A 144,179-nucleotide genomic window follows, 5' to 3' on the forward strand; every position below is an offset into this window, starting at 1 on the left:
CCCCACTCACATTTCCCTCAATTTCACCTCTTGCATCCTTTCCTCTGACCTCCTGTCTCTTTCTTTAATTACCTCTCCCACTCAATTGCCTTTTCCACTGCAAAAATCGACCACATGCCTCTCTCTTCTCTCTTCACAAATAATCTTACTTCTTCATCCCACCACTCACTACCCTTTCGAATCAACCCCCCTCCCACCTTCTCATCCACACAGCAATCTTTTGCGCAATCCATCACTGATTCCCTAAAAACATCCCAATCCTCCCCCCCACTCCCCTTACTTCTCATTGTTCTCACCTTTTCCCTTTCTGTATATCAGTCACTCCTGTACTTCCTCACACAGGTCTCCTTCCCAAGCTCACTTACTCTCACCAAACCCTCTTCACCCACAGATATATATATATATATATATATATATAATATATATATATATATATATATATATATAATATATATATATATATATATAAATGGAAATATTGTAAATAATGTGGAGTAACTAAAAATTGTCATTTAGCAAATAGTCTCAAGGTTCATTTCTTTCCTCACTATAACCTTCTTCCATCCACCCCTGGTGATAGAACTAATCCTGACATAGGCGTTCACTGTGAGTGATGTTTTGATGCATTCATTGTCTGCACACACGAGTAAAGAATATGGGTACAAACATATTGTTAAAACTCTCTCTCTGAAACACCCAAACATAAACATACAATACATCACCCTGGCCATTCAAGGTAGGTTTATATCCCTCTTTATCATTGTATGCTTTACTTTTAAAATTATTTCGTACACTAATATAGCTATATGTCATTACTGATAGTGCAAGTATGAGACTCACCTCCCCAGTGCTAATAACCCTTCCTTCCTCCTCCGCCAACTGTGAAGCACATCCAACCGGAGGTATTTATCAGGTTAGTCAATTCTTTATATGTATCCAGTACTATCAAGTGTATTTCTTTCATTCATAGTGGGAAACAAAACATTTGAAGATTTCTTTTTATCTATAATGAGAATTAAAAGGTATATGAAGTCATATTAGCATTTAAGAGGAGGGGATGAGACTATTTAAAATAAAATAATCACCCAAGTCACTGATTTAAATCAATCTATACAGAAAACCTTTTTCTTTTTACGCAAAACTTTCCACATAACAATGAAGGTAACAGAATTCTGTAATTCTATGCATTAACCACAAAGGTACAAATACAGTATAAGATAACCTTCCTCAATTCCTGTGGACATTTCACAAAACTGGAATCTGATAAAGTGATGATGGTAAAGGTCATAACATTCAATGCCAGTACCAACAAATATTTTTCCTCCTTTGATGCACAAGTGAATCATTATTTGGCTACCAAGAGGCAAAAAACAGCCAAATTAAAAAACAGCAAAGAGTGCACAAATAAAAAATTTGCATTAATAAAACCATTCCAGCTTTAGAAAGACTCATTATTTATTGACTGGCCAATCACTCTTATGAAACAAAAAATCTATTTATACAAGAACAAAAAAACTATCAAAGAATCTTTCTTTTCATGAATAAAATATCAAACATTCCTCCTGATTTATTATTGAGGATGATACAGACCGATCAAGGTAAGACATGTTGGTGCTACAACAGTTCTGGTCACCAATGAACAAGGCAAGTTTCAGCAAGGTGCATGAATGTCCATCATAATCATTAGTGGTTACTGCAACATTTAGTAGCCCCAGTGACACATAGCTTTTTGCATGCTATCAACGGCCTGCCAAGAAAGCCTAAGATGTGTTATATACATTCCACTTGTTGCATGGTATTAAGCTGTAAACGAAATCCAACACCCTGCTATAGTAAAAGTGGAATTGGATGTCCATAAATCATCGAAAGTGTTAATGATGAACATGAGTTATTACATAAGAATTACATGGAAATAGTCAAAAGACATTCTAGTATACCATAATTTCAGTTATATCATTCAATTTGGATCAACCTGATAATACTTTAAGTTAGCTGAGACAGCAACAGACAAGTGAGATCCAAATCCAGTAACAACTGGAAATATAACAATCAGCTTCCATAATTCATTCATGCCATTCAATTTGGTTCAAAGTTGATATTCTTTTTAAGTTTAGCCAATATGGCCAAACAACCGCGTCTGTAAAACAAAGCCATCTTAAAAACCAGGAACCCAAATGGAGATGAAAAGATGGAGAGAGAAGGAATTTGAATGACTGAGCCTGAACATGCCGTAGGGTGAAAGGCATGCATAAGCATGAATGGAATGAATGGTATAAACTGAAGTCAAAATACCCTATATAGACAGAACCAGGGCAAGTGGAACGCCACGGTCAACCATGGAAAGGTCCTCGTGGGGTCTGGACTGATGGATAGGGAGCATGTGTGGTGCACTTAACACATGACCGCTAACAAAAACATGAGTGGATATGGCCTTTCATCATCTTTTCTCCATGTTCTAACTTGCTGACATGGGGAAGTGATTGGTGTGTGGTTTGGAGATAAGAATGTATATGTTATCTCTTTCTTTACCCTCATGAGCCATTTGTCCTCGTTTTCTGTGGGGCAGAGTTCCATTGGAAAAGACAAAAAAAAAGGCCCCCGAAAAAAAAGGGGCAAGTATTAATAAGTATAACTAAATTCATGTATAGTATGCATATGTTATGTATAATAACATGTATACAAATATTCATGTACATATGCATTATTTCCCCCCATATCACATTTTATCATACTTAACCGCCGTTCCCGCGTCAGCAAGGTAGCGCAAGGAAACCGATGCACGAAATGGCACACAACCACCCACATACAACACGTAATATACATAATACGCCCACTACGCACACATATACATAACCTCTAAATTTCAACGTATACATCAATAACCATCCAAAGACATATACATATATACACAAGTAACATAATCATACTTGCTTCCTTCATCCATTCCCGTTGCCCACCCCACCACACAAGAATAGCATCCCCCCACGATGGTAGCACTAGGAAGACAAAAACGGGACAAATTCGTTCACACTCAGTCTCTTTCCACATCCAGGCCCTGCCCGCAACAAAACATTTCCATGGTTTACCCCAGATCTTCATATGCCCTGTTCAAATCATTGACAGCACGTCCACCCATAATACCACAACATCCCAATTCACTCTATTCCTTGCTATTTGCTGCTTTCACCCTCCTGTATATTTAGCCCCGAATTGCTCAAAATTTTTACATTTCCCACTTTCTACCGTCCAATTTGGTCTCCCACTTCTTGTTCCTCTACCTCTGACACATATATCTTCTTTGTCAATCTTTCCTCACTCATTTGCTGCATGAGACCAAACCCTTATCAATACACTTATCTTCGGCCTCTCATCAGCCACACTCTTTATTACACTTTCATTACTTAGTCGATCAAACCGACCTCACACCACATGTTGTCCGTCAACATTTCATTTCCAACACATCCCCCACCTACCCTCCTCCGCACACCCTATCTATTGGGAGCCCAAGAAAAAGAAACCTCTAAAAATCATATACCAGCAATTCATTTGCTCCATTTAAAATATGCCCCACCTGCCTGTCCATGCACCCTCCTAAAAAGGCATATATAACAACGTTCTAACACAACAAAAAAGTGCTAGTCTAACAACAAACACTTAACACTTTCACACTTAAAAACAAATCCCCCAATACCACTCCCATCTCCAACATGCTCAGGACTAATTCTATGCTAGAGCCCTAGAACCCATCCCATCTTAACAATCCTATAACAAAATTCCACACCCAAACAGAAATAAAATGCTTACACCTTGCCTCACACTTCAGTAACCTTGACTCAAAAAATCCCTCCCCCTTCCCTCCTCCAACAAACAGAACCCTGACAAAATCACAACACAAACATTCACATACCCTAGCAAGCAATAAAAACAACCCATCCTCACAACTCAGTCATAAGCTCCATAACTCCAAACATACACCCATCAAAAGCCACATTACCCCGACAAGCACAAGTTATTACTCTCTAACTTATGCTCTGGACATCAACTTATACCCCAAGACTCTTCATCAGCCCACACTTCAACTTCTACGACAACTAAAGGCACCAAACAACTTACTGAAAACAACCATGCACTACACAACACCAACAGCACTTTATGACCATGGTCCCATCTGTGTATGTGGCCAGTTCCTGAGTTGCTAAGGAGCCTCCATAGAGGAGACTCCTGGTTGCAAGAGGTAAGGTAAGGGGACAGTATTGTAACCAAATTTCTGTACTTTGAGATTTGTTTCTCGTATAATGGCAATGGAACCAATGAGACAGACACTTGTTGCTGATTTTTTTCTCTTTATTTGTGTATGGAAGTGAGTGGTGGGGCTGAGATGATCTTCACATGCTTAAGTATGACAGCTGCCCCAGTGAAGCCACATGAGCTTGCAGTAACATCACTGCAGCAAAGAAAAAGCAGGATAACTGCGCGTTTGCTTTGACAAAGATTCAGCAGCAGCCATCTACATGATGTTTTAAGTTGGGTGGTTAATCAATCTTACTGATCTGGCTTATTATCTGATCACTTTCTGACCACTAGCATGTTGACAAAAGCATGTATTCCAAAGCACACATCTGACAAATTTACAGAAACAAGCTTGAGGCATATGAAAGCAATAAATTGGAGAATGTAACCAGAATTCATCATATCAAATAAGAATCAAAGACTAGCATTGTAATGTAGCTATATAACAAAGCAATATAATGACTAACTGTCCTGTTAGACACACCTGATAATGACTGAATCTTTTGTAAGATAAAAGTGAATAAAATATCTTTTTTCTGCCTGCCTATCAGGTACTAGCAACAAAACTGTGGCAATATACGTAACGACTCCAAGTTGCTGCCTGATCTTGGTCACATAACCTGCACAAACATACAAGTCTGACCAGTACAAAGAATAAAACTTTTCTTTGAACTTGTGAGGGATACAATACTTGACTTTGTCGCTGTCTCCCGCGTTTGCGAGGTAGTGCAAGGAGACAGACGAAAGAAATGGCCCAACCCACCCCCATACACATGTATATACATACGTTCACACATGCAAATATACATACCTACACAGCTTTCCATGGTTTACCCCAGACGCTTCACATGCCCTGATTCAACCCACTGACAGCACGTCAACCCCGGTATACCACATCGATCCAATTCACTCTATTCCTTGCCCTCCTTTCACCCTCCTGCATGTTCAGGCCCCGATCACACAAAATCTTTTTCACTCCATCTTTCCACCTCCAATTTGGTCTCCCACTTCTCCTTGTTCCCTCCACCTCCGACACATATATCCTCTTGGTCAATCTTTCCTCACTCATTCTCTCCATGTGCCCAAACCATTTCAAAACACCCTCTTCTGCTCTCTCAACTACGCTCTTTTTATTTCCACACATCTCTCTTACCCTTACGTTACTTACTTGATCAAACCACCTCACACCACACATTGTCCTCAAACATCTCATTTCCAGCACATCCATCCTCCTGCACACAACTCTATCCATAGCCCACGCCTTGCAACCATACAACATTGTTGGAACCACTGTTCCTTCAAACATACCCATTTTTGCTTCCCAAGATAATGTTCTCGACTTCCACACATTCTTCAAGGCTCCCAGAATTTTCGCCCCCTCCCCCACCCTATGATCCACTTCCGCTTCCATGGTTCCATCCGCTGCCAGATCCACTCCCAGATATCTAAAACACTTTACTTCCTCCAGTTTTTCTCCTTTCAAACTTACCTCCCAATTGACTTGACCCTCAACCCTACTGTACCTAATAACCTTGCTCTTATTCACATTTACTCTTTAACTTTCTTCTTTCACACACTTTACCAAACTCAGTCATCAGCTTCTGCAGTTTCTCACACGAATCAGCCACCAGCGCTGTATCATCAGCGAACAACAACTGACTCACTTCCCAAGCTCTCTCATCCCCAACAGACTTCATACTTGCCCCTCTTTCCAAAACTCTTGCATTCACCTCCCTAACAACCCCATCCATAAACAAATTAAACAACCATGGAGACATCACACACCCCTGCCGCAAACCTACATTCACTGAGAACCAATCACTTTCCTCTCTTCCTACACGTACACATGCCTTACATCCTCGATAAAAACTTTTCACTGCTTCTAACAACATGCCTCCCACACCATATATTCTTAATACCTTCCACAGAGCATCTCTATCAACTCTATCATATGCCTTCTCCAGATCCATAAATGCTACATACAAATCCATTTGCTTTTCTAAGTATTTCTCACATACATTCTTCAAAGCAAACTCCTGATCCACACATCCTCTACCACCTCTGAAACCACACTGTTCTTCCCCAATCTGATGCTCTGTACATGTCTTCACCCTCTCAATCAATACCCTCCCATATAATTTACCAGGAATACTCAACAAACATATACCTCTGTAATTTGAGCACTCACTCCTATCCCCTTTGCCTTTGTACAGTGGCACTATGCACGCATTCCGCCAATCCTCAGGCACCTCACCATGAGTCATACATACATTAAATAACCTTACCAACCAGTCAATAATACAGTCACCTCCTTTTTTAATAAATTCCACTGCAATACCATCCAAACCTGCTGCCTTGCCGGCTTTCATCTTCCGCAAAGCTTTTACTACCTCTTCTCTGTTTACCAAATCATTTTCCCTAACCCTCTAACTTTGCACACCACCTCGACCAAAACACCCTATATCTGCCACTCTATCATCAAACACATTCAACAAACCTTCAAAATACTCACTCCATCTCCTTCTCACATCACCACTCTTTGTTATCACCTCCCCATTTGCGCATTTCACTGAAGTTCCCATTTGCTCCCTTGTCTTACGCACTTTATTTACCTCCTTCCAGAACATCTTTTTATTCTCCCTAAAATTTAATGATACTCTCTCACCCCAACTCACATTTGCCCTCTTTTTCACCTCTTGCACCTTTCTCTTGACCTCCTGTCTCTTTCTTTTATACATCTCCCACTCAATTGCACTTTTTCCCTGCAAAAATCGTCCAAATGCCTCTCTCTTCTCTTTCACTAATAATCTTACTTCTTCATCCCACCACTCACTACCCTTTCTAATCAACCCACCTCCCACTCTTCTCATGCCACAAGCATCTTTTGCGCAATCCATCACTGATTCCCTAAATACATCCCATTCCTCCCCCACTCCCCTTACTTCCATTGTTCTCACCTTTTTCCATTCTGTACTCAGTCTCTCCTGGTACTTCCTCACACAGGTCTCCTTCCCAAGCTCACTTACTCTCACCACCCTCTTCACCTCAACATATATATATATATATATATATATATATATATATATATATATATATATATATATATATATATATATATATATATGTATGTAAATGTAAATATTGTAAATATGTGTGGAGTAACTATAAATTGTCATTTAGCAAATGAGTCTCAAGGTTCATTTCCTCACTATACCTTCTTCCTCCACCCCTGGTGATAGAACTATTCCTGACATAGGCTTCACTGTGAGTGAGTGTTTGAGCATTCATACACACGAGTAAAGATATGGTACATACATATTGTAAAACTCTCTCTCTGTAACACACAAACAGTAACATACAATAATCACCATGGCCATTCAAGGTAGGTTATATCCCTCTTTTCCATGTATGCTTTACTTTTAAATGTATTTCGTACAATAATATAGCTATATGTCATTACTGATAGTGCATTATGAGAATCACTCACCCAGTCTACCCTTCCTCCACCACCTGTGAAGCACATCCACCGGGGTATTTATGCATGTTAGCTCAATTCTTTATATGTATCCTTTACTTTCAAGTGTATTTCTTTCAATTCATAGTGGGAAACAAAACATTTGAAGATTTCTTTTTATCTATAATGTGAATTAAAAGTGTTTGAAGTCATTTAGCATTTAAGAGTGAAGGGGATGAGACGATTTAAATAAAATAATCCAAGTCACTGATTTAAATCAATCTATACAGAAAACCTTTTTCTTTTTCGCAAACTTTCCACATAACAATGAAGGTAACAGAATTCTGTAATTCTATGCATTACCTACAAAGGTACAAATACAGTATAAGATAACCTTCCTCTTTTCCTGTGACATTTCACCAAAACTGGAATATGATAAGTGATAATGGTAAAGGTCATAAATTCTATGCCATTACAACAAATATTTTTCCTACTTTGATGCACAAGTGATCTTTTGGCTACCAAGAGTGCAAAAAACAGCAAAATAACAGCAAAAGGTGCACAAATAAAAATTTGCATTAATAAAACCATTCCTAGCTTTAGAAAGACTCATTATTTATTGGACTGGACAATCACTCTTATGAAAAAAAATCTATTTATACTAGAACAAAAAAACTATCAAATCTTTCTTTTCATGAATAAAATATCATACATTCCTGATTTATTTATTGGATGATACTGACCGATCTAAGGTAAGACAGTGGTGCTACAGACAGTTCTGGTCACCATGAACAAGGCAAGTTTCTAGAAAGGTGCATGAATGTCCATCATAATCATTAGTGGGTTACTGAAACATTTAGGTAGCCCCAGTGACTCATCAGCTGTTTGGCTTGCTATCTACGGCCAGCCAAGAAAGCCTATGATGTGTTTATAATTCAACTTGTTGCATGGTATTAAGCTGTAAACTGAAATCCAGAGCACCCTGCTATGTAAAAGTGGAATTGATGTCCATATCATCGAAAGGGTTAATATGTACAGTGAGTTATTACATATGAATTACTGGAAATAGTACAGACATTCAGTATCCATAATTCAGTTATATCATTCAATTTGGATCAACCTGATATTCTTTTATGTTAGCTGAGAAAGCACAGACAAGTGAGATCCAAATCAAGTACAGACTGGAAATAGTAGACAATCAGCTTCCATAATTCATTCATGCCATTCAATTTGGTTCAAGTTGATATTCTTTTTAGTTAGCCAATATGGCATAGGCAACCGAGTCCGTAATCAAAGCCATCTTAATAACCAGGATACCAAATTGGAGATGAAAAGATGGAGTGAGAAGGATTTTGAATGACTGGAGCCTGAACATGCAGTATGGTGAAAGGCATGCATGAAGCAGTGAATTGGAATGAAGTGGTATACTGAAGTCGAAATACCATCATTAGACTGAACCAGGGCAAGTGGAACGTCCACGGTAAACCATGGAAAGGTCTGTGGGGTCTGGATGTGGATAGGGAGCTTTGGTGTTGGTGCATTACACATGACAGCTAGAAAATAAGCATGAGTGGATATGGCCTTTCTTCATCTTTTTCCTTGTGCTACCTTGCTGACATGGGGAAGTGATTGGGTGTGTGGTTGGAGATAAGAATGTATATGTTATCTCTTTCTTTACCCTCATGCATTTGTCCTGTTTCCTGTGGGGCAGAGTTGCATTGGGAATAGACAAAGGCGAGCAAGTATTAATATGTATATCTAAATTCATGTATATGTATGCATATGTATGTATAATAAATGTATACAAATATTCATGTACATATGCATGTATTTCATTCACATTTTATCATACTTAATCGCCGTCTCCCGCGTCAGCAAGGTAGCGCAAGGAAACAGATGAACGAATGGCACAACCCACCCACATACACACGTATATACATAAACGCCCACACGCACACATATACATACCTATAAATTTCAACGTATACATACATATACATACAAAGACATATACATATATACACAAGTACATATTCATACTTGCTGCCTTCATCCATTCCCGTTGCCACCCCACCACACATGAAATAGCATCCCCCCCGGACGATGTAGCACTAGGAAGACAAAAAAGGTCAAATTCGTTCACACTCAGTCTCTTTCCACATCCAGGCCCCACAAAACTTTCCATGGTTTACCCCAGATGCTTCATATGCCCTGGTTCAATCCATTGACAGCACGTCCACCCCAGTATACCACATCATTCCAATTCACTCTATTCCTTGCATGCCTTTCACCCTCCTGTATATTTAGCCCCGAATTGCTCAAAATTTTTCATTCCATCTTTCTACCTCCAATTTGGTCTCCCACTTCTTGTTCCCTCTACCTCTGACACATATATCTTCTTTGTCAATCTTTCCTCACTCATTTGCTGCATGAGACCAAACCATTTCAATACACTTTCTTCTGCTCTCTCAGCCACACTCTTTTTATTACTCTTTCATTACTTATTCGATCAAACCACCTCACACCACATGTTGTCGTCAAACATTTCATTTCCAACACATCCACCCTCCTCCGCACAACCCTATCTATTGAGCAAGAAAAAGAACCTCTTAAAATCATATACAAGCAATTCATTTGCTCCATTTAAATTATGCCCCACCTGCCTGGTCCTGCACCCTCTAAAAGGCATATATAACAAAGTTGCTAACCACACAAAATAGTGCCTAGCAACAACAAACACTTAACACTTTCACACTTAAAAACAAATCCCCCCAATACAATCCCATCTCAACATGCTCAGGACTCAATTCTATGCTAGAGCCCTAGACCCATCCCATCTTAACAATCCTATAACAAAATTCCACACCCAAACAGAAATAAAATGCTTACCCTTGCCTCACACTTCAGTAACCTTGACTCAAAAAATCCCCCTTCCCCTCCTCCAACAAACTGAACACTGACAAAACACACAAACATTCACATACCCTAGCAAGCAATAAACAACCATCCTCCCACCTCAGTCTTAAGCTCCATAACTCCAAACATACACCCATCAAAAGCCACATTACCCAGACAAGCACAAGTTATACTCTCTTGCTTATGCTCTGGACATCACTTATACCCCAAGACTCTTCATGCCCACACTTCAACTTCTACTGACACTAAAGGCACCAAACACTTACTGAAAACAAACATGCACACAACACCACAGCACTTTATGACCTGTGGTCCCATCTGGTGGATGTGGCCAGTTTCCTGAGTGCTGAAGGAGCCTCATAGAGGAGACTCCTGGTGCAAGAGGGTAAGGTAAGGGTACAGTATTGTAACCATTTTTGTACTTTGGAGATTTGTTTCTGTATAATGGCAAATGGAAGCCAAGGAGACAGACAATTGTTGCTGATTTTTTTTCTTTTTGGGTAGTGGAGTGTGGTGGGGATGAGATGATCTTTCACATGCTAAGTATGACAGCTGCCCAGTGAAGCAACATGAGCTTGCTGTAACATCACTGCTGCAAAGAAAAGCAGGATAACTGCTTGTTTGCTTTGACAAAGTTCAGCAGCAGCCAGCTACTTGATGTTTTAAGTTGGGTGGTTAATCAATCTTACTGATCTGGCTTTATCTGATCAGCTTTCTGTCCATCTTAGCATGTTGACAAAAGCATGTATCCATAGCTCACATCTGTCAAATTACAGAAACAAGCTTGATGCATATGAAAGCAATAAATTGATAATGTAACCAGAATTCATCATATCAAATAAGAATCACTAGCATTGTAATGTAGCTATATAACAAAGCTATATAATGACTTAACTGTCTGTTAGACACACTGTTATGACTGAATCTTGTAAGATAAAAGTGAATAAAATATCTTTTTTCTCCTGCCTATCAGGTACTGCAACAAAACTGTGGCAATTCGTATCTGACTCCAAGTTGCTGCCTGAGTCTTGGTCAACATACCTGCACAAACATACAACTCTGAACAGTACAAAGAATAAAACTTTCTTTGGAACTGTGAGGGATACAAGAAATGAAGCAGATGCATGGCGTAAAGAGATCAACAACAAAACACTGGTAAAAATCGAACACCACTGTGAGGATATCATTAAAATATTGCACTATACCAAGTTTGGTACTCTAAAGAATGCACTAAATTTTTCTATCCCTCTTATCAAATAGATTTTCCTGTTAATTTTCTCTTCAGAAAAGTTAAATTTTTTGTAAAAATCTCTCTATGACAAAATATATATCTAAAGTAAGCACAATCTTTTTCTCCTTAGTCTAGCTCTCCCTTCAGTTATGGCATTTCTTTAAGATGCTAATAAACAAGAGATGATTCGGAACCCAACATTTTCCACACCAGGCTCTGCTTGACAGACATCTGTCAGCACAAAGCCAATGAACCTATCTATTATATTATTATTATTATACTTTGTCGCTGTCTCCCGCGTTTGCGAGGTAGCGCAAGGAAACAGACGAAAGAAATGGCCCAACCCCCCCCCATACACATGTATATACATACGTCCACACACGCAAATATACATACCTACACAGCTTTCCATGGTTTACCCCAGACGCTTCACATGCCCTGATTCAATCCACTGACAGCTCGTCAACCCCGGTATACCACATTGCTCCAATTCACTCTATTCCTTGCCCTCCTTTCACCCTCCTGCATGTTCAGGCCCCGATCACACAAAATCTTTTTCACTCCATCTTTCCACCTCCAATTTGGTCTCCCTCTTCTCCTCGTTCCCTCCACCTCCGACACATATATCCTCTTGGTCAATCTTTCCTCACTCATTCTCTCCATGTGCCCAAACCACTTCAAAACACCCTCTTCTGCTCTCTCAACCACGCTCTTTTTATTTCCACACATCTCTCTTACCCTTACGTTACTCACTCGATCAAACCACCTCACACCACACATTGTCCTCAAACATCTCATTTCCAGCACATCCATCCTCCTGCGTACAACTCTATCCATAGCCCACGCCTCGCAACCATACAACATTGTTGGAACCACTATTCCTTCAAACATACCCATTTTTGCTTTCCGAGATAATGTTCTCGACTTCCACACATTCTTCAAGGCTCCCAGAATTTTCGCCCCCTCCCCCACCCTATGCTCCACTTCCGCTTCCATGGTTCCATCCGCTGCCAGATCCACTCCCAGATATCTAAAACACTTCACTTCCTCCAGTTTTTCTCCATTCAAACTCACCTCCCAATTGACTTGACCCTCAACCCTACTGTACCGAATAACCTTGCTCTTATTCACATTTACTCTTAACTTTCTTCTTCCACACACTTTACCAAACTCAGTCACCAGCTTCTGCAGTTTCTCACATGAATCAGCCACCAGCGCTGTATCATCAGCGAACAACAACTGACTCACTTCCCAAGCTCTCTCATCCCCAACAGACTTCATACTTGCCCCTCTTTCCAAAACTCTTGCATTCACCTCCCTAACAACCCCATCCATAAACAAATTAAACAACCATGGAGACATCACACACCCCTGCCGCAAACCTACATTCACTGAGAACCAATCACTTTCCTCTCTTCCTACACGTACACATGCCTTACATCCTCGATAAAAACTTTTCACTGCTTCTAACAACTTTCCTCCCACACCATATATTCTTAATACCTTCCACAGAGCATCTCTATCAACTCTATCATATGCCTTCTCCAGATCCATAAATGCTACATACAAATCCATTTGCCTTTTCTAAGTATTTCTCACATACATTCTTCAAAGCAAACACCTGATCCACACATCCTCTACCACTTCTGAAACCACACTGCTCTTCCCCAATCTGATGCTCTGTACATGCCTTCACCCTCTCAATCAATACCCTCCCATATACTTTACCAGGAATACTCAACAAACTTATACCTCTGTAATTTGAGCACTCACTCTTATCCCCTTTGCCTTTGTACAATGGCACTATGCACGCATTCCGCCAATCCTCAGGCACCTCACCATGAGTCATACATACATTAAATAACCTTACCAACCAGTCAACAATACAGTCACCCCCTTTTTTAATAAATTCCACTGCAATACCATCCAAACCTGCTGCCTTGCCGGCTTTCATCTTCCGCAAAGCTTTCACTACCTCTTCTCTGTTTACCAAATCATTTTCCCTAACCCTCTCACTTTGCACACCACCTCGACCAAAACACCCTATATCTGCCACTCTATCATCAAACACATTCAACAAACCTTCAAAATACTCACTCCATCTCCTTCTCACATCACCACTACTAAGTAACCAAATACTACAATAACATCAGATTCCAATTCTATGTCATGTGATAGAAACTATGAGATGCAGCAATCAGGTATGTACCTCAGGTGTAAGCCTTGGTGGCAGATAGGAGAGAGCTGAAAATGGTCTAAGGATATACACTATGAACTACCAAAACTTACAAAGACTTTTGAGTCTTCCTCATGGTACAGAAAGTGCAAGAAATGGGGCCCCATGAATGAAAAACTCTCTCCACATCAAGTACAAACAGGTAACTACAGTGCATCACAACTGAGGACAAAAGAATACCTATAGAATGGGAAGGGAGCAGCAACATCATGGTGACAGAAAGGAATGGCTGAAAAGAGATGATGCCTGGAGAATCAGTAAGACAGAAGGCTTTTAATTCTACTCCCACTAATAGACATGTGAATTAAGGAAAACACAGATATGATTACAGTACTCTATACTATACTAGTACAAATAAAACTCGTGTATATGAAAGACCTACTCATAAGAAAAATAATAATAGCACTAATGAAACACTCCCAGCTTTTGGGAAACAGACTTTGTGATGCTGAATGTGGGAGACTTTGTGATGCTGAATGTGGGTTTTCCATGACAGAGTAGAGGATATGTGCATGCCTAAAATGTTACGTTATCACAAGACTGAACTGTGGTGTTTTGAAATTGAACACATGAAAACAATTGACAAAAAGAAAAGGAGATCTTTATTTCAGCATCCATTCCTCAACAGGATTAAAATGAGAGAATATATTTTCAGTATGAGAAAAGAAAGTATTAAACTGAGGAGGGGATGGAAAGTGAGTTGGGAGAGTGAAAAGTAGAATCATAACATGACAGTGACCTTGGTTAAAAGTTGAAAGAGAGATGACCATTCATAAAGACAACAGAAAGAGTAGGCAACAGAAGGAAATCCTGTGGGACACCATAATTTTACATGATGTAACACAAATACAAAAATTTTTGTGCAATACATTTTAAGCAATACCCTGGACATGTTAAAGTCCCAGTGCAGCTCTGCACAGAAGTTACTCAAAACTGTATGATACATATGCACACTGTACAATGCGGTCCCTGTGTGCTATTCACAAATGAAACTCAGTTTCAAGATACTTAATTTTTTTTTTTTTTTTGCTTTGTCGCTGTCTCCCGCGTTTGCGAGTTAGCGCAAGGAAACAGACGAAAGAAATGGCCCAACCCACCCCCATACACATGTATATACATACGTCCACACACGCAAATATACATACCTACACAGCTTTCCATGGTTTACCCCAGACGCTTCACATGCCTTGATTCAATCCACTGACAGCACGTCAACCCCGGTATACCACATCGCTCCAATTCACTCTATTCCTTGCCCTCCTTTCACCCTCCTGCATGTTCAGGCCCCGATCACACAAAATCTTTTTCACTCCATCTTTCCACCTCCAATTTGGTCTCCCTCTTCTCCTCGTTCCCTCCACCTCCGACACTTACTTAATGTGGCTACCATAACAACTAACAAGTATGATATGGGAGTAAAATTAACTAATTTTCTGAAATCACAATCCATAATTTCATAAAACAAAAAATACTCACAGTTGAAACTACATCATCAATTGTATAATCAAAGAATTTCAAATGAACAGTCTCATAAGCACATAAAGCTTGCACAACCAAACCAAATATATCAATGTAACAACATTAGCACAGGTTAAATTCTATACACTCATTTCTAACATCCCATTTCTTTGCCTTCCCTCAATTTTTTTTTTACAATTCTAGAATGAAATTATCTCCCAAAAATTTAATCAATCACCTGAAGTGAATTTCCTAAAGGAGCTAACATTTTACTATGTACAATGCAAAGAATTCTAATCTTTTCTCCATTTTCCTCTATTTCTTCCTTTTGCAACCATATTCACAGTAGCAGCTGACAGCTTCAATGGTATTTGACCATTCTCTTCAAAACTTATCCACAAATCTGTTAATTTCTAAACTGGATATCAATGCATCTTGACCAGCAAGGTAATTAAAAGAAAATCTACTTCCCATACTCCTGCATGGTCTTAATTTTTGTACAACTTTTTGTCTTCTGGGTGATTTTGACATCTTTTCTTAATGCTTTTGTAATGGCAAATTTCTAAAATGTCAGTTCCCAGAGATGGTAGCTTCTTAGCAATATTCAAAACACTAAAACCAATTAAACAAAGCTACTAACTTAAAGACAGCACCACACGATCTTGGCATACTACTAAGGACTACAAAATAATACAAAAATGCCATTTATTCCAAGTTTATACCCAATGACCCAAATGTGAGAGCCTCCTTCTAACTTAAGAGCTCCTAATATCTGGAGACTGTCTTCCTCTGACATTACATTCAAAATTGCTCTTCGTGGTTTCCTAGCTGGTGAAAGTTTGATAGGTGTTTTCATTACCTGATCCACACATAATCTTTGCTTACATGTGCATTAAAGAAGTGTCCTGTGTTGTAGGAGCACAAGATGTCTTTCCATGACAGTTATCTCTGGGTAGCTGAGCTTTCTTATCAATTCTGTAAGCTAGTTAGAGCTGAGGGTGATTTCTAGCACAAATACATGCCTCTAGTCCGTAAAGGAAGAATGGAAACCTTCCAATACTGGAGATAAAATCTGGCTTACAGCTGTTGCAAGGTTTGTCCATACTGGGTGTCTGCAACTATTTTGGGAAGGATCAGGCATTCTATAATGAATAAATTCTTGGTTTGACAAAGTACTTACTGTATTAAACTAAATTTCTTTTACCAAGTTTAAGCATTTTACAAACTTTCATTACTAATGCATAAAAAGTGAGCTACGTCGATATCCCTCAGTAGGTTATTGAACAAGGTACTTAAACTGTATTCATGGTGTTTTTTGGTCCTTTTACTGTGCTAAAAGGTCTTAATGGCCTTGTTTGTGTCAATGTTGGTCAACCTTATATCATGGAGATCCGTGACATAAGTTGTCTCTGTCAGTGACCCATTATGGGTTAGGCACTAAAGGCTAAGAAACGGCACTGGATTTCACTAGTTATGGAGACTCTATTGCCATGGCCACCCCTTTGTGGAAGTTCCAATTGGAACAGATACCAGTGATATAGATAGATAGACTGTGTAGCTTGCAGTCAATTAGTGCTTTTCTATTGACTTGCTAATCTGTAGTTATTTCAGGACACTGTTCTGACATTCCAGCCTCCAAACATAAAGATTTTGTTTATGTTCTGTTGATTACACTCTCTGACATTGTTTCAAGATTCTCTGAAACTCATGCACCCTCCTAAGCAAGCAGATTGTGGAAGGTATCTTACTAGCTGAGATTGCTAAGCTTTGTGTAGCATCATAATTACTGAATAGGATGTAATAATACTACCCAGAACAGAAAGCCGTCCTTGACGTCGGTGCTTTACACCAATCAAGCTTATCACCTCTTGACTGCTGCTTCCTTTGTCATGTTCCTACTTTAAGGGGGAAAGATATATGTGTTGTTGTGGCTGCTACAGTGCATAGGTAAGTAGTATGGAGGTCCAAACTTGTCACCATTTTATTCCCCTCTCTCATCCTAACATACTAAACCCAGAGGACAGGCTGATGCCAATGCATCTACAGCTGGCATGAATGTATTTCAGACATTTTGAAACAGCAGTATTACACAGCATCAGTCCCATAATAATACCACATAAATCCTTACGAAAAGCATTACAACAGTTATGTTAATGTTCAAAATATGTTTCTTTTCTATTGACTATTATCAAGTCATTATGCACGAAAATCAAAGCCGGATTTATCATCTCGACTGCTCCTTGGCCAATTTTTCAAAGGACCCCAACCCATTCACAAATTCTACTAAAAACTATACAGACTGAGTGTTGGGTTTCAATTCTGCAAATTTACCAGTTACATAACTGTGCATGACAAAGCACTGTAAAAATTTGCCACCCCAAACTGAATTGCCAACCTAAGTCATGGCCTAGATGACTTATTAAAAAATCTGGCTCTGCTTAAAATAAACACTGAAATTGAACATAATTTTCATGGTATTTCTGTATCTTCCTAACAAGGATACATCCACCCCATAAAATATCAGGATCAAATTGCAGCAAGTAATAACACATCACACACAATTTTCAATAGTAGCATCATTCTAGGGAAAGAAAATAAAATTGTTTTGCATTTTTATTACAACAAGTATTGCATTCACACAAATAAATATTAAATCTTATATATGGTTTATAAATCAACTCTGGTCCCTAACTTTTTAAGTGTAAATGTGATACTGTGCAGCCCTGTGGAAAAAAACTGGCAATTTGTAGTATACTTTTCATAAATGTGACCATATAAATAATGGATTACCAATATTATGTTTCTACTGCCAAACCTGGAACATTCCAAGAACTCACAGTATGGGAGAACATGCTATTAAGATAACATCAAGGACTATGACTTACATTAGGAACAATTCAGTTTACATGCAATGTCTCCATCCCCAATGACTTGCTCCTTTGTGAGAAAGTTTCCTTGTTCGAGCATTTCAGCATACTTGGCAGCAGCTGGGTCTTTCCCTAAGCTAGCAAGGGCTACCACACGGTCACCTTGGCAGTAATATGCTATGAAGGCCAAGCTTCTTAGGTCTCCTCCAATTACAACATCATCATACCTTCCATGACCTGAAAATTAATACAATAACAGTACATGAAACCCATTAAGAAAAACAGGACTTGTAATAATCATACCTGATATCTTTAGAGTATGCCTATTTACATTGGAAAGAAAAATACAATAAAAGTCATTTACAAGTGTATTAGAATCCAAACAACAGACCTCAAAACCTATCTTTCTCTGAGCTATGTACTTGCCTTCTACCTGCCAAAATATATGAGCACAAGAAAAATATTAGGTTTCCTCATCAACGATTAGGTCAACCAACAATGATCGGAGCCTGAACATACAGACGGGTGAAAGGCATGCAAGGAATAGATTGAATTGGATCTATTTGGTGTACCAGAGTCGACATGCTGTCAATGGATTAAACCAGGGCATGTGAAACATATGGGGTAAATCATGGAAAGGTCTGTGGGGCCTGGATGTGGATAGGTAGCTGTGGTTTTGGTGCATTACACATGACAGATAGAGACTGAGTGTGAACAAATGTGGTCTTTTTTGTGTTTTCTTGGTGCTACCTTGCTGAAGCAGAGGGAAGCCATGCTGTGTCCTGTGGGGTGGGGTAGTGCCAGGAATGGATGAAAGCATGCAAGCATGAGTATGTACATGTGTGTGTACACACAAAACTTTCCATGGTTTACCCCAGATGCTTCACATGCCCTGGTTCAATCCACTGACAGAACATCAACCCCAGTATACCACATCGTTCCAATTCACTCTATTCCTTGCAGGCCTTTCACCCTCCTGTATGTCAGTAAACAACACCGTTCCAATTCACTCTATTCCTTGCATGCCTTTCACCCTCCTGTATGTCAGGCCCCGATCGCTCAAAATCTTTTTCCCTCCATCCTTCTACCTCCAATTTGGTCTGCTTCTCCTTCTTCCCTCCACCTCTGACACATATATCCTCTTTGTCAATCTTTCCTCACTCATTCTCTCCATGTGTCCAGACCATTTCAACACACCCTCCTCTGCTCTCTCAGCCACACTCTTTTTACTACCACACAACTCTTACTCTTTCATTACTTACTTGATCAAACCACCTCACATCACATATTGTCCTCAAACACTTCATTTCCAACACTAATTCTCAAGATATAACAAAGTACTTATTTATGTCCTTTCACAGAAATAATATGAATAAATGACACCACAAACCACTATCAAGCAACAGTCATCAAGTCCACAGAACATCAAGAATGAAGTGTACATGCAAGGGGATGGTGGGCTGCTTAGTACTGCTGCACCTTTACACTTCGTGAATCCTTAAAACTGCACCTTATTTGGGGAATAAAACAAACCCAACCCTTGACCACGCAAGTGCTCCTTAAGATGCTAACAGGTCTCCATCTGCAGTCAAGAACAATTATCTACAAATCACATACAAGGCAAAGATGATAAGACTATGAGAGAAAATAAAGTCAGTAAAAGGGCAAAATGTCGGTATACAATAGGGTATAAAACAACAATGCACATGGATCTATGAAATGGGGTGGTATGGTTTAAGCCAAAGCGAGAGAGAAAAGAGCTTTTACAATGGATGAACAGCTAACAAGATCTGTTGTAACAAAAGTGGGGAATGAAGGCAGATCACCAGTAACTGATCCAAAAACACAGATATATGAAACCTGATAAAACATATCATATACAACTATTAAATACAAATATCATCCCTGATGATATGGGAGAAAGAATACTGCCAACGTATTCTCTGCATCAGGAGGCTGGAAATCCTACCCTCTAACCTTACTTTCCAAAAGAAGGAACAGAAAAAGGGGCCAAGTGAGGGGGTTTTTCCCTCCGAGGTATCGTCATATGTTCTTAATGCTAACTCACTAATGCAGGAAACAGCGAATATGTATGAAAAATGTATATAGATATGCAAAAAAATGCTCTCAAGTTGACTAAAGTGTAATCAGGACAGAAGGGAGTATGATAATCAACACTAAGTTAACATCATTACCTACATTAGGAACGATACAAGCTTACTTATAACTTTGTTGCCATGAATAAACCAATTCCAACATCAAGATTGAAATGTATATAGATCACACGACATACCTGTGTAACGAAGACTTTTGCCAAAAAGGACTGTCCAAAAGAATGGAACAGATGTTAGTGGAGCATTATGACCCAACATATTGAGTGCAGCTGTGCGTCCATGGCCCAGTGCTAACTGCCAGTGACCTATAGTCACACTTGCACCATCCTCCATTTGAAGCGGAAAAGAAGCAATATCCCCACCACAGAACACACCAGGGATATTACTCTCTAGAAACTGAAATAAAAAAAATTCCTTGAGTCAATAAAAGGCATACAAATATACAAACTATCTTTTCAAACTTCTGATTAACACTATCCCACTGATAACCATACTAGTATTCCCAAGGGACTGAACCAGGGCATGTGAAACATCTGAGGTAAACCATGGAAAGGTCAGTGAGGCCTGAATGTGGACAGGGAGCTGTGGTTTCCATGCATTACACATGACAGATAGAGACTGAGTGTGAATGAATGTGGGCTTTTTTGTCTGTTTTCCTGGCACTACCTCACTAAAGCAGAGAGTAGCGATGCTGTTTCGCGTGGGATGGGGTAGCAACAAGAACGGATGCAGGCAACCATGAATATGTACATGTGTGTATATGCATAGGTCTGTGTATGTATATGTATGTATGTGAAGCATCTGGGGTAAACCATGGAAAGTTTTGTGGGGCCTGGATGAGGAAAGGGAGCTGTGGTTTCGGTGCATTACACATGACAGCAAGAGACTGAGTATGAACGAATGTGGCCTTGGTTGTCTTTTCCTGGCACTACCTCGCGGGCACGAGCGGGAGGGCGGGTGTCATTTCATGTGTGGCAGGGTGGTGGCAGGAATGGATGAAGGCAGCATGTATGAATGTGTACATGTGCATGTATATGTACATACATGATGAAATGTAAAGGTAGGTATACATAGGCAGTATTCTTTCTCCCCTATCATCAGGGATGATATTTGTATTTAATAGTTGTGTGTATGTGGGTGGGTTGGGCCATTCTTTCATGTTTCCTTGCACTACTTCGCTAACACGGGAAACAGCATCAAAGGACAATAACAAATAATAAAAATAATGAGCGTGCTGATGTGTATATGTTATCATCATCACCATACTTAATTGCTGTTCCCGCGTCAGCATGGCAACGGAAGGCAATAGACAAAAAATGGCCCATCCACTCATATACACATATATATATATAAACGCCCACATACGCACATATAAATACATATATATACACATACACAGACATATACATACATACACATGTACATATTCATACATGTTTGCCCTCATCCCTTCCTGTCACAACCCGCCCCACAGGAAACAGCATCGCTATCCCATGCTTCAGCACGGTAGTGCCAGGAAAACAGACAAAAAAGGCTACATTTGTTCACACTCAGTCTCTAGCTGTCATGTGTAATGCATTGAAACCACAGCTCCCTATCCAAATCCAAGCGCCACAAAACCTTCCATGGTTTACCCCAGATACTTCACATGCCCTGGTTCAGTCCACTGACAGCATGTTGACCCCGGTAAACCACATCTTTCCAATTCACTCTATTCCTTACAAGCCTCTCACCCTCCTGCACTGTTCATATAACATCTTGCACATTTCCCTGGGGATATTTTCTTTAATATCTCTCACTTCAATATGTCCAATCGCTGATTTCTTGTTTTCTTGTTTTGTTCCTGTATGTGAAGTTACTCTCCATGTTTTGTATAACTCTCTTCACTGTATAAGTGAACAATACGGCAAAGGCAAAACATGTCCCAATCCAGGCCATCTCAGGTGGAAAAAAAAAAAAAAGGAAATTAATCAAGGTTCTACAGGTGTTTGTAGACCTGACTCTAGAGGAAGAAAGGTTATATGAAGAGGGAAAGACAAAAGAAGGAAGAGAATTCCACAGCTTTCCTATATGGGGGAAGGAGGCATCATGATAGCCAATCCTTGAGAGGCCAGACCACATTAAGGAACTGTGGATGCAGAAGCCAAACACATCTCATTGGTTCAAACCCTGGGAGTAGGGACACTTGCAATTAACATACGAGAACAATGGCCAAAATAATATCTATAGAATACAGACAGCAGTTACATTCCAGCATAAGGGAAGAAGTTAAAAGACATAGTGATGCCAGGAAAATTAATGATAGAAGGCTTTTGAATACTCTCTCAGGATGAGCCATCCCAGATGTGTAAACAGTATTCCACACTTGTGCAATTAAACCTTTATGGATATGAAATAAATGCTCAAAAGAAAAATAATTACAACACCTATACACATTCCCAGCTTTAAATAAGCATATTTCATAATCCTGATTACATGGGGTTTCCATAACAGGGTGGAGGATATGGTTATGCTCAGCAGGTTTATGTTACTACAAGGTTGATGTATGGTGTTTTTAAACTGATTACAAAGAGATGAAAGGAGAAATTGTGTTTCAGCACTTAAATTTTACAAAGTTATTACTTCACCACTCCGAACCCAATCTGAGAGAGGAAATGTGACCAGTACTAAAAGTACTAAAGGGAAGAAAGAAGGAAAACTTAGTTAAAGCATGTTACGAGGAATCATCAGGATAAGTAAAAAAGAGATGACCATTTACAAAGAGGAGAGAAGAGGCGGTACGACAGAACCCTGAGGAACCCCACTATTGACAGGATAAGAAGGGCAAAGTCACTCACTCAACAATCACTGCAATGGAATGGCCAAGGAAGAAACTATGCATTAGAGAACACAAGAGAAACTGAAACCATAGGAAGTTTAGAAAGCAAAGACTTGTCTCGTGGTCGGTATAGAACTCTTGTGGTCTTCGTGTGGCTGCAGAAGTCTCGTGGTCTCTGTCCCACCACACCCTGTCAAATGTTTTGGAAATGTCATGGGCAACAACAAAAGTTTCCCCAAAATTCTTGAGAGAGAAGGACCAAAGGTGAATCACACAGGACAGAAGCACACCAGTAGACCTACCTCTGCAAAATCCATTCTGGTCATCTGAAAGAAGGGAATGGGATTCTAAATGTTTGAGAGAGTAAGAGTTTAGAAGGGTTTTGGAGTATAAAAAAAAAGTGTGTGTGCTATGGACTAGTAGTTGGAGAGGTTAGAAAAGTCTTCTTTCTGAGGGATAGGCTGTACCCAAGTGCACACATGAGGGGGGAGGGTGTTGTTATTCCATGTGTGGCGGGATGGCGATGGGAATGAATAAAGGCAGACAGTATGAATTATGTACATGGGTATATATGTATATTTCTGTGTGGGTATATACATGTATACATTGAGATGTATAGGTATGTATATTTGCATGTGTGGACATGTATGTATATACATGTGTATGTGGGTGGGTTGGGCCATTCTTTCGTCTGTTTCCTTGCGCTACCTCGCTAAAGCAGGAGACAGCGACAAAGCAAAATAAAAAAAAAATAAAATAAATTTCAAGAAGCACGTTGTAGACATTTATGCTGACAGTAGTACCACCCATATTGTGGCAGAGCTGTCATTTGGTCTTCTTATCTCATGTTGATGTAGTAGATGGGCAAGTTTCATCAGTTTTTGATTAGTTAAAATGCATATTTGGAAACATTAGAAATATAAACCAAGTGATTGTCTTGCTCGCTGCATTACTGCCGCAGTCATTATGCTGGTCGTTGTATTGTTACCACATTGTTCCAATTCACTCTATTCCTTGCACGCCTTTCACCCTCCTGCATGTTCAGGCCCGATTGCTCAAAATCTTTTTCACTCCATCTTTCCACCTCCAATTTGGTCTCCCACTTCTCCTCGTTCCCCCCACCTCTGACACATACATCCTTTTGGTCAATCTTTCCTCACTCATTCTCTCCATGTGACCAAACCATTTCAAAACACCCTCTTCTGCTCTCTCAACCACACTCTTTTTATTACCACACATCTTCTTGAAATTTGGGGCCTATAATATGTTAACCGATGCACATATCATTCACATTTTTTCAGGTTTTTCAGATGGGTTAGTCCTCCTAACCCTTTTACCAAATACAGAAAGTAAGAGTACCAATTAATGATAATGGATGTCTATGTATCTACATATTTCAATTCTAAATATATCTTACTTAAGCTATACAAATAACAAAATTAATCCTCTTGTTTGTCACTGGAAATTCTGGACACTGTCACCAGAAGAGAGTCTCAAGACATTCACCTCATTAACAGGGATATAGCCCCTCTCATCACGAGTAATGCCTGATGTTTCTAGGAACTCTGTGTTTGGCATGACTCCTACACCCATCAAAACAACGTCTGCAGTAATTGTCTCTTCTGTGTCAAGCACCACCTGTAAAGATTAAAAAAACTCTGTAGCATTAAAATCGACATCAAGAATAGAAAAACAAAGGCTGTATTAAAAGTGTGTATTCTCCACTACAGTAAACCACCATTTTAAGAAACTTCAACATATCAGAATTTGACTTCCACAGACCTTTCAGACCCCTATTGGAAAATGCAGTCATGTAGTGATTGATTTTGATTTTATGGTCAGTGAGGATATAATAAGAAGATTAAAAGAGGAAAACAAACTCAGAGGAAATATATTTGTAGTAACCATAGAGCTAAACAAATTCAAAGGAAATATAAATTGGGAATATGAAATCCACAATCAAAATACATATTATGGAAAGTTCTGTGACATCTATATTGAGGAGGTTACTATATGGGAACCTTTAACAGATTATTATCACTGGTATATCTATCCATATCTTTAATGCCCATTCTCAACTAAAACTCCCTAAAGGGGGTGGCCACAGCAACTGACTCTCCATAACTTGTGATTATGTCATTTCTTAGCCTTTAGTGCCTCACCCTGAACAGGCCACAGGCAAAGTGCAACTCTGGTGCTGTGTTTACAGAGGCTCCTAACTAATGTTCCTACTGACTACTTCTACTGGTATATATGTTTGACTTTTTGCTAAAATATGTGTGTGCAGCAATGGGAATGGGAAGCCTGTCTACCTGCACTTGGTCTCTGTCCTCAGTTTGGCCCATCTAGCTCTGTTTCCTAACTTCCTTGTTCACTGCCTCAGAGAGGTGACCTCAAGCTACCCTACTCTGCTTTTTCCTTACCTACACCAGTTCCAACCTGTGCTAACTGACACGTCCTCCCAGGTTCCCTTTCTCTACTTGGGAAGTGATCTCAAGCTCCCATGCTTTGCCTTTTTCCCAATCTGCCTCATTCCCAAAATGTGCTGGCTGACACCTGACCTATTCCATCATGCATTTAGGTTGTTACCTTGAGATAATACCTTCCACCATATTCCTATTATCCTGATTCTTTTTGTCAACTTTCCTATTCATTGGGTTAAAGAAAAAATCATTCTACACTCTGCAATGGAAGGCTTTCCCAAATCCTATAAAACAGAAGCCATCCCTAGCACTGAGACTTCTCTTACAGCTCACGTGACCCCTCAAACTGACACTAAAAACATTTTTCTCCTCAATACAGAAGGCCTCAGCTTTACTGTTTATTCCCAGAATTTTAGAGGATGCACGAGTTTAGGTAATGAGAGGGCAGCACTTGCATTATGACAAAATGATATGGTTCAGAAGATTACCTGGTGGAGACAGCAATGAAGATTCGTAAGGGTCTTCAGTAAAGATGAAATGTAATGAGTGAGAAGAGGCTGGTGAAAGTAAGTTAACCTGGAAAAGAGATGTATGAAGAAATACCAAGAGAGATTGGGTGTACAATGGCCAAAGGTGAGAGTATATGAAGCCAGTGGAGTGGGTGAGGAATGGGAGATATTAGGCAAGCAGTGTTGTCATGTGCAAGAGAAGTCCGGCATGAGGAAGATGGGAGGAGGGCAGGTGAGAAAGGGTAGTGAGTGGTGGGATGATGAAGTAAAGTGCTAGTGAAAGAAAACAGAGGACCATGAGCAGTAATCACAGGGAAGGAGTGCAAATAACTGGAAGATGTATAAGAAAAAGAAGCAAGATGTCAAGAGACAGGTGAAGGGGTTGAGAAAAAAAAAAAAAAAAAAAAAAGAGGGCAAATGAGAGTTGGGATGAGCTATTATCAGTAAACTTCAGGGAGAATAAAATGTTTTTAAAATAGGTTAAAAGAGAAAAAAAATAAATGAGAAGACTGGTAAAAGGGGCAAATGGGAAAGTGGTAACAGGTTGTGATGAGGTTAGGAATAGAGAGAGTAAGCATTTTCAAGGACTATGGGCGATGATGGGTGGCAGATGGAGGGTGTTTGGTTTGGAGTGAATGGTAATGCAGATGAATTTGAGAAATGGGGTGACTGCGCTGTTGATTGTTAGTTACATTCTCAGTATAAGAACAGAGCATGGTGAGGTGTCTGAGGATTGACAGAGTGCAAGGAGGAAAAAGTTGATGCCCTACCTAGGAATGAAATATGACCAGTGGCTCAGACTGGGGTGTCTGAATGTGTGTGGATGTAACCAAGATGAGAAGAAAGGAGAGATAGATAGTATGTTTGAGGAAAGAAACCTGGATGTTCTGGCCCTGAGAGAAATGAAGCTCAAGGGTAAAGGGGAAGAACAGTTTGGAAATGTCTTGGAAATAAAGTCAGGGGGTTGGTGAGTTGATAAGAGCTAAGGAGGGAGTAGCACTACTCCTGAAGCAGGAGTTATGGGAGAATGTAAAAGTGTGTATGGAAGTAAATTCTAGATTAATGTCGGTAAAATGAAAGTGGACGGAGAGATATGGGTGATTATAGGCACTTCGTCTGTTTACTGGCACTACCTTGCTGATAGAGGAAACAGTGATGAAGTATAATAAATATAAATAATTATACATCCTAGGGAGTGGGGAGAAAGAATACTTCCCACATATTCCCTGCATGTCAAAGGAAAAGAGATGGGGACCAAGTAAAGAGTTTTCACTCTTAGGCTCCCCAAGATTAATTTGTTTATGGATGGGGTGGTTAGGGAGGTAAATGCAAGAGTTTTAGAGAAAGGGGCAAGTATGCAGTCTGTTGGGGGATGCGAGGGCTTGGGAAGCAAGTCAGTTGTTGTTTGCCAATGATACAGTACTAGTGGCCAATTCGAGTGAGAAACTTCAGAAGTTAGTGACTGAGTTTGGAAAGTGTGTGAAAGGGGAAAGTTGAAAGTTGAGAGTAAATGTGAATAAGAGCAAGCTTATTAGGTTCAGTAAGGATGAGGGAGAAGTTAGAAGGGATGTAAGTTTGAATGGAGGAAAAACTGGAGAAAGTGAAGTGTTTCAGATATCTGGTAGTGGCCTTAGCAGCGAATGGAACCACGGAGGCGGAAGTGAGTTGCAGGGTGGGAGAGGGGGGTTAAAGTTCTGGGAATGATGAAGAATGCGTGGAGAGAATATTATCTCGGAGAGCAAAAATGGGTATGTCTGAAGTAGTTCCAACATTATATGGTTGCATGGCATGGGATATAGATAGGGTTGTACAGAGGAGGTTGGATGTGTTGGAAATGAAATGTATGAGGACAATATATGGTGTGAGGTGGTTTGATCAAGTAAGTAATGAAAGGGAAGGATGTGTTGAAATAAAGACTGTGGATGAGTGAACAGAAGAGGGTGTGTTGAAATGGTCTGGACATATGGGGAGAATGAGTGAGGAAAGGTTGACAAAGAAGATATATGGTTAAAGGTGGAGGGAACAAAATGAAGTGGGAAACAAAATTGTACTCACCCCAGAGAGTTTATCATTCTCACTGGCGAATTCAGTCACCCCAGCACTATTGATAAACTTGACACCTTGCTCTTCAAACATTTCCTGAATGCGTTTCCCCACAGTAGGACCAAGACTACGCTCAAATGGAACTGATGTATTTCCAATTATTGTAACTGATGCTGCACGATTATTACTAGCCAAATATGCTGCTGCTTCCATTCCTAGAGTTAAAATATAGAGAAACAGAAAGATATGTCCTGTTATATTCATGCATAAAAAGCATAAAAAGGTATTAAGAATATATGGTGTGGGAGGCAAGTTGTTAGAAGCAGTGAAAAGTTTTTATCGAGGATGTAAGGCATGTGTACGTGGAGGAAGAGAGGAAAGTGATTGGTTCGCAGTGAATGTAGGTATGCGGCAGGGATGTGTGATGTCGCCATGGTTGTTTAATTTGTTTATGGATGGGGTTATTAGGGAGGTGAATGCAAGAGTTTTGGAAAGAGGGGCAAGTATGAAGTCTGTTGGGGATGAGAGAGCTTGGGAAGTGAGTCAGTTGTTGTTCGCTGATGATACAGCGCTGGTGGCTGATTCATGTGAGAAAATGCAGAAGCTGGTGACTGAGTTTGGTAAAGTGTGTGAAAGAAAAAAGTTAAGAGTAAATGTGAATAAGAGCAAGGTTATTAGGTACAGTAGGGTTGAGGGTCAAGTCAATTGGGAGGTAAGTTTGAATGGAGAAAAACTGGAGGAAGTAAAGTGTTTTAGATATCTGGGAGTGGATCTGGCAGCGGATGGAACCATGGAAGCAGAAGTGGATCATAGGGTGGGGGAGGGGGCGAAAAACCTGGGAGCCTTGAAAAGTGTGTGGAAGTCGAGAACATTATCTCGGAAAGCAAAAATGGGTATGTTTGAAGGAATAGTGGTTCCAACAATGTTGTATGGTTGCGAGGCGTGGGCTATGGATAGAGTTGTGCGCAGGAGGGTGGATGTGCTGGAAATGAGATGTTTGAGGACAATGTGTGGCGTGAGATGGTTTGATCAAGTAAGTAACGTAAGGGTAAGAGAGATGTGTGGAAATAAAAAGAGCATGGTTGAGAGAGCAGAAGAGGGTGTTTTGAAATGGTTTGGGCACATGGAGAGAATGAGTGAGGAAAGATTGACCAAGAGGATATATGTGTCAGAGGTGGAGGGAACGAGGAGAAGTGGGAGACCAAATTGGAGGTGGAAAGATGGAGTGAAAAAGATTTTGAGTGATCGGGGCCTGAACATGCAGGAGGGTGAAAGGAGGGCAAGGAATAGAGTGAATTGGATCGATGTGGTATACCGGGGTTGACGTGCTGTCAGTGGATTGAATCAGGGCATGTGAAGCGTCTGGGGTAAACCATGGAAAGCTGTGTAGGTATGTATATTTGTGTGTGTGGACGTGCATGTATATACATGTGTATGGGGGTGGGTTGGGCCATTTCTCTGTTTCCTTGCGCTACCTCGCAAACGCCGGAGACAGCGGGGAAAAAAAAAAAAGCATAATCTAGATATAGCAAAACAAAATATTTCTGAGAGCTACAAGAGATCCCTGTGGTTAGAATAAGTAAGCTGAGGAGTCTCTTGCTCCAGGGTCTTAATTGCTTTAGACTACACACTATATGGCTCCTAAAACACCACAAATAACCTACCGCTAATAGTTATATATTTACTCACTTTCCACAGATACATCTCCCATTGCAGGATAGCAGCACCTTACTTCAGTATTTACTTCCTAACAAACACTGGAAACCAAACTGACTTTAAGCTGAATCATATCATCATAAAGGAAGACAACTGTGCCTAACAGGATAGCCACAGTAGCCATATTTATGAGTCTCAACCATATTTCTGTTACAGTATAAATACGTAATTACGGGGGTGATACAATATCCTACACTCTCTCTGGGTAATGATATTCATTCTATCATACTTTGTTGCTGTCTCCCGCATTAGTGAGGTAGCACAAGGAAACAGACGAAAGAATGGCGCAACCCACCCACATACACATGTACATACATACATGTCCACAAACAACACATATACATACCTATACATCTCAACGTATACATATATATATACACAGACATGTCTGCCCTTATTCATTCCTGTCGCCACCCCTGCCACACATGAAATGACAAACCCCTCCACCCTCATGTGTGCGAGGTAGCACTAGGAAAAGATAACAAAGGCCACATTTGTTCACACTCAGTCTCTAGCTGTCATGTATAATGCACCGAAACCACAGCTCCCTTTCCACATCCAGGCCCCACAAAACTTTCCATGGTTTACCCCAGATGCTTCACATGCCTTGGTTCAATCCACTGACAGCACATCAACTCCGGTATATCACATCATTTCAATTCACTCTATTCCTTGCCCTCCTTTCACCCTCCTGCATGTTCAGGCAGGCCCTGATCACTCAAAAACTTTTTCACTCCATCTTTCCGCCTCCAATTTGGTCTCCCCCTTCTCCTCGTTCCCTCCACCTCTGACACATACATCTTCTTTGTCAATCTTCAATCTTTCCTCACTCATTCTCTCCATGTGACCAAACCATTTCAAAACACCCTCTTCTGCTCTCTCAACTGCACTCTTTTTATTACAACACATCTCTCTTACCCTTTCATTACTTACTCGATCAAACCACGTCACACCACATATTGTCCTCAAACATCTCATTTCCAGCACATTCACCCTCCTCCGCACAACTCTATCTATAGCCCACGCCTTGCAACCATATAACATTGTTGAAACCACTATTCCTTCAAACATACCCATTTTTGCTTTCTGAGATAATGTTCTCGACTTCCACACATTTTTCAATGCTCCCAGAACTTTCGCCCCCTCCCCCACTCTATGATTCACTTCTGCTTCCATGGTTCCATCCGCTGACAAATCCACTCCCAGATATCTAAAAAACTTCACTTCCTCCAGTTTTTCTCCATTCAAACTTACCTCCCAATTGACTTGTCCCTCAACCCTACTGTACCTAATAACCTTGCTCTTATTCACATTTACTCTTAACTTTCTTCTTTCACACACTTTACCAAACTCAGTCACCAGCTTCTGCAGTTTCTCACCTGAATCAGCCACCAGCCCTGTATCATCAGCAAACAACAATTGACTCACTTCCCAAGCTCTCTCATCCACAACAGACTGCATACTTGCCCCTCTTTCCAAAACTCTTGCATTCACCTCCCTAACAACCCCATCCATAAACATATTAAAACAACCATGGAGACATGATGCACCCCTGCTGCAAACCTACATTCACTGAGAACCGATCACTTTCCTCTCTCCCTACACGTACACATGCCCTACATCCTTGATAAAAACTTTTCACTGCTTCTAACAATGATATAAAAAAGTCCTGTCATTCTCATAAGATAGTTTTAGCCAGTGGTACGAAGGACAGCTACAGTTTCTGGGAAAAGATCAGTACAATTCTTCCCAATACAATGAACTGATTATTTATGAAACAACTGATATCAGCCAAGACCTACTAGGGAGGTTCATATCAACACCAAACACAGGCCACTTACATATAACTATGCAGCCACAAAAGCAGAGGGATCAATGGATACTGATAAGGTTTTACAAAGATCTTGATTTGTAGCCCATACATAATGAAGTAAAACACTAATCTATTCCCAGTATATTATATTCAATGTTCAGAAGTGCCAAGAAACTGCTGGCCCAGTGTAAACTACATGTTGTGGTTCAAATTTTCACACTTCAGCATATCCCTCAAGTGGTAACTGGATATAGCTGATCTTCACCTGGTTCACCTACATCAGGATAAATTAGCTGATCCTAGCTAAATGCTTCACTTGTCTGCATAGCCAATCCATGGGATGAAGATTACAAAAATTTAAATATAAATGAAGAACAAAGCCACAGGAAAAATCTATACATTCTTCTATAACCAAAATGACAAGGCACTTCTTTCAACTTATGAATTCTCAGAGGCCTGTATCATGTTCCAAATGAAGCAGCCATGTGTAAAAGCCATGATGCCATCATTTCTCAGTTAGAGAAACTTAACAAAATAAACTGTGGTTGCTGAACATGAGGAAGTTTCGTTTTGAGATGGAAAGGCAATCATTTCGTTGATTTCTGGGCTTTTACTTAGTCTGGGATATCAAGAACTCTGATACAATGAAACAATAGTAACTTGACTATTGCAAAAAAAAAAAAATCATATTCAAATCATGATGAAAAATCTTTTCAATTTAGTAATCCAAACAATTCTAAAGCTTTACAAGAATCTAGGAGTGATAAAGATGACAAACAAGGCATGCTGGTCATAACAAATATTACAAATCTGGGCTAAATGAAATTACAAATCTATCAAAAAAATGCACTGGTTATTTATCTAACCCATACTGACTGTCACTGTAGGTGCATATTTTCTCCTCTTAAATCAAATTCTAAATTGGATTCTTTCAGACTAATATGAAAACATTATAATGGTAGTTTTATATGTTGATGCCTTTAAGCTATATGTAACTATCAACCATTTAGCTTGTACTGTAATTCTATTGTTTTTTCAAACCTATCTCACATGGCTATTAATTGCTTTTTCTTTTATTATACATAATCACTGTTTCCTACATCAGCGAGGTAGCACCAGGAAACAGATGAAGAATAGCCCATCCACACACATATATATTTTTTTTTTTTTTTTTTTTTTTTTTATACTTTGTCGCTGTCTCCCGCGTTTGCGAGGTAGCGCAAGGAAACAGACGAAAGAAATGGCCCCCCCCCCCCATACACATGTACATACACACGTCCACACACGCAAATATACATACCTACACAGCTTTCCATGGTTTACCCCAGACGCTTCACATGCCTTGATTCAATCCACTGACAGCACGTCAACCCCTGTATACCACATGACTCCAATTCACTCTATTCCTTGCCCTCCTTTCACCCTCCTGCATGTTCAGGCCCCGATCACACAAAATCTTTTTCACTCCATCTTTCCACCTCCAATTTGGTCTCCCTCTTCTCCTCGTTCCCTCCACCTCCGACACATATATCCTCTTGGTCAATCTCTCCTCACTCATTCTCTCCATGTGCCCAAACCATTTCAAAACACCCTCTTCTGCTCTCTCAACCACGCTCTTTTTATTTCCACACATCTCTCTTACCCTTACGTTACTTACTCGATCAAACCACCTCACACCACACATTGTCCTCAAACATCTCATTTCCAGCACATCCATCCTCCTGCGCACATCTCTATCCATAGCCCACGCCTCGCAACCATACAACATTGTTGGAACCACTATTCCCTCAAACATACCCATTTTCGCTTTCCGAGATAATGTTCTCGACTTCCACACATTTTTCAAGGCTCCCAAAATTTTCGCCCCCTCCCCCACCCTATGATCCACTTCCGCTTCCATGGTTCCATCCGCTGACAGGTCCACTCCCAGATATCTAAAACACTTCACTTCCTCCAGTTTTTCTCCATTCAAACTCACCTCCCAATTGACTTGACCCTCACCCCTACTGTACCTAATAACCTTGCTCTTATTCACATTTACTCTCAACTTTCTTCTTCCACACACTTTACCAAACTCAGTCACCAGCTTCTGCAGTTTCTCACATGAATCAGCCACCAGCGCTGTATGATACAGCGCTGGTGACATATATATATATGCCCATATACGCTCATATACTTACATATACATATACAGGAGGTCAAGAGAAAGGTGCAAGAGGTGAAAAAAAGGGCAAATGAGAGTTGGGGTGAGAGACTATCAGTAAATTTTAGGGAGAATAAAAAGATGTTCTGGAAGGAGGTAAATAGGGTGCGTAAGACAAGGGAGCAAATGGGAACTTCAGTAAAGGGCGTAAATGGGGAGGTGATAACAAGTAGTGGTGATGTGAGAAGGAGATGGAATGAGTATTTTGAAGGTTTGTTGAATGTGTCTGATGACAGAGTGGCAGATATAGGGTGTTTGGGTCGAGGTGGTGTGCAAAGTGAGAGGGTTAGGGAAAATGATTTGGTAAACAGAGAAGAGGTAGTAAAAGCTTTGCGGAAGATGAAAGCCGGCAAGGCAGCAGGTTTGGATGGTATTGCAGTGGAATTTATTAAAAAAGGGGGTGACTGTATTGTTGACTGGTTGGTAAGGTTATTTAATGTATGTATGACTCATGGTGAGGTGCCTGAGGATTGGCGGAATGCTTGCATAGTGCCATTGTACAAAGGCAAAGGGGATAAGAGTGAGTGCTCAAATTACAGAGGTATAAGTTTGTTGAGTATTCCTGGTAAATTATATGGGAGGGTATTGATTGAGAGGGTGAAGGCATGTACAGAGTATCAGATTGGGGAAGAGCAGTGTGGTTTCAGAAGTGGTAGAGGATGTGTGGATCAGGTGTTTGCTTTGAAGAATGTATGTGAGAAATACTTAGAAAAGCAAATGGATTTGTATGTAGCATTTATGGATCTGGAGAAGGCATATGATAGAGTTGATAGAGATGCTCTGTGGAAGGTATTAAGAATATATGGTGTGGGAGGCAAGTTGTTAGAAGCAGTGAAAAGTTTTTATCGAGGATGTAAGGCATGTGTACGTGTAGGAAGAGAGGAAAGTGATTGGTTCTCAGTGAATGTAGGTTTGCGGCAGGGGTGTGTGATGTCTCCATGGTTGTTTAATTTGTTTATGGATGGGGTTGTTAGGGAGGTAAATGCAAGAGTTTTGGAAAGAGGGGCAAGTATGAAGTCTGTTGGGGATGAGAGAGCTTGGGAAGTGAGTCAGTTGTTGTTCGCTGATGATACAGCGCTGGTGGCGGATTCATGTGAGAAACTGCAGAAGCTGGTGACGGAGTTTGGTAAAGTGTGTGGAAGAAGAAAGTTAAGAGTAAATGTCAATAAGAGCAAGGTTATTAGGTACAGTAGGGTTGAGGGTCAAGTCAATTGGGAGGTGAGTTTGAATGGTGAGAGGCTGGAGGAAGTGAAGTGTTTTAGATATCTGGGAGTGGATCTGTCAGCGGATGGAACCATGGAAGCGGAAGTGGATCATAGGGTGGGGGAGGGGGCGAAAATTTTGGGAGCCTTGAAAAATGTGTGGAAGTCGAGAACATTATCCCGGAAAGCAAAAATGGGTATGTTTGAAGGAATAGTAGTTCCAACAATGTTGTATGGTTGCGAGGCGTGGGCTGTGGATAGAGTTGTGCGCAGGAGGATGGATGTGCTGGAAATGAGATGTTTGAGGACAATGTGTGGTGTGAGGTGGTTTGATCGAGTAAGTAACGTAAGGGTAAGAGAGATGTGTGGAAATAAAAAGAGCGTGGTTGAGAGAGCAGAAGAGGGTGTTTTGAAATGGTTTGGGCACATGGAGAGAATGAGTGAGGAAAGATTGACCAAGAGGATATATGTGTCGGAGGTGGAGGGAACGAGGAGAAGAGGGAGACCAAATTGGAGGTGGAAAGATGGAGTGAAAAGGATTTTGTGTGATCGGGGCCTGAACATGCAGGAGGGTGAAAGGAGGGCAAGGAATAGAGTGAATTGGAGCGATGTGGTATACAGGGGTTGACGTGCTGTCAGTGGATTGAATCAAGGCATGTGAAGCGTCTGGGGTAAACCATGGAAAGCTGTGTAGGTATGTATATTTGCGTGTGTGGACGTGTGTATGTACATGTGTATGGAGGGGGTTGGGCCATTTCTTTCGTCTGTTTCCTTGCGCTACCTCGCAAACGCGGGAGACAGCGACAAAGTATAAAAAAAAAAAAAAAAAAAAAAAAAAAACATATACACACACAGACGTATATACACATGAACATATTTATACTTGCTTGACTTCATCCATTCTGTTGCTACCCTGCCCCACAGGAAATACTACAATACTATTAATACTACAGTAAATACCTATAAAGGAAGTGCCAACAATAACAGCATGCTTGCCAATCGCTGCTGCAGCAACAGTATTTGCATCTTCTGGTGTACGCACAACATAAACGCCAGGGAGGTCATTTCCAGGGCAACCTAACCTTCGAGGTCTGGAAGTGTGGCAAATACAGGATTAGAATGCAAAATAACCAAGATAATGAAAAGTCTGTTAACAGAATCTTTTGTACAGCATGCTACAAACTTTAATCTATTCTCCCTGTGTAAGTTATTTCCATCCTCATTCATACTGTGTGACTACGTTTATCATAATCAAGCACCAGTGAATATATTCTTCATAAGTATTTGATAATTCCCGAGCAGCATCTCTCTACCTGCCATGTGCAATGCACCAAAACCAGAGCCCCTACAGACAAACCCTATAGACAATTCTATGGTTTTCCTTAACCACTTCCCCTATGCAAGTTCAGGCCCTAAGCACTCAAAGTATCTTTCACTCCATCCTTACATTTCTATTTCAGTCTCCTTCTTGTCTCCTCCACTTATGACACATATACCCTCTTAATCAGTTTCTCCTCACTCATCCTCTCTGTATGTCCGATCTATTTCAGCACACCCTCTTCAGATCTCTACCCCACACTCTTCTTATTACCACCCTTCTCTCTTATCCTATCATTTATTATTCAATCAATCCTCCTCTTCAAATAATTCTTTTTACAACACATCCATATTTTTCTACACTTTTGTATCTAAGGACCAATCCTTGCATCCATACAACACTGTTGGGACTATTATGCTGTACCACCAAATGTTAACATCACTGCCCTCACAGTGACATCTCTTTCTACCAACTCCTCAGTGCATCCAGGACCTCACTTACCCTATGGCTTACTTCAACTTCCACCGTTCCATATGCTACCAAGTCCATTCCCAGGTATCTAGACTCCCTCCACTGAAACACATTCCTACCCAACTGCCCCACTCTCTTAATAAACTTTCCAACTTAACTTTTATGTACAATAACTTTCAACTTTTTCCTTTCACACAATCTCCCTAACTCAACTTTTTCCTTTAACTCAATCTTCCTAACTCAGACATTAACTACAGCAGTTTCTCATATGAGTCTGCCATCACTGCAGTGTCGTCAGGAAACAAGTGACACCACACAGCCCCTCACTGCTCTTTTCAGGAAGTCACTTGGTACTTAAAAAATTCCAGAGGAATTTGAAAAAGGTGATAAGTCAATGCCCAGAAAATCAGCATCACATCTGTAGTTGGGAAATTTATGAAAACCATCACTCACAACAAAACTATAAAATATTCAGAGGCTCATGACTTAAATTATTCTCAGCATGGTTTTCAACAATCTCTCATGCCTGACAGGTTTGATTTCTTTTACAATATAATCAACACTGATAATGAAAGGGAAGCAGTTGCATCTCATCGTCTATTTTGATTTTCAAAAAGCATTTAATAAAATTCCACATAAAAAATTAATAGTAAGCATTATGTCACATGCTAGAGATTGGGACATCCTTCTGTAGTTAAGAAATTGGTTGATCTGCCATAAACAGAGTAGCGATTAAAGATCAAGCCTACGAATTGTTACATGTAAAAAGTGGGGTGCCACAGCTTTGAGTCTTGGAACTGGTTCTCTTTCTTACATACATCAGTGATAGATAATGGACTCCATTGTATGATGTCAAAATTTAAAGAGGAAATGAGGCAAAGAACTTTTTTCCCCACTAAGACTGTTAACATAAAATGATCTACCAGTTAGTGTGAGTGAAAGCAGTACTACAGATATGTTCAAGATTTGATTATACTCTCAATTCAACAACTTTATTCATGTCTCCTTAGTTACAATAAAAGTTTGCAGGTTTTTCTCTCTGAACATTTGTATGCCTTTCTACTCTTACCACACTAATTTCTGAGTTTCTACAACTGTCCACTATCACACAAAGCCTGGAAAGGACCCAGTGGTCTGTTACTGTTTAAATTCCTTTGCATTCCTTTACAATGTGTTGTTCTGCATCACTATTCATCTATGTCTGTCTCATCTATCCATCTATTACCATTATCTCACTACCAAATTTCAAAGGATGCATCAGATTTATAAAGCCTCTTACACTCATACACATCCTTAGCCCATATCCAATGTACTGAAGTGAAATAGGAATTGCCAAATTAACAGAAGCACAAGAGCTTCTTAGTTTTTTACTCTGCATCCTAAACTGACCTGCTGAGACTATAGTTAGAAAATGCTTCCCCTGGCACCTTCACCTGAAATATCTCTTGCTCATTAATACCAACATTTCATTTCATCCATAATTTCCATGGTGTGCACATGTATATAAATGTGTATGTGGGTGGGTTGGGCCATTCTTTCGTCTGTTTCCTTGGGCTACCTCGCTAACGCGGGAGACAGCGACAAAGTATAATAAGTAAAATAAAATACTTTTCCTCTTGTAACTTTAACAACATTATCATCTTTGTGGCTAGCTTATCAGCCTCCATACATTCTACATGACCATATCATTCTAAGAATCTAAAATGCATTCTTCGTAGGAATCACTGGTTTTCACACAAGATATGGTTTGATGATGATGGACATTTTCCTCTCACCAAAATTCAATAAAATTTTTATTGATTCTCTTTATCATACTTTTTGCTGTCCCCCGTGTTAGCAAGGTAGCGGAAGGAAACAGACGAAAGAATGGCCCAACCCACCCACACACATGCATATACATACAAGCCCACATATGCACATATACACACCTATACATTTCAACGTATATATATACAAATACATACACAGACATATACATACATATACACATGTACATATTCATATTTGCTGCCTTCATCCATTCCAGTAGCCACCCCGCCACACATAAAATGGCACCCCCCTCCCCCGTGCGCAAGGTAGCACTAGAAAAGGACAACAAAGGCCACATTCCAACTCACTTTCCTCCTGATCAGCTTCCATATATTCTACATAACTATCCTATTCTAAGAATTTACAATACATTCCTCATGGGAATCAATGATTATCACACAAGATAAGGTTTGATGATGATGATGCACATTTTCCTCTTACCAAAATTCAATAAACTTTTTTTTTTTTTTTTTTTTTGCTTTGTCGCTGTCTCCCTCATTTGCGAGGTAGCGCAAGGAAACAGACGAAAGAAATGGCCCAACCCACCCCCATACACATGTATATACATACGTCCACACACGCAAATATACATACCTACACAGCTTTCCATGGTTTACCCCAGATGCTTCACATGCCTTGATTCAATCCACTGACAGCACGGCAACCCCGGTATACCACATCGATCCAATTCACTCTATTCCTTGCCCTCCTTTCACCCTCCTGCATGTTCAGGCCCCGATCACACAAAATCTTTTCCACTCCATCTTTCCACCTCCAATTGGTCTCCCTCTTCTCTCGTTCCCTCCACCTCCGACACATATATCCTCTTGGTCAATCTTTCCTCACTCATTCTCTCCATGTGACCAAACCATTTCAAAACACCCTCTTCTGCTCTCTCAACCACGCTCTTTTTATTTCCACACATCTCTCTTACCCTTACGTTACTTACTCGATCAAACCACCTCACACCACACATTGTCCTCAAACATCTCATTTCCAGCACATCCATCCTCCTGCGCACAACTCTATCCATAGTCCACGCCTCGCAACCATACAACATTGTTGGAACCACTATTCCTTCAAACATACCCATTTTTGCTTTCCGAGATAATGTTCTCGACTTCCACACATTCTTCAAGGCTCCCAGAATTTTCGCCCCCTCCCCCACCCTATGATCCACTTCCGCTTCCATGTTTCCATCCGCTGCCAGATCCACTCCCAGATATCTAAAACACTTCACTTCCTCCAGTTTTTCTCCATTCAAACTCACCTCCCAATTGACTTGACCCTCAACCCTACTGTACCTAATAACCTTGCTCTTATTCACATTTACTCTTAACTTTCTTCTTTCACACACTTTACCAAACTCAGTCACCAGCTTCTGCAGTTTCTCACATGAATCAGCCACCAGCGCTGTATCATCAGCGAACAACAACTGACTCACTTCCCAAGCTCTCTCATCCCCAACAGACTTCATCCTTGCCCCTCTTTCCAAAACTCTAAAGATCTAAATTATATAAAAACACTATGACTCACTTTCCTCCAGTGGCAATGAAGAGTTTCTCATATGGCACCTTCTCCCCACTGCTAATACTGACCACTTTTTCCTCAGTGTTTACCCCCTCAGCTGATACTCCAAGTAGCACCTCAATATCACCACTCTGAAATTCAAGAAAGGAAATCTATGAGCTTAAAACTGTTCATCATCAAAATCACAAGAGAAAAAAGGAATCTCATCTGCAAGTGTTTACTGATCCATGATGAGTATTCTCAAGGTCTTTAAAAAAGTGAACAAAAAAGCTCAAACTAACATACAAGAATGGACATAGGGTTAGTTGAGTGTTCAGGAATGCCAATATTGATCAAATGCAGCACAGAAAATGACTAAGGTTATGACACTAGTTATTCTAGACAGTCTGTAAAAATAAATGTAATATTAAGTACAGACAGTACAATGTGAGTCGGACTCACACTGAAATCATACATATGTCTGTCTTATGATGGAGAGAGGAAAGCCGATGAATCTGATGGAATAAAGATGCAAGAAAGATGTTCCAAGACACCAATGGTAAAACATTAAAAATGCTTAAGTAAGGAGCAGAAAACAAAAGGATAACTTTTTTTGATAAATAAAAAGCGTTAAAAATTGAATATCTTTATAATCATTAGAGGATTTTTTTGGTTTTACAAACTACTATTCCAGGGGAAGCATGAGGCACCTATGGATAAGTGGCACTGGAGTTCTTTTACTTATGGAGACTCTATTGCCATGGTCATCAGAGACATAGATAGAACAGAAATAAACAGGTAAAGGCTATGATAAGCCATTTCGTATAAGATTTTTTTGACATGGAATAGAAGAATGAACGTGAGAGCAGTAATCACTGGGTAAGCATGAGATTATATGTATTTGATCAGTCTGACCAGCTTAAAAACAAGAGATGGGGTACAGATATGTAATACAGGATTTAAGAGCAGCAGAATAAATGCAATGGTCTACAGGCCATTACAAAACATGATAAAAAAAGAACAATAAAAAAATTCCGGTCGTGAGAGATACACTCAGAGTGAAACAGTGGAGATGTTACACAGCAGATGAATGGATATGCATAATAATCTTTAACTCCATGACGGAGAGGGATATGCAATACATGACTGATCAAAAGCAATGACAGCTAAGCAAATACAGGTAAAGGAAATAAGGATAAATGCATAAGATACACATCACAAAACCTTATTAGCAAACATTTCACCAGTTCCATTCATATCACTGAATACCCTATGTCCACTAACTATGCCCTCAACAGCCACATAACCAACTTTCAATCAAATCACTAATACCTTATCTTTCATATCAAAACTAATGACACACTCACCTTGCTTCCTCGACCTCTGCATTCCAGGTGCATAAGCACTAATAATTATCAACCTCTCACAATCCATTTTCATTTTTACCTAAAAAAGTCTTGGGCTTACTTTCTTACACTCAGTCACACATTGCCACAACTCCTTCAGCAGAAGTGGTACCCCTTCCTCAGTTCTTTCCCTCACACTAATCTCTGACTTTACCCTTATGACATTCCCAAGCCATTCTTCCCCTTACACTTGAGCTTTGTTTCACTTATAGCTAGAGCATCCAGGTTCCTTTACTCAAACATACAATATCTATCTATGATCAAACACATTCAGACACCCCTCCCTAGGCTTTTGAGGAAGATGAGTACTCCTTGCTGGGCAACTACCTCTGTTCCATCTTTCAGAATGACCACTGGGCAAGGCCACAAGTCACAAGGTACAATGAAGTTATGTTTGTGTCTATGTGAGGAAAGTACAGGGCAACCGAGCAGTAAGTGTAGTGTGTCTTCCTTGGTGGTAGTTGCATCATGGGCATGAAGGTTCCTAGGATGCACTCAATCAGTGTTTGTAATAATGCAGGGACAGGAAATGTCCAAAGATTATGCGGGAAAATGTGACGTGTTTTTCCAGGGGGTGTAGTTTCCAATGGATGCATGTCTGATGGGGTGGTGTTTAAGACTAAGGGGAGGTGGGTTATTGTTGTTGTTGATTAGTGTTTGTCACTTCAGCATATGTGCGCTTTGCCAGTGTTATGTTTGCTAGGGAATCTGTACATATCAGTTACTGGAGCACACAATGGGGGCAGGGATTTTAATTCCACTTAGGAGCTGGTGGATTGTTACGGAGTGGGTTTGGTGGAAGGGGTTTAGTGCTGTTGCACAAAACTAAGTACTGAACACGCTGAAGTGAGATTGAATTATGAGGATATTTATTTCACTCTCAGTGTTGAGTATCTGTGATAGCCAGACAACCAGTGACTGTTCAGAGCATTCTATTTTGTGTGGTTTGCTTCTGTTATACTTGCTTTTGTGAGAATGGAAGACCAGGCAAATGAGGTACAGTTTAAAAAGAAGCACATAATCTGTTTGTATTAGATGCTAAGGGACCTTTTATTGTTCAAATCTGGTGCCAGCTACTGTTCTGTGGGTATTCAGTTTGTACGCTGCTTTAGGGAGATGTTACTGGAGTGGTGGTGAGTGTCATATGCGATGCCTAGAATGGCTGGCGTCTTATTCAAAGGGAGTGATTGTCTATTCAAAGTGACTTGAGGATGTAAGCTGGATACAAGCATTAATTAATATCATACACATAAATTTTCTTTCTTTCAAACTATTCGCCATTTCCCGCATCAGCGAGGTAGCGTTAAGAACAGAGGACTGGGCCTTTTTTGGAATACCCTCACCTGGCCCCCTCTGTTCCTTCTTTTGGAAAATTAAAAAAAACGAGAGGGGAGGATTTCCAGCCCCCCGCTCCCTCCCCTTTTAGTCGCCTTCTACGACACGCAGGGAATACGTGGGAAGTATTCTTTCTCCCCTATCCCCAGGGAAAACTATACTTCACAAATATATTTTTCTATGTAATTTTACATGTTTTCATCACAAAACTTAATTTTACACAAAAAGATGAACAAATAGTATCACACTCAAATTCATACAAATAATCCTTTCACCACCAAAGTATGAGCAATTATACCAAAGAAACTGTTTATCTTAAAATTACACAAATTTTCAATGGCTGGTGTTTCACCTGGAAAAGAGGGTGGGAAATTGAGTAACATACACCATTTATTTGTGAGTGAGGCAAGTGATATTTTTTTTCCAGTCACGGCAAAAGATTGCTGGTGACATCCATGGATAAGTGATGGAATCAAACATGAACTATGACTTCAAATGGGAAAAGAAACCATAAATCATCAACTGACAATAACAGTGAACTGTCCTATCAACTGATAATTAAAGTAATCTAAGGACAGATACCAATGTATAATGAGAATTCTACATACCAACCCCTTGTCTTTGAAAGGGTTGAACTATTATGACTTACGTATAAACAAGAGGCACTTGCACTAATGCTCTTGGCTGTCAATGTAAAGGGAATGATCCAATTTTCGATAATATAAACAAAAGGCAATGTTGAAGGCAACTTATACACTGGTCTGATCAACGCCAACTAGATCAAAAACAACAATACTTAGGAGTACCTGGCTCTCTTATCTTCCGTGATCAGACAAATAATTTACTTTTCAAAGGAGTTTTAAATGCACAAAATGGTTCTGAAAGTTGATTATTTCAGGAAGAGGATTCATCTTGGGGTACTAACGTGTGCACCATAATGGATCTAACTGGGCCTCTTATGACTATGACTCCATCAAGAGGCACAAAATTACTGTTCAAAATGCATATCCTTTAAATAATGATTGGCCTCTGACATAATCACCAACAAAGGCAAGGCAAAACTTAACATCACTGGGACATGACGAGGTGTAAATGCAAATTTCCAACAAAAGTAAACTCATTCTCAGCATTAATATGAGACGGGATTTATAATAAAGCACTCTGCCAAGGAGAAACTTCCCACCTTATAATACTGATGTGATCGCAGTGTGATTCTGTCAGGTGTAAGGTCCATGGCCTTGGAAAGTTTGGGTCGATCATATGGGAGGTGGGGCTCTTGAGTGATCATGACCACACGGCCAGAGAAGCCCTCCTGTCTAAGTCTCTCAACACAAGAGGCACCTGCTGCTCCTAAAACATGAAATCATGACTTCAGATAAAGAAGCAGCAAAGGAAAATAGAATGATATGTTAATATACATGAAGAATATAGGAATGAAGAGCAATTTTTGAATCACTTTTAAAAAAAATTATAAGCTGATATCACTCTAATTTAATAGCTACCACATTTCTACTAAGCAAAACCCAGGAAAAAATGTTTTATTTTGCAAGTTAAGTTGACTGGTGACAAGCGACTAACTCTCAATTTATATCACCTTCACATATATGTCTAATCCAAAACACAAGATAAAATTTTTGTTCTGGCATACCAGTATGCAAAATCTCTAGACTTAACAAATTATCCTATATCATCTGTTCACCTCTCCTGCAGTCAACTTCTCCATGTACATTCAACCAAAATACCAGGCTTCACCTAGATTAATCCATCAACTGCTACTGTTAAAGTCAGTATTTCCTACTAATGATGATTATATGCAAAATTAATAAGGCACATCATATTATCAACTGCTAGTTAAGGACATATTTACTGTGCTAAATGCTATCTAAGGACTGTCTTGATATTCTTCTAAAATAATAACTAACCAGTTCCAGAGTTGGATGTACCTGAGATAATGCTAGGAGGATTTCATTTGCTGAAAAAACTATATGTTTCCATCAACATATCTCTTGGAAACAAAAGCCCACAGTGTCATGTTTGGCTGTCCTATTACTGCAAGGAAAACTTGAGGAGATTAATAAAAGGAGCTGGCATGAAATCTCCATTATGTTGCTGTCTAATTCATCATATATATATATATATATATATATATATATATATATATATATATATACATATATATATATATAATTTTTTTTTGCTTTGTCGCTGTCTCCCGCGTTTGCGAGGTAGCGCAAGGAAACAGACAAAAGAAATGGCCCAACCCACCCCCATACACATGTATATACATACGTCCACACATGCAAATATACATACCTACACAGCTTTCCATGGTTTACCCCAGACGCTTCACATGCCCTGATTCAACCCACTGACAGCACGTCAACCCCGGTATACCACATCGATCCAATTCACTCTATTCCTTGCCCTCCTTCCTTTCACCCTCCTGCATGTTCAGGCCCCGATCACACAAAATCTTTTTCACTCCATCTTTCCACCTCCAATTTGGTCTCCCACTTCTCCTCGTTCCCTCCACCTCCGACACATATATCCTCTTGGTCAATCTTTCCTCACTCATTCTCTCCATGTGCCCAAACCATTTCAAAACACCCTCTTCTGCTCTCTCAACCACGCTCTTTTTATTTCCACACATCTCTCTTACCCTTACGTTACTTACTCGATCAAACCACCTCACACCACACATTGTCCTCAAACATCTCATTTCCAGCACATCCATCCTCCTGCGCACAACTCTATCCATAGCCCACGCCTCGCAACCATACAACATTGTTGGAACCACTATTCCTTCAAACATACCCATTTTTGCTTTCCGAGATAATGTTCTCGACTTCCACACATTCTTCAAGGCTCCCAGGATTTTCGCCCCCTCCCCCACCCTATGATCCACTTCCGCTTCCATGGTTCCATCCGCTGCCCAATCCACTCCCAGATATCTAAAACACTTTACTTCCTCCAGTTTTTCTCCATTCAAACTTATCTCCCAATTGACTTGACCCTCAACCCTACTGTACCTAATAACCTTGCTCTCCTTCACATTTACTTTTAACTTTCTTCTTTCACACACTTTACCAAACTCAGTCACCAGCTTCTGCAGTTTCTCACATGAATCAGCCACCAGCACTGTATCATCAGCGAACAACAACTGACTCACTTCCCAAGCTCTCTCATCCCCAACAGACTTCATACTTGCCCCTCTTTCCAAAACTCTTGCATTCACCTCCCTAACAATATATATATATATATATCAAAAAGCCACGGTAACATCACACAGCCCTGCCTCACGCCCACATGTATCCCAGAACTTTCACTCAACTGTCCATCCATTCTAACACACACATCTGCTCTTCTATAGAAGGCTTTTACATCATTCAACAATTATCTTTGACAAAGAGAGATAAAGGATGATCACCAATATCTTTTTATGTTTTGCAACACTGTGATGCCAGCAACTGCCAAAAGATATCCAATTCCTGAAGGTACAACTAACAAACACAACAGCAAAAACCTCTTTGCACAGAACTTAAAAACTTTGTTAGGCTTACCTCCACCAATAACAACAAAATTTGAAGGATTATCAGGATCTCGTTTTGTCAGCACCTTAGTTCGTTTGTCTGCAGCCAACATTGCCTTGCTGGCACTCACCTTCACCTCCCCATTTACAATCTTAATGCCATACTTTGGTATGCTGTCAAGGCCAGGGAAGTCTTCAATATCACCTGAGGGTAGAAAAGTCCTACTTTTATTGCTTCACAAAAGCTAATGCAGTCTAAGAGAAACACAAGACTAAGGTAAAGGATAAAATCCTATCAAGTACAAAGTTTAACTGATCAGTTTCTACTACTGATGTGATAGTCAAAATCATCATCTCAGATTCAATTATCAATATCTTTCTCTATCACTTCCTCTTTTTCAATAAAGCACCGTAGTGATAAAACAATCAGAGGGCACAGCATGAAATTAAGCAAGAAGCTTGCTACAAAGATGTAGTTAAGTCTTCTTAAAGTATAAAAGAGGTAGGTTTTTTTTTTTTTTTTTTTTTTTTTTTTTTTTTTTTTTTTTTTTTTTTTATACTTTGTTGCTGTCTCCCGCGTTTGCGAGGTAGCGCAAGGAAACAGACGAAAGAAATGGCCCAACCCCCCCCATACACATGTACATACACACGTCCACACACGCAAATATACATACCTACACAGCTTTCCATGGTTTACCCCAGACGCTTCACATGCCTTGATTCAATCCACTGACAGCACGTCAACCCCTGTATACCACATCGCTCCAATTCACTCTATTCCTTGCCCTCCTTTCACCCTCCTGCATGTTCAGGCCCCGATCACACAAAATCCTTTTCACTCCATCTTTCCACCTCCAATTTGGTCTCCCTCTTCTCCTCGTTCCCTCCACCTCCGACACATATATCCTCTTGGTCAATCTTTCCTCACTCATTCTCTCCATGTGCCCAAACCATTTCAAAACACCCTCTTCTGCTCTCTCAACCACGCTCTTTTTATTTCCACACATCTCTCTTACCCTTACGTTACTTACTCGATCAAACCACCTCACACCACACATTGTCCTCAAACATCTCATTTCCAGCACATCCATCCTCCTACGCACAACTCTATCCATAGCCCACGCCTCGCAACCATACAACATTGTTGGAACTACTATTCCTTCAAACATACCCATTTTTGCTTTCCGGGATAATGTTCTCGACTTCCACACATTTTTCAAGGCTCCCAAAATTTTCGCCCCCTCCCCCACCCTATGATCCACTTCCGCTTCCATGGTTCCATCCGCTGACAGATCCACTCCCAGATATCTAAAACACTTCACTTCCTCCAGCCTCTCACCATTCAAACTCACCTCCCAATTGACTTGACCCTCAACCCTACTGTACCTAATAACCTTGCTCTTATTGACATTTACTCTTAACTTTCTTCTTCCACACACTTTACCAAACTCCGTCACCAGCTTCTGCAGTTTCTCACATGAATCCGCCACCAGCGCTGTATCATCAGCGAACAACAACTGACTCACTTCCCAAGCTCTCTCATCCCCAACAGACTTCATACTTGCCCCTCTTTCCAAAACTCTTGCATTTACCTCCCTAACAACCCCATCCATAAACAAATTAAACAACCATGGAGACATCACACACCCCTGCCGCAAACCTACATTCACTGAGAACCAATCACTTTCCTCTCTTCCTACACGTACACATGCCTTACATCCTCGATAAAAACTTTTCACTGCTTCTAACAACTTGCCTCCCACACCATATATTCTTAATACCTTCCACAGAGCATCTCTATCAACTCTATCATATGCCTTCTCCAGATCCATAAATGCTACATACAAATCCATTTGCTTTTCTAAGTATTTCTCACATACATTCTTCAAAGCAAACACCTGATCCACCTGGAATAAAATGACTGAAGACATGGTGGATTCAAAGAGTATAAAATATATCTAAGATGTTGCATGAAAGAAAATGTTTGAGAGATGGGACATCGTGAGAGTAAAACTCCCTCCCCTTACAGTACAAATGGGTAAATAATGAAAATGGAATCTATTAAGCAAAACTTGCCCAACCCTTTGAGAGCAAGAAAGGAAATATTGTATAATCACTCTGCATCTGAAAAACCAAATCAATCTGTGGAAGGAAAAATATACAAGAATAGTTTCTACATATACAAGGTGCTGAGAACCAAGTATGAGTGATGATGTTTCTAAACTACAAGTTTCAACAGTGTAAAGATGACCTGAATTATACAGGCAAATAATGCAACCAGTTCACATGAGGAAAGTACAAGAGGCTGAATAAAATCTGAATACTAACCAGAAAAGTAAAAATGAAATAAAGAGAGGAAGGCTTTGCTGTCCTCTGACAATGGCCTGTTAATGGTTAGGCACTATAAGGTGTTCTTCAAGAAAAAAGGAAAAATGTGTTTGGCAGAACAGCAGAATCCTATGCAAACTGGTGTGAATAAACATTATGGTCTTCTATACAAAATCATACCCTTGTACCAAAAACATCAAATAATAAAAATTACATATGAATCATTACTGACCATGCAACAATTCAGATTAAAGGATATGTGAACAAAGTGATAATACAAGTGTAGATACAAATCAAAACCAAATAAATATTCGGTTTCATAAAATGTACTTTTATAAGTACAGTATTCAGCATTACTAAAATATACTTTATCATTAATGGTAAAATACTGTCATTTAGGTATTACAAAAGAATAGCTAAGATGTCTTACATAATTCTGATAGGAATGGATTTGTTATTCTGTATACATGTCATGATCAAATGCAGATTAATGTTGAAAAACTTATTTTCACATAAATAAAATCCACATCTATTCACCTATCTACCTACATCTCTGATGCCCATTCAGGAACTCCCTCAACCAAGTGGCCATGGGAGAAGTCTCCAAAACTGATGAACTCCAATGCTACTTCTTAGCTTTTAGTGCCTACCCTATACAGGCCACTGGCTGAGGGCAACTGTAACTACTATAATCAAAAATCAAAATAAATAATAATGAACCAAAAGGCCAAAGAACATAATCAAAATAATGCTTTAGAAGCACCAGCCCCCTGTAAACTACTTACAAGGTCTGTCACCAGAGGCCATGTCCTTGGACATGAATGCCCATGGGGAATCTCAATTCAAGTTATAAACTGTCAGCTGGCTTGACCTGTCATGACTGAAGTACTCACTGGCTGCTTCTATCAACTTAAGGGTTATGTACAACCGGGTTGGCTGCATACTGTCTGCCTATGCCAGGTATCACAACTTCATCAACAGATGACAAATCAACGATTTTAATTCGTATATCATCAAGGAAATAAAGCACGTTTACTGTACTATCAAATCAAACTAAACTATTCACACAACATTAGCAAGTACATCAGTTTACTTTTCCCTCTCTTTTTATTAAGGATACATGAGCCCCTAGATTTTTTTTTTTTTTTTTTACTTTTTCAGTTTCCTGCAGTAGCAAGGTAGTGTCAGGTACAAGTGAAGAAAAGGCCTCATTCATTCACATCCATTCTCAAGCTGTCATGTGTAATGTGTACATCACACCTTTCAAACATAAATGTACAGGAAAGCATAAAAAAAGTAAAAACATTCTGCATGTCACAACCTGCTCTCCATCCTTCCATGTATTTTGTGTAACCTGAGATACTCTGTCTATATTCTGTGGAGAACATTCCAGTAACTCAGAATATTTGGTAAAATGGAAGGAGCTCAACATTGTGGGTTTCATGAATGAGAGGGATGTGAATGGTATCTGCAAATGTGTGCATTCTGATATATACATATGACAGCTGTGATTTAAATCAATCTAAATCGCTGACCCCTGTTCTATCATAAAAACTCCCTCAAGGGCGTGGCCATGACAGTATAGTCACCATAACTAATGAACTCTAGTGCCGCTTCTTAGCCTTTAGTGCCTAACACTAACACCTATCTACATTTAAGGACACTTTGTTGGACTAAATCATATACAAAAAGAATTATTTAGGTGCTACATAAACATCTCACTTACCTGTGGTTACATTGAAACAAGCACCATGCCATGGACAACGCACTCTCCCATTACACAATGCACCTTTTTCTAATGGTGCTCCATAATGTGAGCACTTGCTACCTATCGCTGAAAGGTGACCTTTATGATGAACAACCAGTACTTTGCCACCCTCCATCTCAAATGCTTTCATCCTGTAAAAATAATTCAATTGTCTATTACTGCAATTGTATGAATCAAGTTTACATTTGAAATATACCAAGAAAGTTCAAATTTCATACTCAAAAGGATGAAAAGCTTAAGAACTGATGACATGACCAACTTGGCCCAGTGCATGATAATGTGGTCTCAATTCTGTTACTATAATGAACAAAACTACCATAAGGGTCTACCAAGATTAAGATTTCGAGTGTCTTACATGATTAAGATTACAAGTGCCTTACTGAGGGAATTGCAGCTCAATTTTTCCTTTCATTTCACCTGTAACCAAATATCTACCACTGTTGAAAAGCAGTTTAAAAGAATGAGAAATGGTAACAAGTAAAGAGGGAACCAAGGCTGGTAAATGAAATAAAGTGGAAAGCTTTCGAAGTAAAAGCAAATGTGCAATTATAACTATCAGGAGGTTTCAGTCACCTACTCAGAGCAAGAAGGATGATGGCACTATAAATGTGAGATGAATATTACATAGGTCTATCTGCATTAGCAATAACATATAAAAAATTTCATATCCAAGGCACAGTAACCTAATTTCAGTCTACTCTAATACATACCCATACACTAACAACAGTGATACATATTTGACGTATGCGCCATCTAATTTAATCTCTCTTCTTTTCATCTACGTGTGTACTTAGGTATCCCTTTACTTGAATCCCAACTCTCTCCTACAATACATCAAGAATGCTAGTACAGAACAAACCAGATCTTGATCTCTTTCTTCTTATACTAAACTTTAAATTCATCAAGTTTCATAATAAAGTTCCATAACTTCCCAACATTATCTCATTTATCAATACCTATCATATGCACTCTACATACACTTTTCAAAAATCAGTACTAAATTCCTCACTGCAAACTTGAGGTGTTTACATGAAATAAACAAAAAAATCTCATCTCTGCCTTATTCCAAGTTTAACCTTCAAGCAGTAACAACTCACTGTTGACCTTTACACATAAGGTTAGATCTACATTTAGTTTAATGAGAGTGACATCCAGGTAAAATGGATCTTCAGTCATACTTCTGACAACTGTAGCTGGGATGATAGAGAGACAGCATAAATCTGTAAAGAGAATTCATTAGATTCTCACCCATCCTTTGGCAACTCCTCCTCACGACAGATCACTGCTTCCACCAAGTCCTCTCCACTGCTGGTTTTGCTCTCAGTGCTCATCTTTCGATCTGTGTATACAAAAAATGCTTAAATTACCTAAAAGTAATAGGATCTACAAATGTAGAAATAGCTATCTTTAAATGGCAATGATATAGCATTCATCACTTCTGAACTTTTTCATCAGTGTGTGATGTCTCCATGGTTGTTAAATTTGTTTATGGATGGGGTTGTTAGGGAGGTGAATGCAAGAGTTTTGGAAAGAGGGGCAAGTATGAAGTCTGTTGTGGATGAGAGAGCTTGGGAAGTGAGTCAGTTGTTGTTCGCTGATGATACAGCACTGGTGGCTGATTCATGTGAGAAACTGCAGAAACTGGTGACTAAGTTTGGTAAAGTGTGTGAAAGAAGAAAGTTAAGAGTAAATGTGAATAAGAGCAAGGTTATTAGGTACAGTAGGGTTGAGGGTCAAGTCAATTGGGAGGTAAGTTTGAATGGAGAAAAACTGGAGGAAGTAAAGTGTTTTAGATATCTGGGAGTGCATCTGGCAGCGGATGGAACCATGGAAGCGGAAGTAGATCATAGGGTGGGGGAGGGGGCGAAAATCCTGGGAGCCTTGAAGAATGTGTGGAAGTCGAGAACATTATCTCGGAAAGCAAAAATGGGTATGTTTGAAGGAATAGTGGTTCCAACAATGTTGTATGGTTGCGAGGCGTGGGCTATGGATAGAGTTGTGCGCAGGAGGGTGGATGTGCTGGAAATGAGATGTTTGAGGACAATGTGTGGTGTGAGGTGGTTTGATCGAGTAAGTAACGTAAGGGTAAGAGAGAGGTGTGGAAATATAAAGAGCGTGGTTGAGAGAGCAGAAGAGGGTGTTTTGAAATGGTTTGGGCACATGGAGAGAATGAGTGAGGAAAGATTGACCAAGAGGATATATGTGTCGGAGGTGGAGGGAACGAGGAGAAGTGGGAGACCAAATTGGAGGTGGAAAGATGGAGTGAAAAAGATTTTGTGTGATTGGGGCCTGAACATGCAGGAGGGTGAAAGGAGGGCAAGGAATAGAGTGAATTGGATCGATGTGGTATACCGGGGTTGACGTGCTGTCAGTGGATTGAATCGGCATGTGAAGCGTCTGGGGTAAACCATGGAAAGCTGTGTAGGTATGTATATTTGCGTGTGTGGACGTGTATGTATATACATGTGTATGGGGGTGGGTTGGGCCATTTCTTTCGTCTGTTTCCTTGCGCTACCTCGCAAACGCGGCAGACAGCGGAAAAAAAAAAAAAAAAAAATTCATAAACTATCGATTTAGACCTACATTTCAGCATTAGGCATTCCTTATTTAGTAATTTCACTGTCCAGTATAAAGATTGAAAACAACAATCTTTAGTGTTTTTTAAAATGTTGTGCTGGCACTTTAATGCATTACAGAAGTCAGAATGGAGTGCTTTGCCATACAAAGTGTCGTTTCTGATTTGTCAAGCGAGGCATGAAATTTTTGAACATGTATCTTTTCCTTTTTCATTTTCAAAATTACTAGCTGCTACTCAGCAGAGCTGCAACTGTTGGTACTTAGGCACTATAGTAACCGTTAAGGTTAATCCTTTTTCCACAGGCCATATACAAAAGGGTACAGGTGTCCGCCACATAATAATGTGGTCATGTTCCTGAAGATCTGTCATTCTTGGGGAATGTCACTGCACAAGCAATAAAAACCCAAGTAGAAAGCAGGGCTATGTTCCAAACCTAAAATTTCATCCATATTATTCTGATGTGTGGACTCAACCTGAAACAGCTAACTATAAATATACCATTCTCTACTGTGATGTAATTTAGACTATTTGATTCATGAACTGCTGCCAATTCTGAGGTACATCAGACAGAATCAAATGACATTGAAAATCCTGGTGAAGTGAAGAAGGCAAGAGGCACTAGTGAAGTAGGAGTGAAGGTTACTGGAAAAAAAGTGGTGCTTTATTTGATGAATGGTTACTATATCATCACAGCAGCATTCTACATCTCGACAGAAAAGCTTTGTAAACCAGTCGGTAAAAAATGTGAGTTACCTAAACCTTGTGGTTATAGCACCAAATTATGGTAGACTAAACTTTACACAGCCTTTCAAAGTCCTAGGATTCTCTAAATAAAACATTAGCAAAGGTTTCATCTTAAACCTGCCCTCAGCATTCCCTCCTAGTAGAAGTGTAAAGTGATCTTCGGATGCATTGAACCATGCAACATATCTTTCTTCCTTGCTAATGAATGTCCTTGCTGCAATTCTCTTAAAAAAATAGCTAGTCTCATCTACATTAGTCACACGGATGCTATGAAAAGATGCTATGAAAAACATAATAGAGCATGAACCACCCTCAACTTGCACCAAAACTCTCTTCCTGACTACTCTCATCAACTTCAGTTAATATCTTCATATGAAGTCATAGCCCTCCTCTTAATCAACTGAAATGATGAAGGCTTGCTCTTTTGATTCTGGTTTTCCATCCAAACACTCACTAAATTTTCCATCCTTACCATCAAATCACTCCTTGTAGAGGCAGAAAATAAACTAGAACCTACTTCATCCTTATTCTTATGAAAAGTGGCCTCAGTAGAGTAAGCAAGACCCATGGATTTGGTTCTGGCCAAAAGTTTCTGCCTCTCATCAAATCGCCTGAGTACCTTGCAAGTTAAGAAGAGCGATAACTTTGTAGTACTCCCCTGTGCTTTGCAACCTGACTTATTACTTGAATACACAAAGGAATGAATACAGTTACAGTACTCTAGAAGGTTTTACAAACCACAAATGAGTGAAAGCAATATTGAACAACGTGTACAAAAAGAAACTTACTTCTACTTACAAGTGATAGTAGCTTCCATTCAGTGGGATATATGTTGAATATAATTCTCCCTTGCTATCAAAATGAAATATATGATGATAAAAAACCTTCAAATACCCGTTCTAATCATTCCCTTATTAAAGAAAAATAATACAAGGTAATTTATACAGTGCATCAAGAATACAATTTAAAACTGTAATGCCTGTGCATGTGTGATAGGAATATCATTTTGCTTTATCATCATAAAATGCATAATGACAAAAAATTCTTATTTGCCTGTTCACTAGATTTTCTCTATTTATGGAGGTGTACCAGAATAGCATTCTTTTCCTTTGATAATACAATATAGTACCAGTAAACAAAGAAGGTAGTTTAAACCTGCTTCATTATCATGTATTTCATAATGACAGCAGGAGAAATATTTTCGTCTCATACTCCACTGGCAGGGAGTTATCATCGCTTGCTCAGAGTAGCATGTCCCTCTCTGTACAGAGCAATCAAAGTAGCTTTCACTGTTTGTAGCTTATCAAGCCTTTTTCAGTATTGCAAGTGCATTCATTCCATTGTGTATTCAAACAACATGTCAGGTTACTAAACACAGGGAGATCTCTCCCTTTACAGGATGTCTTTTAGAGGATCTGTATATATACTTATACTTGTTGAGATGCACTTTAAGCAAGCAGAAATAACAAGAAATACAAGTGCAATAAGAGGCAAGGTGGATGGCTCATATGCATTTTTGCCAACTCATATTTGTAAATGTCACTAGATTCATCATTAAAATAGCTAAAAATGTTGCTAAGAATATGAAAGTGCACATATACTGGACCACAAGTTCAATCACATTCACATCTATTACTCAATGTAAGAACCACTAGCACAAGCAATAATCTTAATGATGATAAAATCAGAATATCCAATAATGATCTTGAGAATACAGCATCCAATGGCATTTGTTATGTAATATTTCTATCCCTTGGTGATACTGTGGAAGACCTCAGCTGACTGTGTTAATCTCTTATCTACTGCAGGAGACTTAGGATGACTGACTTTACTAAATTCTGATCACATGTTACAGCAAAAACAGTTTACAAAATACTTTATCATAAACACAAACACAGGGAATGAGTTAAACTTAGAATCAAGAAACTAACTAATCTTAACAGTTGTAATATTCTACACAATGGATGGAAATTTTCTAAGACTATGAACAGTGTTTTACTCTCATGGATTCATTATTGCCACAGTAATGAGTGATTTCAGACTGTGGCATTTTAAATTTTCTCTCTTAATACCAATCTTTCAATATCAAATAAATCGTCAGTCATAGAGCTATGAGAGAAGAAAAACTTTGTTAACATGTTAATAAAAGATGTAAAATACCAATAAAAAATAAATGATAACCTGCCTTATCAAACACTTCAGGCATGGTGGGTTCTGTTATTAGTAAAACTTCATTATCAAAACAAGCACACCACTTTGAGTGATTGATTCAGATGTCTATGGAGATACATGGATTTGACTGTCAGAAACATATCTCATCTGCAGTAATTCATGCCCTAAATTTATGTGGACATCTGAACTCACCCAACATATCTGCAAAACTTGAATTCATTCAGATTCATACATTGTGAGGCATGGCAAGGTTCAGTGGAATGCATATATAATAAAGGAAAAAAAAGAATTTTTTTGACTTGGGCAAGTTTTTTTGTATCACGGCTTCCTTTGTGTTAGAAAATGACATACACCATATAAAATGAATGAAACTCTATAGAATCCAAATGTTATCTTTTTATCAACCATCTGAAGAAGTCACTTTTCTAGTGTCCCTGTATGATGCAAGGGGACATTAGAAAATGACGGGATGACATAGATATTCCTCCTACTCATTCACTATTGACTAGATCTGAACGAAAATGTTATGAATGTATTACTTACACTCTCAACCATATGTTTTTTTTTTTTTTTATCTCATTATTCCCCTCTACTTCTAAGCCCTGCCAACTTTACAAAAATTTGAAGTTACAGTTACTACACTAAAAATTAGCATACCCTATACACACTGTACACAGTATTCTATCGTTTTCCCACCACATGCCTGTCTTCTTCAACTTTACCCAGACAAGAAAAAAAAATTCTTTTCTAAACTTTCACCCCATGTGCCCATCACCTATAATTTAATCTGGGCGAGAAAAAAAATCCTCTCAACTTTCAAATGATGATTGTGAGTTTATTATATTATACTTTGTCGCTGTCTCCCGCGTTTGCGAGGTAGCGCAAGGAAACAGACGAAAGAAATGGCCCAACCCCCCCCCCATACACATGTATATACATACGTCCACACACGCAAATATACATACCTACACAGCTTTCCATGGTTTACCCCAGACACTTCACATGCCTTGATTCAATCCACTGACAGCACGTCAACCCCGGTATACCACATCGATCCAATTCACTCTATTCCTTGCCCTCCTTTCACCCTCCTGCATGTTCAGGCCCCGATCACACAAAATCTTTTTCACTCCATCTTTCCACCTCCAATTTGGTCTCCCTCTTCTCCTCGTTCCCTCCACCTCCGACACATATATCCTCTTGATCAATCTTTCCTCACTCATTCTCTCCATGTGCCCAAACCACTTCAAAACACCCTCTTCTGCTCTCTCAACCACGCTCTTTTTATTTCCACACATCTCTCTTACCCTTACGTTACTCACTCGATCAAACCACCTCACACCACACATTGTCCTCAAACATCTCATTTCCAGCACATCCATCCCTCCTGCGCACAACTCTATCCATAGCCCACGCCTCGCAACCATACAACATTGTTGGAACCACTATTCCTTCAAACATACCCATTTTTGCTTTCCAAGATAATGTTCTCGACTTCCACACATTCTTCAAGGCCCCCAGAATTTTCGCCCCCTCCCCCACCCTATGATCCACTTCCGCTTCCATGGTTCCATCCGCTGCCAGATCCACTCCCAGATATCTAAAACACTTCACTTCCTCCAGTTTTTCTCCATTCAAACACCTCCCAATTGACTTGACCCTCAGCCCTACTGTACCTAATAACCTTGCTCTTATTCACATTTAGTCTTAACTTTCTTCTTCCACACACTTTACCAAACTCAGTCACCAGCTTCTGCAGTTTCTCACATGAATCAGCCACCAGCGCTGTATCATCAGCGAACAACAACTGACTCACTTCCCAAGCTCTCTCATCCCCAACAGACTTCATACTTGCCCCTCTTTCCAAAACTCTTGCATTTACCTCCCTAACAACCCCATCCATAAACAAATTAAACAACCATGGAGACATCACACACCCCTGCCACAAACCTACATTCACTGAGAACCAATCACTTTCCTCTCTTCCTACACGTACACATGCCTTACATCCTCGATAAAAACTTTTCACTGCTTCTAACAACTTTCCTCCCACACCATATATTCTTAATACCTTCCACAGAGCATCTCTATCAACTCTATCATATGCCTTCTCCAGATCCATAAATGCTACATACAAATCCATTTGTTTTTCTAAGTATTTCTCACATACATTCTTCAAAGCAAACACCTGATCCACACATCCTCTACCACTTCTGAAACCACACTGCTCTTCCCCAATCTGATGCTCTGTACATGCCTTCACCCTCTCAATCAATACCCTCCCATATAATTTAGCAGGAATACTCAACAAACTTATACCTCTGTTTTTTGTGAGTTTAATGACTGAATAATACATTAATAAATTTCCCTTTACAGAATAGATTAATCCAAAAGGAAGTAAATGACAACCATATTTCATCAATGTAAAGGAAAAAAATGACTGCCATATTTCATCAATGTCTGTGACAGGAGTGAAAGCAATGCATGAGCTGCCACACCCCCCACCAGACGGTAACCTGTTGCTGACCTTCTGCAGCGCTGCCGTCAGAATCTCGGTCGATGCCGCTCCGGCAAGAGACCGTGGAGCCCATTTTCCGCACGTGACAGGACTGGGTCCAGCAAGGGACACGGCTGCTACACACTGCTGTAAGACGGTGTTGAGCCTTGCTGCAAATGTGACGGCTGGCTGCGCCCCGTCCGACTGCAGCAACCAACACCCTCGCAGCGCCAGTGAGGAATGTCATAGCAATAATTACCTACGTGGAGTGAAAGTTCGAATTCTTGTTCCTCTGGCTCAGTCAAGTGTTACCCGTATGATGCCTCACAGTTTGTGGAGTTCCGGCACATTCCTCACTACAAAAAGATTCTAAATATTTCATATTGGATCTATATAATATACCTCATCTTCTCCGGAGGGTTAAAATATTTTTTCCATCTTATTTCCTTGATTCCTCTTTCGCTTTTACTATAAGAATACCAATCAATCATTTTGCAAATCAGCGTCATGGGGGTTACATGACGTCTCGACTCATTCATTCTCTTGAAACATTTATATCGTATCTAATATTAAAGTTCTTAAATGTTTATAAGACTAGCTTATTTGAAGTGTAAAGTAATATATAACGCACCACAAATACAACTAAGTTGATATTAGGTTGAACTAAGTACGCCTATTATGCAGAAGGGATCAAAGAGTTTTGAAAATTAAATTATAACCTCGTATCGTAAAATGTGTATAATCAAAAGTCCGGCAAAGAGGAACTAAAATAAGATGAAAACTTCGACAAAACATATCACAATCTATTATAGAGATGTAAAATGAAGTTCTAAGTAACAATATTCACCTCACAGATGCACAAAATGCGTAAAAATAATAGCATTAGAATTTGCATTAGCGAGATTGACTGGCTGATTTGAGTTTTAGGCACACTGAGACACACTCAGCTGTTCAGCATAATTCTCACATCACACACCCTCATTGCATGTATGTGAGAGGGTTGCATATGTCACTCATAAATAGCGGTTGGCACAAACGCAGTAAGACATCATAAATATTACATCTAACCACACACATTCCAACAGAATATTTACAACTCCATGATGACAGACCTTAGAGATGGTAGTCTCAGCATAATGTTATCGACTTTATCACCATTAAATAAATAAAAGTAAACTATTCATTCTAAACCTTTACTAGTTTTAATCATGATGGTAAATATAAGAACTGTGTTGGATGTAATACTTTCATGACCAACCACTTTCCCCAGACGCTCATAGAAAACGAACTAGGTGAAGCGTACTCTACTGTAATTCATGGAATAAACTCCTAGTTATCTTTATTTCTTGATTAATTTGGAAGCCAATTTACGAGTTAGGCAGGAGAGTTCAGTTGACAAGAGGAGTTATATGCTTTTACATCTTTTGAAATGAAATATACTTTCAACTAAAATGCATCTTTCTTTTTTATTACTCCGCCTTAAGTACACCGTGTTTTGCAAAAACAATTCACACACACACGGGCGGAATTTTGAGAACTACTTAAGAATCCGACAACAAAGGAGACAATATCTACGTTGTATAAGACAGTTACGTCCATACAAGTCAAAAGTCTTGCAGTAAAGAGAATTCCTGGTCTGGTCAACATTTATGCACGACCACCTGTCAATTTTTTAAGAACGTATTTAAACGACACTACTAAACGTAGATGCTGTTGAAAAAGATTTTACACACATTCTAAGAAATGTAAATAGTCAAGGTCTTCTCTCGCTTTCTGCATTTGGCAGATGATGGCCCACAGACCATGGTTTCAAGAAACTGCATTTGGAGCGCAGCGAGAGCCCGACCATGATCAGCTGTCGTGTTTCTCCTCCCGACAAAAAGCTAAGCTCTTCGTTGGGTTTTATTTGATTTCTTCCACTAACGCACAACACACTTTCCTTCAACATCCGAAATAAACACCTAGTACAGTAACTAATGAAACCTCTGGTCATGCATAAAGTGTTATCTAACTTCTATCTATTCTCTTTATATCTCGAAAGCCTTTTCGCTGCGGAACTCCATCAAGTGGGTGGCCACAGCAGCGTTTTCATAAATCTAATCCTGTCCTTATATGCCTCCTTCGCATATACCACTCCACGCATTCTTCCTCCCCAATTTCTTTCCTTCCAATGCTCTTCCACTCTCCTACCGCATGTCACATGAGGTCCTCCACTCACACCAACCCCTTTAACTATACTATCATACACTCTCCTTCTCAATTTCCACGTCTCGCATTCTTTCCACATGCCCAAACCACCACCACAAAGTATTACGTTTCACCCACGCCACAAATGCATTCCCTTTGCATTTTCCGCTATGCCAAACCTCTGATGCACCCCTCATTACTTTTTTTCATTCCATCTAGTCATGCCACATGCTCCACTCAAACAAATTCCTTTCACAGCCTGGATTCTTGACCCCTGTGACTCATTCTATGTTCAAGTTCCGGATGCATAGGTCAGGGATGGGAGGACTGTGCCGTCACTTGATCCTTTCTTCACTTCTATAATCACACGTCTCCCCTACATTATTCTACTATGGGGCCTAATGACTCTTCTACCCTATACTGCTCTCTCCCATGTCTCTCCTTCCATATCACCAAACTTACCCATTAGAGTTCCTAAATACTTAAATTCTGTCACCTCTTTTAAGTCTTTCTCTCTCTCCCCCAATATCTATAACACAGTTTAGTACATTTTCTTTTCTCACTCGACAGCTTTTTGCAAAAATCTACATTTCCAACGTCTTTTTACATATACCATTACTTGACTTTTAAACTCGCATTTCACTTCAATCGCCTACAGTTACACGCATCAAAAAAACACATTTACAACCTTCTACAACTCCTCACTCAGCAACCAAACTCTGACCAAAACCTCCTCTCGTAAGTACAAGGCATTTGGTCTAGTTCCGTATCAACGTTGCAACTCAGATAACCAAGGGGAAGGGTGGGTGGGGGGGGGGGGAGACTTATCATTTACGATGTCATACATGTGCCCATATAGTAGCTGTTCTACTCTGTATTCTACTAGGAGTATATCAACAGTACTAAATATATCGAAAACAATATGAGTTCTGGGAGGAGCGGTTTAAGCGTCTATCTTATAACTGTACTTAACCTGGACTCTACCCTTGATTTGCTTAGGGTCTACTACAATAAATCATGAACACAAGCACAGTCGAAATGACACTGGATCAAAGCCGATTCAAAAAGTTATTTGGCTTGTCCAGACAGAATTCTAATGAGGATGGTTCTCCAGAAGCGATACTGACTCAGCTAACGTTAGTTCCGCCTTCATTAGTTTCCTATGACTTCGATTCAATTCAGTCAGTCTTCAGGAAGCTCCTATATCAGCACCATATTAAATAAAATGATGCAAGCACATCATGGGAAGGTACGGTAATCACATTTATCACACCCTCCTGATGTGTGCACACATCGATCTCCCTCCTCAGTGTCGGCCGGCCCCCTGGCAACACTAATCGTGCGCGCACTAGGATTATCCCCGAACGAAAATATTTTGTCAAAGTGTCACACTACCCATTACAACCCTATTTTTGACGGCTATTATCAGTAAAGCTGGCATTTCTAACGTTTCATTATTATTATTATTATTATTATTATCATTATTATTATTAGTAATAGTAGTACTATCCCCGGGGATAGGGGAGAAAGAATACTTTCCACGTATTCCCTGCGTATCGTAGAAGGCGACTAAAAGGGGAGGGAGGGGGGGGCTGGAAATCCTCCCTCTCATCATTCTTTTTTAATTTTCTAAAAGAAAGAACAGAGAAGGGGGCCAGGTGAGGATTTCCCTCAGGGGCCCAGTTCTCTGTTCTTGGCGCTACCTCGCTAACGCGGGAAATGGCAAATAGTTTGAAAGAAAGAAGAAGTAGTAGTAGTACTATTACCATTACTGAGATCACTAATCTTCGTATCTTACGATAATCTGCCATAAACATGAAACTGCTCCTGACCCTCTAATAACACTCAGTAACTTCGGCCTTAATTACGCATTTCCCAATTAAAATGTCTATAACCTTTACCTCCGAACACAAAGCTATCAAACTGGATATCATAATCAAGCAATCTCTTCTTTGGCTCATCTTATATATTCATTTATTCATTTATTATACTTTGTCGCTGTCTCCCGCGTTAGCGAAGTAGCGCAAGGAAACAGACGAAAGCATGGCCCAACCCACCCACATACACATGTATATACATAAGCGCCCACACACGCAATATATATATATATATATATATATAATATATATATATAAATATATATATATATAAATATATATATATATATATATATATATATATATATATATATATATATATATATATATATATTATATTCAAGGATTTGCTACAAGCGCTGCGAAACCCCTCCCCCATCACAGTTCTCCTGGGCCTCTCCAGATGGCTTACAGCAACTTTAGTTCGCGTCAGCATATCCAGGTGGCGACACAGCGCCGACCATCACACGAGTCAAGCGCAACACTCCCAAGTCTCCTGTGCAGAACCGACGCCCAGCAGACGTAGGCCACTACGGACTCGGCCTTGCCCCTGGACCAGAACACATGCTCTCAGATATGGACAGACTTCAGCCACGGAGGGAACTATCGGCATCGTCTCTTTCAGCCGCAGCACCATGTGTGTGGGTCTTTGGGACCACAGCATTCCCAACCTCCTGGAGCAGCACCGCAGGCCTCCAGGATACGCCTCCTACCTCCAGTATAAGACTCACAGGAACCCCCGGCAACACCTCATTTCTCTTGGAATATCTTCATGGACCTTGGCGAACCCTCATCCCTTCTGCAGCCACACCATAGGACCCAGCAACACTTCATTTCTTCTACAGCAATAACACAGGACCTCGGGAACGCATCCTCTCACGGGCAGATTCAGGTGTGTGTGTGTGTGTGTGGAGGGGGGGAGTCCGGGTGGTAGGGAAACCCTCTACCCTTTAGTCGCCGTTTTTATAGTTTCCTGAATTTTTCAGAAATACAATTGTGGTGTACACAATGTAAAACACACATGTGGTGTACACTGCGAGTGAATCAATAAGCGAGGAAGTGGGCAATGGAATCATTATACAGTGGGTCACTGGTTGGCAACAACATACACGAACACACCAAAAGCCGACTCAACCACTGAAAACCACCACAAGAAAAATGCAGCAATACCCCCCCCGGATCACCACCTCTGAGAACTAAGGACCACAGGTTTAACATTGATGGCACCAGTCGCGACCAAGCAATATTCTCTCTATTGCCATCCCACACCAAAAAGTTACGAATGTGATGAGGAAGGAGAAGGCTTCAGAAGAACTGAAATATAGTTCTCATTATCGTGCTAAAAGGAATGCATCGTACACTAGGAGATAACGTTCAGTCATTCGATCTAAAAGATATATCAAATTATCACAATGTCTACACCGTATGATTTCCAAAACTAAACATCCTTCCTTCACATGAACATGCGTAATACCAATTTACCAATCTATGGGAATAAGTAATCCAAAAAGATTGTAACACAAATTACTTAAATAATTTCTTGTACTAAAGTCCACCAGACACTCTATCTTAAAACTGTTTTAATTTGTTTTAGAAATAACCATTGGACCAGCCAGGCATACTTGTGGAGATGCCTTGAGGAATTGTGCTTGTCTGAGCACAATTCCTACACATGAAAATACTGTTGACGACGAGTGGAAGTTGCCCATAAGGGGAAGGTTTGGGGTTGTAAGGTCCTTCTTCATTGGTTTGAGAAGGCTCGAAAACTTTCTGCGATCAACTGTGACGGAAGAAAGACTATCCAGTTTGGCATAAATGCACCTACCTCCACCACAGCGTTCAGATCTTTACGGACAAAGTCCGTCGCATTCATTCAAAAACATCAGCGTACAATGTTGCACGGCTCTTTACTGGAGTTATTTTGACAGAAATTAAGCAGATATATCTTATGTAGTATTGGCAAAGGGCACGAAAGAAAAATGAACCTGATACGATTATATTCAAACAATCTTACCTCCCGCTCCTTTCCAAAATCCTGTACCCGTACCCCTGTGCGGCAGCACCAAATGACCCTATCAACAACAACGCCTCAACCTCAGCTGCTGCACAACGGAACGGAGGCAGCGCCTTGAGCCCCGTGTATCCAAAACCCCCCCGACCTCACCACTCTTCTTACTCCTACATCGGCAACAGCTCCTAAGCTGCACATCTTGGTCGTATTTCTGTTCGCTTGTCTAAGTCATCGCACTTCTTAAAAACAGACAGTGTAAACTTTATGAGGGAATTCCTAGCGATCCAAGGGCAATACTGTTGACAACAAGTCAGCGAGAGAGTTAGTCAAGCGAGTCTTCAAAGTTAACGGACAAGACATGCGTCCCCAAAATATAGTTCACAAGCCATAACTAGTTAAGAGGTAACTGTGAACACACCGTGTCAGCCAGCCACGAGAAGTTAACAACACTCCACACCCTCGCTCTGCAGCCCGTCTGTCAAAGCCATAACTAGTTAAGAGGCAAGTGAACACACCGTGTCAGCCAGCCACAAGTTGACAACACTCCATCCTCGCTCTGCAGCCCGTCTGTCAAATACCATTGCTGCTTAACACTTACGAAGTCTGGGTTGTCTTTACAATTTTCATCCACGGAAAATAACGCCGGTTGTATAAAATCCCTATCACCCGCCACTTGTAAACGCTCCATAACTGAATTTATCGTAAGGGGGATAATAAAAAATAGTATTCTAAACTGTAATTCCACTGAAAATAAAAATGCTACGAATTAAGTTATGCGAAAATCTGCCTGAAAATTGGGTAGGGTATAGGAGGGTTGTATGGGGGGGGTGGGAAGGGAAGTAAGGTTAGTCAGGCGTCCCTGGACGGGTAGCGACCCAATCAGTTAAATCAAGCGGGAGCACGTAGTGTCCGCCCGCCTCCCTCCGCCATGTTCCTTCTATCCTATAACTCGACACTACCGATGCGTCCATTCTTCACATTACTTTCCTACATCCTTATTTGTTCCATTTCATTACTCCGTACATTTATCTCTGGATATCTCTCAACGTTCATCGTTCGCTATCTTTATATCACGTCCCACTCTCCTCCTATGTCCAAGTCTTTCGCTTGTTAACCACCACATTCTGACTGGCTTCAAGTCCATCCATTTTACTCCATTACTGTTTCATTCCCACTGAATTACAATTGTCTACCTATATTCCTTATCTCTCTTTCCTTATTTCCACCCACTCTAACATTCTCGTATTTTTTTTTTTCTCCGTAAATATTCCATGCTTTAAGTTAACCTCTATTTCAATGAAGAGTATTCATTCTACCTTTACTCTAGATTTCCGCTTTATTTCAATTTTATTGTTATTTCTATGTTTCCGTCCTTCACTCACTTCTTTATTCAATTAACCACAGAATTTCTCCCCTAAAATACCCCCAGCTGAATTTCACCTTTCAGTTTTGCTAGTTTCCTCCCAGTCTCGCTTCCTTGTCGCTCCCCTACAGTTGTGTTGGTACTTCAGAATCTGGGCAAGGCTTTAAGAACACCAGACTTGACCTTGAAGGCCGTTTGTAGACCACCAAAGGACACCATTTTTTCCCGAACAACGCCGAGTAACTAAACTGATATATAAATTTTATGATACGCAGGTTGCCAGACTTGAGAGCACCCGACCTCCAATCGGGTAGTCACTTGTTTACCAAATAGCGTCTTATCTACGTCTCTTCGTTGTATATCAAATGGCTCATATTCTGACTTGTATCTCCCCTGATGTGATTATTACACGAAAGTGCACTTGGGAACTTAACGCGATTCATTTCCTTGTGGATAAAAAAGGAATATATATATATATATATATATATATATATATATATATATATATATATATATATATATATTGGAAAGATTCACAATTTTGCACGTGATCAAGTATATTCCTACGGGTCCACGGGGAAAATGAAACACAAGTTCCCAAGTGCACTTTGGTCTTGGACAATCGCATGTTTACCAAATGACGTCCTGGCTACGTTTCTTCGTTGTATATCAACTGACTGTTATATTTCTTTCTTGTGTCTCCCTTGATGATGTGATTATTACACGAAAGTGCACTTGGGAACTTATCGTGTTTCATTTTCCCCGTGGACTCAGGAATATATATATATATATATATATATATATATATATATATATATATATATATATATATATATATATATATATATATATAACCACTTCAGGGAAGATGGACTCCCACAAGTTGCCATAGGTGACAAACATTCCAAAAAAGAGTGACACCTCCCAAAATCAGGATTTTAAAAAAGTACCAAAACGCATGCTAGTGATTATCATAACACGGGTCTGTGACCACTGAAACAATCAATGAAGTCACCCAATACACAAACCGGAAAATTTGAACTGACAGAAGAAACAAATGTAATTCACATACTAGGTATGATACTGAATAATTACCAAATGAAATCTGTTATCAAATACGTAAGACGAACGTAAAAATAAGACAAGTTTTGCCATGAAAGCTGAAAATATGTGAAGAACTTACGACTGTAAATTACGTTAAGAATAAACCCATTTATACATTAACGTAGAGAAAAAAAATAACAGGATAATGGTGTAAACCATCAGACAACACTGTGGTCGACAGTCAGTGTGTCCAGTGGTGATGCACGCACTGCGCACACAGGTAATACATACATACACGATCACGATTTTCTCATTAATGCTGACGACCCCCTGGGATATGTTACAGCCTCGACTTTTGATATCTTTTTCGGGTGACTCTCTCTCTCTCTCTCTCTCTCTCTCTCTCTCTCTCTCTCTCTCTCTCTCTCTCTCTCTCTCTCTCTCTCTCTCTCTCCCATCAACACCAGTCCGTGCCAACTCAATATCCCGATGGCATCAGATTTCACACGCCTCTCCTACCTACCTACCCAACTACTTACCTACCCACCTACCTACCTACGTACTCTCTCTCCCTGCCGACGGCTTTGCTCTCACCATCACAAATTCAGCCGCCATACAATTGCCCAAACTCTGACCCCGTGAGGTATACAATTCATTACATATGAGTTTCTGCATATAATTTCACGAAAAAAGGAGTCTTTTGGAACATATCTGCCGTGCACACGTGGACCAAATAAGATCACATCTTGCAATCAACACAATCACGTGAACTTGCTGAAAATATATTGGAATAATTTCTTCAACATCGTTCCGTTCCCTTTTCCATAACACGCAATTCCTTCCCATGAAGTTCGTCTTAGCATAAGAATACAACGTTCCTGTCTTGGCATTTAAAAGATGTATATACAGCGGCGACACTTTAAGCTAAAGCTTCAGCTGCGACCCAGCTCTCATTTTCAATCGCTTTCGCCCACACTTATCGTTTTTTATCCCTGATATCCTAATTTTGTCACTACTTACTTTCGTATTCACTGTCCTCAGGAAACTGAGTTCATTACTCCTACTCTGTCTGAAGTAATTACTCCGCTTGGTGCCTCACTTCCTGTCACCATTACTGTTCGCACCACACATAAACATTACCATTGATCTTTTATTTACCTTTGTGTGTGTGTGTGTGTGTGTGTGTGTGTATGATCATCTGTGCGCTACGGGAAAAATTTTACGCTTGTGTTGTCCCTCTATCTTGAATATAAGTTACATGTCTCTACTCGTGTGTATACCCGCATACACACCCCAGCCTAAGCTAGGCACCCAATTACCGTGGGGAGGATAACCAGTTGGGTTGGTCGTGGGCCGACTGCTCCGCCCAAGATTCGAACTCGGGCAGACCCATGCACGAATCATGGTCAGAGACACCTAACACTACAACATAGAGTGCGTGTGTATGTGATTCCTTTACTGTGTGGCATAAGGAGCTTTACCCTTAAGGGCCCTTTTCCCATCTGTCAGACTACACAGAAACCTTTATGTGCTATCCTCATTTACATTTCAACACGTTGCTTATTCAATTTCTCCTCTAATCTATAAAAAAAAAAAAAAATATTTATATTCTTCCTACAAACTTTTGGATTATTCACCCAGTGTTATGTCCTCTACTTAATCTATGACTGCAATATCGAAAAACCTAACCTAACCCCTTAAGCATACCAGAAAGGCGAAGGATACAGTCATCTCCTACACTTCTCTCTTCCACTGTAGATGAGTACATGGCCTTAGTCTAAGATCCCCACTGTAAGCCACTGTAATTCCTGCACGAAATTTGTTCCCTCCTCCGGACTTTTCATGGCTTTTGTATTTCTACGTTTAAGCTCTCGGTGACCAGAGAACCCCATGCTGGTTCCGGACGGTAGGAACAGTTTGCTGAATGGCGAGTTATCTATGCAATGGAAAGCGAGTCTGGTGTTATTCGCCAGTAGAAAGCCTGTCTCCTCCACAATCTCCCTGAGAGGCGTGGCGACAAGTTAGGTACAATGTCGATACCCAGGTCCCTCTCTGACACTAATTCTTACAGCTTTATTTCCTCTGTGCTTGCATGTGTGTGATAGAGCATGAGCGTGCGCGTTACCCATGCACTATATAACAATTTTTCGAAAAACACCTTTTAAGCAATATATATATATATATATATATATATATATATATATATATATATATATATATATATATATACATACATACATATATATATATATATATATATATATATATATATATATATATATATATATATATAATATATATAAATGAAATCTACGCAGGCCTCTACATAATATTTTCCCCCCCAGTAAATACGAATTGTATGATGCTCTCAATAAGCGTCAGGTGGAGAGACACACACGAACTGTAATTACAAAAGTTTGTCGTACCTCGGGAGTTCATCAGGGGACCGCGCACCGCCTCTGTCTTCCACACGTCCTCAGGAACGCACGAGTTCGCCCGCCCCTCCCCCCCTAGCCGCGCCCAACGTCGTAAGCAAACAAAACGCTGCTCCCGCCGGCAGGAAACGAGGCGGCTGAATGCCGGGTGGACCAAAATTCAGGCCGGCCCTCGCGACAGCAATCCATTTTATTTTTTTGTATTGATTATTCATCTATCCATTATACCTCGGCATGTATGCCTGTATTTTATTGAATATTCAACGTGAGTATCAGGGACTTTTACATATAGTTTGAACGTTGTCGAAAAGATAACTAAAAACACATCGACTCACGAACACAAGACTACCTGACTCACAAGCGATTCTCTCCCAGTCTCCTTCAGATCGCTAAGTCGGTCAAGTACACTTTCTGTATCTCTAAAACGCTTAAATCAATTACCTTAAAGCTGAGTGATCGATTATTGATACAACCCTGGCCACACTCACTCTCAGGCGGGACGGATCGGCAAGTGGCTCCATCTTTTCCCTCACATTAAACAATAACTGCACCCGCTCTTTTGTTGATCTCGGCGTCGCCTCTGAGCACCTCCAAAATTCGTCTACCCATTATAAGATTAAGATTCCCTTGGGTTCTGCTTCTGGACCATCCTGTATGCTAATTATACAAGCTCTTATCGGCTTTTCGAGTGATCCTTCAGTTGTAAATATGCACTTTGTTCGTATACATATATATAAACAAAAAAAATTTAACACCGATGTGTCATGTGATGGATGCTAGGCCACAGGAGGGCCGGAGCACTGGGGGCCAGACCTTTCAGCACCATGACAAGTCTCTTCAATATGATTTTTACTCAGTTTGAAAACTTTCGGCAACTTCGAGGTTCAGTGAGTGTCCCCACCACAGTTGTGTGGGTCGGAGAAGTGAGAATATGAATTTAACATCAAAATAAACGCACACCATTCCAAATATATATATATATATATATATATATATATATATATATATATATATATATATATATATATAGTTCATAGGAGATAGGGGAGAAAGAATACTTCCCACGTATTCCCTGCGTGTCGTAGAAGGCGACTAAAAGGGAAGGGAGCGGGGGGGCTGGAAATCCTCCCTCTATTTTTTTTTTTTAATTTTCCAAAGGAAGGAACAGAGAAGGGGGCCGGGTGAGGATGTTTCCTCAGAGGCCCAGTCCTCTGTTCTTAACGCTACCTCGCTGACGCGGGAAATGGCGAATAGTATGAAAGAAAGAAATATAGTTCATGATACTAATAAAGGTAAATCGCAATTCTGGATGGGTTAAGATAATTGTCTTTACACTTCACATGTATTTTTAGATACATGATGCACGACATGTTTCGCGCAAGCAATCCTCCATCTGGTGCAAACAATTTACAGTTTTAAACCCTAACACTAACACATAGGTTAGTACATCCTGTTACTGCCATGTCAATCTACACATTGTGTATACCCTGACATGGCGGTAACATGAATATAACATCTACCATTTCCAAAGTCTTTGAATCCCTCCTCAACTCTCATACTCTTAAGCACCTCGAAAAGCACAGTCTTTTCTCTGATTGCCAGTATGGCTTCTGTTACGCGAGATCCACTGGTGATATTCTTTCCCGTTTTACTAATGTCTGGTCATCTCACCCCTGAAAGTTTTTTGGGGAGTCTTGTGTAGTTGCCCTTGATGTATCCAAAGCTTTTGACGGTGTGACATCAGAGTTTCGCCACTGAGCGCCCATCTTTCGGCTTCTCTCCCTAACTTTGCTCCTTTATAATTAGCTCTCTCCCCGGCTGATCTATCTGTGGTGGTCAATAGATCAACCCCCCCCCCCCCGCACCTTCTCCATCAATAGCAGGTTCTGTCCTGTCCCCTACATCATATCTACTTTTTATTTCAAAGATTTCCTCTCTTCCAAAAATAATACAGTGCACTCATACGCTGACGATTCAACGCTACATTCATCCACCTCCTTCAATTCTGCTCTTTCTTCTCTCACTCGATCTGCATCTCGTCTTGACACAGCTTCCTCAATGAGCTCGGGCAGGATGTCTTAACAGGGCTGACGAAATCAAGTTAAGCTTAATGCCTCCAAAATTCAAGTTTCTACCCATCGCTCTATCAGAATCTCCTCACAACTCTCGTTTCTCTTTTGACGGTTCTGTAACTCCACCTCTTCATTCAATATACATTCTTGCTATTACTGTAACATCCACTCTTTCTTGGAATCTCCAAATTACAGAAGTAACTAGGTCTGCCTCCAAGAAACTGGGTGTCTTGTTCAGATGAAACTAACAAAGACCAACATACACAAACAATATATATACATATATATATATATATATATATATATATATATATATATATTATATATATATATATATAGTAAATGAAAATGGAGAATACAGAAAGAGATTTAAGCTCCTTAAGTGTTGATAAACCTGACTTTTAAAGGTAGAATACCAGAAAAGACGAGGATGAAAAATGGGAGAAAATCCCACAGTTTCAGTCAGAGATAAAGTACTATGAGTCAACCCTCGTATAAGCTGGTCTTCAAACAAACTACGGGAGGCAGCTGTTACGTCACATGACGGAGATTCACGCCTTAACTGAGTCTGTAAAACAGAGAGAGAGAGAGAGAGAGAGAGAGAGAGAGAGAGAGAGAGAGAGAGAGAGAGAGAGAAGAGAGAGAGAGAGAGAGAGAGAGAGAGAAAGAAATCGAACGTCAAGCAAAATGCGTCATGTGATACGTGATGTGATAGTGAGGGTAATACAGATGCGTCATGTGATACGTGATGTGATAGTGATGGTAATACAGATACGTGATGTGATAGTGATGGTAATACAGATACGTGACGTGATAGTGATGGTAATACAGATACGTGATGTGATAGTGAGGGTAATACAGATACGTGATGTGATAGTGAGGGTAATACAGATACGTGATGTGATAGTGAGGGTAATACAGATGCGTCATGTGATACGTGATGTGATAGTGAGGGTAATACAGATACGTGATGTGATAGTGAGGGTAATACAGATGCGTCATGTGATACGTGATGTGATAGTGAGGGTAATACAGATGCGTCATGTGATACGTGATGTGATAGTGAGGGTAATACAGATACGTGATGTGATAGTGAGGGTAATACAGATACGTGATGTGATAGTGAGGGTAATACAGATGCGTCATGTGATACGTGATGTGATAGTGAGGGTAATACAGATGCGTCATGTGATACGTGATGTGATAGTGAGGGTAATACAGATGCGTCATGTGATACGTGATGTGATAGTGAGGGTAATACAGATACGTGACGTGATAGTGATGGTAGTAAGGATACGTGATGTGATAGTGAGGGTAATACAGATGCGTCATGTGATACGTGATGTGATAGTGATGGTAGTAAGGATACGTGATGTGATAGTGAGGGTAATACAGATACGTGATGTGATAGTGAGGGTAATACAGATGCGTCATGTGATACGTGATGTGATAGTGAGGGTAATACAGATACGTGACGTGATAGTGATGGTAATACAGATACGTGATGTGATAGTGAGGGTAATACAGATGCGTCATGTGATACGTGATGTGATAGTGATGGTAATACAGATACGTGATGTGATAGTGATGGTAATACAGATACGTGATGTGATAGTGAGGGTAATACAGATACGTGATGTGATAGTGAGGGTAATACAGATGCGTCATGTGATACGTGATGTGATAGTGATGGTAATACAGATACGTGATGTGATAGTGAGGGTAATACAGATGCGTCATGTGATACGTGATGTGATAGTGAGGGTAATACAGATGCGTCATGTGATACGTGATGTGATAGTGAGGGTAATACAGATACGTGATGTGATAGTGAGGGTAATACAGATACGTGATGTGATAGTGAGGGTAATACAGATGCGTCATGTGATACGTGATGTGATAGTGAGGGTAATACAGATGCGTCATGTGATACGTGATGTGATAGTGAGGGTAATACAGATACGTGATGTGATAGTGAGGGTAATACAGATGCGTCATGTGATACGTGATGTGATAGTGATGGTAATACAGATACGTGACGTGATAGTGATGGTAGTAAGGATACGTGATGTGATAGTGATGGTATACAGATACGTGACGTGATAGTGATGGTAATACAGATACGTGATGTGATAGTGAGGGTAATACAGATGCGTCATGTGATACGTGATGTGATAGTGAGGGTAATACAGATGCGTCATGTGATACGTGATGTGATAGTGATGGTAATACAGATACGTGATGTGATAGTGAGGGTAATACAGATGCGTCATGTGATACGTGATGTGATAGTGAGGGTAATACAGATACGTGATGTGATAGTGAGGGTAATACAGATGCGTCATGTGATACGTGATGTGATAGTGAGGGTAATACAGATGCGTCATGTGATACGTGATGTGATAGTGAGGGTAATACAGATGCGTCATGTGATACGTGATGTGATAGTGAGGGTAATACAGATGCGTCATGTGATACGTGATGTGATAGTGAGGGTAATACAGATGCGTCATGTGATACGTGATGTGATAGTGAGGGTAATACAGATACGTGACGTGATAGTGATGGTAATACAGATACGTGATGTGATAGTGAGGGTAATACAGATGCGTCATGTGATACGTGATGTGATAGTGATGGTAATACAGATACGTGATGTGATAGTGAGGGTAATACAGATACGTGATGTGATAGTGAGGGTAATACAGATGCGTCATGTGATACGTGATGTGATAGTGATGGTAATACAGATACGTGACGTGATAGTGATGGTAATACAGATACGTGATGTGATAGTGAGGGTAATACAGATACGTGATGTGATAGTGAGGGTAATACAGATACGTGATGTGATAGTGAGGGTAATACAGATGCGTCATGTGATACGTGATGTGATGGTGATACAGATACGTGACGGGTTGACGACGGGAACAACGGTGGTAGTGATCACGAGTCACTATATGAAGTAGCAAACAAATCATCATACAATGTCCGGGTCGAGGTGATGACTTATGACCTTTCTGATGACCTCACAAGCTGGCCCAGAGTTCTACCCCCGGCCGGTAAATTCAAACACCCACTAAATGATAGATTTTTCTCTAATTTCATTACACAATATTTCAAAAGCAGGTATACCATCTGTTCTCCTCATTTATATTGTAAGTACATATCATCACTTCAAAATGTTAGATTACCTCAAAAGTATACAATGATGAAGATAAGACTTCGTCAAGGCTACACATCTGAAACGGGTACTGTCATCTGGGACGTGAACACACAGCATCCATCTTTAGTGATAGGAGGACAACATATGCTAATGGTATGCGAGGTCGGGTTATTACTGCCGGTCGACCAACACACAAAGTTTCTGCTGCCTCGGCCGACAAGGGTGAAGACACGCACACTGTCGACGCTCTTCTGTCTCTTCCCATGAGTACGACGCTCGGTACTGTCTCCCAGTACCGTCTCCCTGTCTCTGTCTAATAAGGGTACGACACTCACTACTGTTGTCTTCCTGTTTCTGTCCATAGATACGACACCCACTAACTCTCTCTCTCTCTCTCTCTCTCTCTCTCTCTCTCTCTCTCTCTCTCTCTCTCTCTCTCCATGGGCCCGACACTCAGTACTGTTTTCCTGATCTTAGCTGAAGCACAACTGACCCAGCATGTGTAAAAAGGTGCCTAAGCAAACATAAACTTGCTACAACTGCAGGAGACTTGACCCAGAGTCTAACATGAACAAAAGCAACCACACAAAATTTTTCAGCTCGATGACTTTTGGAATATCAAGCCGGTAATGACTTTGCCCGTGTTCAGTCTGGGAAATTACAGAAACCGTAGCCTGTGGCTTCCACAACTAACACCGGACCTTGCGATCTCCATAACCGACCACCGGCCCCCCTTGCGACTGTCGTAACCGACACCGGAACTCGTAATTGCCATATAACCGACAATGGACCCTGTCACTCTTCACAGATGACCTCCCATCCCCTGTATATGAAACTATAGCATGACCACCGCCGATATCAACCACAATAAAAGGGTGAGTAAAAGTTCAGCCGGAACTCACCGGTTTGGGCCCAGTCTTTCAAACTGTTGTTAAAAAGCGGGGAATAATTGCCTCGCCCGCCCGCTCTGCCGAAGGTAAACCCACTATATGGGAAGTTTTCGGTTCGGCTTTGGCCGGACGACTTTATACCCTTGAATATTCTTTACTGATATCTGAAAATAAATGACACAGCCCTACATTATCTGCCTCAAACACGTCTAGCAGGTTTCATCTTAAATTACGTACGGCTCATTCTAGAGAAATCTTTTCACTCGAAACATTTTGAATGCAATTTGTAGCTACAATTAAAGGCGTATATATCTCCGATTTAGCCCAGGGGTCTACTTCAAGCATCTAGATTCTAACGACCCTCAAACTTATAACCAAACAATTACTGGCTTTTCTACAGGCTCTGCGAACATTTTAAAATATTTTATGCATGTATAGCTGGGATACCCCACCCACATCACATACAATGCACTAATTTTGTTCTGCATTTCAAACGTTGAATCTTTCATTTGTAGTTAGGTTTTATGCATATGTATATATTATGTATAGAGAAATCCTCTTTGGTTAAGTTTTATGAAACTGCTGTAGCTAATGAATGATTTTTTCCGTACAAAATTCGAGTCAATTAAGGGACACTCGAACAACTAGTATCACGTGAATTTCATCAGTCATCAAACATGGAACTTTATCATTCACGGAACAGTCAATGTGTGTTGATAATTCGATTACAATACGAGGTAGGAAATGACTTCTGATTTTTCCTTTTTAAACATTAGGGGTTCCTATTAGAAATTCCACATCAAGGCCCAGAGGGCCTTAATTGAAGTACAGAAAGATTAATGAAAGGGGAGAAGAGGAAGTGAAAAAAAAAACCTGTCTTTTTAAGTGGGGAAAGACAGAGGGAGTTATAGTGTTCTAAAGTTTCGAGCTGTAGGGAAAGAAATACTTATCAAAACGGCCCACCCTTGGGTTGCCGACGGCCACATTACTAGTAATCATGTGACGCTCCAGCTTGCCGAGTAATGTGTGGTTCAGCAAGAGGTGAGGAGACTCAGGGTTTTATGAAAAAAAAAAAAAATTGTTTCATCTTACAAATTCACGCATGGCAATCCATCACCTTTCCATATATTTACTTTCTGAAACTTGGAGCAAAAAGAAGCCAAACAAGAATCCATAAAAGCTGTGTCTTTTGTTTCAGATGCTATCTAACGAAGGCAAATAAGTAGATCAGGTAAGAAGTTAATAAGGAAGGCAAAAGGAATTCAAACAGCAACGGACCACTGGGTCCCTTCGAGGCTGTTTGTGATAGTGGAGATATCAGAAACTCACACGTTGGTGTGGTTAAAGTTGAAAGTCACGCACACAATTCATAGAACCCCCCCCCCCCCCCAGCATACTGTCAAATGTGACTAAAGAGGCACAAATAATGTAAGTCGTGGACTTGGAATACTTATCAAGTCTGTTCTTAATCGTATCTATAGTACAACTTTCAACGACTCGAATTAGCAAAATCATTCCATGTGATAACAATCCTGTAGTAGAAAAAGCACTTGGCCTCACGCAAGGTAAATAAAACGCTTGCCCAGGAGTACGTATGCATATACCCATTCCTGTAAGCGAAATCAGACAAATTAAGTCAAATAGCATGTTAGATCAAAGTTATCAAAGCCTCGGATAATTCTGAGTACTTCCTCAGAACACCTTCGCGTTTCTTAGCCAAACAGATTCAAGTAGTTTAGTTCAGTCCAGGATTCATCCTAGCACCTCTATGCTGCACTGGTAACCCTGCCTAACACAGCTCAAGAAAATGAAACTGATGGAGTCGGGGGTTGCCGGAGGTCACAAACTGGTAGAGGAAAACATTTGACCGGAAGAATTCAAAACATCAGAAAGATTTTATATACAAGGGTAGAGAGCAGGTCGGATAGCCACCTAGCGGAGACTACGATGTACTCACAATGAGGCGAATAAATGTCACGTCTTTGAATAGCTGTAGGTGGCTGGAAAGACATACGTAGGTGAGAAATACTAGTAAAGTTGGAGGATGTACTTCGAAGAGTGAAAAAAATAAGAAAGTGACTTTACAGAGGAGTAGTAGCATGAAATGGAATGACATGGGTAGCGGCAGCTGGATTAGATTTCGTCAACAAATCGCTAAAGTCGTTGCGAGGACAGAGATCGTATGGCATCTGGAAAGTACGTACAGGAAGGGGCACTAGTTAGTGATGAGGCAAGTAGCATACGATTACCGCTTCTCTATCAGGAATAAGGACGTCAGTTAAGCACCAACCATACATAAAAGCAACATGCCACATGGTGAACGGGTATGACCGTAAAGAGTAAATTGTACACAAGTCTGGACGGGCCCAGCAGAGGAAATCTATTTCCTTTTAAATCGTTTATGTTCCAATTACACGACGCCGGTCACAACATCAAGGTCGCTGACACAGGTGGGTTCTTAATCATACCAATTCACATTGGAAAGTCATTTTGTTTGTTAGAGATCGTTAGGATTTGCCTTGACCAACATGTAATAACTACGGTCACTAATTTCTTGTAATTTCTACTTTTCCCTTCCCTTGCCGTTCAAAAATTTCCGTACTGCGGTGTCGTCTTATGGACATATACATATCCTAGGGACGACCACCGTCCAATGGTGCGACAATCTTGCCCTACAGCTATAGGTGTCCTAATGTTCACCTCAGAGACGCCAGTTGGCAGCGCCATACTGCATTTCCTGTTCCTTGTTTCAAGGTGGGATTTCATGTGGCACAAACTGCACGCTATCGTAATCTGACTATATAGTATTCAATTACAGTCATCTACGTGATTTTATCTCCTCCATTTTTGTCACACGTATAATCTTCATATTCTTCATCTGATACATTTTCTTTCACCAATTTCCTTCTATCTTTTGAAAATAGTAATATCTTTTCATTCAATTTCCATTCTCAACTAGCAACCAATGTACCTTACTACAAATGACTCTCACTTTTGATATTCTAATTTGGTTCTGCATCGTACTTTCCTGCATAATCAACTGCACGTCGATATTCACAAAACTTCGCTTATTGTAAAAGAATTGCTATTCAAACACCCACGATAAAGGCGGAATATTCTTACTTCCATTTAAGCTGATGCTCCTTTTGTATTCCTAAAGCAAGCCCATACCTTTCTATCTTCTGTAAGACATTGGCTTCCAGCTAAACTTTTAGTTCACAGGGAGTCTTCTTAAATGCATATTCACCTATTCATTAAAGTACAGCAATTTAACTCCACCACTGTCACCTGTCATAACCCTCAAGAAAACTAAAAGGTCTTCCATCAACAAATTTTCTCAATGATTTTGTTTAATAATTCCTCTTCTCACTCAAATGCCGATTCTGAGACAATCAGCAATCACAAGAAAACTAGCAATAACTGCGATTCCCACGTATATAAAATTTCCCCCAAAATCTAAAATTTGAGAAATCTAACGACTCAAAGAGTCATTTAAACCGGGAGGAGAGAAAAGAAGAAAACTTTCTTCTTTTTGGAACTTGTTTCAAAACATACAGAAGAATCTCGATGAATATTTTCACGATTCTTTTTCTTAAACATCAAACTGATTCATCCACTAGAAAGGAATCAGCATAAAAGAAAAACGGCAAAAGTTGGGAGGTCTTAAAACTACAGAGGAAAAATATGGGGGTCAAACAATCTAACCAATTAAACTTCACCAACCCCCACCCTGGGCTGACTCTGCCCGCCGGTGCCCGACGAACCCACCCTAACCTAACCTTACCGGAGGGTAAGCCTTCCGGATCTCGCTCTCGGAAGGAAATGCATGTTACATTTTGGTGGATATTAATGACTGGCCAACATTTCCACCAGCTGTTGCTTCGCCAGCCTGTGCAGGGAATAGAATTCCCAAGAACGCTGCTCACCATGGACAACTCCAGGCTGGACGTAAGTTTGAAATCTGATATTTTTGAAGTTGCCGTAAAATCTTACCAAATCACTAACAAGATATAGTGATAATGAAAAATGATTAGCAGCGAGATCTTAACATACCCTTTCAATAACATCTTTAACTATGGACTGTTGGTTCTCGTTGTGTGGAATTTGAAGTCGACAGCCCGAGGTTTATTTAAACATCACTGTATAATCAATCTACTGTATATACAGTCGCAGCTCAAAGGGAAATCACATGCGGGCTCTTCCTAACTCAAGCACTGCCAAAAACAGGTTCCTTTAAGCCAAACCACTGACCACGATGCTGTCTGCTGGATTTAACACTGTACTCGGACGTTAACCTAACCCTAGATTCAGGTGTATGAATGACTGGTTTCTTCCGGCGATCAACAAAAATCCAGAGGAATCTAACGACAAAAATGGCACAGCAGTCCCAGCTGTGGACTCAGCAGCACGACTGTTGCCAGAAGCTACCACAATGGTGCTCGTAGTATCTCGATGGCAAGATTGGTGCCCTGTTCCAAACCGGCTGCCATCTTTCCCCTACAGAAGATACAGATCAACCCCAGTCAATGTGGTCTAGATATAGATACTATGAACGTACGTCACGAAGCAAAACAAACCCACAATGCAGAATTAGCGGTCACTGACGTCCCACGAAAATTAAACATAAATATTCCATGTGCTTTATCATGGGGACGCCAACAAACCAACAAAAATGTATGTAAATGTAGCACAAAGAACAACAGGATGCCCCCCTTAAGCTATACAATAAATATAAAAATGAAATATATATCATGACAATCATTCAAACCCTTTCAGTCCCTCGATACGTTTTACACCATTTGACTTATGAAAAACGTTGTCCGTTTCACCATCTTCACAAAATAATCTCACAACGAAAATTGTTCTACCTACGAATGCATACCAACATGTCTGATCGAGGAAAACTCCCTTTCTGACTATCATCTGTTTTATATTACCACAAACATCACAAATTCATTTTCATTCAAAACTGGTCGGTGGTGTCGAATAAGCTTAACTGTGTACAACAGTCGTATTGAACTCCATGATAATCTGATAACCATTAATGACTGAATTTAGCATCCATTTAACTCGAAATCACTAACTTCTTTAAGATACAAGATCTTCCATCCAACTCTTCTTAGCGAGTTCCTAATTAATGCCCCCCCCCTCCCACCTCTCTCTCTCTCTCTCTCTCTCTCTCTCTCTCTCTCTCTCTCTCCCAAATACCTGAGGTTAAAGATCTCTGTCTGTCCACCACGAAAGAAAGACGCATAAGGGTGAAGTAATCACAATCTTTTAAGTTTTTAAACGTTTGATGTCAATAGTAAACAGTTCTTCAAAAGCTGTAAAGACACGAAAACCTTTGGCTATAAAACGAAATTAAGCATGAAACTTGTTTTAAAATGATGCAAAGCTCTTTAGCTATATAAGAGTAGTGAGTGAATGAAACTATGAACAATGACAGACTATCAATGTTAAAACACTGTATGACAAATAGAGTGTAAGAGATGGGGTCCTACGTGTCTTGTTAGATCTTCCTTATACCGTACAAAAACGCTAACTCCAAAATTACGAGCTTGAGGCATGTTCCCTTAAATTCTCGTCCTACAGCATTACTGAAACAAAACATAGGTTCTTTTTAAAAGCTGTGCTTCGGAGATTGCAGCTGGATATAGGCCAACTGGTATTATTACCGTTCCGGATATCCGGCGAATTTTGGGATTCTTGGAATCAGTAGTTCAAGCAAATTTAAGATCCTTAGACCACGACGACCCTAACTCCAACTCTTGAGTCTTCTGAGGACAAGGTAAGCACACCGGTGCATTGTTATGCTAGGTACATTAAGTCCTGGTTAGGTTAGGTTAGGTTAGATTAGGTAAGGTTAGTTTAGGTTAGGTTAGGTTGGGTTCGGTAGGGTTGGATAGGGTTGGGTTGAGTTAGGTTAAGTTAGATTAGATTGAATTCTTTTTTTCTAACCTTTTGAACATTTCCGACCTTCATTTCAATCGCAAATCAATATTCATTGTGATTTCTCCCAACCAAAAACCCGGTTCACCATTGGGGTCCCTATTATCATTGGATATCTCAAAAAGGTAGTGATTTGCGGTAGAAATAAAGGTGAGAATCGTGTGCAACACATCGAGAACCATCGGTAAAACGTAATTTCCTTAAAAAAAATTCGAGCTAACGAACAGCCGTTTGTAATCAGAAAAAAACTGGGCGTAAACAGCAGCCGCCCAAGAAACTACAACAGTCCTAACGTAGACGTGTTAACATGGCTACCGGGCAAATCTGATCCTCCAACATGCAAAGCACCTAACCTACTGCTTATAATGATTTTCACACTCTTTAATATCTCTTCTTTTAGTGACGTATCAGATGTTTTTTTTCGAAACAATTATAACCTGCCAGTTTTTAAAAAGCAGGATTTATGTTCGTCTAAGCTGATCAGTTCACATATATCGTGAAAAAAATACTTTTAGTCATCCTTCAAGAACTGACTATCAGCACTACGGCATCAATGATATTAAGAACTCTTAAAATATACTTCGTCACGTCAAATACTTACAGCAGAGGAAGTCAAAGCGACAAGACCTCTCTCTCTCTCGGCCATTGCCTGAAGCGTCGTCAAACTGCAGCAGATGGGCCTCCACATTTGTCACGTTTGATGCACAACAATCATCCTTTTTTTTTCCTTATTTCACTTTAAGACACAGCAGTCTTTGTCGGTTGCTCTATACACCATCAGGGACATTACTGCTTTGTGTATCATAGCAGAAATAAAGAGAAAACTTGAAGAAAACAAGGAACGTCCTGTACCTTCTTCCTACGGATAGCCCCCTAGCGGACGGTTTACCTACCAGGCGTCAGCTTCGCATGGTACATCACCATAAATCAAATACTAAATAATCCCCCGAGATGATTAATCTTCTTTATAACGACAGTTCAAAGAGGTATAGAATGTAGATTGGCAATAAGCATATTTTCATACTGCAAATTAGGAAAGCATGTACAGCTAAAGGCTCGAACACAACTTACAGACAGCATGATAAACACATTACAAGCCTTATTTAGTAATATTGACGTGCCAGGGTGACTACAACTTAAATCGAAGTATGAATAACTAGTGATATCAGTTAAATGAACTTTCCTTGATTACTTAACGTAATATAGAAGGGCAAACTAATATTCACAGTCTTGTAGCTATTAAAGTTCATTCAAAACACATCAATCAGTCATATAACAAATTCATGTCAACGTGTCGTCGTTTCACAAGCTCCCCTGATGTTCCAACATGATAATACAGTACATACATTCAGGAGTTCTACTGTTCGTGTGAGACACATGCATGAATACATTTAATTTCTGCAACGCTGTTGATGGTAATAAACTAAACAACACCTATTCAATTCCCAGCAGTGAAGACAGTCCTGCCTTCACTACTCTCATTCGGTGTGTATATTGCAAGCCTTTCCCTGGAATACCTTCAGTTCATGTACAAAGAAGGGGGGGAGAAAACAAGGACAATGGAACAGACAATACTTTATTAAAATAACACAAGTCTCTGTAAATCTCCAGTCGTCTGTACTTAAACCTACCAACCAACATAACCTACAAACATTCCCCTCCCCCCCTACATGTGATGTAGTAAATGCTGGTTTCAACTGCATTGTTATATTAGGGAGTAGGACTGGGGAATCCGTGGATCACCGTAAGAAATACATTTGTTGAAAGGTATGGATGACCCTAAAACAAGCATATCATTACAGTAGCCAGTTTCATTATCGTAGTAAATCACTTAATAGTGTTATCAAAAGCTGAATCATTTTCTTATAATATCCTGCTATATAAAAAGATAGTATTGTACATCACAAACATGTGTAACTTTAGGTAAAAATAATGATACCATTAAAGATCCATTTGTTGAAGAATATTACCTTCATGATATAGGTCATAACCCAGCAGCATGACGTGTTGCTGCCTTCAGAGTTCAACACAGTTTAACGTGAAATCATAAAGACTTTTCCAAGTACAGTCACACAGAATATAGCTTCCAGGAGGTGTTCATTTTTCTTTTTCAGCTAGGCGTTTGAGGTGCCAGATGTATTTACTTTAACTGCAGGCTCACATTACATGACCAATATTTTGCTGTTATTCATGTTCTTTTTTTTCATGAAAATGTTCATCCTCTAAGGACGCAAAAAAAAAAAAAGACAAAAAAATCACATGAAATATCTACAGCAATCTTTCAAGTCTGTGCATTTTATAGATGGCCAAATTCATTTCTTGGTGCGTTGTATTCACGTCACTTTACTTACCCTGTTATTCCTGACTAAACGTAATAACTTGCAAATATGTAAAAAAAACTAATCTAAAAGTTTCAATGACAAGGCATGAGACTTTCCATACGATTTCTAATCCCACGTTGGCTTTGTCATATGCCCATGGTGGCTCCAAGTGGCTGTATTATGTGATATACTCCCATGGTGGCTTTATTAAGTGTGTCACACTCCCATGGTGGCTTTATCAAGTGCGTCATACTCCCACAGTGGCTTTATCAAATGCATCTCACTCCCATGGTGGCTTTATCAAGTGCGTCACACTCCCATGGTGGCTTTATCAAGTACGTCACACTCCCATGGTGGCTTTATCAAGTGCGTCACACTCCCATGATGGCTTTATCAACTGCGTCACACTACCATGGTGGCTTTATCAAGTGCGTCACACCCCCATGGTGGCCTTATCAAGAGCGTCACACTCCCATGGTGGCTTTATCAAGTGCGTCACACCCCCATGGTGGCCTTATCAAGAGCGTCACACTCCCATGGTGGCTTTATCAAGTGCGTCACACTCCCATGGTGGCTCTATCAAGTGCGTCACACTCCCATGTTGGCTTTATCAAGTGCGTGACACTCCCACAGTCTAAATCAACTGCGTCACACTCCCATGGTGCCTCTATCATACTTGTTACCCTCCCCATGGTGGCTTTATCATGAGTGTCACTCTCTCATGGCGGCTTTATCAGGTCTTAGAAGTCCCATGGCTGGCTTTATCACACCCGTTACACTTCCATGGTGGCTCTGTCACACCTGCTACACTCTGGCCAGAGTACAGCATGGGACACACCCATGGTCGTTTTTATCGAACGCTTTACACACTCTTCCAAGTGTCTTCCTCCCCAGTTACACACACACACACACACACGTTTTGTTATACGCTTTACATTCACGAACAGTATATTAAGTCTTCAACATTTGTATAAATAAAAGAAAAAAATCATAACACTAATTCTTCTGAGCCAAGGCGACGTTGTAATGTCGAGTCTTTATTAGGCGACGTTGTCATGTCGAGTCTTGACTAGGCTACGTTGACACCATTTCCCCAGCGACTAATGAATTAGTGACCATAGCTCTTCTCTAGAAATAATTCTTCTAAATGAACAGGTTTTCAACCTACTTTCTCACTACCAACTGTCAGTACTTAAAAGGATGGAGGGATGTGGGTGTGACATCTAGAGTACGTGTACTTAACAGAAATATAATCAATCTATGTATAATCTTTCGACATAGCTTAATCTCTCAGTTGAAAAATAGATGAACCCATTTTCTTTCTATCCTCTACGCACTTCCCCTGCCACTGGCTGCAGGGTTGTGCAAGTAAGTTTATATATATCTTTTAGGCCTAAGTGTATGATACATTGTGTTGTCCTAGACGAACATTTGACTTGAAATGCGACCAGCACCTTCGTATGAAAATACTTCACTATTATGCAATATCTCTTAAAATCTTACGGGGGAAAATACGATACAAAATGTTGACAATACATTATATCAATATTCCTTTATGAAAAAAAAAGAAATACTCCACAAATATCAGGAGCATAGATGGGATAAGAGAAGATCAATATGAACTTTCCTATCTAAATACTTAGAATAGATTTCATCTCTCAAGCACACCAGTTATATATATATATATATATATATATATATATATATATATATATATATATATATATATATATATATATATATATATATTGCTACAAGGGAACGTCTTTTTTTTCCTGTTGAGACCCGTAACATGTGAACAATGACTACAGGTGATATGGACATGTGAACATTTCTAAAGGTGGTGCCCACAATACATGTGGATATTCACTACAAGTGAGATCTGCCACATTCAAACATTCACTACGGCTGGTACTATTACGCGTGAACATTCGCTACATGTGAACACTCGTGTGATCACAGATGGGATCATTCACTGCACGACACAACCACACCTTGTGAACATTCGCTATGGGTGAGGCCAACGTGTCAACATTCACTAAGGGTGAGACGTATGTACATGTGAACATACACTACAGGGGGAACCCCACTCCATGTGAACATTCACTACAGGGGGAGACCCCACTACACGTGAACATTCAGTACAGGGAGACCCCGCTACACGTGAACATTCAGTACAGGTGAACCCCGCTACATGTGAACATTCAGTACAGGGAGACCCCACTACACGTGAACATTCAGTACAGGGGGACCCCGCTACACGTGAACATTCAGTGTAGGGAGACCCCGCTACATGCAAACATTCACAACAGGGAGACACCGCTACATGTGAACATTCACAACACGGAGACACCACTACGTATGAACATTCAGTACAGGGGAACGCCGCTACATATGAACATTCAGTACAGGGTAACCCCGCTACATATGAACATTCAGTACAAGGGAACCCCGCTACATATGAACATTCAGTACAGGGGAACCCCGCTACATATGAACATTCAGTACAAGGGAACCCCGCTACATGTGAACGTTCAGTACAGGGTAACCCCGCTACATGTGAACATTCAGTACAGGGTAACCCCGCTACATGTGAACATTCAGTACAGGGGGACCCCGCTACATGTGAACATTCAGTACAGGGTAACCCCGCTACATGTGAACATTCAGTACAGGGGGACCCCGCTACATGTGAACATTAGCTACGTGGTGAACAATAACGGCGGAAAATATATGGCCGCTGGACCTGGCAGCGTTTGATATGGTCGTACTATCACTGGTCGGTCTACTGGCGCTTCGCCTAGCGGCCTTGCCGTGTCTTGCGCTGTGGTTGGCAGTACCCGCGAGAGACCTCCGGCTGACGGCACCGTTGGAGGTGTACCTCCTCACCTCCGAGGCGCTGCTGTTGACCTCCTGCCCTCCTCCTCCTCCTCCTCCTCCAGCAGCAGCACCGGGAGGAGGCTGGGTTAGCACCTCCTGGTTCTGGGGTCTGGGGGAGTGACCGTAAGGGCACAACACGTCCAGGTCGTTCACCCTGTACTCCACCAGAGGGGAGAGCTTCTCGTCCGGGATGACGCCCGAGCACTCGATCTGAAGACGGATGTCCGTCGAGGAGAAGGTGTTCCTCGACGGCCTTCGGACTTCGGGGCTCGAGAACGAGCAGGCGTTCAGCGAGGACTTGTGGATCTCGGGACTGGAGTCGTAGGAGTGGTAGGCGTCCTGGTCCAGGAACGAGACGCGGGGGCCGTGCTGCACGTGGGTGCTTATGGAGAACGGCAGGTCTGCTTCCGTGACGCCGTGAAGCAGCGGCGTCGAGAAATTGAGCGTGTAGCGGAGGTCGACGATCCCTTCGTCCTCTGGTTCCATGCGCGGCTTGATGGGGCTCCTCTTCACCAGCCTGGAGCGCTGGAGCGGGTGCGGCGAGGCGGGGAAGTGCCCGAGCCTGGGAGATCTCTCCTCGTCGTCGTCGTCGTCGTCACAATCCTCCTCTTCCTCAGCTTGTCTTCGGGCCTCCTCCTGGTCTTCGTGAAACCTCCGAGCGTCGAAGAACACCTGAGGGGGGCCGAAGGATTCCCCCTCGTTCTCGGCGCCGTCAGCGGGGAGGCGGGTGTCTGAGGGCCTCCTGGGAGGACAGCCCAGGGTGAGGGAGGGCAAGGACCGGTGCAGGGAGCGGAACATTCGTTCTCGCTTCACCCTCCTGACGGTGGTGTCATCGCTCTGTAGGTACTGGGTGTGTGGCGCCCCCAGCATCTCCCCCAACATCCGGCCTCCACCGCAGCCTTCACCACCACCAGCGATGCCCCTGTCTCCCGTCCCGCCGCCACAGCCCTCGACGTCACATATCCCCACGTCTCCCTCGCCTCCAACTCTACCGGTGTCAGACGTCATCGAAGACATGGAACCCTGGAACAAGAAAACGTGGGATATAAAAACGTGTTGCCTTCAGTGGTGATGATCTTCACTACGGAGAAGAACCAACTCATTACTTAAGGAACACTGAAGGTGTTCATGCTCTACTCGTCTCTGTGGTCAGACTCAGCGCCACGGGTCTTCCAGTAAGCACGTCTCCTGCTGTTACGTGTTGTGGGGCGATTCGTGAATCCTGTGTTTGTAAAGGTGTTGCATGAAGCGTCCTCCTAAATGAGAGAGTAAAAGCACCATGAATAATACTTGAGAGAGGGACACAGTGGATCTAAGTTGATCTCCTGGACTGATGATGGGAGTTCGATGCTAATATAAGGCTAAGTCGATAATGTATTGCTGGCTTCTACTACTACTGAACGTAGGAGAAACCATTTTACGATTAAGAACTCCACTAAGTCCTTTCTACGCCGATCCTAAGAGTGAGATCACCACAGCGACGTAATCTGTCTCGCCAACCATCCCCACCATCAGTCAAAAAGCGTCGACACAGCGATGCTACGTACTCTTCAAACTACAGTTATATACAGCATCTATCCTGTAGCCTCCGAATAATCTGTGACACAACACTGCTTTTGGTAAGGACTTACTGAACCAATTTGGCTCAACACAGTTACTGTAATACCTACCAAGCCAATTTGGCTCGACACAGTGTCCCTGTAATACCTACCAAGCCAATTTGGCTCGACACAGTATCATTGCAATACCTATCAGACCAATCTGGCTCAATACAGTATCATTGTAATACCTACCAGACCAATTTGGCTCAATACAGTGTCACTGTAATACCTACCAGACCAATTTGGCTCAATAGTGTCACTGTAATACCTACCAGACTAATTTGGCTCAATACAGTGTCACTGTAATACCTACCAGACCAATTTGGCTCAATACAGTGTCACTGTAACACCTACCAGACCAATTTGGCTTAACATAGTGTCACTGCAATACCTACCAGACCAATTTGGCTCAATACAGTGTCACTGTAATACCTACCAGACCAATTTGGCTCAATACAGTGTCACTGTAATACCTATCAGACCAATTTGGCTCAATACAGTGTCACTGTAAGACCTACCAGACCAATTTGGCTCAATACAGTGTCACTGTAATACCTACCAGACCAATTTGGCTCAATACAGTGTCACTGTAACACCTACCAGACCAATTTGGCTTAACATAGTGTCACTGTAATACCTACCAGACCAATTTGGCTTAACATAGTGTCACTGTAATACCTACCAGACCAATTCTGACTCGACACACTGTTTATAAAACTCCGTCGAACTGAATCAAGATTCGTGACAGCTTCTACCAGTGCTCAAAACCCTATTATTATCCCACTGGACACAGCAGCCTGCATGGCATACCTTCTTCTTGGAGAGGTCGAAGGACCTTGTAGAGGAGGTAGGGCTGTCTGGTGCCTCCATCCAGCGATGCAGCTTGTGGAGCTCCTGGTCCAGTTTGAGCATCTCCCGACGGTACACCTTGTTCTGTACCTCAGCACGGTAGTACTTCTCTCGCTTGTCCTCCGTCAGGAGCCTGAAAGGGGGGAAAAAATATAAGCGTCGTAAAACAGACGATATATATATATATATATATATATATATATATATATATATATATATATATATATATATATATATATACATTTTTTTTCCTCTGAGGTTCCTGATGGTGTAGAGCCATTCTGTTTGTCGTTCTTTGTGAGATGGACGTAAAGGAAGGCAAAGTTATGCAGGTTAGGGGGGGGGGTCCTCATTACTACAGTAGGAGGAGCTTCACTCTACTTTGATGGTAGCCTTCAGGACTTGAGGGAGGGAGAGAGAGAGAGAGAGAGAGAGAGAGAGAGAGAGAGGTAACAGATGTCTTTCTACAGCCGTCTTCGACCTGCCTCAGCCGTCACCAGTCTGTTGCGCCACACCAAAATGTCGACTTTCACTTTTTTTTTTCTTTTTCCCAGTTTAAGAAAAGATTGAAGGTGGAGGTGACACCCAGATGGTATAGGACGCACATATTTTCTTTTCTTTTTTTTTTATTTTCCTTCCTCAACGAAAAAAAAAACCCCGGAATTGAATAAGATATGCCTTAATAGAATCTACTCAGCATAAAATGCAAGCACTTGAACGTCTTCCTACCGTCTTTCACCAAAACAAGGCAGGAAAATGTGCCTAGATATGCCGCTTGTTTGTTGTTTACACAAGTGAAGACGCTGCCTTCTGCTTGACCTTGTGAGAGGTGGTCGGTGAGAGGCGGGGCAATGGCCCTCCCGGGGCGTGGGGAGGAGAGTGGGTGCTTTCATTCACCACACCGCTAGCCACTTACAACACTACCCTACCAACCTCTACCACACACCACCTCCTCCACTAACCACCACCTTCGACCACACTTCACCTCCTCCACTGACAACCCCCTTCAACCACACACCACTACCCACCAAAACCTACCAGAACCCACCACTACCCACCAAAACCTACCGAAACCCACCACTACCCACCAAAACCTACCGAAACCCACCACTACCCACCAAAACCCATTATTAAGCAACCCATGCCACTACCCTACAACCTCCACCACACACCACTACCCACCCACCCACCACAGCTGCTTCAAGAACCAATAGTGGATGGAGCAACAGGAAGACACATCCCATAAGGAGAGTTCTGGACTGGGGAGGGCAGGCTATTAACCTGATGGAAGTGTAGGATGGGAAAGAGGACGAACATCAATGCAAAGAAGGAGGAGGAGGAGGAGGAGGCAGAAAGGAGGAGGACGGACAGAGGTCCTTCAAGATGGAGTAACCAGGACCCCTGGCATCCTTGGCTCACTCAGCCTCACACACACCCTGGCAACAGACCATCACCCAAGACTCATTCCTCCCACATTCCTTCACTGGCAGGATTTCATTCCTTGGTCCTGTGTGTTCAGGTCGTTCGTCCTGTACACGGGTGAAACAGGTGGAACAGCGGGCAAGACGAGCAGCTGGTACAGGACTGTACATGATTGGAATCTCTCTCTCTCTCTCTCTCTTGTAGCAGTCACGTGTGAGACAGCTGGAGTGGCAGCAGATCTTGCAGCTGGTGCAAAGTGCAAGGGATGCCTCCCTATTACCTCTCTCTCTCTCTCTCTCTCTCTCTCTCTCTCTCTCTCTCTCTCTTAACTACGATGACCCACCCTAAATCTCTCTGCTTTCAAACAATATCGTGGAAAACCTTCATGAGAAGAAACAACGTAAAATATTCTGTGCTTTTTTTTCTTTTTTCTTTCTTAACGTCAAGTTACGTTCATCCTCAGCGGATGAAACGAGACTTCATTCACAACTTTCACTTCTTCAGTGTATTCGGATACGTATACAGATCATACATATGTATTGGTATGATGACGTGATAATGGGGGGGGGTGAATGATGCAGCACTTGTCTGTATATCTATCTACCACTAAGGTAACCCACCAGCCAACTGTACACTGCACACCAAGTAACAGCCACGATTCCCCCCCTCACAGACGAGCGTGTCAAGCCGTCACCACCACCACCTTCACAGACTAAGATCAAACAGCCACCGCCTCCACAGACGGCGACAGCCACCAGCCCACAGGAGCCCCACTGGGAGACCCTAAGACTCCTCCTGGCTGTTAATGAGCTTGTTGCCAGCTGCCGCACGGGGGCTCCGGAGGGCCTCTGACGACCTTATTTCAAGGGGTCGAACAACTTTTTTAATGACCTCTTCTCACCTCCTCCCTCAAACGCACTCGTCGTCTCCACCAGGGATGAGACGCCTGCTCCCTCCCAGTCAAGAAGTGCCTCTGGCGCAGTACTCACACACACACACACACACACACACTGCTCCACACCCACCCCTTGCTGTGGGGCAGCTCCCACAGACGTCAGGAGGTCTCGAACTGCCTTTTGGGGGTAGATGGGTTCCTGATGTATGGGAAGACTACAATAACAACCAAGGAATACCTTCACCTGTAGGTGGCCCTAGGGACTACGCCAGGACAACCCCCCCAACGCCCTGGTTGTAGGGCCACAACCTCCGACCCCCCTGGTTGTAGGGCCACAACCTCCGACCCCCCTGGTTGTAGGGCCACAACCTCCGACCCCCCTGGTTGTAGGGCCACAACCTCCGACCCCCCCTGGTTGTAGGGCCACAACCTCCAACCCCCTGGTTGTAGGGCCACAACCTCCGACCCCCCCTGGTTGTAGGGCCACAACCTCCGACCCCCCTGGTTGTAGGGCCACAACCTCCGACCCCCCTGGTTGTAGGGCCACAACCACCGACCCCCCTGGTTGTAGGGCCACAACCTCCGACCCCCCTGGTTGTAGGGCCACAACCTCCGACCCCCCTGGTTGTAGGGCCACAACCTCCGACCCCCCTGGTTGTAGGGCCACAACCTCCGACCCCCCTGGTTGTAGGGCCACAACCCCCGACCCCCCTGGTTGTAGGGCCACAACCTCCGACCCCCCTGGTTGTAGGGCCACAACCTCCGACCCCCTGGTTGTAGGGCCACAACCTCCGACCCCCCTGGTTGTAGGGCCACAACCTTCGACCCCCTGGTTGTAGGGCCACAACCTCAGACCCCCCTGGTTGTAGGGCCACAACCTCCGACCCCCTGGTTGTAGGGCCACAACCTCCGACCCCCTGGTTGTAGGGCCACAACCCCAGATCCCCTACAACCAGGGGGTCGGAGGTTGTAGGGCCACAACCTCCGACCCCCTGGTTGTAGAGCCACAACCTCCGACCCCCTGGTTGTAGGGCCACAACCTCCGACCCCCCTGGTTGTAGAGCCACAACCTCCGACCCCCCCTGGTTGTAGGGCCACAACCTCCGACCCCCTGGTTGTGGGGCCACAGCCTCCGACCCCTTGGTTGTAGGGCCACAACCTCCGACCCCCCTGGTTGTAGGGCCACAACCTCCGACCCCCTGCAGGAGACGACCCCACCACCCCCAACCCCAAGAAATCTTGAGGAGGCTGTCGACGTCTTGGTGGTCCAGTGACGCAGTCGTCAATATGTCGGCACCATATGATGCGATCGCCGATCCAATTACAACTTGGATGGTTTCGCCAATTTCTCGACTTAATTTGGTGCTCACAACTGCCCGTCACACCCAGTTCAGCGCGGGCCGGGCGGCAGCTGCCGTGGGACGGGACAGAACGGGACGGGACGGGACGGGTGGCAGTTAAACACGGCCTTGGAATAGGGGTTGGGAGAAGGGGTAGGGCGGGACAGGATGGGATGGGACGGGATATGAGAGAGAGAGAGAGAGAGAGAGAGAGAGAGAGAGAGAGAGAGAGAGAGAGAGAGCAAGTACCACGGGACGAGACGGAGTGGTATGTGACGGGGACGAGACGGGGTGGGTTGAGACGGGACGGGACGGGACGGACGCAGTTCAGATTGACGACGGGGTAAGACAGGACGACGACCTTGGACAGGTCGAAAGACAGTGGCCTATCCTTTGTTTGCACGAGGGGGAAGTGAGAGAGAGAGAGAGAGAGAGAGAGAGAGAGAGAGAGAGGAGAGAGAGGGGACTATTCTATAACTAAGGGCGTAGTTGTAGTGATGGGTCTGGGGCTAACTGAGGATGTAGTGACGAGGTGGTGAGGTGCACCTTGTTAGGCTGAGAGAGACGGACAGAGAAAGAGGGGGACTTAAATGTAGGTGGGACACCACCTACAGGAGGCGTGGACGAGAGGGAGAGGGGGACTTAAATACAGGTGGGACACCACCTGCAGGAGGCGTGGACGAGAGAGAGGGGGACTTAAACACAGGTAGGATACCACCTGCAGGAGGCGTGGACGAGAGAGAGGGAGACTTGAACACAAGTGGGACACCACCTGCAGGAGGCGTGGTGGACGAAGGTGAGGCCATGGGAAGAGAGTGAGGACTCACCTGCGGGTGTTGGACTGGATCTTGAGTCCCATACTCTCGACGATGGGGTCGCCCTCAGCCCGCCGCCAGATGGTCAGGATCTGTGGGAGGTCAACACAAAGCAGGTCACTAGACACCCCTCACACACCAGCCAGCCCCAGGGGCGGGGCATGGCTGCCATAGGCGGAGACAGGGAGAGGGAGTCTTACAACCCGGGGTTCAGACTAGTGCTATCAATCGTTTTGTGCAGTCTATTAAAGAAGAGGGTGAGAGAATAGATACCACTGGGTAAAAAAAAAAAAAAAAAAAATAGGGAGAAAGATGGGTGTGTGTGAGAGACTAGCTACCACTAGGTACTAAGTGGGGAGAATAGGTGTCCGTAGAAGATTTCGAAAGGCAAAGGGGATCCAGAGATGTGCTTTGGACGACATAAAGGCGCCACAGTAACCACCTAGCTTTTGATAGGATAGAAGAGGGCAAATATTAAATGAATACTGCGAGATAATGTGGGAGAGAAAACGAATATTTGAAGAGAAATATGACGGACAGGGCAAAAAAAAAAGTTTCCAAAACTTTGACGCAAGTTCGTAAGGAGCAAATTATGCGTCCACGAACAGATGGTCAGACGAAAGGATTCAGAAGGTAGAAGAATCACTGAAGTTAACGAAGTATGCCAGGAACTGAATAATAAGTTCTGAAGTGTCTTCACAGTGGAGGACACTTTACCCCCCCACTCCCTAATACCAGCACAGCTGAATGGGAAGAGGTCTTAAAATGCAATGAAACTACTAAAGGAGATGTAAGTAGGTCATCAGAATGTCTTGACCCTTATATAAGGCTCAGGTCCTGGTGATATATCTCCATAGGTGCTCACCGAACTGCTAGATAACGCTAGACAGGCAGCTGGCAACGCTCTTCACTATGGCCCTGGGAGAAGCAGTAGAATAGGACAAACGAGCAACTGCACTACACTACAAACCTCCGTCCCTCACAAGTGTCGTCCTGCAAAACCGAAACAGAAAATGAGAAATCAGGAAGCATTTGGACGACGACTTGGAAAGCAGAAACCACCTGAATAAGAATCAACATTTAAGGAAAGGGAATCATACGTAACAAATCTCTTAGATTACCATGAGAGACTGAACTCCACTGTAACAAGTGATAGATGTTTGGAATGGCTTAGAATGGACCGACAGAATGCATTTGAACACTGCACCACACAGAGACGGATACTAAAGATGCTTGATCTCCATGCAGGAACGGTATCATTGTATAGTTCATCATTGGGGAAGGGACGAGAGAGGACATAAACAAGAGGGTGTAGTCCTCTTCTTGGTCTATGTACCAAAAAAAGGCACCTACTAGGAGGCGAGGACTCATAACCTTGAACATGTCTGCAGATGATGACAGGGTCATGAGAAAAAAAAACAATGACGAGGACTGCATCAGTTTACAAGGGGACCTAGACAAACTCAAACCCGGGTGAGGGCCAAGAAATGAAGATGAGACACACTTAAAATGAAAGCCCTCAGGTGCAGTCACTATCAAACGTAAAAGCAAGCGACAGGAGTCTTTGGAATGTTCGGTCGGCTGTCCATAACACACGACTAACCAAAACAAAGAGTAGGTTTCTCAAGTCTGGTCATCGCGCTTCAAGAATTACAAAGATCTAATCCAGAGGGGTCGAGGGTAGAGTAACGGAAGATGGATATACGTGACTCAGTGAAGTTATGGAACCTGAAGACCGTGAACTGCCCGTCATGGATGGATAGAGGAGTAGTAAAGTCTGATCTGATCACAGCCTTCGAGTTTCTATAAATCAGTCCGCCGGCGGCGTCGACCACAGCGACCAGTTCTTCGTGAGGTGTAGTGACACCACAGGGCACAACACAAGAAGCTACGAAAGAAAACGATCCTACACGAAAGGCTATGAGGAAGTTCTGCTTCGTCGTGAGGGTGGTGGAGAGTGAGAACGTGGCAGGTGATGTATAACAGTAAAATGCTGTCAGCACACACAAGTTTAAGGAGTGATTACTGGTAAAGGGAAAACGTTCAACAGATGGGGGGTACCATGTCTGTAGAACTCCCTCCCTCTCCCTCCTCCCACACACACACAGTTCAAATAGGAAACAACACAAACACACACATTTGTATCATTTAAAGCTACACACAACCCACTCTGGGAGTCAGAAGAGAAACTTGATCTAGCTTCAAACATTAAAGCGCAGCACACCATTTGCACCAGAACCTCAAAAGCCCGGAGGCCAAAGGATACGGAACAAGCATATTTTCTCTTTTTTTCAGCTGCCTAAGTTAAATACCTGAATATCCAGCTCAGTTTACATTACATTCATTATGCAAACTGGAAAAAAAAAACTTTTTTTCTCTTGTCCCATCTCTCTCTCTCTCTCGTCTGGCTCCACTTGTCCTGATGGTTCTACGATCTCTCTGGCTCCACTTGTCCTGATGGTTCTACCAGTCCTCTGGCTCCACTTGTCCTCATGGTTCTACCAGTCCTCTGGCTTCACCTGTCCTCATGGTTCTACCAGCTCTCTGGCTCCACTTGTCTTCATGGTTCTACCAGCTCTCTGGCTCCACCTGTCCTCATGGTTCTACCAGCTCTCTGGCTCCACTTGTCCTCATGGTTCTACCATCTCTCTGGCTCCACTTGTCCTCATGGTTCTACCATCTCTCTTGCTCCACTTATCCTCATGGTTCTACCATCTCTCTGGCTTCACCTGTCCTCATGGTTCTACCATCTCTCTTGCTCCACTTATCCTCATGGTTCTACCATCTCTCTGGCTCCATTTATCCTCACGGTTCTACCAGTCATCTGGCTCTGTTTGTTATCATAATTCTTCCTCAGATACAGCACTATACTCACCTGTGAGTTTTGCTGAAACTTTCAATGATTCTGAAATTTTGTTTTTCACCCTTACTATTCTATAATCAGTTTTACCCTCTACATTCTGCACTTATGAAAACCATACCTTCTCTCTCTCTCTCTCTCTCTCTCTCTCTCTCTCTCTCTCTCTCTCTCTCTCTCTCTCTCTCTCAATCTATTTCTCATTCACCACTTAATATCTGATGTCTTTACTGGCATCACTTCCTGTTCCGGAACCCCGCCACAAGTCACCACTGGGGCTGGTTGGTGATGATGTGTGGTGGTGGTGGGTGCTGGTGAGGGCTGTGGTGCTCGTGGGTGAACGTGGTGCTTACGAACACTTGGTGATGAGCACGGGGGGTGGTACGTGCCACAGTGGGGCATGGTGAGGAGTTGGATGATGACTAGCACGGTGGTGGTGATGACTGGTGGTGTTGGTGATGAATTAGTGCGGTGATGTTGGTGATGACTGGTGGTGTTGGTGATGACTGGTGGTGTTGGTGATGAATTAGTGCGGTGGTGATGACTGGTGGTGTTGGTGATGAATTAGTGCGGTGGTGATGACTGGTGGTGTTGGTGATGACTAGTGGTGTGGTGTTGGTGATGAATTAGTGTGGTGGTGATGACTGGTGGTGTTGGTGATGACTGGTGGTGTGGTGTTGGTGATGAATTAGTGTGGTGGTGATGACTGGTGGTGTTGGTGATGACTAGTGGTGTGGTGTTGGTGATGAATTAGTGTGGTGGTGATGACTGGTGGTGTTGGTGATGACTGGTGGTGTGGTGTTGGTGATGAATTAGTGTGTTGGTGATGACTGGTGGTGTGATGTTGGTGATGAATTAGTGTGGTGGTGATGACTGGTGGCGTTGGTGATGACGTGGTGGGGTGGTGAGGCGTCTTCACCTTGGGTATGAAGAGGAGGCAGAGCGTGGTGGTGGTGGAGGTGAAGATGAGGGTGGTGATGATGACGTAGGCCAGCGTCGTCCGCTCCCCGATGATGTTGGCGGCCACGATGACGATGATGGAGGTGATGACCACGTTGTACACGCTCATCCCGATGTACTGCGAGTCGTTCAACGCCGGGATCTTCACGTGCCTGGGAGGGAGGAGGAGGAGGAGGAGGGAAGAGGTTACACGTATACACACACACACGTTAGGTTAACACTAGCCTAGCTACAAACAGGTTAGGTTAGCCCTAGCCTACCTAAACACGGGTTAGGTTAACACTAGCCTAGCTACAAACAGGTTAGGTTAGCCCTAGCCTACCTAAACACGGGTTAAGTTAACACTAGCCTAGCTAAACACAGGTTTGGTTAGCATTAGCCTAGTGACACACAGGTTAGGTTAGCCATAGCCTAGCTACACACAAGTTAGGTTAGCCCTAGCCTAGCTACACACAGGTTAGGTTAACACTAGCCTAGCTACACACAGGTTAGGTTAACACTAGCTTAGCTACAAACAGGTTAGGTTAGCCCTAGCCTAGCTAAACACGGGTTAGGTTAACACTAGCCTAGCTAAACACAGGTTTGGTTAGCATTAGCCTAGCGACACACAGGTTAGGTTAGCCCTAGCCTAGCTACACACACGTTAGATTAGCCCTAGCCTAGCTACGCACAGGTTATGTAAGTTAACACTAACCTAGCTACACACAGATTAGGTTAGCCCTAGCCTAGCTACACACAGGTTAGGTTAGCACTAGCCTAGCGACACACAGGTTAGGTTAGCCCTAGCCTAGCTACACACACGTTAGATTAGCCCTAGCCTAGCTACGCACAGGTTATGTAAGTTAACACTAACCTAGCTACACACAGATTAGGTTAGCCCTAGCCTAGCTACACACAGGTTAGGTTAGCACTAGCCTAGCGACACACAGGTTAGGTTAGCCCTAGCCTAGCTACACACACGTTAGATTAGCCCTAGCCTAGCTACGCACAGGTTATGTAAGTTAACACTAACCTAGCTACACACAGATTAGGTTAGCCCTAGCCTAGCTACACACAGGTTAGGTTAGCACTAGCCTAGCGACACACAGGTTAGGTTAGCCCTAGCCTAGCTACACACACGTTAGATTAGCCCTAGCCTAGCTACGCACAGGTTATGTAAGTTAACACTAACCTAGCTACACACAGATTAGGTTAGCCCTAGCCTAGCTACACACAGGTTAGGTTAGCACTAGCCTAGCGACACACAGGTTAGGTTAGCCCTAGCCTAGCTACACACACGTTAGATTAGCCCTAGCCTAGCTACGCACAGGTTATGTAAGTTAACACTAACCTAGCTACACACAGATTAGGTTAGCCCTAGCCTAGCTACACACAGGTTAGGTTAGCACTAGCCTAGCTACACACAGGTTATGTAGGTTAACACTAGCCTAGCTACACACAGGTTAGGTTAGCCCTAGCCTAGCTACACACAGGTTAGGTTAGCACTAGCCTAGCTACACACAGGTTAGGTTAACACTAGCCTTGCTACACACAGATTAGGTTAGCCCTAGCCTAGCTACACACAGGTTAGGTTAGCACTACCCTAGCTACGCACAGGTTATGTAGGTTAACACTAGCCTAGCTACACACAGGTAAGGTTAACACTAGCCTAGCTACATACAGGTTAGATTAACACTAGCCTAGCTACACACAGAGGTTAGGTTAACACTAGCCCAGCTACACACAGGTTAGGTTAACACTAGCCTAGCTACGCACAGGTTATGTAGGTTAACACTAACCTAGCTACACACAGGTAAGGTTAACACTAGCCTAGCTACATACAGGTTAGGTTAATACTAGCCTAGCTACACACTCGATTTTCCTTAAATTTCCCCTTGATCTCGGGGGTCCCTTAGAAACGAGGCTATCCAGTTTTCTTTTAAGTTATTCCAGGGCCCGGGGATGTAATATATAAAGGTAAAATAAAAGGAACTGGCCTTCCTTCAATCTAACTAGGGCCCCATCTCCCCTTGATATCAAAAAATCATTTAGCGTTACCATTTATTGATAATTCTACTTTCGTTTCCCACTTACTCACAGCATTAATATGAAGGAAGCCTTCAGCAATAACTAAACTATTATGAATATTTCAATCCAAAACTCGCCAGAAAATTCCGCGGGTTGTGTTTACAGATTACCTTGTAAAAGCTGTATTTTCTTTTTTTCTATTTGGCAGACTGGTAAAGATCTCTCTGTTAGACTTAAGCAACATAATTATCATTTAAGTACATAAGAGGTTTCTAGTGCTTTATTTACTTACGTTATAAATCAAGACCACTGTACTGAGTGGACTAATGTTAATGCAGTAAATAACCTGTAACTCCATGATCAAGAAAAATGTCACTGAATCTTCCTGTGTCAAATACACAAAGAATTATAACGGGAATATCAGTGAAGTTCTGTACAAAATGAGTAACTATGTCGTACGCAAAATCTGACAACAGTTCCCTTTTTTGTCCACAATACAAAATTTATGCACGTTGCCAGACCTGGATATCACAAACACGTGTACCTAAGAGAGAGAAGCGGTAGCTTATCATAAGAAATACTTGCTAAATGTCATCAACTGGTAAAAATGAACATAAAAAGACGACTATATTGACAGCGCATTTCCCTAACTTGATCGGATTTCCGCGAACCTTTCAATTCAATTCTAAGTGGTTAACGACTTTTACGTTGTATGGCAACGAACTCTTGCTACGCTACAATCGCCCCCTCACATTCCTGGGTCTATTGAGTTACTTACACACTCTCTCTCTCTCTCTCTCTCTTTACCATTACCAATGAATTTATCAAAACTCTTAGTTCTCACAGCTGCCTTCCACGATCCATCTTGTAAATTAATTTTTTCATTTTTTTCAGAGAATTTAATGTATGTAACATGTTATAGAGGGATATCACTCCAGTGTGTTTTCACATTTCGTTTTTCCATTAAATTAAATTTTCAGCTAGAACACACCCGTCATTAAGCTGACCACGACTCATCATATTCACACTGAGTCGCCTTCCTGTATATTCACTTAGCTTCGCCGTTTTCTACTAGCTATCTCATTTTCTATAATTTTTATTTCTAATTTCTATTCTTATTCAAAAATATTTGTTAAGCTTCGTGGGGAAACTGTAGGCGCCATGCGAACTTGATCAAACCTGTTTGCATGGCATCTTGAGCGGGCCTGAACCCTCCTCCCGCCTGCTCCTGGGTGATAAGCTTTTAAGTATAAGTAGGTTGGAGCATACACAGGGCGGCCATCACGCCACCCGGATAATACCTTTAAGACAAATTTTATGCAGCGCCGAAGTCGACAATGAAGTTTAATTTCGCGCTAGTTTCTAAGTGTCGACCTGCGCGTCTCGTAGCTGAGACACTAGTTAATCTAACTTCGTCAGGAGGGGGTATGGCGCTGGGGCGGCCTGGCTGACGGGTAGGTGGGTGTGTTTACCCTAACGATGGCGCCCACGAAGGAAGGAGGGTGTTGGGGGTCAAGATGTAATAATTACCTACTGGGAATAAGTTACCATGTTTGTACTGTACTAATCTACCTTGTCTGTACTGTACTAGGAGGAGGAGAAGAAGGGGAAGGGATGTCTACACTCTTAGGGCTTCACCAGTTTTATAGAAACTACGTACATTCGTCAGTTTCGAGGTCCGAGAGAGAGAGAGAGAGAGAGAGAGAGAGAGAGAGAGAGAGAGAGAGAGAGAGAGAGAGAGAGAGAGAGAGAGAGAGAGAAAAGTTACACCACAGACCAACTCTTGGCCGAGCGCTAAACAAACCCAGCAGAACAACCCACCGACGCTGGTTGTGAGCACTGTGGTCTGAGCCAGTTGTACGTACAGCAGCCAGCCCACGCGTAACGTCTGGGTAAACCAGAGAGGCGTTATTACGTCGGTGTGGAAGTTGGCGTTTTCTATGATGGCTGTTATGACCAACAGGCTCGGATCCTGAGGTAACTTCGTTATCATTCAAGGCTCCCTGGGTCGCCTGTTGTTAATGTGTGCAGTGAACTACGTGTGATCTTGATCTATTATATACATGTGTATGTGGGTGGGTTTAGCCATTCCTCGTCTGCTTCCTTGCGCTGCCTCGCTAACGCGGGAGACGGCGGTTAAGTATAATAATAATAATAATAATAATGATGATGATACTAATAATAATGATGATGATAATAATAATAATAATAATAATAATAATAATAATAATAATAATAATAATAAAGACGCCAGAGTGCTGTAGTTCAAACAAAACTTTTGCTCAGATTCTAAATTATTACATACATCCAAAATTTAAGGTGGGATAGTTACGTACAGTCTCTTGAATATATATATATATATATATATATATATATATATATATATATATATATATATATATATATATATATATATATATAATGCACTGTGGTTTCATGACAGCTAGAGACTGAGTGTGAACGAATGTGGCATTTGTTGTGGGTGGCGACGGGAATGAATAAAGGTAGCAAGTATGAATTATGTACATGTGTATATATGTCTATGTCTATGTATGTATATATATGTATACGTTGAAACGTATAGGTATGCATATATGCATGTGTGGACGTGTATGTATATACATGTGCATGTGGGTGGGTTGGACCATTCTTTCGTCTGTTTCCTTGCGCTACCTCGCTAACGCGGGAGACAGCGACAAAGTATAATATATATATATATATATATATATATATATATATATATATATATAAGCCCAATGCTACGCTGATAATATTCATTAAATGTGAAGTCATACAACACACGCTTCACATCCATTAATATAAGCTCCACCGAACATGTATAACCCATTTGTCACAAACGTATACAATAATAATCACCTTATCGCACATAATGTCATGTTGGATATATTGTTATTGCCGCTGCTGCTCCTGTTGTTGTTGTTGTTGATGTTGTTGGACTGAACAGCAATCGACCGTTACACGACCAAGCCAGGGGTGGTGAGCCGAGCTGAATATGAATAACTCTGGCATCTATGAACCTCCCGTTGTGTGTAGCGGTAACCGTGACGCATGCGCGGGTCGCCCAGGTATGAATCCTGGTTGCGGCAAAGTCGGTCCACAGTCAACCCAGCTGTTCATCCACCCGAGGTGCTGGTCGATAAAATGGGTACCTGGCTCAGGCAAGGGATATATATATATATATATATATATATATATATATATATATATATATATATATATATATATATATATATATATATATATTCCAAAAGCCGGCAAGGCAGCAGGTTTGGATGGTATTGCAGTGGAATTTATTAAAAAAGGGGGTGACTGTATTGTTGACTGGTTGGTAAGGTTATTTAATGTATGTATGACTCATGGTGAGGTGCCTGAGGATTGGCGGAATGCGTGCATAGTGCCATTGTACAAAGGCAAAGGGGATAAGAGTGAGTGCTCAAATTACAGAGGTATAAGTTTGTTGAGTATTCCTGGTAAATTATATGGGAGGGTATTGATTGAGAGGGTGAAGGCATGTACAGAGCATCAGATTGGGGAAGAGCAGTGTGGTTTCAGAAGTGGTAGAGGATGTGTGGATCAGGTGTTTGCTTTGAAGAATGTATGTGAGAAATACTTAGAAAAGCAAATGGATTTGTATGTAGCATTTATGGATCTGGAGAAGGCATATGATAGAGTTGATAGAGATGCTCTGTGGAAGGTATTAAGAATATATGGTGTGGGAGGCAAGTTGTTAGAAGCAGTGAAAAGTTTTTATCGAGGATGTAAGGCATGTGTACGTGTAGGAAGAGAGGAAAGTGATTGGTTCTCAGTGAATGTAGGTTTGCGGCAGGGGTGTGTGATGTCTCCATGGTTGTTTAATTTGTTTATGGATGGGGTTGTTAGGGAGGTAAATGCAAGAGTCTTGGAAAGAGGGGCAAGTATGAAGTCTGTTGGGGATGAGAGAGCTTGGGAAGTGAGTCAGTTGTTGTTCGCTGATGATACAGCGCTGGTGGCGGATTCATGTGAGAAACTGCAGAAGCTGGTGACTGAGTTTGGTAAAGTGTGTGGAAGAAGAAAGTTAAGAGTAAATGTGAATAAGAGCAAGGTTATTAGGTACAGTAGGGTTGAGGGTCAAGTCAATTGGGAGGTGAGTTTGAATGGAGAAAAACTGGAGGAAGTGAAGTGTTTTAGATATCTGGGAGTGGATCTGTCAGCGGATGGAACCATGGAAGCGGAAGTGGATCATAGGGTGGGGGAGGGGGAGAAAATTTTGGGAGCCTTGAAAAATGTGTGGAAGTCGAGAACATTATCTCGGAAAGCAAAAATGGGTATGTTTGAAGGAATAGTGATTCCAACAATGTTGTATGGTTGCGAGGCGTGGGCTATGGATAGAGTTGTGCGCAGGAGGATGGATGTGCTGGAAATGAGATGTTTGAGGACAATGTGTGGTGTGAGGTGGTTTGATCGAGTAAGTAACGTAAGGGTAAGAGAGATGTGTGGAAATAAAAAGAGCGTGGTTGAGAGAGCAGAAGAGGGTGTTTTTGAAATGGTTTGGGCACATGGAGAGAATGAGTGAGGAAAGATTGACCAAGAGGATATATGTGTCGGAGGTGGAGGGAACGAGGAGAAGAGGGAGACCAAATTGGAGGTGGAAAGATGGAGTGAAAAGGATTTTGTGTGATCGGGGCCTGAACATGCAGGAGGGTGAAAGGAGGGCAAGGAATAGAGTGAATTGGAGCGATGTGGTATACAGGGGTTGACGTGTTGTCGGTGGATTGAATCAAGGCATGTGAAGCGTCCGGGGTAAACCATGGAAAGCTGTGTAGGTATGTATATTTGCGTGTGTGGACGTGTGTATGTACATGTGTATGGGGGGGTTGGGCCATTTCTTTCGTCTGTTTCCTTGCGCTACCTCGCAACCGCGGGAGACAGCGACGAGGTATAAAAAAAAAAAAAAAAAAAAAAAAAAAAAAAAAATATATATATATATATATATATATATATATATATATATATATATATATATATATATATATATATATATATATAATATCGTTAATGGTGGAATTAATTACTATTATCAAGCGGTATTAACCGGTAATCAAATCAGAATCTGTAACATACGAGGAAAAATACATATCTTTAATATATATTTGCCGCTGGAGCCTGTATACTGCAGGTCCAGGTGCAGGTCCCGGTGGCTGGAAATAAGCTATGAATATACCTCTGGATCGTTGACCGGAGGAAGGGCGGGTTCTGGAAACTGGGGAATTTGGGGAAGAGTCTCTTGGAGGAATCCTGGGGAGTGAGGAGGAGGAGGAGGAGGAGGAGGAGGAGGAAGAAGAAGAAGAGGAGGAAGAGGAGGAGGAGGAGGAGGAGGAGGAGGAGGAGGAGGAGGAAGAAGAAGAAGAAGAGGAGGAGGAGGGTTGTTTCCGGCTCCTGGACTCTACTGTCAATCACGCAAAATATAAACAAGTGTTACAATGGAGCCTGACGACGTTTTCTAAACCCACTCCTGTTTTGCACAGTCACTTAAACATTTCTGCTCGGGTAAGTCTCGTCTCGCACCGCCCGTCTGCTTCCAAACGACGCCTCCAGCCTCTACACTTGGACTGAAGGGAGAAGGAGAACAACCAATAATAGTTACCCCATAAGTAAAATTCAGTCGACACATTCTCGAACCCCGTTTTCTTTTTATCCAAAAAAATCATACTCCAGGGGTAACTTATTTCTTTTCCTTCTTTTGATGTGCCAGACCAAGGCATTTTGAAAACACTTTTTGTTTTCCTGAGGTATACGACAGTAGGAAAAGTCCCTAACTGGATATTACAGAAGAAAAAAAAAGAGATTGTTTTTGTAAAGATGAGAGCCTTTCCCGCGTTTCTGGTGGGTTAGGAAGGAAGCCTTCACACACACCACACGGGTCTTTCCCGGTACTCAATACTACGATATCGAACGTGACCCTATTTTTTTTTTAATACCGTGGTGTTGACGATGGTAGCTCTCGCGCTGAAATTTAGCTTAGACAATATTTTTTTTCGTCTCTTTTTATAAACGGGCGGGCCTGGCCTGTCGCTCGTGTTGTTAACTAAATCTACGCTATCAATCAGGTTGGACTTCTAACTTGCACTTCACCCATGCACTACTGCGTTGCATACTGCTACGTATGACCTGAGTGTGTGGGTGTGTGGCGCCCGGGGAGTGTAAGAGAGAGAGAGGCAATCGTGTTTAAGGTTTGAATGAGACACGATACACAGATGACATAGCCATACATACATAGGGGTTCTCGTGGCAGGGGTTGGCCCATGCCAGGCTTGGATCTCGAGAACCTACACACACACACACACACACAAACACGCACACACATATATATATATATCTTTTCTTTTTCTTTCAAACTATTCGCCATTTCCCGTGTTAGCGGGGTAGCGTTAAGAACAGAGGACAGGGCCTTTGAGGGAATATCCTCACCTGGCCCCCTTCTCTGGCCTTTTTTTTTTTTTATATAAATGCTGAAAAAGGAAAGGGAAATCTGAGGTCAATGACCTACTTTCTCATCATCACTTCCCTCAGTGTTTCTCGCCTCATCGAACTAGGGTCTGTGGTTACTGCAGTATTTCCACACGCGTTTGTTTGTGGTAGTGAAGTATGGGTGTGTGAGGCCGTAGATTCCTACGTTTGGCAAGTGCGAGAGAGAGAGAGAGAGAGAGAGAGAGAGAGAGAGAGAGAGAGAGAGAGAGAGAGAGAGAGAGAGAGAGAGAGAGAGAGAGAGAGAAGGGTGGTTTGTGTGGATGATATGTGTCCATGGTAGGTGGGTGGGGATGTTCCTTCTTTACGTCCTCTCCTGTCCTCACCCCATAAAGATCCCGTCCTGTCCCGCTCTGTCCTCGACGATCACCTCCCCTCCCCCCCAGGAAACAAGAGATAGAACCCCCCCTCCTCTCCCCCCCCCCCCTCAGCCCCTCCAGATAAAAAATGAGGGGAGGCACCAACTTCCCTGATGGGGTTGTGGCCTGATCCCAAAACTCGTGATGGAAAAGTAATTGTGTGTTAAGGTTGACGCCCTCCCTCCCCCAGGGTACCACAGGTACCACGCCCACACACCAGCACGCCCTACGGCGGTACCTCACCACGCCCACACACACACACACACACACACATACACACACCAGCACGCCCTACGGCGGTGCCTTACCACGCCCACACACACTACACCACACCACCAGCACGCCCTACGGCGGTGCCTTACCACGCCCACACACACACACCAGCACGCCCTACGGCGGTGCCTTACCACGCCCACACACACACACACACAGACACAGACACACACACACACACATACACACACACACACACACACACATGTATTCCTCACACTGTGGGCAATATTTTTAAACGTGTTTAAATGTCAGCTTAAAAGCTTGTATTTACAGCCATGTTTTCTCCCCCTAACTACTTGACTACGACTTACCGTGCAATAAGCTGGCGAAAAGCTGCTGAAATTACGACAACAACGCAAAACGAAAACGTGATCCCCCCCTCCCACTCCCACAGGAAAAGAAAACGTGATATGAAGCCAACTTTCCTCCCTCACCACCGCTGGTGTGGAAGTTATCCTGTGGGAGGAAAGTTGGACGCGAGGGGCGACACATGACTCCCCCCGCCCCAGGGTGACCCCCCACCAACCCCTGGGGCGGCGGTGGCTGGGGTCAGGCCACCGCGCCCCGCCATTAAGCTTACGAACTGTCCAAGCTGATCATCAATCGCTGATCGAAAGCTAAAGTACAAATCTACGTACATAATGAAGTACAAATGTGCTGGAGGCTTACGTAACGTACATAATGAAGTACGTATTAGCTAGAGGCGTACATAACGTACAAAATGAAGTACATATGTACATATGTGCTACATAACGACCCTACAGTAGCACAAGTGTTGGCAACGCTGACCCGAGTTGATGGGGAGGGGAAAAAGAAAATGGATATTTTCTTACGAATGTAAACGAAATGTCTGACTACCTGATTACTGACATGAAACACCTACGTCACCTTGAGGGTCAAACTGGGTCGCACCTGCTGGTGGCCTGGCCAGGGGCCGGAGGGGTAGGTCGGTGAACAAGAACCCCGTCACCCCCGGCCACACGTGGTCTCCAAGACCAGGGCACACCACGTGGGTGGAGACGTGTACACGTGGTCACTAGAGGAAACCAACGCACAGACGGTGCGTCGACGCCCGTGTCTTCTGGTGCACGACACGTGACGAATGGAGGATCATATGGTCGCACCCTGACCGACCCTCAGCGAGCAGCACACACACACACAAACCTTGGACAAGTGGAGGATGACATTGTCGCTTCCCCTCGCGAGAGAGAGAGAGAGAGAGAGAGAGAGAGAGAGAGAGAGAGAGAGAGAGAGAGAGAGAGAGAGAGAGAGAGAGAGAGAGAGAGGAGGAGAGGGAATCAAACCTCTGCTTCACCGGGAGTTTAGCAATGCCCCCTCCTTCCCTCACTCACCCTCACCCCTCCATCGGTTCCCGGGGTCAAACGGGAGGACCCCAGGAGGGAAGCCATAGTCTGTTGGAGGGCGCGACCGGCTGGGCGTGTGTGGAGGAGGACGAGAGACAGAGACAGGCGCAGTTGGCGGTCATCGCCGGTGCTTTTGATGGCTGGCGATTATCATAGCCAGCCAGCCAGCCAGCCGGACCCACACAACACCGTTCCTAAGGGCGTCAGCGCCCGCGCTTTCTGCCTCAAGTTGAACACAACGGAGGGATGGGGACCCGGGACAGTATTGACCCATGGGGCACCCCATCCCAATCCACTCCATTGCTGCGAACTGTTAACCTGGGGCAAGACACCTGGTCTCCTAGCTGATCCACCCTCACCTGGTCTCCTAGCTGACCCCACCCTCACCTGGTCTCCTAGCTGACTCATCCACTCACCTGGTCTCCTAGCTGACCCACCCTCTCACCTGGTCTCCTAGCTGATCCCACCCTCACCTGGTCTCCTAGCTGACCCATCCTCACCTGGTCTCCTAGCTGACCCACCCTCACCTGGTCTCCTAGCTGACACACCTTCACCTGCTCTCCTAGCTGACCCACCCTCACCTTGTGTCCTAGCTGACCCACCTTCACCTGGTATCCTAGCTGACCCACCTTCACCTGGTCTCCTAGCTGACCCCCCCCCTCACCTGTCTCCCAGCTGACCCACCCTCACCTGGTCTCCTAGCTGACCCACCCTCACCTGGTCTCCCAGCTGAACGACTCACCTGGTCTCCCAGGCCATGTAGACGCCGACGGCGACCAGGAGGCCCTTGTAGACGTAGAGCGCCCCAAGCCACTCGCTGGTGTGTTCGCTCCTACACACCTCCACCTGCAGGAGAGAGAGAGGGCGCCGTCAGGTCTGGTCTCCAGGGGCGTGGTACAGTGGTAAACGAGGGTGTGGTACAGAGTTAGCTGGTGGTGTGGTACAGTGCTAAACGGGGGTGTGGTACAGTGTGTTTCCCCGGGGTTGTGGTACAGTACTGTCTGGGGGTGTGGTACGGTGTTGTCTGGAGGTGTGGTACGGTGTTGTCTGGGGGTGTGGTACAGTAATGCCTGGGGTGTGTGGTAAGGTGTTGTCTGGGGGTGTGGTACAGTATTCTCTGGGGGTGTGGTACAGTATTCTCTGGGGGTGTGGTACAGTAATGTCTGGGGGTGTGGTACAGTATTCTCTAGGGGTTTGATACAGTATTCTCTGGGGGTGTGGTACAGTATTCTCTGGGGGTGTGGTACAGTAATGTCTGGGGGTGTGGTACAGTATTCTCTAGGGGTTTGGTACAGTATTCTCTGGAGACGTGGTACAGTATTCTCTGGGAGACGTGGTACAGTATTCTCTGGAGACGTGTACAGTATTCTCTGGGAGATGTGGTACAGTATTCTCTGGAGACGTGGTACAGTATTCTCTGGAGACGTGGTACAGTATTCTCTGGAGACGCGGTACAGTATTCTCTGGAGACGCGGTACAGTATTCTCTGGAGACGTGGTACAGTATTCTCTGGGGGATGTGGTACAATACTGTCGTGGGAATGTGGTACAGTATAATAGACTGGGGACGTAAAGCATTCTGGCTGGTAGACCTGGGGACGTAGGTTGGCAGTGTGGTACGTGGTAATATAAAGTCAACAACCTCCATCATTGGGTAACCACATGAACAACAGCTGGTTGTGGTGATGACACACCCCGTACCTGACCACCTGACAGACAGTCAGTCAGCCTCCTCGCCTACAACACTACAATAACAATGGAAGGTTACCTCATCACGTGAAGGTCGCTTTCTGGTCGAGGTCATGTCCACCTTCCTCAAACAGAAGAGACATATGTATACACTGTGTGTGTGTGTGTGTGTGTGTGTGTGAGTGTGTGTGTGTGTGTGTGTGTGTGTGTGTGTGTGTGTGTGTGTGTGAATCATCATATGCTGGAAAGGATCACAATTCTGCGGGTGATCAAGTATATATATATATTCCTATGAGTCCACGGGGAAAATGAAACACGATAAGTTCCCAAGTGCACTTTCGTGTAATAATCACATCATCATCAGAGGAAGGGAGACATACAAGAGAGAAATATAACAGTCAGTTGCTACACAACGAAGAGACGTAGCTAGGACGCCGTTGAGAAATATAACAGTCAGTTGCTACACAACGAAGAGACGTAGCTAGGATGCCATTGAGAAATATAACAGTCAGTTGATATACAACGAAGAGACGTAGCTAGGACGCCATTGAGAAATATAACAGTCAGTTGCTACACAACGAAGAGACGTAGCTAGGACGCCATTGAGAAATATAACAGTCAGTTGATATACAACGAAGAGACGTAGCTAGGACGCCGTTTTGGCTACTGTACTACAGGGGCTTATGACTGAGAGGAGATGGGTGTGCCACGGACCCCCCCGTCTCACCACCTCCCTCCAGACCTCCCCTCACCGTGGAGTGCGTGAGGACCACGCACCCAGGGAGGAAAAGAGTGTTCAACACCCTTACGGCTTAAGAGATCGGATCACTCTAAGTGCATTACTGCTGCAATTGCTAACCCAGTCGCCTCCCTGATTTTAGGACATGATGTTCTCATAAAACACACACCGAAATCACTGGGTCACGGGACTTTTGGGCCCCCCCTTCCTGTGACGCAACCGTCTACATCTACGATACATGATGGGAAGACCCACCTGGAGGCTGCGACAGCGAGTACACCAGGAGCACGGCACTGATGGGTTTAGAAAATGGGAGGAAGAGGAGGAAGAGGAGGAGGAGGAGGAGGAGGAGGAGGAGGAAGAGGAGGAGGAAGAGGAGGAGGAGGAGGAGGAGGAGGAGGAAGAGGAGGAGGAAGAGGAGGAGGAGGAGGAGGAGGAGGAGGAGGAGGAGGAGGAGGAGGAGGAGAGGAGGAGGAGGAGAGGAGGAGGAGGAGGAGGAGGTGGAAAAGGGAAGAAAAGAAGATGATGAGACGCACCAACTTACCAGTATTGACACTAATGTCGAATTTCTATAGTAAAACTACGTCAGCAAAAACCGACAGGTTAGGTTACAGACGCAGGAGGTAAGAGTATACAAGTAAAACAACAGCGGATTTCGAGACACAAAAAAAAAATCAAAAATCAAATCAAAGTTAACCATAAACCCAAAAAAAAAAAAAAAAAAACCCAACATATGTATTGATGGACGAGGGCAATAAAGATGCCCTACGAATAAAACTGTAGAATATACGAACTAACGGATGAGGGTAATATAAAGATGCCCCAAATAAAGCTGTAAATATGCAGACTAACAGATGAAGGCAATAAAGATGCCCCAAATAAAGCTGTAAATATACAGACTAACAGATGAAGGCAATAAAGATGCCCCCAAATAAAGCTGTAGAATATACGAACTAATAAGATCAGTCATACTAATAAACGCTTAGAAGATGAAGTGTATTTGTTAAGACAGATTAAAATCAATAAAGTCCCTCATACGACCCATGTTCGTACTACAGAGACCATCACAGTGCACTGTAACCATCACAGTGCACTGTAACCCATCCATTCAACCCCACAACACATCAAGAAACACACACATACACACACACACACACACACACACACACACACATACCCCACAACCAACAGTTTTACCAGACCATTCAAGGACCAAAGGTGTGGTCTTTACTGATGAGGAACCACGACTGAACCACACACACACACACACACACACACACACACACACACACACACACACACACACACACAGACACACATACATACACACAGACACACACAGACACAGACACAGACACACACACACACACACACAGACACACACACACACACACACACACACACAAAAGACCTACGTATGACCAACAGACCATCCCACATGACCTGCACCAGCACGGGGGGGCCTTCATCATCGACAGAGACCACACAAGAGACCCTTAAAATCACCCCCAGCTGCGGTAGAGCAAATGAAACCTTTTGGGATTACATAAGTAGACACAATCATCCCAGACGATCAATAAAGCTCACACACACACACACACACACACACACACACACACACAAAAGATGTTAATCCAGGGCTGGTCGATATGGACACTACTTAGATAACACGCCTTCCCGCAGTCTCCTGCAGAAGGAGCGTACCTAAAACTGGTCTCCTGCATAAGAAAACATACGAATAAACCTAAAACTGGTCTCCTGCTGAAGGAAACACACGAATAAACCTAAAACTGGTCTCCTGCTGAAGGAAACACACGAATATACCTAAAACTGGTCTCCTGCTGAAGGAAACACACGAATAAACCTAAAACTGGTCTCCTGCTGAAGGAAACACACGAATATACCTAAAACTGGTCTCCTGCTGAAGGAAACACACGAATATACCTAAAACTGGTCTCCTGCTGAAGGAAACACACGAATATACCTAAAACTGGTCTCCTGCAGAAGGAAACACACGAATATACCTAAAACTGGTCTCCTGCTGAAGGAAACACACGAATATACCTAAAACTGGTCTCCTGCTGAAGGAAACACACGAATATACCTAAAACTGGTCTCCTGCTGAAGAAAACATATGAATAAACCTAAAACTGGTCTCCTGCTGAAGGAAACACACGAATATACCTAAAACTGGTCTCCTGCTGAAGGAAACACACGAATGAACCTAAAACTGGTCTCCTGCTGAAGGAAACACACGAATATACCTGAAACTGGTCTCCTGCTGAAGGAAACACACGAATGAACCTAAAACTGGCCTCCTGCTGAAGGAAACACACGAATGAACCTAAAACTGGTCTCCTGCTGAAGAAAACATATGAATAAACCTAAAACTGGTCTCCTGCTGAAGGAAACACACGAATATACCTAAAACTGGTCTCCTGCTGAAGGAAACACACGAATGAACCTAAAACTGGTCTCCTGCTGAAGGAAACACACGAATATACCTGAAACTGGTCTCCTGCTGAAGGAAACACACGAATGAACCTAAAACTGGCCTCCTGCTGAGGAAAACACACGAATAAACCTAAAACTGGTCTCCTGCTGAAGAAAACACACGAATAAACCTAAAACTGCTCTCCTGACGAAGGACAGACACGAATAAACTTAAATATATAACTGGTCTCCTGCAGAAGGAGAAGACACGAATAAACCTAAGATAAAACTGAAGATGAAACTTCTTCCTAAAACTCCTTCATCATCGCACCGAAGTCCAGCGTTAAGGGTAATTAGGTTCCAAGATGGGTAGTTAGGGGAGTTAGGTCCTAGGGTTGGCAGTTACATAACTTAGGTCCCAGGGTAGGGAGGTGAAGGAGTCAGGGAGGAGGAGGTCCTGTTGATGCAAAGGAGAGGGAAAAGGGGCGTATCTGGGTCATAGGCTGGACGTAAAGGGTATGTGAACCCTAGTATATAGGGCAGTTAGGTCAGGTCCCAGGTATGGTGTATGTAGGGGGACAGTCAGGTCCCAGGTATGGTGTATGTAGGGGGACAGTCAGGTCCCAGGTATGGTGTATGTAGAGGGACAGTCAGGTCCCAGGTATGGTGTATGTAGGGGGACAGTCAGGTCCCAGGTATGGTGTATGTAGGGGGACAGTCAGGTCCCAGGTATGGTGTATGTAGAGGGACAGTCAGGTCCCAGGTATGGTGTATGTAGGGGGACAGTCAGGTCCCAGGTATGGTGTATGTAGGGGGACAATCAGGTCCCAGGTATGGTGTATGTAGGGGGACAGTGAGGTCCCAGGTATGGTGTATGTAGGGGGACAGTCAGGTCCCAGGTATGGTGTATGTAGGGGGACAGTCAGGTCCCAGGTATGGTGTATGTAGGGGGACAGTCAGGTCCCGAGGAAGGTACACAGGGCAGTCAGGTCGCAGGTAGGGTACACAGGGCACTCCAGTCAGGTCAAGAGGTCAGCATGACCTAACCTACGTCAGGAAGGAAAGTCGAGAGCCAGGTCAGAGAGTCAGGTGACAACACAGAGTCATGCATAACCCTAGGCTACGGTCTACGGAAGGTCATGCAGGAACCTAGACACGGGAAAAGTCATGTAGACAGAGTCAGGCAGGGGAATGAAATCGCTCATTTCATGACTAGGCGAAGTCGGGGGACAACTAGAGCTTCGTCGTCGGGAGGTAAGTCGGGTCCCCGGGAGTCAGGCCCCCCTCCTGGCGGTGTCGGTGACTGACCTGGTAGGTGGCTGGTAGAGACTGACCTGGTAGGTGGCTGGTAGAGACTGACCTGGTAGGTGGCTGGTAGAGACCCACCTGGGGCTGGTAGAGACTGACCTGGTAGGTGGCTGGTAGAGACCCACCTGGGGCTGGTAGAGACTGACCTGGTAGGTGGCTGGTAGAGACTGACCTGGTAGGTGGCTGGTAGAGACTGACCTGGTAGGTGGCTGGTAGAGACTGACCTGGTAGGTGGCTGGTAGAGACCCACCTGGGGCTGGTAGAGACTGACCTGGTAGGTGGCTGGTAGAGACTGACCTGGTAGGTGGCTGGTAGAGACTGACCTGGTAGGTGGCTGGTAGAGACTGACCTGGTAGGTGGCTGGTAGAGACTGACCTGGTAGGTGGCTGGTAGAGACTGACCTGGTAGGTGGCTGGTAGAGACTGACCTGGTAGGTGGCTGGTAGAGACTGACCTGGTAGGTGGCTGGTAGAGACTGACCTGGTAGGTGGCTGGTAGAGACTGACCTGGTAGGTGGCTGGTAGAGACTGACCTGGTAGCTAGCTGGTAGAGACTGACCTGGTAGGTGGCTGGTAGAGACTGACCTGGTAGGTGGCTGGTAGAGACTGACCTGGTAGGTGGCTGGTAGAGACTGACCTGGTAGGTGGCTGGTAGAGACTGACCTGGTAGGTGGCTGGTAGAGACTCACCTGGGGGCTAGTTGGTAGAGACTCACCTGGGGGCTAGTTGGTAGAGACTCACCTGGGGGCTAGTTGGTAGAGACTCACCTGGGGGCTAGTTGGTAGAGACTCACCTGGGGGCTAGTTGGTAGAGACTCACCTGGGGGCTAGTTGGTAGAGACTCACCTGGGGGCTAGTTGGTAGAGACTCACTTGGGGGCTAGTTGGTAGAGACTCACCTGGGGGCTAGTTGGTAGAGACTCACCTGGGGGCTAACTGGTAGAGACTCACCTGGGGGCTAGTTGGTAGAGACTCACCTGGGGGCTAGTTGGTAGAGACTCACCTGGGGGCTAACTGGTAGAGACTCACCTGGGGGCTAGTTGGTAGAGACTCACCTGGGGGCTAGTTGGTAGAGACTCACCTGGGGGCTAACTGGTAGAGACTCACCTGGGGGCTAACTGGTAGAGACTCACCTGGGGGCTAGTTGGTAGAGACTCACCTGGGGGCTAGTTGGTAGAGACTCACCTGGGGGCTAACTGGTAGAGACTCACCTGGGGGCTAGTTGGTAGAGACTCACCTGGGGGCTAACTGGTAGAGACTCACCTGGGGGCTAACTGGTAGAGACTCACCTGGGGGCTAGTTGGTAGAGACTCACCTGGGGGCTAGTTGGTAGAGACTCACTTGGGGGCTAGTTGGTAGAGACTCACCTGGGGGCTAGTTGGTAGAGACTCACCTGGGGGCTAGTTGGTAGAGACTCACCTGGGGGCTAGTTGGTAGAGACTCACTTGGGGGCTAGTTGGTAGAGACTCACCTGGGGGCTAACTGGTAGAGACTCACCTGGGGGCTAGTTGGTAGAGACTCACCTGGGGGCTAGTTGGTAGAGACTCACCTGGGGGCTAGTTGGTAGAGACTCACCTGGGGGCTAGTTGGTAGAGACTCACCTGGGGGCTAGTTGGTAGAGACTCACCTGGGGGCTAGTTGGTAGAGACTCACCTGGGGGCTAGTTGGTAGAGACTCACCTGGGGGCTAGTTGGTAGAGACTCACCTGGGGGCTAGTTGGTAGAGACTCACCTGGGGGCTAGTTGGTAGAGACTCACCTGGGGGCTAGTTGGTAGAGACTCACCTGGGGGCTAACTGGTAGAGACTCACCTGGGGGCTAGTTGGTAGAGACTCACCTGGGGGCTAGTTGGTAGAGACTCACCTGGGGGCTAACTGGTAGAGACTCACCTGGGGGCTAACTGGTAGAGACTCACCTGGGGGCTAACTGGTAGAGACTCACCTGGGGGCTAACTGGTAGAGACTCACCTGGGGGCTAACTGGTAGAGACACACCTGGTAGCTAGCTGGTCGAGACACACCTGGGCGCTGGTAGAGACTCACCTGGCAGCTGGTAGAGACCCACCTGGGGCTGGTAGCCAGCTGGTAGAGACCCACCTGGGGCTGGTAGCCAGCTGGTAGAGACCCACCTGGGGCTGGTAGAGACTGACCTGGTAGGTGGCTGGTAGAGACTGACCTGGTAGGTGGCTGGTAGAGACCCACCTGGGGCTGGTAGAGACTGACCTGGTAGGTGGCTGGTAGAGACTGACCTGGTAGGTGGCTGGTAGAGACTGACCTGGTAGGTGGCTGGTAGAGACCCACCTGGGGCTGGTAGAGACTGACCTGGTAGGTGGCTGGTAGAGACTGACCTGGTAGGTGGCTGGTAGAGACCCACCTGGGGCTGGTAGAGACTGACCTGGTAGCTAGCTGGTAGAGACTGACCTGGTAGCTAGCTGGTAGAGACTGACCTGGTAGGTGGCTGGTAGAGACTGACCTGGTAGCTAGCTGGTAGAGACTGACCTGGTAGCTAGCTGGTAGAGACTGACCTGGTAGCTAGCTGGTAGAGACTGACCTGGTAGGTGGCTGGTAGAGACTGACCTGGTAGCTAGCTGGTAGAGACTGACCTGGTAGCTAGCTGGTAGAGACTGACCTGGTAGCTAGCTGGTAGAGACTGACCTGGTAGCTAGCTGGTAGAGACTGACCTGGTAGCTAGCTGGTAGAGACTCACCTGGGGGCTAACTGGTAGAGACTCACCTGGGGGCTAACTGGTAGAGACTCACCTGGGGGCTAACTGGTAGAGACTCACCTGGGGGCTAGTTGGTAGAGACCCCCCCGGGGGCTGGTAGAGACTCCCCCCTTGGGGGCTATTGGTAAACTGACCGGGGGGCCCAACTGGTAGAGCCCCAACCTGGGGGCTAGTTTAGAGACTACCTGGGGGTGGTTGGAAGAGACCCACCTTTGGGGCTGGTAGAACTCCCCTTTGGGCAGCGGGTAGAGACTCACCGGGTTGTTTAGCTGGCAAAACTCATTTTGGGGAAGCGGGTAGCGCACCTGGTAGCTGGTAGCGACACACCTGGTAACTGGTAGAGACACCCCGGGGTAGCTAGCGGGTTTTAGAAAACCTTGACCCCTGGGCGCTGGTAGAGACTCACCTGGCAGCTGGTAGAGACCCACCTGGGGCTGGGTAAATTTTCCCCTTGGTAGGGGGCTGGTAGGACCCCCTTTTGGTAGGGGCGGGTAAGATTTGCCGGGTTTGCTAGCTGGTAAGACTGACCTGGTAGGGGGCCCTGGGTAGAAAACTGCCCTGGGAAAAGCTAGCGGGGAGAGACGACCTGGAAATGGTTTGGTAAGACTGACCTGGTAGCAGCTGGTAAGACGGGACCGGGTAGCTAGCGGGTAAGACTGACCGGGTACTGCTGGAAGGGCCCAAACCGGGAAAGTAGCTGGAGGGGAACCCCCGGGGTAGGGTGGTGGTAGAGACCCACCGGGGGCGGGGTAGCCGGGGCGGTAGGGGACCCACCTGGGGCGGGTTAGAGACTGACCGGGTGGGTTTTGGCTGGAAAGAACCCACCTGGGGCGGGAGAGACTAAACCTGGTATGGCTGGTAGAGACCCACCGGGGGCCCGGGAAAAAGACAACCCCCGGGGTGGTGGAGGAAAAACCTCGGGGTCGGTTGTGGAGGGGGGCGCGTCATGGGGTCGACGGCGACCCGGGGCCGCTGACGAGGGAGCAGTCCAGGGGCCACAAAAAACCATGATGCCCCGTGTTTCGCTGTTTGTCCTTCAGCAGCTGTGGGGGAACACGACAGCCACTGAAAAACCCAAACCCAAACCACTAGCAGGGGTTTGGGGTTAGGGGGGGGGTTTTCTGGAGGGCTTTTTGGGGAGGGGGGGGTTTAAAGGGCATGGGGAGGGAGGTGAGGGTCATGGGGGAGGGAGGTTAGGGTCAGGGGAAGGGGAGGTGAGGGCCCTGGGGAAAGGGAGGTTAAGGGTCCAGGGGAATTATCAGGGGAATATATGGGGAGGGAGGTAGGGTAAGGGAAGGGGGGTCTGGGGGAGGGGGTTGGGTCAGGGGGAGGGGGGTTTAGGGTCAGGGGAGGGAGGTGAGGGTCATGGGGAGGGGGTTTAGGGTCTTTGGGGGGGGAGGTGAGGGTCAGGGGGAAGGGAGGTGGGGTTATGGGGAGGGATGGGTCATGGGGGGGGGGAGGTGGGGGTTTAGGGGGAAAAGGGGGAGGGGGTCTTTGGGGAGGGAGGTGAGGGTCATGGGGAGGGAGGTGAGGGTCATGGGGGGGGAAAGGTGGGGGTCGGGGGGAAGGGAGGGGGGGTCATGGGAGGGAGGTGAGGTATGGGGAGGGGGGGAGGGTCATGGGGAGGGGGGTTTAGGGTCATGGGGAGGGGGGTTTAGGGTCATGGGGGGGGATTTTAGGGTCAGGGGGAGGGGGAGGGAAAGGGGGGGGGTAAAGGTCGGGGGGGGGTTTAGGGTCAGGGGGAGGGAGGTTTTTTTTGGGGGAAAAGGGGGAGGGAGGGCATGGGGAGGGGGGTGGGGGGTCAGGGGGAGGGAGGTGGGGGTAGGGGAGGGGGGTGGGGGTCGGGGAAGGGGGGTGAGGGGTCGGGGGGAGGGAGGTAGGGTAGGGGGGGAGGGGGGGGGTCAGGGGGGAGGGAGGTGGGGGTCAGGGGGAGGGGGGTAGGGTCATGGGGAGGGGTGGGGGTAGGGAAAGGGAGGTGGGGGTAAAGGGGAAGGGAGGTGAGGTCATGGGGGGGGGATTTGGGGTCAGGGGGGGGGAGGTGGGGGTCTGGGGAGGGAGGTGGGGGTTCAGGGGAGGGAGGTAGGGTTATGGGGAAAGGGTGGGGTGAGGGCTTGGGAAGGGAGGTGGGGTCAGGGGGAGGGGGGGGTTTGGGGGGTTGGGGAGGGAGGGGGAGGGCATGGGGAGGGGGGTGAGGGTCATGGGGAGGGGGGTGGGGGTTTATGGGGAAAGGGTGAGGTGGGGGTCAGGGGAGGGAGGGAGGGTAGGGGGAGGTTCTGGGGGTCAGGGAGATTAGGGTCATGGGGAGGGGGGTCATGGAGGGAGGTGAAGGGGGGTCATGGGGGGCTGGGGTCAGGGGGAGGGAGGGAGGGTCAGGGGAAATGGGCTGGGTATGGGGAAAAAGGGTAAGGGTGTGGGGGGGGAATGGGTTATGGGAAGGGCTGGCTTAGGGGAAAGGGAAAATGGGGTTATAGAAAGGGAGGTGGGGTCATGGAAAGGGGAACTGGGGTCATAGGAATGGGGATTGGGGTCACGGGGAGGGGAGGTGGGGTCACAGGAAGGGGAGATGAGAGGGGTCAGGAGAGGGAAAACTGGGTCACGGGAAAGGGGAGCTGAGGTCACGGAAAGGAACATAGGCAAAAAGGGAACATGGTCCAAAAAGGGAACATAGGTCACAGAAAGGAACATGAGGTCACAGAAAGGAACATGAGGTCACAGGAGTGGGTCATGGGAGGAGAGGGAGCCTGACCCCGAAGGACACCCCTTCCCTCCCCTACCTAGCAACATGTTTCATTCCCGTCCAATATGTAAAAGCCCTCAATTTTGCGTACCTTCCTTTGATGGGTGATTCATGGGTCCCCCCCCCCCCCCCCCGAGTGCTGCTCTAATCACCACCTTATTAACTCGGCATATTAGAAAATGCCACAGAAAACGGGTAATTCACCTTCCGTCGTAGGGGGAGACTTTCATAATAAAAAGGTACCAGCCACTCCCTCTTAAGGCAATGAGTTACTCTTTTCTCTTTTCTTTTTCTCATAAGTTATTTCCTATATCCACTTGCCCTAATAGCCATGGGTGCATCCACTTGCCCTATACAATCATTGGTTTTATCCACATGCCCTATACAACCATGGGTGTATCCACATGCCCTATACAGCCATGGGTGAAAACCACAGGGGCCCTTTTAAGCTAGGGGTGTATCCACGGGGGCCCTATACAGCCATAAGGGAAACCCCCAATCACTGAATCCCCCAAACCCTCTAAAAAATTTTTCATTTTTTTAAACCACCCATTCAATTTAAACCGCCCTTTTCCCATCAGTTTTAACCCATCCATTTTTCCAAAAGCTCTCCACTTTTTCCCACATGTCCGGGCAAGGGACTACCACATCCACATCAATAAATGATCCAGGTATTTAATAATACTTCCATCCACTTATCTACGAACGCCTCTACCCACTTATTTAAGTAATAGGTCAACACACTTATCTAGAGAGAAACCACCCACTCCATCCACTTCCACCTACCTCGTCCACTTCCACCCAATCCGTCCACTTTCACCCACTCCGTCCACTTCCACCTACTCCGTCCACTTCCACCCACTCCGTCCACTTCCACCCCCTCCGTCCACTTCCACCCACTCCGTCTACATCCACCCACTTTTCCATCCACTTCCACCTACTCCGTCCACTTTCACCCACTCCGTCCACTTCCACCCACTCCGTCCACTTCCACCCATCTATATACCGACGAGGTCAAAGGTCAGAGAAATGATGTCCCTTAGCTTGACCATCTTATCTATCTGGACGACCATCTTGTCTATCTGGACGACCATATTGTCTATCTGGACGACCATATTGTCTATCTGAACGACCATATTGTCTATCTGGACGACCATATTGTCTATCTGGACGACCATCTTGTCTATCTGAACGACCATCTTGTCTATCTGGACGACCATATTGTCTATCTGGACGACCATCTTGTCTATCTGGACGACCATATTGTCTATCTGAACGACCATATTGTCTATCTGGACGACCATCTTGTCTATCTGGACGACCATATTGTCTATCTGGACGACCATATTGTCTATCTGGACGACCATCTTGTCTATCTGAACGACCATCTTGTCTATCTGGACAACCATCTTGTCTATCTGGACGACCATCTTGTCTATCTGGACGACCATCTTGTCTATCTGGACGACCATCTTGTCTATCTGGACAACCATCTTGTCTATCTGAACGACCATATTGTCTATCTGGACGACCATCTTGTCTATCTGGACGACCATCTTGTCTATCTGGACGACCATCTTGTCTATCTGGACGACCATCTTGTCTATCTGGACGACCATCTTGTCTATCTGGACGACCATCTTGTCTATCTGGACAACCATCTTGTCTATCTGAACGACCATATTGTCTATCTGGACGACCATCTTGTCTATCTGGACAACCATCTTGTCTATCTGAACGACCATATTGTCTATCTGGACGACCATCTTGTCTATCTGGACGTACATACATACGAGCGCATGCGTGCTGGCACAAGGTACACAAGGGGTTTAACCCTCAGGGGTTTACTAAAACTTTGCTCCCACAGTTTAAGATTGCGCTACTTCCAGTAGCAGGGAAAGGTATGGAGTGTGTTGGACAGTGGGCAGGCGTGCCACGTATGTTGGACAGTGGGCAGGCGTGGTGGCACGTATGTTGGACAGTGGGCAGGTGTGCCACGTATGTTGGACAGTGGGCAGGCGTGGTGCCACGTATGTTGGACAGTGGGCAGGCGTGGTGCCACGTATGTTGGACAGTGGGCAGGCGTGGCATGTATGTTGGACAGTGGGCAGGCGTGCCACGTATGTTGGACAGTGGGCAGGCGTGCCACGTATGTTGGACAGTGGGCAGGCGTGGTGCCACGTATGTTGGACAGTGGGCAGGCGTGGTGCCACGTATGTTGGACAGTGGGCAAGCGTGCCACGTATGTTGGACAGTGGGCAGGCGTGGTGCCACGTATGTTGGACAGTGGGCAGGCGTGGTGCCACGTATGTTGGACAGTGGGCAGGCGTGCCACGTATGTTGGACAGTGGGCAGGCGTGTCACGTATGTTGGACAGTGGGCAGGCGTGGTGCCACGTATGTTGGACAGTGGGCAAGCGTGCCACGTATGTTGGACAGTGGGCAGGCGTGGTGCCACGTATGTTGGACAGTGGGCAGGCGTGCCACGTATGTTGGACAGTGGGCAGGCGTGGTGTCACGTATGTTTGGACAGTGGGCAGGCGTGGTGCCACGTATGTTGCATACCTTAGGGGGTTCGAACCTGGGACCGGGAGGAAGACCATGGGAAGGATTGAGAGAGAGAGAGAGAGAGAGAGAGAGAGAGAGAGAGAGAGAGAGAGAGAGAGAGAGAGAGAGAGAGATGATCCCCCCTCTCCTTCACCACAACATCATTGTGAAGTAGTGTGACATTTGGAGTCGAACGCCTGTCTCTCAATAATGCAGGTGGGCCCACCAAGTCTCTCTCTCTCTCTCTCTCTCTCTCTCTCTCTCTCTCTCTCTCTCTCTCTCTCTCTCTCGCCCCCACCACCCGCCAACAAGCCCGGGGCACGGCAGACACCACACAGGACCCGCCCCGCCCCGCCCTGCCCCGCCCCGCCCGTGTGGTGACCCGGTCTCTTGACTTGCAATGTTACACTCAGTTCCTACCACTGTGGTGGGGGACAGTATCGTGCGTTCAGTGGAGGACTGTATCGTGCGTTCAGTGGAGGACTGTATCGTGCGTTCAGTGGAGGACTGTATCGTGCGTTCAGTGGAGGACTGTATCGTGCGTTCAGTGGAGGACTGTATCGTGCATTCAGTGGAGGACTGTATCGTGCGTTCAGTGGAGGGCTGTATAGTGCGTTCAGTGGAGGACTGTATCGTGCGTTCAGTGGAGGACTGTATGGTGCATTCAGTGGAGGACTGTATCGTGCGTTCAGTGGAGGACTGTATCGTGCGTTCAGTGGAGGACTGTATGGTGCATTCAGTGGAGGACTGTATCGTGCGTTCAGTGGAGGACTGTATGGTGCGTTCAGTGGCAGACTGTATCGTGCATTCAGTGGAGGACTGTATCGTGCGTTCAGTGGAGGGCTGTATCGTGCGTTCAGTGGAGGACTGTATCGTGCGTTCAGTGGAGGGCTGTATCGTGCGTTCAGTGGAGGACTGTATCGTGCGTTCAGTGGAGGACTGTATCGTGCGTTCAGTGGAGGACTGTATCGTGCGTTCAGTGGAGGACTGTATCGTGCGTTCAGTGGAGGACTGTATCGTGCGTTCAGTGGAGGACTGTATCGTGCGTTCAGTGGAGGACTGTATCGTGCGTTCAATACACGACTGTTGTGTGTGTGTTCAAAGGAAACCAACCCTGGTTATTCTCACCTCAAAGTTCATGAACACTGTGGAGCTGGGGAGGTAAACAAGACACTGGGGAGCTGGGGAGGTAAACAAGACACTGGGGAGCTGGGGAGGTAAACAAGACACTGGGGAGCTGGGGAGGTAAACAAGACACTGGGGAGCTGGGGAGGTAAACAAGACACTGGGGAGCTGGGGAGGTAAACAAGACACTGGGGAGCTGGGGAGGTAAACAAGACACTGTGGAGCTGGGGAGGTAAACAAGACACTGGGGAGCTGGGGAGGTAAACAAGACACTGGGGAGCTGGGGAGGTAAACAAGACACTGGGGAGCTGGGGAGGTAAACAAGACACTGGGGAGCTGGGGAGGTAAACAAGACACTGGGGAGCTGGGGAGGTAAACAAGACACTGGGGAGCTGGGGAGGTAAACAAGACACTGGGGAGCTGGGGAGGTAAACAAGACACTGGGGAGCTGGGGAGGTAAACAAGACACTGGGGAGCTGGGGAGGTAAACAAGACACTGGGGAGCTGGGGAGGTAAACAAGACACTGGGGAGCTGGGGAGGTAAACAAGACACTGGGGAGCTGGGGAGGTAAACAAGACACTGGGGAGCTGGGGAGGTAAACAAGACACTGGGGAGCTGGGGAGGTAAACAAGACACTGGGGAGCTGGGGAGGTAAACAAGACACTGGGGAGCTGGGGAGGTAAACAAGACACTGGGGAGCTGGGGAGGTAAACAAGACACTGGGGAGCTGGGGAGGTAAACAAGACACTGGGGAGCTGGGGAGGTAAACAAGACACTGGGGAGCTGGGGAGGTAAACAAGACACTGGGGAGCTGGGGAGGTAAACAAGACACTGTGGAGCTGGGGAGGTAAACAAGACACTGGGGAGCTGGGGAGGTAAACAAGACACTGGGGAGCTGGGGAGGTAAACAAGACACTGGGGAGCTGGGGAGGTAAACAAGACACTGGGGAGCTGGGGAGGTAAACAAGACACTGTGGAGCTGGGGAGGTAAACAAGACACTGTGGAGCTGGGGAGGTAAACAAGACACTGTGGAGCTGGGGAGGTAAACAAGACACTGGGGAGCTGGGGAGGTAAACAAGACACTGGGGAGCTGGGGAGGTAAACAAGACACTGTGGAGCTGGGGAGGTAAACAAGACACTGGGGAGCTGGGGAGGTAAACAAGACACTGGGGAGCTGGGGAGGTAAACAAGACACTGGGGAGCTGGGGAGGTAAACAAGACACTGTGGAGCTGGGGAGGTAAACAAGACACTGGGGAGCTGGGGAGGTAAACAAGACACTGGGGAGCTGGGGAGGTAAGACAAGAGAAACTGGGGAGCTGGGGAGGTAAACAAGACACTGTGGAGCTGGGGAGGTAAACAAGACACTGTGGAGCTGGGGAGGTAAACAAGACACTGTGGAGCTGGGGAGGTAAACAAGACACTGGGGAGCTGGGGAGGTAAGACAAGAGAAACTGGGGAGCTGGGGAGGTAAACAAGACACTGGGGAGCTGGGGAGGTAAACAAGACACTGGGGAGCTGGGGAGGTAAACAAGACACTGGGGAGCTGGGGAGGTAAACAAGACACTGGGGAGCTGGGGAGGTAAACAAGACACTGGGGAGCTGGGGAGGTAAACAAGACACTGTGGAGCTGGGGAGGTAAACAAGACACTGGGGAGCTGGGGAGGTAAACAAGACACTGGGGAGCTGGGGAGGTAAGACAAGAGAAACTGGGGAGCTGGGGAGGTAAACAAGACACTGGGGAGCTGGGGAGGTAAACAAGACACTGGGGAGCTGGGGAGGTAAACAAGACACTGTGGAGCTGGGGAGGTAAACAAGACACTGGGGAGCTGGGGAGGTAAACAAGACACTGGGGAGCTGGGGAGGTAAGACAAGAGAAACTGGGGAGCTGGGGAGGTAAGACAAGAGAAACTGGGGAGCTGGGGAGGTAAACAAGACACTGGGGAGCTGGGGAGGTAAACAAGACACTGGGGAGCTGGGGAGGTAAACAAGACACTGTGGAGCTGGGGAGGTAAACAAGACACTGGGGAGCTGGGGAGGTAAACAAGACACTGGGGAGCTGGGGAGGTAAACAAGACACTGGGGAGCTGGGGAGGTAAACAAGACACTGGGGAGCTGGGGAGGTAAACAAGACACTGGGGAGCTGGGGAGGTAAACAAGACACTGGGGAGCTGGGGAGGTAAACAAGACACTGTGGAGCTGGGGAGGTAAACAAGACACTGGGGAGCTGGGGAGGTAAACAAGACACTGTGGAGCTGGGGAGGTAAACAAGACACTGGGGAGCTGGGGAGGTAAACAAGACACTGGGGAGCTGGGGAGGTAAACAAGACACTGGGGAGCTGGGGAGGTAAACAAGACACTGGGGAGCTGGGGAGGTAAACAAGACACTGGGGAGCTGGGGAGGTAAACAAGACACTGGGGAGCTGGGGAGGTAAACAAGACACTGGGGAGCTGGGGAGGTAAACAAGACACTGGGGAGCTGGGGAGGTAAACAAGACACTGGGGAGCTGGGGAGGTAAACAAGACACTGGGGAGCTGGGGAGGTAAACAAGACACTGGGGAGCTGGGGAGGTAAACAAGACACTGTGGAGCTGGGGAGGTAAACAAGACACTGGGGAGCTGGGGAGGTAAACAAGACACTGGGGAGCTGGGGAGGTAAACAAGACACTGTGGAGCTGGGGAGGTAAACAAGACACTGGGGAGCTGGGGAGGTAAACAAGACACTGGGGAGCTGGGGAGGTAAACAAGACACTGGGGAGCTGGGGAGGTAAACAAGACACTGGGGAGCTGGGGAGGTAAACAAGACACTGGGGAGCTGGGGAGGTAAACAAGACACTGTGGAGCTGGGGAGGTAAACAAGACACTGTGGAGCTGGGGAGGTAAACAAGACACTGGGGAGCTGGGGAGGTAAACAAGACACTGTGGAGCTGGGGAGGTAAACAAGACACTGTGGAGCTGGGGAGGTAAACAAGACACTGTGGAGCTGGGGAGGTAAACAAGACACTGGGGAGCTGGGGAGGTAAACAAGACACTGGGGAGCTGGGGAGGTAAACAAGACACTGGGGAGCTGGGGAGGTAAACAAGACACTGTGGAGCTGGGGAGGTAAACAAGACACTGGGGAGCTGGGGAGGTAAACAAGACACTGGGGAGCTGGGGAGGTAAACAAGACACTGGGGAGCTGGGGAGGTAAACAAGACACTGGGGAGCTGGGGAGGTAAACAAGACACTGGGGAGCTGGGGAGGTAAACAAGACACTGGGGAGCTGGGATGTAAACAAAACACTATGGAGCTGGGGAGGTAAACAAGACACTGGGGAGCTGGGGAGGTAAGACAAGAGAAACTGGGGAGCTGGGGAGGTAAACAAGACACTGGGGAGCTGGGGAGGTAAACAAGACACTGGGGAGCTGGGGAGGTAAGACAAGAGAAACTGGGGAGCTGGGGAGGTAAACAAGACACTGGGGAGCTGGGGAGGTAAACAAGACACTGGGGAGCTGGGGAGGTAAACAAGACACTGGGGAGCTGGGGAGGTAAACAAGACACTGGGGAGCTGGGGAGGTAAACAAGACACTGGGGAGCTGGGGAGGTAAACAAGACACTGGGGAGCTGGGGAGGTAAACAAGACACTGGGGAGCTGGGGAGGTAAACAAGACACTGGGGAGCTGGGGAGGTAAACAAGACACTGGGGAGCTGGGGAGGTAAACAAGACACTGGGGAGCTGGGGAGGTAAACAAGACACTGGGGAGCTGGGGAGGTAAACAAGACACTGGGGAGCTGGGGAGGTAAACAAGACACTGGGGAGCTGGGGAGGTAAACAAGACACTGTGGAGCTGGGGAGGTAAACAAGACACTGGGGAGCTGGGGAGGTAAACAAGACACTGTGGAGCTGGGGAGGTAAACAAGACACTGGGGAGCTGGGGAGGTAAACAAGACACTGGGGAGCTGGGGAGGTAAACAAGACACTGGGGAGCTGGGGAGGTAAACAAGACACTGGGGAGCTGGGGAGGTAAACAAGACACTGGGGAGCTGGGGAGGTAAACAAGACACTGGGGAGCTGGGGAGGTAAACAAGACACTGGGGAGCTGGGGAGGTAAACAAGACACTGGGGAGCTGGGGAGGTAAACAAGACACTGGGGAGCTGGGGAGGTAAACAAGACACTGGGGAGCTGGGGAGGTAAACAAGACACTGGGGAGCTGGGGAGGTAAACAAGACACTGGGGAGCTGGGGAGGTAAACAAGACACTGGGGAGCTGGGGAGGTAAACAAGACACTGGGGAGCTGGGGAGGTAAACAAGACACTGGGGAGCTGGGGAGGTAAACAAGACACTGGGGAGCTGGGGAGGTAAACAAGACACTGGGGAGCTGGGGAGGTAAACAAGACACTGGGGAGCTGGGGAGGTAAACAAGACACTGGGGAGCTGGGGAGGTAAACAAGACACTGGGGAGCTGGGGAGGTAAACAAGACACTGGGGAGCTGGGGAGGTAAACAAGACACTGGGGAGCTGGGGAGGTAAACAAGACACTGGGGAGCTGGGGAGGTAAACAAGACACTGGGGAGCTGGGGAGGTAAACAAGACACTGGGGAGCTGGGGAGGTAAACAAGACACTGGGGAGCTGGGGAGGTAAACAAAACACTAGGGAGCTGGGGAGGAAAACAAGACACTGTGGAGCTGGGGAGGTAAGACAAGAGAAACTGGGGAGCTGGGGAGGTAAACAAGAAACTGGTGGGCTGGGGAGGTAAACAAGATACTGGGGAGCTGGGGAGGTACGACAAGAGAAACTGGGGAGCTGGGGAGGTAAACAAGAAACTGGTGGGCTGGGGAGGTAAACAAGACACTGTGGAGCTGGGGAGGTAAACAAGAAACTGGTGGGCTGGGGAGGTAAACAAGATACTGGGGAGCTGGGGAGGTAAACAAGAAACTTGTGGGCTGGGGAGGTAAACAAGAAACTTGTGGGCTGGGGAGGTAAGACAAGAGAAACTGGGGAGCTGGGGAGGTAAACAAGATACTGGGGAGCTGGGGAGGTAAACAAGAAACTTGTGGGCTGGGGAGGTAAACAAGAAACTGGTGGGCTGGGGAGGTAAACAAGAAACTGGTGGACTGGGGGCGTAAACAAGACACTGGGGAGCTGGGGAGGTAAACAAGACACTGGGGAGCTGGGGAGATAAACAAGAAACTGGTGGGCTGGGGGCGTAAACAAGACACTGGGGAGCTGGGGAGGTAAACAAGAAACTGGTGGGCTGGGGAGATAAACAAGACACTGGGGAGCTGGGGGCGTAAACAAGAAACTGGGGAGCTGGTAAGGTAAACAAGAAACTGGTGGGCTGGGGAGATAAACAAGACACTGGGGAGCTGGGGAGGTAAAAACCAGGGATGACAGAGAGCTGGGGAGACCAAACAAGAGACGAGACGTCGATTCCAAGTGTCAGGAAGCAAGAATGGGGAGAAGAGAGCCAGCGTGAAGGGAGGGGAGAAGAGGGGAGAGGGGGGCCTGGAGACCCACCTTGTATTATACATGTATTACCAGCCTCGAGTGCCACTCAGGACGCCAGGTTCGAGTTATTGCTCCACCAGAGGATTTCATTCTATTCTCATTCTCTTCCGTGTGATAAACCTGGGCCAGTCAGGTGGGGTGGTGACTGTATAGCCAGCCAGGTGGAGTGGTGATTGTATAGCCAGTCAGGTGGGGTGATTGTATAGCCAGTCAGGTGGAGTGGTGATTGTATAGCCAGTCAGGTGGAGTGGTGACTGTATAGTCAGTCAGGTGAAGTGGTGACTGTATAGCCAGTCAGGTGGAGTGGTGACTGTATAGCCAGTCAGGTGGAGTGGTGACTGTATAGCCAGTCAGGTGGAGTGGTGACTGTATAGCCAGTCAGGTGGAGTGGTGACTGTATAGTCAGTCAGGTGGAATGGTGACTGTATAGCCAGTCAGGTGGAGTGGTGACTTATAGCCAGTCAGGTGGAGTGGTGACTGTATAGCCAGTCATGTGGAGTGGTGACTGTATAGCCAGTCAGGTGGAGTGGTGACTTATAGCCAGTCAGGTGGGGTGACTGTATAGCCAGTCATGTGGAGTGGTGAGTTATAGCCAGTCAGGTGGAGTGGTGACTGTATAGCCAGTCAGGTGGACTGGTGACTGTACAGGCAGTCAGGTGGACTGGTGATTGTATAGCCAGTCAGGTGGGGTGATTGTATAGGCAGTCAGGTGGAGTGGTGACTGTATAGCCAGTCAGGTGGAGTGGTGACTGTATAGCCAGTCAGGTTGGGTGATTGTATAGCCAGTCAGGTGGACTGGTGACTATATAGCCAGTCAGGTGGTGTGGTGACTGTATAGCCAGTCAGGTGGAGTGGTGACTGGTAGAGTGGTGGGGGGCCACTTCGGGCTGCTCTCGCATGAGACAGTTCCATGATCTCTTAACTTAATTTATCTCTCGGCTCATCTTGAAGTCTCGTCTCCCTGGTCTACACCAGCCATCTCTCTCTCTCTCTCTCTCTCTCTCTCTCTCTCTCTCTCTCTCTCTCTCTCTCTCTCTCTCTCTCTCTCTCTCTATGTCTTCCATCTCCCTTCGTCTATGTCCCACCCACAACCTTCTTATAGTACTGGGTAATCTATGTCTCCCAGTCCTCTTTCCCCTAACGTCTCTCTCTCTCTCTCTCTCTCTCTCTCTCTCTCTCTCTCTCTCTCTCTCTCTCTCTCTCTCTCTCTCTGTCGATAATCTCGTTGTGTCTCCCTCCCTCCCTCCTTCTAGCGTCCATCCATCCCCTCGCCTCCATCTAGCCAATCAGGGAGGGTCGCCCGACCATCTCTCGCCATGGGCCAAACTCTGTAACACCAGCTTCACTTGCGTGTGTGTGTGTGTGTGTGTGTGTGTGTGTGTGTACGTGTGTGTGTGTGTGTGTGTGTGTGTGTGTGTGTGTGTGTGTGTGTTTTCTAATTGAGTTACCCCCAGGCAATTGCACGCCTCGCCGTTTTCTATGAGTGGGATCAGCTGTTCTGCCATCTGACGTTTGTTTACGACTTTCCCCGATGTTTTTTTTTTCCCTAGGAAGGCTTGATGTGTTGCCACAGTCTACCTGTGGTATGTACGATGAGGTAAACTGTTGCCATAGTCTGTTCGAGACGGAGGTATACCCTTGAGGTAAACTCGTGTGTAGTATACCCTTCCAGGTAAACTCGTGTGTGGTATAACCTTCCAGGTAAACTCGTGTGTGGTATAACCTTCCAGGTAAACTCGTGTGTGGTATACCCTTCAGGTAAACACACACTTCCCAATCGAGACTAATTATGTTATTCATACAGTGACACACACACAAACACACACACACACACACACACGTACACCCACCCACACACACACACACACGTACACACGTACACACGACATCACTTTGTGACCTGTGGCACCGATCGGTGGACGTGGCCAGCTCCCTGAGCGCTGCAGGAAGGCGCTTCATAAGGAGTAAGAGGGACTCCTGACACGCCCTCTCACCCTCACCCAGGTCACCAATACTGACTGACCTTGTTCATCAAGACGCCCCCCCCCCCAGCGCTACTGCTGGACCTGTTGGTGACCTTACTGGTCATCACCAGGTCACCACACTGACCTTACTGGTCATCACCAGGTCACCACACTGACCTTACTGGTCATCACCAGGTCACCACACTGACCTTACTGGTCATCACCAGGTCACCACACTGACCTTACTGGTCATCACCAGGTCACCACACTGACCTTGTACCCTCACGACGTCTGGTGACCTTACTGACCATCACCAGGTCACCACACTGACCTTGTTCCCTCACAACATCTGGTGACCTTACTGACCATCACCAGGTCACCACACTGACCTTGTACCCTCACGACGCCCAGTGACCTTACTGGTCATCACCAGGTCACCAAACTAACCTTGTACCCTCACGACGTCTGGTGACCTTACTGACCATCACCAGGTCACCACACTGACCTTGTTCCCTCACGACATCTGGTGACCTTACTGACCATCACCAGGTCACCACACTGACCTTGTTCCCTCACGACACCTGGTGACCTTACTGGTCATCACCAGGTCACCACACTGACCTTGTTACCTCACGACACCTGGTGACCTTACTGACCATCATAAGGTCACCACACTGACCTTGTTCCTCACGACGCCTGCGCTGTTGGACCTGGTGAAGATCTGGTGAACACGGTACGTCTTGGTGAACATGGAGCCGAAGGCCAGGGAGAACCCGGCAGACAGCAGGTAGGCCCGGGCCTGAAACACGACGAGAAATAAACAATAAATAAGTTTATGATAAACAATAAATAAGTATATGATAAGCAATATATAAGTATATGATAAGCAATATATAAGTATATGATAAGCAATATATAAGTATATGATAAGCAATATATAAGTATATGATAAGCAATATATAAGTACATGATAAGAAATAAATAAGTATATGATAAGCAATAAATATGTATATAATAGATGTCAAATAAGTACATAAGCAACAAATAAGGACATAAAATGCAATTAATGAGTACCTGATAAGCAATATATATATATATATATATATATATATATATATATATATATATATATATATATATATATATATATATATATATATATATATTTGTTTTGTTTCATACTATTCGCCATTACACAATAAATAAGTACATGATAAGCAATAAGTATACATAATAAGCAATTAATATGTACATTAATAAGCAATAAATAAGCACATAATAAGCAATGAATAAGTACATAATAAGCAATAAATAAGTACATAAAATATGCCAAGAAATCAGTTGCTCTTGCAACATCTGACGTGCGATGAAAGTGAATAAAATTATGCATTAATTTCCCATGCAATTATCTAAATTGAATAAATCTGAGAAAACATTAAATACAATCAATACATCAGTTGGTCTTGTATTATCTGATTATCTAACACAAGAATACCGAATAAACGATACATAATTACGTCAAAGATAATTTTTTTCTCTCGTATTAAACGATTATCTCCAGAAAAATATAAAGAATAAACAATAAGTGAATAAAACCAAAACAATAAAATCAGTTTCCATATATATATGATCATTTAACACACCCAAATAAATAAATAGATAGATAAATAATATAAATTAATAAAACATCAATAAATAAAATATATAAATAGAATGAAAATAAAGAGATAAATCAATAAAACTAGAAGCAATAAAAATCAGTCCCTTCCCCCCCTTATACCTGAAGACCTAAATGAATAACAAAATAAATTCTTTATACAAGGAATTAATACATCAGCAACACCATCAATTATTGCCAGCAAACGCTATCTATGACGTTATCCCTCCCCCCCACCCCACGACAATCTGTTAACGGCGTTCACACCAGGTGACCCCACTTGCGTACACCACTGTACGGGCCAGGAACGGACAGTAGGTCTCACCGTACGGGGGTGTCAGGACTTTAAACGCTGTACGGGGTGTCAGGACTTTAAACGCCGTAAGGGGGTGTCAGGACTTTAAACGCCGTACGGGTGTCAGGACTTTAAACGCCGTAAGGGGGTGTCAGGACTTTAAACGCCGTAGGGGTTTCAGAACTTTAAATGCCTTACGGGGGGGGGGTGTCAGGACTTTAAACGCCGTACGGGTACCAGGACTTTAAACGCCGTACGGGGGTGTCAGGACTTTAAACGCCGTACGGGGTGTCAGGACTTTAAACGCCGTATGGGTGTGTCAGGACTTTAAACGCCGTACGAGTGCCAGGACTTTAAACACCGTACGGGGTGTCAGGACTTTAAACGCCGTAAGGGGGTGTCTGGACTTTAAACGCCGTACGGGGGTGTCAGGACTTTAAACGCCGTACGGGTACCAGGACTTTAAACGCCGTATGGGGGTGTCAGTACTTTAAACGCCGTACGGGTACCAGGACTTTAAACGCCGTATGGGGGTGTCAGGACTTTAAACGCCGTACGGGAGTTTCAGGACTTTAAACGCCGTACGGGTAACAGGACTTTAAACGCCGTGCGGGTGCTAGGACTTTAAACGCCGTACGGGTGTGTCAGGACTTTAAACGCCGTACGGGTGTCAGGACTTTAAACGCCGTACGGGGTGTGTCAGGACCTTAAACGCCGTACGGGGGGGTGTCAGGACTTTAAACGCCGTACGGGGTATGTCAGGACTTTAAACGCCGTACGGGTGTGTGTCAGGACTTTAAACAGCCCCCGTCATCGAACCCCGGCTATCTATCTGGGGGAGCGCCTCGCTCCCACTAACCCCGGACACCCTAAATGTTAAACGTCACCAACTTGAAATGAGAACGCAACTCAAATGGCTGAGATAGGAACGCGCCACAGATCGGCGTTTTTTTTTTTTCTTTTTCCTTTTTTCTATCGTGACACACTGAGAAATAGCCTTCCCACAGATGTGAGTTATTTTGAGCACGAGGCGATACCTGCTGGTGTCTCCAGGTCTGAGCACGACGGTACGGTACGACCCCTTGAGCACGACGGTACGGTACGACCCCTTGAGCACGACGGTACGGTACGACCTTTGAATACGATCCCCTCCCCTCCCTCTCACTACCCACCCACTGGGTCGTCGTACACCAGTGGTTAACCCAGTGTCATTTCCCAGGGCGCGCCATCAACACCACCCGGAAACTTATTCTTTATCTACATAACGTGAGCCGGAAACATGACCTGGAGGAGGGGGGGGGGGGATTACACACACGAGAGGAAGGGGTGGAAGGGTGGAGGGATGGAGGGGTGGAGGGAATGGGGGTGGAGGGGTGGAGGGATGGGGGTGGAGGGGTGGAGGGATGGGGGTGGAGGGATGGGGGTGGAGGGAATGTTTACTTCAGGTTGTTAACAATTTTTTTTTAACAGTTGGAAAGATTAAATTTTTTTTTGGGGGGAAAGCAATAATATATATATATATATATATATATATATATATATATATATATATATATATATATATATATATATATATATATATATATATAGGACACCTCGGACTGTGGTATCAGGATATGGTATCAGGCTGTGGTATCATATGGGAAGAAATACGAAAAAATGAGGGGTACAGACGACAGGGTACAAGGCAGGTACAGCAGCGACGGTACTCACGGTACAGACGACAGGGTACAAGGCAGATACAGCGACGGTACTCACGGTACAGACGACAGGGAAGCAGTTGGGTGCAGGGAGGGTGGCGTGGTCCAGGCCCAGCAGGACGACGGCAGCGTACACCAGCACACAACCCACCACAGTCGTGTTGTTTAGCCGTGGACTGGACAACTTGATGTACCTACACACACACACACACAAGAACACGGGAGTAATTAGTTACTCACAACAATGTAGGCTTGTTTCAGATTATTATTACTACAGACCAACACCAGCCAAATTACCCGAAATATGTATCGTTCCTTATTGGGTTATTTCGTCATCCAGTTGTTTATCCTTATTCATTTACTAATGAACAACGCCATACCTCAGCTTGCATCTCTCTCTCTCTCTCTCTCTCTCTCTCTCTCTCTCTCTCTCTCTCTCTCTCAACTGTATTACCTCCTCCTGTATTACCACATCCACTCAACCATTTTAACAATGGCGATAGCTTTAAACTCTGCCTACACGAGCCTACATTATATACGCCTGGTCACTTACTAACCTCACCATATATATATATATATATATATATATATATATATATATATATATATATATATATATATATATATATATATATATATATATATATATTCTCTCTTCTCTTTTGTTTATATATATATATATATATATATATATATATATATATATATATATATATAACCCACTGTTATCTTTTTTTCTGTTGCCTAGATAATGATGTCAGCATTAATACTTTCGTAATTAAATCCTAATTTTCATTTACTGTCAATAAATTCTTTACTGATTACCGAGCAAAACATTACGTACGCATTCACCTTCCCTTAACTCTACCTTATTCAGCCACGGCTTTTAAGATGGCCTCTATACTCACGTTACTCATGTGTCTCTCTGTACTCACGGTACTCATGTGTCTCTCTGTACTCACGGTACTCATGTGTCTCATCCCTGCCATGGATACAAATGGCGGGTCCTCTAAGATCTCCCTTTCTCATGACCCCAAGCTCCGCTGCCTCAAGGGAAGGGTGTATGTGTGTGTGTGTGTGTGTGTGTGTGTGTGTGTGTGTGTGTGTGTGTGTGTGTGTGTGTGTGTGTATTTAACACTCGTGTTGCCTCGTGTGTGGACCTTGTATATACACATGTACCACATCTTCACTCTTACGTGTATGTATATGTACGGTGTATATATATGCCGAATATGTACATATCGTAAATACACCTGCTGGAATATCCATTGCATTTGACAGCATTACGTGAGAGGGTATGATGTTCGTGTTAATGAGGGTTTGATGGACCTCCAGCGCAGCTACAGTCAAAAGCACTTACGCCAGACTGACCTCAAAACTGTATGTCAATCGATAATCTACTTTTATTCTCTTTTTTTTTTTTTTACGTAAATCTAAAACTTTTTCCAGTGGAGATACGTCAGCCAACACAGCTGCCCCCATTGGGTACAGCGCCCGTTCCAATGTTTGGGGAAACATTCTCTAACCTTCGGTGGGCCATATGGTGTGTGTGGGGGCACCGGCAGGAGGGAAAGGGCATTTCGTGACGTCATATTCGTCCATGACGCCATATTCGTCCACCACCAGAGAGAGAGGGAGAAAAAAAAAGGTCACCCTACATGACGTCACTCTTATGCAAGAATTCTGATTGGATGGTCATGCATGACGTGGTGTTATCATTTCATCGTCGTGGTCTTGGCGGATCTTCCATTTCTGGATCGTTATCAGCCGCTGGTGGGATCAGTGGGCCAAGCTGTTCCACCCGTACACGTCCAGCATCCACGACTTTGGTCTGAGTCTTTCCAATATATGACTTTCAGTGTAAGCAACGAACCCTCAGGTATGGGAGCCATACCTCTGACCTGGATCTTTCATAAGTCCAATTGTGGTCTACACTCGTAGCAACCGAGTCCCAGATGCAACATGGAATGCAGAGTAACAGCCCACGTTACAAGGTCAGCCGCCGTTCAGGCAACAAGTGTAGTGACATTCATCAGTCTGGCAACGCTGTGCAGCCATCCTGCCATGCCTTCGTACGGTCGCTGAAATATTAAGGTGAAGGTCCAGGAATAACCTGACGGAGGTGGGCTGGGCGCCGACGGAACTTCCCAGTCCACTCCGTCCATAATGCAGAGGCGATCGTGGCTACGCTAACGTGCTCTCGTGAGGACGAAGAGAAAACTGGGTAAAGTAAAAGGAATTGACTCATCTCAGTATAATCTGTGCCCTTAGTATATATTACTACACACACACACACACACACACACACACACCACACACACACACACACACACACCACACAGCCTCATCACCACACACACACACACACACACACACACACACCACACAGCCCCATCACCACACACACACACACACACACACACACACACACACGTGGGGCCTCACTTGAGTCTGCGGTAAGTGAGGTTGAAGATGAGGAAGGCGAGGGCGAGCAGGGTGCCCAGGATGGCAAGGGAGGACATGATGACGAAGGCGGCCGGGGCGATGGTGTCCACGCGCAGCTTGAAGACCCGCGAGGCAGGCACCTCCCCACCAGGCCACACCAGGACCCGGCACCCGGGGCAACCCAGGTCCAGGGCCTCGGCCTCAGGGTGGTACAGGGCGACCTTGACCGGCACGCCATCTGCCCGGGACGACGAGGAAGCAAGGCATCAGACCATGACCCTACACACACACACACAGACACACACACACACATCGTTTTCTAAATTCTAGAGACTCAAAATATTGACTAAAATGATGATAACCATCAATTGAAAACACTTTCCTGTAACTGTAAACACTTGCTTACTACTACACTACTACTACTACTTATTATGATAGTAATAATAATAATAATAATAATAATAATAATAATAATAATAATAATAACAATAATACCAATGATAATAATAATAATTCTCACAAAAATAGTAATAATGATAATAATAATAATAATAATAATAATAATAATAATAATAATAATAATAATAATGATAACGTCAGCATTACTTATTCAGGTCACGTGGGCACGTCAGGTGAGGGAGCGTCACGTGTCATGAAAGCCTCACAGTACATCTGTTCACCAATCAAATTCCAAGGAAGAGCTTGAGGCAAGACAGTGTCATGTAAAGTTATATTACACACACACACACACACAACACACACACACACACACAGGTGTAAAGGTGAAGTGCCGGGGGGAATGGATGAAGGCAAACATCAGGCCCATCCACAATCCTAGCCTCTTCCCTCCCATGATAAAACTCCCAGCCTCTCCCTCCCACAGAGATATCCCAGCCTTTCCCTCCATAGTACAATCCTAGCCGCTCTCTCACAGTGTAAAATGCTACCTTCTCCCTCCCATAGTAAAATACCAGCCTCTCCCTCCCATAGTGAAACACCCAGCCTCTTCCTCCCATAGTAAAATCCCTCATCTCTCCCTCCCATAGTAAAACAACCAGCCTCTCCCTCCCATAGTAAAATCCCTCATCTCTCCCTCCCATAGTGAGACACCCAGCCTCTCCCTCCCATAGTAAAATCCCTCATCTCTCCCTCCCATAGTGAAACACCCAGCCTCTCCCTCCCATAGTAAAATCCCTCATCTCTCCCTCCCATAGTGAGACACCCAGCCTCTCCCTCCCATAGTAAAATCCCTCATCTCTCCCTCCCATAGTGAAACACCCAGCCTCTCCCTCCCATAGTAAAATCCCTCATCTCTCCCTCCTATAGTAGAACACCCAGCCTCTCCCTCCCATAGTAAAATCCCTCATCTCTCCCTCCCATAGTGAAACACCCAGCCTCTCCCTCCCATAGTAAAATCCCTCATCTCTCCCTCCTATAGTAGAACACCCAGCCTCTCCCTCCCATAGTAAAATCCCTCGTCTCTCCCTCCCATAGTAAAATCCCTCGTCTCTCCCTCCCATAGTAAAATCCCTCGTCTCTCCCTCCCATAGTAAAACACCCAGCCTCTCCCTCCCATAGTAAAATCCCTCGTCTCTCCCTCCCATAGTAAAACACCCAGCCTCTCCCTCCCGCGGCAAAAGATCTCCATCATTAAACCAGAAAACAAAAATCGTGAGGTAAAAAGCGGGCGGAAGTCTGTCACGTTGCGTCCAGTTAATACGGTGGTGAGGGTGACATGAGTGATGATGGGTGGTGAGTGATGAGTCCACCACCCATGATGAGTAATGGGTGGTGAGTGACGAATCCCTGAGTCCACCAGCCATGATGAGTAATGGGTGGTGAGTGACGAATCCCTGAGTCCACCAGCCATGATGAGTGACATGAGTGATGATGGGTGGTGAGTGATGAGTCCACCACCCATGATGAGTAATGGGTGGTGAGTGATGAACGCTGAGTTCACCAGCCATGATGAGTGACATGAGTGGTGAGTGATGAGTGCTGAGTTCACCAGCCATGATGAGTGACATGAGTGGTGAGTGATGAGTGCTGAGTTCACCAGCCATGATGAGTGACATGAGTGGTGAGTGACGAATCCCTGAGTCCACCAGCCACGATGAGTGACTCATCACCACACACGTAATACAGACTCATCGATGACCCACCGGGACACTGGTGTAACCCGCTATATCGAAGTGACCTCCTTCGTAAGTCCCCGCTGTCTGTAAACACACCGGACCACTCCACCGCTATACACACAGGTGTGTCCGCTGTACAGAGGCGTCCTCTATAAGGCCCTCTTAGTGTAAACAACCTAACCCTTAAAACCAGGTGGTCGCGATCCACAGGTCACCGTTAAACAGAAGCGGCCACTTCGATCAAGGGGGTCGCTCTCGCATGGGTATCGTAGCCTCCCACTGTATACCGAAGTGGTCGGTAATATGTAACAGAGCCATCTCATCTCATACGCGGGGGCCAAGCCTGGCCCCGGATTGGCTGACGAGGTGATTACACCTAACTTAAGTGGTTACCAGTTTGTACATCATTATCTAAGGGGGGACCGACCGACCAGAACACGCGACGGTCGATTATCATAGTTACCCAACAAGTTAACTTTCAAGACATCAAAGAAAACGGTATTTATTTATTTATTTTCTAGACCAATAAAATTAAAAAAAAAAAAAATCCATCACAAATTTCAATTTAAGAAATGATACGACTCCTCTTACAACCTCTACAACTGCACATGGGAACTCCCCCTTCGATGCAACATGCGTCCCTCCCTCTTGCAGAAACATACAAAAATAATAATACATCATAATGCACCGTTCTCGTTCACGATCAAAATTTCATCTAAATATTCTATATATCTACAATCGACCAAAGACAGGACATCCTCCCAAGGAGCCACGCTGGCTTATATAATATTTACGAAGGAGACTTTGTTTTATATAAACATTTAGACTGATATATTTGTGTTATATAATAATACAGACCATGTTACCAGGTAAAGACAGAAGCTATGGCGTCAGCTAACTCTTGTTCACTCACAAAGCTACTGTGATAGAAGACATGGTGTCAGCTAACTTTCTTAGTTTAATTTCAAAGCTACAGTGATAGAAGCTAAGGTGTCAGCTAACTCTCTTGTTCACTTACAAAGCTATAGCGATAGAAGATAAGGTGTCAGCTAACTCTCTTGCTCACTTACAAAGCTACAGTGATAGAAGCTAAGGTGTCAGCTAACTCTCTTGCTCACAAAGCTACAGTGATAGAAGCTAAGGTGTCAGCTAACTCTCTTGCTCATTCACAAAGCTACAATGATAGAAGACATGGTGTCAGCTAACTCTCTTGTCCACTTACAGAGCTACAGCGATCAAAACAACCACATCTACAAAGCTAATTTCCAGTGAAACACCATCTCGCACTTGAGAGAGAGAGAGAGAGAGAGAGAGAGAGAGAGAGAGAGAGAGAGAGAGAGAGAGAGAGAGAGAGAGAGAGAGAGAGGAGGGGGTTTCCCCATCCATGCTGTCCCCTCTCCACCGTGTAATAACTTGCTCCAATGTTCCCCCCTGCCACTATCCCATGGCTTCCCCTCCTCGCCGCATTCCCAAGAAGCCGCTTCCAACGAACCCTGAACAACACCCGGGTCGTAAAAACCCGTCCCAGAACTCGAGAACAGACCCGCGGGTGGCGTCTGGGTGTCGTCGACCCCAAGGTGGAGGACAGCGTTTAAGATGGGCGTATGACTGAGGCTGAAAGGTTGGCGGGTGTCATCTTAATTCACTGTTACCATCTAATGTTGCTCTCTCCTCTGCATCTTCTCTACTGTTTCTTTTGGAGCTACTTGAAGTGCGGTGGCCTAAGGTACGACGTATTTAGGGTTTTTGGCTGATGACACGAAAGGTTTCCCGAAGACATATCCTCATTCAAACAGTGGAATGCTAGTCTATTATTAGCCTGGCAACCTGCTATTATTCTCAGGTAGGACTCTGGTGACATATGAGGGTCAACGTCAGCTCCCCCCCAAGTCCCTCTCACACAAGGATTCCTACAGCTGCTTTCCCAACTAGACAATGGTCATACCGTGGACTACTTTATTTATCACTGGGTCACAACCTCACTATACCTCCCTCTCTCGGGTTGAACTACATCGACCAAGCACCAGACGAAAAGTTAAAAGAGTTTATCTAGGTCTCTTTGTGAACTGATGCTGTCCTCCGAGCTTTTCGCTTCCCTTCATTATCTCGGCATCATCAGCAAACATGTTCGAGTAGGATTCGATTCCTTCTGGATAGTCGTGTGTACATGGAGAAGGGCAGAGGTTCCAGATGAGAACCTGATAGTACGCCATGGTGACTAATTTCGAGAAGGCTGCCCCCAGTATGCTTCCAACAATCTACATAGCCTCCCCTATTATTCCTACCTGAAGATCCATCTTCTTTACCAGCCTCATATGGGGCACAGTGTCAAATGCTTTCTGGTGGTCCAGATACAAATACTCCACCCAGCCTTCTGTTTTGTCCACAATGGAGCTCACTCTCTCGTGGAAATCTAAGAATTTTGTTACAAATGACGCCCTTCACCTGGAAATATACCGTTTCTAAGGTCATTCTTCCTCTGTAGGAAGTCACCCATTTTCTTTCCGATTATCTTTTCCAATACCTTACAGACCACACTCGTGTGTGTGTGTGTGTGTGTGTGTGTGTGTGCCTGTGTGTGTGCCTACGAAACCTCAGCGTTTGCATTACCGAGGGAAAAAAAGAGTTACACAATACAACAGAAAACCTAAACAACGCAGTCAACGACATCAACGTCCGTTTTCTTCCTCTCCCATCTTCTAATGTCAGCTGGGGGAGGCGAAAAAAAAAAAATGGAAAATGTCTAGGCCACTGCAGCGTCCCTTTGTTCACATAAATATATATATATATCATCGATCGACGTGGATGGAACACGACTCATATAAAGGGAACAGACGTTATTACGGGCTCCCCAAAGACTACTTATTGCCACTCGAACGTTACAATAGAGAATGTAATGAGAGCAGCCACTGTCACGTCGAATACCTTTGAGTTAGAGAGAGAAGGGTTGAGAAGAACCTTGGTCAAATACTGTTATATATATATATATATATATATATATATATATATATATATATATATATATATATATATATATATATATATATATATATATATATATTTTTTTTTTTTTTTTTTATACTTTGTCGCTGTCTCCCGCGTTTGCGAGGTAGCGCGAGGAAACAGACGAAAGAAATGGCCCAACCCCCATACACACGTACATACACACGTCCACACACGCAAATATACATACCTACACAGCTTTCCATGGTTTACCCCAGACGCTTCACATGCCTTGATTCAATCCACTGACAGCACGTCAACCCCTGTATACCACATCGCTCCAATTCACTCTATTCCTTGCCCTCCTTTCACCCTCCTGCATGTTCAGGCCCCGATCACACAAAATCTTTTTCACTCCATCTTTCCACCTCCAATTTGGTCTCCCTCTTCTCCTCGTTCCCTCCACCTCCGACACATATATCCTCTTGGTCAATCTTTCCTCACTCATTCTCTCCATGTGCCCAAACCATTTCAAAACACCCTCTTCTGCTCTCTCAACCACGCTCTTTTTATTTCCACACATCTCTCTTACCCTTACGTTACTTACTCGATCAAACCACCTCACACCACACATTGTCCTCAAACATCTCATTTCCAGCACATCCATCCTCCTGCGCACAACTCTATCCATAGCCCACGCCTCGCAACCATACAACATTGTTGGAACCACTATTCCTTCAAACATACCCATTTTTGCTTTCCGAGATAATGTTCTCGACTTCCACACATTTTTCAAGGCTCCCAAAATTTTCGCCCCCTCCCCCACCCTATGATCCACTTCCGCTTCCATGGTTCCATCCGCTGACAGATCCACTCCCAGATATCTAAAACACTTCACTTCCTCCAGTTTTTCTCCATTCAAACTCACCTCCCAATTGACTTGACCCTCAACCCTACTGTACCTAATAACCTTGCTCTTATTCACATTTACTCTTAACTTTCTTCTTCCACACACTTTACCAAACTCAGTCACCAGCTTCTGCAGTTTCTCACATGAATCAGCCACCAGCGCTGTATCATCAGCGAACAACAACTGACTCACTTCCCAAAGCAAGCTCTCTCATCCCCAACAGACTTCATACTTGCCCCTCTTTCCAGGACTCTTGCATTTACCTCCCTAACAACCCCATCCATAAACAAATTAAACAACCATGAGTCCACGGGGAAAATGAAACTCGAAATGTTCCCAAGTGCACTTTCGTGTAATAATCACATCATCAGGGGAGACACAAGAGAGAAATACAACAGTCAGTTGATATACATCGAAGAGACGAAGCTAGGACGCCATTTGGTAAACATGTGATTGTCCAAAACATATATACATATATATATATATATATATATATATATATATATATATATATATATATATATATATATATATATATATGTACTGTGAGTGGCTCCTGTCGTGCGGCCTATCATGCTGTGATTGGCTAGTGTTTTCAGGTCTACTGTGCTGTAATTGGCTACTCTTGTGTCTCTTATTGGGCTGTGACTGGCTACTTCTATCAGGCAAACTGAGCTGTGATTGGCTACTCTATCAGGACTACTGTGCTACGATTGGCTTACTGCTGTCTTATGCAGTGTCATGATTGGCCACATCTGTGGCTGGGGTGGGTGAGCGTAAGGTCTTATATTCAATTTAACTTTTAGTCTTAACAGTTATCATCACTCGAGGCTGTCAGACGGCCTTAATGACCCGGGCTGTCAGTCAATTAGGCTCGAAAAGCCCCATTTAACCAACCAACCAGCCATCAGGGAGTATCATCACTGTACTGTTACAAAAGCTATCATTGGCGAGCACGTAAAGAGAAATGAGAGAGAGAGAGAGAGAGAGAGAGAGAGAGAGAGAGAGAGAGAGAGAGAGAGAGAGAGAGAGAGAGAGTCCGTATCCGTTCGTCTGGCGAGCATCGGCAGCTGCGCGCATCAAACAATTCCCGTTTTCTGTTCGAACAATGAGAGGAGAAGCCC

The 144,179-nt window shown here is 44.0% G+C and overlaps 3 protein-coding genes and 1 long non-coding RNA gene across 7 annotated transcripts in view; 1 reads left to right on the plus strand and 3 right to left on the minus strand.

The window, feature by feature from the left end:
- Nucleotides 1-10,771: 10,771 nt before the first annotated feature.
- LOC139751533 (uncharacterized) lies at nucleotides 10,772-12,000 on the plus strand. The gene is made up of 2 exons (XR_011713362.1): nucleotides 10,772-11,050; nucleotides 11,634-12,000. It is a non-coding gene; the product is annotated as an uncharacterized lncRNA (long non-coding RNA).
- A 6,185-nt stretch (nucleotides 12,001-18,185) lies between these two features.
- Nucleotides 18,186-82,473, minus strand: LOC139751534 (apoptosis-inducing factor 3-like). Of its 4 annotated transcripts, none has more exons than XM_071667048.1 (11): nucleotides 59,017-59,089; nucleotides 52,015-52,105; nucleotides 50,725-50,897; nucleotides 46,702-46,875; nucleotides 44,325-44,491; nucleotides 40,428-40,552; nucleotides 36,254-36,384; nucleotides 28,372-28,574; nucleotides 24,891-25,022; nucleotides 20,746-20,962; nucleotides 18,186-18,689 (listed from the first exon to the last, which is right to left on the minus strand). In XM_071667048.1, exons 2-11 carry the CDS (start codon nucleotides 52,095-52,097, stop codon nucleotides 18,472-18,474), a joined length of 1,623 nt encoding a protein of 540 aa, XP_071523149.1. In that variant the 5' UTR covers nucleotides 52,098-52,105; nucleotides 59,017-59,089; the 3' UTR covers nucleotides 18,186-18,471. The 4 variants fall into 4 exon arrangements, with proteins under 4 accessions (XP_071523149.1, XP_071523151.1, XP_071523148.1 ...); XM_071667050.1 differs by lacking the exon at nucleotides 59,017-59,089 and adding an exon at nucleotides 82,353-82,473 and having other exon boundaries at nucleotides 18,329-18,689; XM_071667047.1 differs by having other exon boundaries at nucleotides 18,329-18,689; nucleotides 58,788-59,083.
- A 3,960-nt stretch (nucleotides 82,474-86,433) lies between these two features.
- On the minus strand, nucleotides 86,434-110,025 carry LOC139751149 (uncharacterized). Its single transcript, XM_071666248.1, has 6 exons — nucleotides 109,990-110,025; nucleotides 108,965-109,068; nucleotides 97,651-97,843; nucleotides 93,887-93,966; nucleotides 89,364-89,535; nucleotides 86,434-87,975 (listed from the first exon to the last, which is right to left on the minus strand). The coding sequence occupies exons 1-6, from the start codon at nucleotides 110,023-110,025 to the stop codon at nucleotides 86,758-86,760; spliced, it is 1,803 nt and encodes a 600-aa protein (XP_071522349.1). The 3' UTR covers nucleotides 86,434-86,757.
- Nucleotides 110,026-131,628: 21,603 nt separating this feature from the next.
- Nucleotides 131,629-144,179, minus strand: part of LOC139751150 (uncharacterized) — a 97,818-nt gene continuing 85,267 nt past the window's right edge. Inside the window, exons 7-9 of the mRNA XM_071666249.1 lie at nucleotides 137,068-137,305; nucleotides 134,681-134,816; nucleotides 131,629-131,769 (exon numbers count right to left, since the gene is read on the minus strand). Of these exons, the coding sequence (XP_071522350.1) occupies nucleotides 131,629-131,769; nucleotides 134,681-134,816; nucleotides 137,068-137,305 (515 nt within the window). The remainder of the gene's footprint in view (nucleotides 131,770-134,680; nucleotides 134,817-137,067; nucleotides 137,306-144,179) is intronic.

The sequence above is a fragment of the Panulirus ornatus genome, chromosome 11 (genome assembly GCF_036320965.1).
Source record: "Panulirus ornatus isolate Po-2019 chromosome 11, ASM3632096v1, whole genome shotgun sequence".
NCBI classification, from domain to species: domain Eukaryota; kingdom Metazoa; phylum Arthropoda; class Malacostraca; order Decapoda; family Palinuridae; genus Panulirus; species Panulirus ornatus.

Bases quoted from the DNA above. Each gene is read 5' to 3' on its own strand.
- LOC139751149 (XM_071666248.1), bottom strand. From the start codon at position 110,025: ATGACCTCGACCAGAAAGCGACCTTCACGTGATGAG. The intron at 97,844-108,964 runs GTGAGTCGTTCA...CCTCCCTCCCAG, and splicing joins TACATGGCCTGGGAGACCAG to GCACGTGAAGATCCCGGCGT. The intron at 89,536-93,886 runs GTGAGTCCTCAC...CCCCCCTTTCAG, and splicing joins ATCCAGTCCAACACCCGCAG to GCTCCTGACGGAGGACAAGC.
- LOC139751534 (XM_071667047.1), bottom strand. From the start codon at position 59,004: ATGACATTCCTCACTGGCGCTGCGAGGGTGTTGGTTGCTGCAGTCGGA. The intron at 40,553-44,324 runs GTGGGAAGTTTC...CTTGAATTTCAG, and splicing joins GATCACATCAGTATTATAAG to AGTGGTGATATTGAGGTGCT. The intron at 20,963-24,890 runs GTGAATGTCTTG...TTTTTATTTCAG, and splicing joins GCTATATCCCTGTTAATGAG to TTTCTAGAGAGTAATATCCC.